Genomic DNA, 132785 nt, shown 5'->3' on the forward strand with positions numbered 1-132785 from the left:
AAGAAAAATGATGCTTTTGACCATCTTAATTTAAATGAAACAAACACAGAAACAGTTCTTCTTCGAGTGCTTGCTCATATCCATTCCATGTAGGTGTGCGCGCGCTGTGTGCACGTTCGTCGGAGACTTTTACCCTAGCAACTCAGTGGGTCGGCTGGGTGCCCCCTGGAGTGGCGCCACTATGGCCGCGGATATATACCCCAGCCGACCCACCCACTCCTCAGTTCCTTCTTACCGCCCGTGTCGGTCGTTGAAACTGTGGAGTGCAGCGTAGCTGACCTCCACCTCCCTAGCATTCTCGTATAGTTCTTATTCTCATTCTGTACAAAGTTCTCAAATTTGTTAAAATTAGATAAGGTAGTTAGCTTTTCGTTGTTTAATTACAGTTTAGTGAGTTAGTCGGGTTCTGGGCTTAGGCCCTCCCCGCACCAGGGCCGGCGCTCATTCCCGGCTCCCCAGGATTCAAGCCGTGCTCGGCTTGCCATCGCCCAATGCCGACAGGGGATCCACATTCCTCCTGCTTGAAGTGCCTCGGGGAGTTGCACTTATCGACTAAGTGCTCCATTTGTAAGTCGTTCAAGCCTCGTACAAAGAAAGAGAGGGACTTTAGACTTAAACAACTCCTCATGGAGGCGGCTTTAACCCCTCCGTCTTCGGCACTGAGCGCTCCCACTTCGGAATCGAAGAGCGCCTCTTCGGCACCGGGCCACACCGGTGCGTCAACTACTCCTCGGCACCGGACGCCTGCTTCCAAGTCAGGCCAGAGCCGCTCGCTCTCACCTCAAGCGAGGAAGTCTAAGACCCCTGCCGACCCGGCACCGCCCGTGGTGCGGCATGAGGGCACGGCTCCACCGCACCGGCCGGTGCCTGCAGCCACGGCGCCGCCTGCTGAGCCGTTGCCGTCGACTCCGGTCCAAGGGCCGTCGAGTCCGGCACCTATCTCCCCGGCACCTGCCGCGGTGGAGTTGATCATCCCATCCACGCCGGAGGTCTGTGAAGTGGCGAGGGACTTGATCGTGATCTCGGATGCGGCACCGCCGCCACCCCTGGCACCGCCGATGCGGGTCATCCGATCAATTGGAAAACCGGCCCTGATCCATCCACCTTCAGTCAGTGCCCCCGATCGGCACCGCTCCCGATCACGGTCCCATCGGTGTTCCAGATCCCAGCACCGTTCGCGTTTGTCACGCCGCTCGCAGTCCCGGCACCGCTCTTTGACAAGACGCCAGTCGGACTCGCGGCACCGTTCCCGTTCCCGGTCGCCGTCATATTACTCTCGGCACCGTTCGAGGTCCCGGCACCGATACCGGCACCGCTCCACTCGGAGCCGCTCTCGACGCCGAAGCTCAGGGTCGCGGTCGACCTCCCGGCACCGTCCCGGTCGCAGGTCCCGGACCCGTTCGCAGCACCGGAGTCCCTCACGGCACCGCTCCCCGGTGCGGAAGAGCACCAGGTCAGTTGGAACGTCAGCCCAAGGCCTATCTGCTCCACCATGGCCTTCTCGACACCCCTCGGCTTCGTCTCAGGCGGGTAGCCTCTACTCCCAAGACCGAGACGCAGATGTGCCGGAGGGTTTATTCCAGGACTCCCACTCTGAATCACAAGGACTTCAGCAGTGGCCCTTTTGGACACCTTGGGCTTATCACCAGGCCCCTGAGGCAACCGTGAGTCGCCCTCCACCAGCTGGTACGGATGCACAGCCACCTCCTACCACCACCTCACCTGAGCACCTGGAGCAGGAGCCTCAACAGGAGGAGCTCATCCAGGATGTCCTCGGCCCTGGTGTTTCATCCTCTTCCTCACCGGATGAGGCAGTGGCGGGCGCATCATCAACGAGCCCACCCCCAGTGGACCTCGCTGCGCATCAAGACCTCCTCAGACGAGTTGCGCTCAACATTAACCTCCAGGTAGAGGAGGTCACAGAGGTCGAGGACCCGGTCTGCAGCATTCTGTCGGCAGATGCGCCCACCAGGGTAGCTCTGCCCTTTATCAAGACCATCCAGGCAAAGGCAGATACGCTGTGGCAAACGCCAGCTTCTATTCCGCCGACGGCAAAGGGAGTCGAGCGGAAATACATGGTGCCATCCCGCGGGTATGAGTACCTTTATATGCACCCGCCTCCCTCTTCTCTGGTCGTTCAGTTGGTCAACGACAAGGAGCGTCATGGTCAGCCGGCCCCCGCCCCAAAAGCTAAAGAGGTCAGACGTATGGACCTCCTGGGCCGTAAGGTCTATTCGGCGGGCGCTCTGCAGCTGCGCGTGGCAAATCAGCATGCCCTGCTGAGTCGCTACGACTTCAACACCTGGGCGGAAATGGACAAGTTTCAGGACTTGCTTCCCCCGGATTCCCGCCAAGAGTACAAAGCCTTCCTGACAGAAGGAAAAAAGGTGGCAAGGACCTCCTTGCAGGCCTCCCTTGACGCGGGGGATTCCGCTGCCAGATCCATAGCGACCGGCATCACCATGCAGTGCATCGCCTGGCTTCAGGCCTCTAACCTTCCGCCCGAGCTTCAATACACTTTGCAGGACTTGCCCTTCGAGGGGAATGCCTTGTTCTCGGAGAAAACTGACTCTAGACTCCAGAACTTAAAAGATAATAGGGTCACTATGCGCAACCTGGGTATGCACACTCCCATAACCCAGCGGCGCACCTACCGCCCTCAGCATTTCCGTCCATACTTTGTCCCTCGCCGGGGGCAGGATTTTAATAGACGCCAAGGGCACGGCGGCCGCAGGCGATATTTGGGCCCTCAGTCTGGCCAGAATCGCGGCTCCTCTAAGCCGCAGTCGGACCCGAAGTCGTCCTTTTGAAGGCGCGCCTGGGGGCAGCATACCTTTTCCTGTCTCGGACCTTTCCCCCCCGTTCTCCAACCGCCTCTCTTATTTTTTCCCGGCGTGGTCCCTTTTGACTTCAGATGTCTGGGTTCTACGCACCGTGAAGCACGGGATACCACCTCCAGTTTGCTTCAACCCCGCCTTTTCGCCCTCCCTCCCAGTCCCTCTTCAGGGACCCCTCTCACGAGCACCTCCTCTTACAGGAGGTCTGGACGCTCCTCGATATCGGAGCGATAGAGGAGGTACCAGGGAATGACTGGGGCAAAGGGTTTTACTCCCGTTACTTTTTGATTCCAAAGTCAAAAGGGGGTCTCAGGCCGATCCTGGACCTACGAGGCCTCAACAAATTCCTAGTAAAGTTAAAGTTCCGCATGGTCTCCCTAGGGACCATTATCCCTTCCTTGGATCCCGGGGACTGGTATGCTGCCCTCGACATGAAAGACACTTACTTTCATATAGCCATCTTTCCTCCACACAGGCAGTACCTCCGCTTCGTGGCGGGCCATCGCCATTTCCAGTTTGCGGTCCTTCCCTTTGGCCTCTCCACAGCACCTCGAGTATTCACGAAGTGCATGGCGGTGGTGGCTGCCCACCTCCGTCGCCAAGGGCTCCACGTGTTCCCCTACCTGGACGATTGGCTCCTCAAGGGGGCCTCCCAGGAACAAATCGCGGAGCATGTGCGAGTAGCATCGGACCTGTTCTCGAGCCTCGGCCTGCTGCTCAATGTGGACAAATCCACCCTGGTTCCCACACAGAGGCTGGACTTCATAGGAGCGACCTTGGACTCCACTCTGGCCAAGGCCTGTCTCCCTCAGCCAAGGTTCCTGGCATTGACATCCGTTGTCCGCAGCCTTCAGGCCTTCCCCACGACCTCGGTCCGCACTTGCCTCACTCTGCTAGGACACATGGCGGCGTGTACGTATGTCACCAAATACGCCAGGCTTCAGTTCCGCCCTCTTCAAACGTGGTTACATTCGGTGTACCGTCCGGCCAGAGACTCGATGGACACCCTGGTCACCGTTCCATCGACTACACTTCGTTCCCTCGACTGGTGGCTGAACCCCTTCACGGTCTGTGAGGGGTTGCCCTTTCACCCACCCCAACCCACGCTGTCCTTGACGACAGACGCGTCTTCTCTGGGCTGGGGGGCCCACCTAGGCCATCTGCGCACCCAGGGCCTGTGGTCACCAGAGGAGCTCTCCCTCCACATAAATGTGCGGGAGCTCAGAGCGGTTCGCCTAGCCTGCCAGGCGTTCCGCAGGCCTCTGTCCGGCCGTTGTGTCTCCGTCTTTACGGACAACACAACGGCCATGTACTACATAAACAAGCAGGGCGGGACTCGCTCCTCCCCTCTTTGCACAGAGGCCATTCAGTTGTGGGAATTTTGCATGACTCATACGATCGACCTGGTGGCATCCTTTCTCCCGGGAGTTCGGAACACTCTCGCGGATCGGTTGAGCAGGTCCTTCCTGTGCCACGAGTGGTCCATAAGATCGGACATTATTCACTCGATCTTCCGCAGGTGGGGCTTTCCCCAGCTGGACCTCTTTGCGACTCGTGTGAACAGGAAGTGCCAAGCCTTCTGCTCATTCCGAGGCCACTCACTGGGGTCGATCTCGGATGCGTTCCTCATCCAGTGGACGCACCACCTGCTTTACGCGTTCCCCCTTTTCCCTCTAATCCTCAAGGTTTTGTTGAAGCTCCGGCAGGACAGGGCTCATCTGATCCTGATTGCCCCAGCATGGCCCAGGCAACCGTGGTACTCCATGTTGCTCAGCCTCTCGGTATCTCCACCGATCACCCTCCCCCTCTGCCCGGACCTTATAACACAGGAGCACGGGACTCTTCGCCACCCGGACCTCCCGGCTCTCCACCTCACGGCGTGGCTCCTGTGTGGCTAGACGCCTCTGAGCTACGCTGCTCCGCCCCCGTGCAGCACGTCTTGCTCAGCAGCAGGAAGCCTTCCACTCGGTCGACGTACCTGGCCAAGTGGAAACGCTTCTCGTTGTGGTGTGAGTCACAGACTCTGGTACCCACTGAGGTTCCCGTTCCAGTCATTCTGGACTACCTATGGTATCTCAAGCAACAAGGCCTTGCTATATCTTCCCTGAAGGTGCACTTGGCGGCCATATCTGCCTTCCACCCTGGCGAACGTGGACACTCGGTATTCTCTCACCCAGTGGTCATTAGATTCCACAGGGGGCTGGAACGCCTCTACCCTCAGGTCCGTCGCCCCGCCCCTACCTGGGACCTCAATCTGGTACTTAACAGGCTCATGGGCCCGCCCTTTGAGCCGCTGGCAACCTGTTCTCTCCTCTACCTTTTGTGGAAGATGGTTTTTCTGGTTGCCATTACTTCGGCCCGCAGAGTCTCCGAGCTACAGGCCCTGACTGTAGACCCTCCTTACACGGTCTTTCATAAAGACAAAGTGCAGCTAAGGCCGCATCCCGCTTTTCTGCCTAAGGTGGTTTCGGCCTTTCATACCAATCAGGACATCTTTCTCCCGGTCTTCTTCCCAAAGCCTCACTCATCTCCCCGGGAGCAACGCTTACATTCCCTAGATGTCTGCAGGGCACTTGCCTTCTACATCGATTGCACAAGGCCCTTTCGTAAGTCCCCTCAGCTTTTTGTGGCACTAGCAGATCGTATGAAAGGTCTCCCTATCTCCACTCAGAGGATTTCCTCGTGGCTGACGGCATGCATCCGCACGTGCTATGACTTGGCCCATGTTCCGGCGGGCCACCTCACTGCCCATTCCACGAGAGCTCAGGCTTCTTCGGCCGCCTTCCTGACGCACGTGCCAATCCAGGAGATCTGCAGGGCAGTGACCTGGTCCTCGGTACATACGTTTACCTCGCACTACGCTTTGGTGAAGCAGTCTAGAGACGATGCCGCCTTCGGCTCGGCAGTTTTACACTCGGCCACGTCTCACTCCGACCCCTCCGCCTAGGTAAGGCTTGGGAATCACCTACATGGAATGGATATGAGCAAGCACTCGAAGAAGAAAAGACGGTTACTCACCGTTGTAACTGTTGTTCTTCGAGATGTGTTGCTCATATCCATTCCACACCCACCCTCCTTCCCCACTGTCGGAGTAGCCGGCAAGAAGGAACTGAGGAGTGGGTGGGTCAGCTGGGGTATATATCCGCGTCCATAGTGGCGCCACTCCAGGGGGCGCCCAGCCGACCCACTGAGTTGCTAGGGTAAAAGTCTCCGACGAACATGCACGCGGCACGCGCACACCTACATGGAATGGATATGAGCAACACATCTCGAAGAACAACAGTTACAATGGTGAGTAACCGTCTTTTTTCTTACCTTGTCAAATCTCTTTTTAAAAGCTTTCCCTTTATTTTGTTGGTAGATTACATTTAACATAATACCCCTCCCTTCCTCCCCCCGAAAAAAGAAAGGCAAATACAGTACAGTATCTTCTACTACCTGTGTGTATACTTTTGGTTCCAAATGAGGTATGTGGTTGACCAGTCAGTTTGTAATTCTGGTGTTCATAACTCTGAGGTTTTACTGTACACCAGGTACAGCATGTACAGAAAGATGGTGCTCACCAACCAGTCTGGAGGCCAGTCAGCAGCTCACCCTGACTCACATGGGTTATAAGGCTATATAAAAGATCACTTTTTTAAAAAAAAAGATCTCATTCTACACTTTGTGGTTAGTTACACATCAACATCATCCAATCACCGTCACCCTTGCAGTCCAGATAGCATTGGCTCCAAGTTTCCAACTTAACATACGTGCAAAGATACATTCTTTTTGGCCTGATTAACAAGACAATAATAGGTTATGTAGTTAGCTGCATAACACTTTTTAACCTGCAACAGAACCTCAGAGTTACGGACACCCCGGGAATGGAGATGTTCATAATTCTGAACAAAATGCAGTTTTGGCTCCAGCTCCAGGAGCTCAAGCTCCAGGCCAGGTTCCAGCAGCAGCTTCCCCCTCAGAACCAGTAGCTTCCTTCCAGGCAGCTTCTTTCTTGGGGTCAGTCGGACTGAGTTTGCAAGCTTATCCTCCACTGGGCCAGGGGAGAGGGGAGTGGAAACAGTGCGCCCCCCCCCACCCCCGGGCTAGGGGAGAGGGGGAGATGGAAATGGTGCCCACGGCTTATAGGAAAGCAGAGCAGACCCCAGCACTGCTCCTGCTCAACTGGCTCGGGCTGTCTTGGGCTGGCAGTGCAGTACCTCCTAGCTGTAAGTGGCTGCCCCATGGGCGGAGGGGGTACCCAGGCAGCCCAGATGTGCCTACTGTGGAAGTAGAGAAAGAACTGACAGGGATTTGAAGGGGATTTCAATGCATGACAGTCTCTGTTAGCAAGAGTCAGGCTAGCTGTAACCCTAATAACGCGAGATTTGTAGAAGCGAGGATTGTGTGAGGCGAGTGGGAAAGAACTGTGTGAGAAGTTGTTGCGACCTTGTGTAGATAAACATGGAATGTAGACTAGAGTCTAAATAAGTGAGAAAAATAAGTTATCAGGATGACCTACATATAAACAAAATGTAGCTGTTACTTATTGTCTGTGTGGTGTTGCTTATTATTGTTTGTAATAAAGGTATAAATGTTTGCTGTAATTGTTTACCTGTAGATAGACCTGCCTAGGAGGGGGAAACCCTGTGTCCTAGTGCACTCTCTCCCTCTATGCAATTGCTTGAGAATAAAATATCTGACTTTGCTGCACCCAACCAGAGAGTGAGAACTATGTTTTTCTCCGACACTACCTTTAAGATGCAATACAGGCACAGTACAGTGTTTGCTTTTCTTTTTTTTTTTTTGGTCTCCGCTGGTGTGTGGTTGACCAGTCAGTTCATAGCTCTGGTGTTTGTATCTTTGAGGTTCTATTGTATCATTTCATGTTGTGCTGAAACATCCTATGCATCATTCATTCTGTAATACAAAGTTCATCTGTTGATAATGTTCCATTATTTCCCTTTGTTGTGGCTTCCATTATCACTTCATAATTTGATATTCAGATAGAACCAATCAGATTCTAACAACCACTTATGCTTTAAAAATACCTTTGCAATCATGAAAATAGGTTACAAAAATAGGTCTTACATTTTCATTCTATAAGCAGTATAAGCTTAATAAAGCCAAAGTCATGCTTGCTTTTAGTCTCTTGCCATAACCATGTGGGATGCTGGGATGGGTAGGCTTACATGACAATAGTCCCTTAGAATAATTTCATAACAATTTATGGACCTCTAGCCTATGTGCTAACAAGGCTGATCCTCTTTTCCTGGTGCAGAGGGTGGTGTGTGTGTTGTGGCTTTCAGAGGCTGAAACTCCTTTCCCAGTTCATGGAGAGGAGAGAAGGGTAGGGAGGTATAAGCTTAACCCTCTTTCCCATTTGTTTGCCTTGTGCTACTAGCAAAGACTTATGGCCCCCAGTGCTAGGTTTTATAACTCATAAAAAGTCAGAACTTTTGTTTTTACTCCAGTATTTGCAATATCAGGGAGTAAAGTATCAGAGGGGTAGCCGTGTTAGTCTGGTTCTGTAAAAGCAGCAAAGAATCCTGTGGCACCTTATAGACTAACAGACGTTTTGCAGCATGAGCTTTCGTGGGTGAATACCCACTTCTTCGGATGCAAGTGGTGGAAATTTCCTGGGGCAGGTATATATAAGCAAGCAAGAAGCAAGCTAGAGATAACGAGGTTAGATCAATCAGGGAGGATGAGGCCCTGTTCTAGCAGTTGAAGTGTAAAAACCAAGGGAGGAGAAACTGGTTCTGTAATTGGCAAGCCATTCACAGTCTTTGTTTAGTCCTGAGCTGATGGTGTCAATTTTGACACCATCAGCTCAAGACTAAACAAAGACTGTGAATGGCTTGCCAATTACAGAACCAGTTTCTGTAATTGGCTAGAACAGGGCCTCATCCTCCCTGATTGATCTAACCTCGTTATCTCTAGCTTGCTTCTTGCTTGCTTATATATACCTGCCCCAGGAAATTTCCACCACTTGCATCCGAAGAAGTGGGTATTCACCCACGAAAGCTCATGCTGCAAAACGTCTGTTAGTCTATAAGGTGCCACAGGATTCTTTGCTGCAATATCAGGGAGCACACTCATCTAAACAAACCTTCACTCGACATCATAGGTACATATACAAGCATCTGTGGAGTTTTCACTTGGAGGGTGGCTTCTGTGTCCTTCTGGCAGGTAGCTCATCATGAGCCTGTACCAGAAATCTTTTAGTGGCCCTGCTGCGAGTACTGCTCTGGGGGAGTTCCCAGTGTCCAGAAGGACCCAGAAGAAATAGGAAACTTTACTTGCTACTCCTTTAGTTTAATCTGTTCCCGTATTTGTTCAGTTTTGACACTCATTCTGTGTCTAAATGCTGAAGGGCAGAACAGTGCTATTTATGTGATATTTGTTTAAAACAAGCCAACACTTTTTGCATTTTATGATCTGTTTTATCCATGATCTCTGAGTGCAATAAAAATTGAACATACAATTCACCACCACACTTTCCTGCAAAAGTGCTTGAGGCAAAATAGAACATCATAAACACAATTCAGAATACACGTCTAATAATTAAATTAGAAGCCTACCTTATAAGCATTCTAACAAAACAGACCTTTTCACTTACTGTATTTTTTGCTCTAGGTTGTTTTAATTAATTAGCTCATAAGGTGAGGCGTGAAATTCTTACTGCTTAGGAAGTTTGTTGTAAGGGCTTCCTTATTTGGAAACTGATAGTACTGTGTAACAGCCCACTTGGTTGGTCATAAAGGTCTCACAGTATTTTGTGGTGGCACCTTAAAGACTAACTTTACCCATGAAAGTTTATGTCCAAATAAATCTGTTCAGCTCCCAAGGCCAGGGGGGCAGGGCCCAGGATGGGGCGGGCTCCGCTTGTGCCTCTGGGCGATTTTCCACAAGCACCCGAAACTGGCACCAGCCCTTCTGCCGGGTGCCGCCCTCCCGCCCTGCTCCCCCGGCCAGGACCCAGCGGCGCTGGAGACGAAGCGGAGCGCGGAGCTCAGAGCCGGAGCCCGGTGAGCTGCAGGAATCCTTGAGCGCGGGGGACTCTCGGTCCCGGGGGGCGGCTGGGGACTAAGGCGCGGGCTCCACGCGGCGGCTGCTCCGCTGACGCGAGAGCGACAGGGCACAAGGTGGGGAGCGAGCGCGGCCCGCGGAGCAGCCGCAGGGTCCCGGTTCCCCGGGCTGCGGCGCAGCCTCTGCCCTGCGCGGGCGCCTCCATCTGCCTTGCTGCGGCTCGGAGCAGCCCCTCCGCAGCCTGGGGCGCCCCGGGCCCTGAGAGCCCAGCTCAGGTCTCGGGGGCTCCGGACAGAGTGTCTCGCACTGTCTCAGGTACCGTCTTCACCTGGCGCAGGGCTAGCCATGGCCAGCGAGCGGGCAACTGAATTTGCTGAGCTGCTTTAGTGGCATTTTGTCTGAAAAATGTTTACTGGTGGAGCTCAGATTACTGCGGGTGACAGCAATTAAAGACGCGAATACAGGAGTTACTTTAGTTTGTGCATTTGACAGAAGGGAGGGGGCTCTGCCTGAGGCCAAAATCTGCTGAGAAACAGGGGAACGCTCGTGTTGGAAGAGAGGTTGGAAAGGTTGGGACGGTTTCGAGGTGGAGAAAAATAATAGTTTGCTAAACTTCTCTCAGTACGAACGCACACACACAGACGTTTATATGAATTCAGGGAACATCTGCAGTAAGGTTAGGTAATATTTAAGAAAACTGGAAGTGATCAACTCTTATTCTTCAGGGATTAACTAACTTCTAATTGATGGGCATTAGATTAGCAGAATGATGAGTGTTCTGTAGAGTATAAAGAACAAGACAGACTAGGAGCAGGTTATTCCATAAATGCCCACTTCAGTGTTCCTTGCATTTTGTAATGGTCACTGATAGAGACAGAACACTGGCCCAGATGAAACACTGGCCCATCTGGCAATTCCTACATTCACATGATTGCATTCTGTGTAGAGACAGTTTCACCAGTTCCCTTTTGCAGCTAATCAAGTTCTCTCAGTTGGCTTTTTCATGGAGTGAAGGGAAGAAAATATAATTAAAGAATAAAATGTGATTGAAAACTAACAAACACTGACATATGTGTTCAGGGGCACCTCTAGGAGCTGAAACTATTTCTAACCGACTATTTTAAAAATTGATTTTATTTAAAGTTGACAGTCTGTATAAGGATATTTGCCAAATATGATGGCAGGTTTCCAATGTAAGAGTTGTGGGAGTTGCACTTTTATATCAGTTTATTTAGCTTATTTATCTTTGTCATTAGCTTCAGCATTTGTTAGGTGCTTCTGACTGTTGAGTATAAGCTTTCCTGTAGTCTTAATTTTAGAAATATTTCCTATGATGAGATCATTAAAGATTACCAGTCCAAAATTGCAGGGGCAGTCCTGTTCAGTGCAGGTGTTTATATCAGAGGAATTTAGCTGCTGAAGTTGAAGTCTCTACTGAGCATGGATGAACTGGGATTTTTCAAAGGCTTATAACTTCACCAAATTTGAGTGGATTTTCATGGGGATAGCAAAAGGCACATTACTGACACAAAGGCCACACCCTACCTAACCGTAATCCCTATCTCCAAAGCATGGAGAGGGTTGGATCTCCAGAATATTTTTTACATGGGGAAAAAATCTTCCCCTGATCTCATTCTCAGATAAACTGTGTTGGCAAGATTTCCCCACAACAGTTTAGCCTGAGGCAAATGAATGGAAAATTTCATACCAAAATGTTTGTCTGGCAAAAGTGATTATTAAAAACTTAAACAACCTAAAACACAGTTTTATCATAGGAAGTGTCAGGCAACCTTCATAGATGATACTACCAGCCCCACCTTTTAAACCATAAACACCTGGTGGTCTAATCTGTCTCCACAATCATAAATATATTCTTGAAATGCAGCTGCAAGCCACCTTGTTATTTAGCCTATTCTTGTTCGTTGCCAGTGTATTGAATTTTGGATAGTACCACTGCTGACACAGGAGAAGGAGAGCAAAGTATTTCGGAAATTAGATACCTTTTGGTGTGATAATTACTACTATATAGGGCATGGCTCTGAATCCAGGCTGTTGGTTTTTTTTAGTACCACTTCATATCAAAGTCCATTGCAAAAATTTGCTAATCACAGTACCTAAACCAATTGTAGAACAACCAGATACCACTGAAAGTTGATGTGTTAAACAAAGACTCAAAGATAGTTGTGTTGACATGTATATATTATTTATTTCATTTCATTATAGAAACACCAAGCACTATAATTAAGGTTTCATAGTGGCTTCCATTGGGAGGGAGAGAAGAAGTGGGGAGAGGACCATTTAGGAAGGAGCAAGCTGCAAGTTCCTTATTTTGGTACCTTGACCACCTTCCTGTCTGATTGCTAGTTTTCCCTCTGCCTGTATACAGTCCTCCTTCATACTCTTTGAATACACCTTCTGTGTCCATGTCTCCTCTGACACATTAGTTGCTGCCTCATCAGCCTCATTTCCTCATCCTCCCCGCCTCATTTGATCTTCAGCCCTGGAACAGCTCATTTGCTCACCAAGATGATGACTCATTGAATCTTGTTCTGAATGAAAACTCTTGCATCTCAGGCTATTCTTTCAGTGCTCCCTCTCTCTAACCATCACCTAATGCCCATCAGTGCTGCTCCTTACCCCCTTGCACAGGCCTTCCATGACACTTGGTCCATCACTGTGATCAGTCCCCTCTTCTGCTGATTTTCCTCTGTCACTACTGCAATGTGTTTAAAAATAGTTATGTCAAAGTCCTACTTCACGTGAGAAAAACAGGATATTAAGAACATAATTTAAATACAGCGAAAGGATGTCTGTAACTTCTCTGGTAGTTGTAGGAATAAATGAATAGCGTGTTCTCTCTTTCTAGGGGCAAGGTTAAGAAGCAGATTTGATTACGAAGAGAGTTTGACTCAGTTTGCCTAATTCTTTCAACCGAAGATGTTAAGTAAAAATGAATCCCATACTTCATGGCAGGAATCAGTGATTAGCTTGACCTGGCTGACTTGCATATTAGAAGAACGGACTGGTGTGGAGTACCACTGTTTATACTATATCAGCTTCATCTTGTTGGTGTTAAACATAATAATCTTTGCACCTCTTTTAATTTTCATGAGCGGTAGTTGTTTTTTAAATCTTCTCCTGCACATTTACAAGAGAAAGACTGGACTAGATGAGGATTTCTCCAATAAGTCATGGGACAACGGAAGGTTCATGGTGGCATCCATACTTAGTATGAATGGAAAACTGTGGCACGGTAAGACATTTTTCTCTCTGAACACTATTGTATTGTGAGATGCTATCATGTGATTATTAAAAAGTGGTATCCTGAACTTTTTGTGGCTGAACTATAGCTACATTCAGATGGGGTTCACTGATTGATATGAGAATTTGTTGACATTTCCTGGGCATTTTGAGCCATTGGTTCTTATCCAGCCCAAGTTGGTAGTAACAAAAGCTTTTATCAGCTGATGCTATTTGTTACTCTCTCTGGCTGAGTCTACGTTTGACTTCTGTGTAAAAACGTTCTTATCAATGTTCTTATAATTTATGTGACACCCCCTCCTCTTCCCCCCACTCCTCCCCCGGTAGCAGCGGTGAGAAATTTTTAAGAAAAAGCCTACTGTAGGAAAGGAACATAAGTACTGGTGTGGGTTTATAAATATTAGAACTGTGAGACACATGATAGATTATGGGTTTTTTGCTTAAATTAAAATGATAGGCATAGTGGATGAAGTTAATGCAGTAGACACAGAGCCTGAAAAATTCCCCTAATACAGAGACCAGGATCAGCATCCTAGCAGAAACTTCTGCATCCTCCCCTTTCCCAACAGATTGGGACTAGGGGGCCTGGCCTTCTCAGTAACACCTTATCTCTGCATCTCACATGCAGGCATTTAGCTAGTTGTTTATATTTATCTCTGGCTAGCAGGAGTCTAATAAACAATTTCAAGGCCTGCAGCAGCTGCACTGGAACCAAATTCTGCAGTAACAACCCTTAAATTCAGTGCCAATATTAATAACATATTCACTACTAGAAAATACCTTTCATTTTCCATGTCTTCCCGTGCCACGATACACACAAACAGACCCTGAAAATATTCCTTGTTTGAATTGAATAGTGATTATTTGAGGTTGGGATTTTGATAGAGCTCTCCAAGTGACCCAGCTTGATTCCCAGGATTTTGTCTCCTACAATGTTGGCAAGGCAGTCTGAGTTCCTAACATTGCAAACATCTAAAGCAGAAAAGGGAACTGAAAAATTTAAAGGACTCTTCTCGTGTCACTGTCAGTTCTTGCAGGAGAAATGCAGGACTCTGAACCTACTCTTGGCATGTTAAAACAAGAACTTCCAGCTTGGATTGCATTCCTTTATTAGGCAACATCCCATCTCAAGAAACTGCCCCAGAATATCCCCACACTTGGCATATTTCTTGACCATCTTTTGTTAAACCAACCAGCTTTTGACAGGTCCGTGACTGATCTCTATATCTTTAAACATGTACTTTTTATAAATTTAAAGTGGTATGGATATTTTGCTAATAGTTTAAGTTCTTAATATTTTTTCTTAATTTTCTTTTTAAAAGCCTTGGTTCATATTTTTAAAAGCAAATATCATTTCTGAAAGCAGGTAACCCTGATGTGTTTTAGGCATAAAATCTGAAGAGATGGTCCTTGACAAACAGCATTTCTCATACATAAGGATCTGTTACTCTGGCTGTTTTAGTTGGGTTATTCTGCCTGCTCCTTATTACTGGGGGACAACTAACTGTTCCTCTAGAACAGTGTTTCTCAATGACTGGTCCCTGAGATCGCGCTGACTCAGTTTAGCAAGGCAGTTAGGAAGCCAGTCCCATTATCAAAAAGATTGAGAAGCGCTGCTTGAGAATATTTATTTTTATAAAGTGACTGCATCCTCTGCTGGCAGTTGGGGTGAACTGCCTACATGGTGTGGTATTGAAACTGTGTCTTTATGGGCTGAGCGTCCAAGGCAGTCTCGGCAAGGCACTGTACCTATTATTATTTATTAAGCACAGCCAATTGGAACAGGACACAGAACAGACCAGATCTCTTATAAGGACCATGTAAAGTATTCAAGCCAGGGGAAGCCAAAACAAATTAACAAAACAGGTATGTCCTCTTCAAGAAGGTCACAGGGAAGAAGCCGTCTTTTAAACAAAGTTCATAAGGCCCTTACCTCAGGGCCCTAACTGAGCTCCTAAAATTAGCATCAAGAAACAAAATCTTTGTGCCCAGCCAGGCTAGTTTCTTGGTGCCTGAGAAACCTGGTCTCCTGCTCAGTCTTTTACCTATTTAAATAGTCCAGCAGGCCAGGTCACAGGACTTCCTTGATTACACCTAGAGAATTTTGGTTGTAGGCTCCAGCCTGTTCCTTAAAGGGGTAGTACAGTCCTTCAAATGCTTTAAGGATTGAGTGATCACTGAATGCTATACTTCAGTGGTTCTCAAACTAAGGCTGCTGCTTGTTCAGGGAAAGCCCCTGACGGGCCAAGGGACATGCTGACCGCCACTTCCTGTAGCTCCCATTGACCAAGAATGGCGAACCATGGCCAGTGGGAGCTGCGATTGTTTACCTGCTGCGTTCACAGATTCGGCCAAACTGGCCCGGCCCACCAGGGGCTTTCCCTGAAGAAGCGGCGGCCCTAGTTTGAGAACCACTGATATACTTGACCACCCAAACTTCTTTTTTGATGGGAGCAACAACAGATCCTTTCCAGCAGTGCTGCGGGCTTTTGGTTCCTTTCCTGCTCCATCAACCCCGTTCTTTTCATCCTTTCCCTCCTTTCATCTAAAAGAAAAAAGAGATCCCCCTGCTCCCATGCAAGTTCAATGACTTAGCCATTAAAGAAGATTGTCTTATTTGGCTGAATGAGTGTATTCTATTCACTTCACCGTTAACATGTCAAAACTCTCTTCTCCACACCTACTTCCCAAATAGCTTCATTTTGAAGGGGGTCTAAGAATATTTTCTCCTATTATAGCATCATTAGAGAAGACGTGTTAAATCAAAGATCCATCAACTGAACTTTACTAAAGTGATACCAAATCCAATAGGACTTGAAGCTTACACATTTTCTGCAGTTTCAAAGACCAACTTTTTCCTTCTGTAATGGGTCGGACTCACCCCCTGCAGCACCTCCTGCTGCTGACTCTGGGAATTAGCTCTTTCCAGCCCTGGAGCGCCCTCTGCAGGCCAGTGATCCACCTGTTTGCTACTGGCCCCATGCCCCTCCCAGGACCCCGGTGCCCCTTTAACTCTTAACTGGGTTTCCCCATCCCAGGGGAACCCCCACCCTACTATCCCCACTTCGCCTCAGTAGTGGCTACTGCCCAGTCTCTATCTAGCCCCCGTTCGCTGGGGCAGACTGCAGTAGCCAGCACTCATCATCGGCAAAGGGGGTTTGGACCTGCTGCCTTGGCCTACCCCTAGGTTGCCCCCTGCAACCCCCAGTACCTTTTGCCCTATGCTAGGCCGCAGCCTGGGGTTTTCCAGGCAGGAGCTCCCCAGCTCCTCTACCTTTCCCCAGCCCTGCTCCACTCTAGGTACTTTGTCTCAGTTCCCAGCAGCCAGGCCCATCTCCCTCTAGAAACAGGGAGAGACTGTTTTTCCATTCTGGCCTCCCTGGCCTACTTATAAGGCCCTGTAGCTCTATTTGGGGCGTGGCCCCAGCTGCAGCCACTTCCCCAATCAGCCCAGCTTTGAGAGCAGCAGCTCTCAAGCCCTGCCAGGCCACTTTTTAAACCCCTTCAAACCAGGAGCAGAGGTGCACCCTGCTACACCTTCCTACACCTCAGCTGATGCAGTAGAAAGTCTATTGGAGTTTCTGAATCGTGGCTGAAATATTTGAAAGTGTGCTCGTCAATGAGAGTTTGGATCCTCCTCTCTTGATCTGAGAGCTACCATTGCACACGTAGCCATGGTCTGTACTGCCCTCAGTGTCATTCCTCAGCCCCAGCCCCAGAAGAAGTCATCAGCTAGGAACCCCCAGTGCAGAGAAACATCAGAAGCCAATCAAAGACAACTCCCAGCATTGTTATACAGCTTGGCCTGTGTTGTACCCAGATTCTTGGCTAACTCCTTTGCAAAATCCTGGAATCCAAGAACACAGGGGAGGCAGAACCAGATAAAGATCCTACTAGCAGAAACAACCTCATTCAAGCACCCTTTGATGACACTTTATTGTTTGGAGCATCTTTAGGCAGAGGTTTTAATGACTTGGACAGAGCTTTTAATGACTTCTTTGGATCTCAGCAAAACATTCTCTCCATTTCCATCATCTAGAGAGTTGAGGGAAGTTCAGACCTTTACCAAAACAAAGAAAATTACTGTACATAAAGACTTTGCTGATTTTTAATTTTGACATGTGAGTTTTTATTTTAGGATTATTTTTATTTTCGGACTCTTTTTTTTCCCCCTTTGCTCTGCATTTCTGAATTTATAGTGAATTTATTATTTGATTTCTTCCTTTAATCCGAGGGAACGTTTGTGCAGTTCTTGCTACTGATCTTGTATATGCCAAACAAAATATTTAATTTGAATCAGGGTGGATTTTATTTAAATTATGATTTAAATCACTAGTCAGGAAGACTCTATTTAATCATGGATTTCTACATAAAAGTGCATTCTTGTTGGTTGTTATAAGCTTAATTCATATTCTTCAAAATTCAGAGATAGATAGATGTGGGTTTTGTTTTTAGAAGGTACACACTATACATTTTTAAAGTGACTTATTTTGAAAACTTTTCAGATTACTTTTACAGCTATATCAGAAAATGAATGATTGTTTGCTTATTTCATTTATCAAAGGTAATTGAAGCAGATATTTATGAAGTCAATGGGAGGTGAACTTTGTCCAGTTCAACAGGTTAATCATTAATATTTGGAAGATTTTCTTGCCATGCTGTAAGAGGAGGAGAACATCACCAGAGATACATTTAAATTGTTTTGTTTAACTAAAACAACAATGTTATGTATTCTGGACTTTTTTCTTTAACAGCAAACACATAATATTTTAACAAAACAAGCATATGAATTTTTGAATTTAGTTAAACATTCAGTAAGGTTTGTCTTTGTTAATATTGTTTAACTAAAATAGTAAAATGAAATATTAAAAAAAAACCCCACAAATTAAATTGACCATGTCAGCCAGGTCAACATGAGAAACTTAAAATATTGGCTTCTGCAGCTAACTCAGTCGTCTTCACCTTCATTTTCCTGTTTGTTCATAATCTGGAAAAGAAAAACAAGCTTTTCTGCTTTTTCAGATTCCAAATTGAGAAATCATTTGGGAGGAATTAGTCCAAAGGAAGAAAATATTCTTTCTACAGTGGCAGAAGAAGCTACTGCTGTTAAAAGTGAGATTATCACTTCAACAGTCTCTGAATCCAAGTGCTTAAGTGACTTCCACCAGTTCACTGGTGTGACTTTCTCTAAAACATCATCAGCAAACATATATTTCTTGAATGGTTCACCCTTAACTCTGAAATTTATTATAGTTGGCATTGGGATGTCTATGTCATAGCCAACTCCTCTTCTTCAGCAGTTGAGGTTTGATGCTGGTACTGAGTATTGAGAATATTTGCAAGAAAATGAGCTGGAGATGGTGCCTGTCCCATTCGTTTTTTTAATGCTTGTAATTTAACTGTTGTATATTTCTCTTTTTAAGACCTCACTCAGTTCTTTCCAAATTTCAACAGTGTCAACAATAAAACAACTATTTCCCTGCGTTTTATTCAAGGCTACAGAAATAGGCTTCAGGGTACTCAGCATGTGTTCAACATTTCTCTTTAAGCCCAATGTTGAGAACTTTGGCTGTGACAGTGCCATCTATTTTTTCACAATTTTGTTCTCAAACTGTCATCAGATTAGGCCAGTTCTTGATATAGTGCTCAAAACAGTCCACTACTGAGTTCCATCGTATGTCTTGTGGGAGAATTAGCTTGGTTCCTCCTTTCAGAGCAGCTGCTGCAAAGTGGCTGTTACGGAAGTATTTTGCAATTTCAACAACATTAGCCTTTATTTCTGGAACACTGAAGTCTTGGGCTAGGAGGTACATCAAATGAGCACTGCAACCGTATGTTATTAGCTTGGGACTCTCCACACTCTCTTCTAAACAATTTCTTCTCATCTTAGATACATTTGCAGCATTGTCTGTGACCAGGCTGTATACTACATTTGAATTTCTTTTCACAGTTTGTTATAGCTTTTACTGCTACTTTTTGTAAGTATTCTGCTGTGTTTGCATTTCCTGATGTATCAATTGTTCTATTGTCACACAAGCACATACAACAGGATCATTGTGGGACATTGCTCCACCCATCAAGACTCAGGTTAACAATTTCACCCTCTAGACCTTTTGCACACTGCTCAGTTTCTCTTTCATACACTTTATCCAGCAATTTGCCTGGGACATCTGTTGGGTGGGCTTTATCCTGGTCTGAATGACTGAACCATGTTAATGAAGTGAGGTTCTCAATCGTACGGAAAGGAGAGTTTGTTGCATAAACAAACCAGGCAACTTTTTCATCAATTACCTCTTTTTGTAATCTGCTGGTTCTTATCACAAACTTATCTATGGTTGTTTCTGGATGATGGAGAATTTGCTACAGGTGATGTATTGTGGCTGTGTGCCATATATGATGTGACTGAAACACTATCATCGGCAGATAATTCTGAAACTATAGAAAATGATGGTGATCTTGAAGGTGGATAGTCTTCAGAATCCTATACGTTGAGAATGGATTCTTCTAAACAAAATAAGTCAATGCAGTTATTTAATTATTATTACAATACTGCTCACTTAGTATTACTAATTGCATTCACTGACACTCAGTACTACTTTAAAGGTGAAATTGTAAAAGGAAGATCTGCCTTTCAGATTTTTATCTAAATAAAATCTAAAGATCTGCCTTTCAGCTATTTATCTAAAACTGCATCTAAATAATAGTATTGTAGAGTAACAACTATATTTTTTGGTCAAACATGAGAATTCAAGAATAGTACAGAAGGAAGACAGGCAGTCCTTAAAGAAGTATGAAATAAAAAAGTTTAACACCCTGAAGATCCTGCGTGATCAGACAGGTTCCTTAAATCATCTTCAACGCAGCTTCCTCCTGAGAAGGAACACTTCTTATGATGTTGTTTCATTCGGGCAACCAGGTCTTGCATTTCTTTGTTGCATTGTTTGCATTTTGCATGCATGCCTGTTTTACCCACAAGTAGAGGAACTTCATTAAAATATTCCCAAACCGGGTCTCTTTTATGCCATGCTGCCATTGTGGGTTTTCCCTTATAGTGAGAGAATGGTATGGCAGGTCTCAAATCAATGAAGGCTACACTCAAAAAGACCTCAAGACTTCTGGAATATGCTGCTCAAACAATTTCACTTTTGTTTCTACTGCTTGTCCCTCCCTTCTCACATTATCTTCAGACTCCTTCTCCTTGTCCAGATCTATTCTGCCCCAACAATCTTCTATTTATTGAACTTTTTGAAACTTTGCACTTTTAGAGAGAGGTAAGGGATTGACTCTGTACACAAATTTGAAGAGGGACAATAGGGTTGAGGTCTATTATTTCTCATCTCTATATTTATTTATTTATTTATTTTAAAACTTTTTTTGCTGTTAACAAGCATGTTATCTCTGGAGACACAAACCCACAGTTTGAGAAATGCAAAACTAAGCATCTCTAATGGTATCTTCTAGACTTAGCACTGAGTCCCAGTGGGTAATAGAAAGATTAACCTAACTAATCTATACCAAAGCCCCTGGAACCTCATAAGATTGGATCCCTAATCCATGAACTATTGGAACTCATTTACAAAACTTTTCTTAAACATTACATGAATATATTGTCTCCTACTATAGAATTAGAATTTATAATCCCTATTCCATGATATCTTTGAGCTATGATGCATCTTAATTAAAACTGATTTTTATCCACCCTGATTTGAATATATTTCTATTTAATATACGTGTGTGATTGAATCCTTCCTGCTGCTCCTTGATGCCATTTATATAGGATGTTGAGCCCACCTCCAACCTTTCCTACCCTGCTCCCCACTCCATTACTGCTGTCACTTAAGCACTGACTCATGTCAGATCAGCAGAGAGCAGGGGTCTCAAACTCAAATGACCACGAGGGTCATATGAGGGCTAGTTCATTGGCCCGAGGGCTGCATCACTGACACTCTTCCCCTCCACCCCCCGCTGCCCCGGCCCTGCCCCTACTCCACCCCTTCCATGAGGCCCCACCCTTTCCCTTCCCCCATTCCAACCCCTTCCCTGAAGTCCCCACCCCAACTCTGCCCCCTCTCTGCCCCCAGAGGGTGCATGAAGGATGTGGTGGGGGCTCAGGGCAGGGAATTGAGGTGCAGCAGGGGGTTGGGGTGCAGGCAGAGGGCTCAGGGCAGGGAATTGGGGTGCAGCAGGGGGTTGAGGTTCAGGCAGGGGGCTCAGGGCAGGGAGTTGGGGTGCAGCAGGGGGTTGGGTTGTAGCAGGGGACTCATGGCAGGCGATTGAGGTGCAGGCAGGAGGCTCAGGGCAGGGAGTTGTGGGGTGGGATGCAGGAGGGCTTCGGCTCCCTGCTCCTGCAAGTAGCTGGAACCATGACCCTGTGGCCCCTGTGGGAGGGGGATGCAGGGCTCTGCACGCTACTTGCCGCACTTCCAGGCTGCGGTTCCCAGCCAATGGGAGCTTGGGGGGGGGCGGTGACTGGAAGCGAGCCGCGTGTTTGAGACCTCTGACATAATTCTACATAAAGAAATGAATGAAGGGGCAGTCTGAACTATGTTGCTCATGCATACGAATGATCATAGGCACCGACTTCCCCTCTTTCGTATGGGTACTCGACACCCCCCTGCCTCCCAGCTCTCTCCCCACTTTGCCCCTTCCCCAAAGTCCCTGCCCCGCCTCCTCCCTGTCCCTATTCCAACTCCTTGCACAAATCCCTGCACCGGCCCCACCTCCTCCCCATAGCCCGCCACATTCCCACTCCTTCCCCTATCCCCTACCTCCTGGAGTGTGCTAATGCTGCCAAACAGCTGTTCGGTGGCGGCCTGAGTGGAAGGAGGAGGTGGGGCGGAGGGTGAGGGGAGCTTGACTAATTTTTCCCTATGGGTGCTCCAACCTCAGAGCACCCATGGAGTCGGCACCTATGTGAATGGTTAAAACCAATTTAGAAGTCCTTCAGGAAAAAGAGTTAGGTGTCATTGTGTACAACTCAATGGAAATATCTGTGCAGTGTACACAGATTGGATGGCATGCTCTAATTTTGAATATTACATTATAGTCTTAACTATCTTGAGCAGTTTAGTATCATCTGCAAACTTTGCCACCTCACTGTTTACCCCTTTCTCCAGATCATTTATGTATACATTGAATAGGATTGGTCCTAGGACTGACCCTTGGGGAACACCACTAGTTACCCCTCTCCATTCTGAGAATTTACCATTAATTCCTACCCTTTGTTCCCTGTCTTTTAACCAGTTCTCAATCCATGAAAGGACCTTCCCTTTTATCCCATGACAGCTTAATTTACGTAAGAGCCTTTGGTGAGGGACCTTGTCAAAGGCTTTCTGGAAATCTAAGTACACTATGTCCACTGGATCCCCCTTGTCCATGTTTGTTGACACCTTCAAAGAACTCTAATAGATTAGTAAGACATGATTTCCCTTTACAGAAACCATGTTGACTATTGCTCAACAGTTTGTTTTTCTACGTGTCTGACAATTTTATTCTTAACTATTGTTTCGACTGATTTGCCCGGTACTGACGTTAGACTTACCGGTCTGTAATTGCCGGGATCACCTCTAGAGCCCTTTTTAAATATTGGTGTTACATTAGGTAACTTCCAGTCATTGGGTACCGAAGCCGATTTAAAGGACAGGTTACAATCCTTAATTAATAGTTCTGCAACTTCACATTTGAGTTCTTTCAGATCTCTTGGATAATGCCATCTGGTCCCGGTGACTTGTTAATGTTGAGTTTATCAATTAATTCCAAAACCTCCTCTAGTGACCCTTCAGTATGTGACAGTTCCTCAGATTTGTCACTACAAAAGCCAGCTCAGGTTTGGGAATCTCCCTAACATCCTCAGCCGGGAAGACTGAAGCAAAGAATCCATTTAGTTTCTCCGCAATGACTTTATCGTCTTTAAGCGCTCTTTTTGTATCTTGATCATCAAGGGGCCCCACTGGTTGTTTAGCAGGCTTCCTGCTTCTGATGTACTTAAAAAACATTTTATTATTACCTTTGGAGTTTTTGGCTAGCCGTTCTTCAAACTCCTCTTTGGCTTTTCTTATTACACTTTTGCACTTAATTTGGCAGTGTTTATGCTCATTTCTATTTGCCTCACTAGGATTTGACTTCCACTTTTTAAAGGAAGTCTTTTTATCTCTCACTGCTTCTTTTACATGGTTGTTAAGCCATGGTGGCTCTTTTTTAGTTCTTTTACTGTGTTTCTTAATTTGGGGTATACATTGAAGTTGGGCCTCTATTATGGTGTCTTTAAAAAGCGCCCATGCAGCTTGCAGGGATTCACTTTAGTCACTGTACCTTTTAACTTCTGTTTAACTAACCCCCTTATTTTTGCATAGTTCCCCCCTTTGAAATTAAATGTCACAGTGTTGGGCCATTGAGCTGTTCTTCCCACCACAGGGATGTTGAATGCTATTGTATTATGGTCACTATTACCAAGCAGTCCTGCTATAGTTACCTCTTGGACCAGCTCCTGCGCTCCACTCAGGATTAAATCTAGAGTTGCCTCTCCTCTTGTGGGTTCCCGTACCAGCTGCTCCATGAAGCAGTCATTTAAAGTATCGAGACATTTTATCTCTGCATTTCATCCTGAAGTGAAATGTTCCCAGTCAATATGGGGATAATTGAAATCCCCCACTATTATTGGGTTCTTAATTTTGATAGCCTCTCTAATTTCCCTTAGCATTTCATCATCACTATTACTCTCCTGGTCAGGTGGTCGATAATAGATCCCTAATGTTCTATTTTTATTAGAGCATGAAATTTCTATCCATAGAGATTCTATGGAACATGTGGATTCACTTAGGATTTCTACTTCATTTGAATCTATATTTTCTTTCCCATATAGTGCCACTCCCCCCACCCCGTACGACCTGTTCTGTCCTTCCAATATATTTTGCACCCTGGAATGATTGTGTCCCATTGATTGCTCTCAGTCCACCAGGTTTCTGTGATGCCTGTTATATCAATATCCTCCTTTATCACAAGGCACTCTAGTTCACCCATCTTATTATTTAGACTTCTAGCATTTGTGTATAAGCACTTTAAAAACTTGTCCTCTGTTTATTTGTCTGCCCTTTTCTGATGTGCCAGATTCTTTTTTATGTGACTGTTTATCATCTGATCTGGCCCTTACATTATCCTCTTCCATCCTCTGCTCCTGACTATAACCTGTAGATTCTCTATCATTAGACTCTCCCCTAAGAGAAGTCTGTGTCCGATCCACATGCTCCTCTGCAGCAGTCTTATGTTCTTACGTACATTACATTATGGTTGCCTCTTCTTCTCAAAACCGATATACCAGAAATAGAAAAGTTACAAAGAGGCTATTGCAGATGATTAGAGGCATAGAAAAATTCAACATGATGAAAGATTACTGACCATATAGTTCTTCGGGTGGCTCTGTATATTCTCACTTATGGGTATTGCTCTGCCTAGTGGTGTCTAAGTAGAACCCTCTCCTAACAGTGTACCTGAGAGCACACTCATGTTCCCCCTCCCCCGCCTGTATGCGTAAACATCTCCAACTGCTTTGAGAGTGAGGATATAAGGGGTGGGGTGACCTGAGCTCTTCACCACCTCAGTTCCTTCGAACCGCATGCCTGGATGGTAGTGAACCGCTCCAGTCTCTTTGGATCGGGAGTCCTTTCTGCTTGAAGTGTTCTTTCTTGTAGCTAGTTAGTGTTAGTATAGGTATAGTCAGTTAGTGCGTAGCTCAGTTCCAGGTTATGGCAGAGCTGAGGAAGAAGGTGGGATTCAAGAGGTGCGCTTTATGCCCCACTGTCTTCCCCATGTCTGACGACCACATGTGGTACCTCAAGTGCATGGGAAAGGGCTGCTCTCCTTCTAGGTGTTCTATTTGCCAGACTCTTAGACTCAGAGTCTGCAAGGACAGAGAGACTCAATTACAGCTGCTCCTTCTCATCCCTCTGGATCTGGACAGTTGTTGGATCCAAGGTCCAAGAGGCCAGTCTTGACTCCTGTGACTTCCAGTAAGTCAAAACAGTTGAAGTGCTCCAGGAACTGGAGCGCCATGAGGTCCAGATTTGGTTCCCACTACTACCTCTGAAGCTACCTATGTCAGAACCGAGGGCCTCATGGTTGGCTTCAGCTGTCTTGCATCCAGGGAAAAAGTCGAGAGATGAGATGGCTACTCTCAGCTGTGCTGTATCCTATGCATCAAACTTCTTGGATCCATCCAATTCCAACAGAGCCTCCACGGCTTCGAAATCCTGGTTGGTTCCAGTCTCTTCTTCAGGATGAATTTGAGTCTTGCATTGGATGTGATTCTGTCCATGTCTTTGGCTCTGGCTGTTACAGTTACAAGCAAAAGAGGCCTAAGGACAAATCAGCCACTGTTAGCAGTGCCAGATCCCATGCCTCGAATTTATCAGCTCCAGCCAATATTACAGAACTGCTGCGATTCTAAAATCTAGATCTTCACCTTCAGCTCTGGCCGTTAGGGAGATAGATGGCATCAGATCCAACGCAGGATACAATCTAAGTCTTTGGCTTTGGCCACATTCCAGTTTCGGTTCCAGCTCCATCTTTGGTTCTGAAGGATGCAGTGATGGTGATAGCTGAAGTTCACTGTTTAGCTTCTGATTGTTCCTTGGGCAAGCGTCACTGGTTTGGAGATCTCAGTTCTTTTCTTTCAGATGAAGTAGCAGGACAATGTTACTCTTTCCCCAGAATGTGGCTAAGGACTCAGAGCTTCCTTTGATGCCACAGACTCCGCTGCTAGAACATTGACTCCTGCTATGAGGAGACGTGCTTGGGTTTGCTGCTCTTCTCTAGCCCTGGATACCAGACTTAAACTAGAGAATCTGTCCTTCAAAGGGGACGATCTTCTCAGAGAAAAGACAGATGAATTGCTGGACTAGCTAAAGGAGGCAAGATCGACAGCCCATTTTCTGGGCTTGATTTCTTCTGATAAGAGGAGACCTTCTACTACTACTTTTCGTTATCAGAGGCAATTCTGTCCCAAGTCATCTTCATCTTATTTTTTGCCTAATCTAAGGCGTCAGCAGTACCACTAATTGAGATCCTTCCAGAGCCAACATAAGAAGAGGTTATTTAAATCAAGGCCTATATCTAAGCAACCTGCTGCCTCCATGGCATCTTTGTCTCAAAACACTGGACCTCAGATTTGATCGCACGATTGTTGGAATTATTTTTTAGGCAGTGTATTACAACACTAATTTAACCATAAATTCCTTTATTAAATTCAGAGCCAAATGGTATTGATACAATTGCTCTAAACATGCCTAAAAAGCCTAAATAATAAGCAATTTACTACATCTAAACAGTAACATAATATTTATAAGCACTTAATCAATATACTTATAAATGGGCTAAACTCAGGGGTGCGTAGATCCATATTGGTTGGCTTCAACGTGGTCAGGCAGGTATTGGCAATGAACCCTTTAAGAGTTTACTTTTTTATATCCTTTCACAAACAAGGGATGTCATTGCCAATTACTGACTTCAGCTAAAATCCAGTTTGAGACCGTTCACCCTTATTTCCAGTTTTAATTCAGATAAGATTTAAAATTTCCTTTCTCCCTTTCTGTTTCTTCCCTATCTCACCCCCTCCTTCTTGCTGACCACCAGTTTTTCCACTGTACCTGAGTTCACATAGACCCTAATTTTTGAGATAACACTGGTGTGTTGGGTGGGAAGGTCCGTGCTGGCTCCTTCTAAGACGGATTCTCTCTTATTTAAAATGATCTGCAATCACCCCTATTGGTCAGAAGCCTTTTTTTTTTTATTTAGAAACTTCCCTTTATTTCATTAGTTATTCTTTGAACCCTGCTTCATTCTGTCTGGCCTTATAACTAATTCTTTTCAAGGCCTTTCTTTTACATGCAAATTAGGGGCCTTCTTTACAATACATTCCTTTAACCAAACTTAAGCTGACTTGAATTTTATATTTATTCTACAGTGATTGAGTGATTGTGGCCCAATCAGGAGCCTTGGAGCTCTCCTCATCGGAGTGTAGAGATGTGGTTTATGCCCCAGTTGGGGTTCATGGACCCCAGTCCCAGATGCTGTCTGTGAGCTGCTAGGTGGAGGACTGGAGTGAGATAACTCCCAGGACCCCTGGTTTCAATACCCGTGGGGCCTGACACTGGTGCAGAAAAAGGATGGGGGGTTCCATCCAATTTTTGATTTAAGGAACCTTAACAAATACATTCAGAAGTTTTGGTTCTGCATGTTAACTTTGGCTTCCATAATCCCTTCACTTTTGGTTATCAATTTGTTCACAATTCTCGATTTAAAGAACACGTAATTTCATATGTTGATTCATCATATTTGTTGCAAATCCCTTCTTTTCATATCCATCAGAGAATTGATTTCCCGATATCTTTCCAAAAGCCACATTCTGATAAGGAGGAATTTATTTTATATACTTTGGATGTGAGATGGACCCTTGCTAGATGAATTAAACAATGTATTGTTGAAAGTTACATATTAGCAGAAATTCCTGTACCTACTTCAGTACAATCACAATCTACTAGAGCTGTAGCAACTTCCTTTGCTTGCCATAAGCAGGTCCCTGTTGCTGAACTTTGAAGAGCTGCAACCTGGAATTCTGTACACACTTTCTCCAGGCATTATGCTCTGGATTTGGTCCCTAGGGCTGACGCTACATTCAGGACAGTGCTGCCTCACTCACTGTTCGGTGGGGACTCTGTTCATGCCTACGGATTATTATCAGCACTGCTTGTAAATTGAAACCATAAGTGGGAATATAGTAGAAATAGAATGGGTTCCAAAAAGGACACTGCAGATGATGAACCATGGAAAAGCGTGATGAAAGATATGATGAAAGATTAAAATTATTAAGACTATATAGTTTAGAGGGAAATTATTGAACAGTAAAAAGAAGGTAAATCATGTGCTTCAAGTTACATTTTCACCATAATACAAGAAGAGAGGCACAAATTAAATGAAAAGCAACACATTTCAAATAGATGAAGAAAAAATATTTTTGCAATGCATCATGAAACTGGGGAACTAAGTGCCACGGTGTATTATGAAGGCAAAGAGGATTAGACAGTTTTATCTGAATAAGGATATCCATAATTCTATGATGCTGAAAATGTGTTAAGCATATAAACTCATGTGCTTCAGGACACAAGCCAACTTTTAACTGTGTGGTTAGACAAAACTCTTTCTCCAGATATGTTTTTCCGTAATGGTTCATTGTGGAGATTTGGAACATCTTCTCTTGATCACTGTTTGAAACAGGATACTGAACTAGATGGACCATTGGTGTAATCCCATGTGGCATTTTCTATGTTACCACTTTCCAGCAGCTCCACTCTTGGGATTAAGTTGTGCAAAAGGCTTGTGCAGGCCTTTCAAGGTGAATTTTCCACTATGGGCACTGAAATAAATGGGGCTTTTTATGTTGACTTCAAAGGCTATTGAATTAGGCCCCATGTGTGCAAAATTGTCCTAGGATTCATAATTGAGGAATAATGATCAGCCTAATGCAGAAATACTTCATGGTGCATCAAGAACAATAACTAGGATAGTAGTTAATAAACTAAAGGATGTAAAAGAAAATCATTAGGTTTAGTTGTAAAAGTAGATTATTGGGGGAAAAGTTAGCCACTTCAGAGTATAGACAAGTATGATTTTGGGCTTCTAATGTGGAAAATACAATATAAATGTTCATGACTGTACTTTGTACTAAATCAAAAAAGATATGGGTAGTGAAAGCTAACAGGGAAACAGTAGCATAGGTTCTTTCTGATGTGGTAGATTTGATAAGCAATTTCCATGACAGCTCATCTTATTGCAACGGATTAGGATTAGAATCTGAGCCATCAACTGTGTCTCACTCTGAAATGTATCATGTTAAACCCTGATCTACCAAAAACATTTTTCCATCTATCCTCTCTGTCTCTGAGTGAAGAAGGCCAATTTCTAACTTGATGGGTTTTCTGTTTACATCACACTTGAATAGGCACAAGTGACCAATGAGACCACTGAATTTTTGAAAGCCAATTGAGACTTTGATCTCAAGCCTCTTCTTAGCTCTTCATTCTCACATTGCTTTCCAGTGAGTAGCCTATGCAAGTGCTGAGCTCTACCCCAGTGTTCCAGACCTCTTCTAGTGTATTTTTGCTAAGGCCTTTCTGCAGTTGTGAAAATGGCTGAGAAACAACTGAGAAGGTTTAGAGGAAAACTATGGCCCTTCACATATCTCTGAGCTGTCATCCACCAGTCTGAAGCTGGAGGAAGTAACCCAGCATCTCCAAAGCCGATACTTGAGCTGGTGCATTGTTAGGTCAAGTCGAACAGTTAATAGGACATGATATTTTTCAGTTCACTTAGGCCTTTCTTTGTACTTCCAGCCTAATAGTCATTCTAATTATGTGGTCCTTTTTCTATTGTTTTATTACTGTTCTAGTCTTTGACATATCCTTTCAGTGAACATTGGCTTCCTGGTTCTGTTTTGGTTTTGGGGGTTGTTTTTCTAATGATTTCACGTTCAAGTTCTAAATATATTTTCCCCCACTTTAGATTTTCCTTGAGTGCAATTTTTTTTTAAATCCCATCTATATGTGTCTCATCTAGGTTTGACTTGTTTTTAGTTTAGAGCTTTAGCATACACAAGTCTGGAAAACTAGCAGAAGGCTTATTCATTTGAATTGATGCTCAACATTCTGTAGTTTCATTGGTTGCTAATAACTACCTTTGATGTTCCCCTCTGGTATTATCGGGACCGGTTGTCTGATAGGTCACTCCAATCCTTGACTCTGGGAACCAGCCTTACCTTGCTCTGCTGTGAGAACCCCCACTCCTGGGCTCTTCACACACTGCCTCTAGCACAGGGATGGGCAAACTATGGCCCGCGGGCCAGATCCGGCCCTTCAGGGCTTTGGATCCGGCCCGCGGGATTACCCCTGGTGGTGCTGCGGGCCCGGCGCTGCTCTCAGAAGCAGCCCCCAGGCCGGGAGGCAAAGGGCTCCATGTGCGCACGCAGAGCCCTCTGCCCCCCCCACCCAGGGGCCGCAGCACTTCCTGGAGTGGCGTGGGGACAGGGCAGGCATGCAGGGAGCCTGCCCTGGCCCTGGTGTGCGCCACTGCCACCCCGGAGCCACTTTAGGTAAGCGGCACCGGGCTGGAGCTCAAACCCCTCCTGCCCCCCGCCCCCCAACTTCCTGCCCTAAGCCCTCTGCCTGTACCTCGCACCCCTCCTGCACCCAACTCCCTGTCCTGAGCCCCTTTCTGCACTCCTGTGCATTCCAACCACCTGCCCTGAGCTCCCTGCTGCACCCTGCACCCCGTGCACCCCAACTCCCTGCCCTGAGCCCCATCCTGCACTCCGTACCCCTCCTGTACCCCAACCCCCTTCCCTGAGCCCCCTCTTACACTCTGCACCCCTTCTCTGCCCCAATCCCTTGTCCTGAGCCCCTTCCTCCACATCCTGCACTCCACCCGCCCTGCCCCAGCCCTGCATACAATTTCCTCACCCAGATGTGGCCCTCGCCCCAAAAAGTTTGCCCACCCCTGCTCTAGCATGTAAGCTGCTCCTCGGATTGTGCAGCCAAATGACACTAGCCAATATCTCCAGTCCCAGACACAACCCTAGAAACCTCCGTCTTGCAGTATCTAGTTATGCCCCCTGGACATGGCCAGCTTATATGAGTTTGTCAATTTAACAAAGAAATTGATATGTACCAGGGTTGTTATCCCAAGGGGATTTTCTGACATGCTTCAAACCAAACGCACTGCTTCAGGTAGAATAAACAAACATTTATTAACTATGAAGATAGATTTTAAGTGATTATAAGTCAAAGCGTAACAAGTCAGTTTTGGTCAGATAAAATAAAAGCAACACTTTCAATGCCTTTACAAACTTAGATGCATCTCACCACAGGCTGGCTGGTTGCTTTTCAGCCAGGCTCTCCCCTTCAATCAGCGCTTCAGTCGCTTGGTGTGGTGTCTGTAGATTTAGGGTGGGGGGGGAGAGAGAGCATGGCAAACGTCTCTCCCTTTTATCCTGTTCTTTCTTCTCTCTTGGCTTTGCCCCCTCCCCCTTCAGAGTCAGTTGAGCATTACCTCATCGCAGTCCAATACTGACTGAAGAAAGGGGGAGTAACTCACTCAGACAGATCCTTCTGTTGCTGCCTAGGCCAGCGTCCTTTGTTCCTGTGAGGCTGGGTTGGGTTTGTCTCGTACCTGCCCTGATGAGGTGTGAACTGCCTCTCTGCTCTTGGAGAGTTTTTGCCTTGGCTTATTTTAAGCCATGAGGATACATTTTCAGCCTCATAATTATATAGATAAATTATAACCTATAACATTACTGTAACAATTACTATAACATCACTGTAACAACAATGCTCAGTGCATCATGAGCCTTCTGAAGACACCCAACATGACAAACTTTGCATTGGATACCACGCAATCATTTTACAAGAATGAACATGAGAGTGCTCGGTGTCCCCCCAAGGTACAGAGTGTCACACTATACAAGTGTGACATGATGGGTTTTTGTTCCAGTTAGAGAATAGCCTGGATCTTTAGTTGAATACTGTGGTGGACTGTATGCCTGTATTTACACTATTATAATAATCTTGGCACAAAGTATGCCTTCTGAGGTATCATTTGAAAACTCATAATTTGATGGTCATTCTTGTCCTAGCAAAATACATGTGGTAACATTGTATGTTAAGTTATAAGATTCCATTGTATGATGGTCAGGGCCGGCTCCAGGGGTTTTGCCGCCCCAAGCAGCCCCCCCCAAAAAAAGCAGTGATCGCGATCTGCGGAAATTCAGTGGGAGGTCCTTCGCGCCGAGTGGGAGTGAGGGACCCTCAGCCGAATTGCCGCCGAATACCTGAAAGTGCCGCCTGGCTCCGGAGTTGCTGCCCCAAGCACCTGCTTGATAAGCTGGTGCCTGGAGCCGGCCCTGATGATGGTACTAAAACATGTTCCAAGTTTGGAGAGTGGTCAGACCAGTTCCTCAGAGACAAAGGGCAAGCTAACGTATCAGCCAGGTATAAACAAGGTCAATGAGCCATTACCTGCTAAGTGGCTATTCATTGGCAGGAAAAAGGTCATGGGCAGAAAATGTACATTTTAGTAAAGGTTCCTATCTACACAATTTTCCTGACACCATGCTCCCAGTTAGAACTACTTCTCAAGTGGAGGACAGGGCTATACAAAAGAAGGGGGCAGACACCCCACAGGACCCCTCCCAATCTTGTGTCTCATTCTCTGTCCATCAATTCAGTTCATTAGAAGGAAAAAAAGAAACAGCCATTACAGAGAAGAAGGGGTCCTGACCTAAGGAGTTTGGTCAGTAAGACTGTTGAGAATATGTGGTAAGAATAACTTTGCTTTGAATTTAACATAGTTTGTTAAATAAGGCACTAGTTGCATTTTATTTTTCTTCTAACCATTTCTGACTTTTATGACTTATTCCTTGTATTCACTTAAAATCTGTCTCCTTTGTAGTTAATAAACTTGTTTTATTGTTTTATCTAAACTAGTGTGTTTGAATTGAAGTGTTTGGGAAACTCCACTTGAGATAACAAGATTTGTGCATATCATTTCTGTTAATAGAATGATGGACTTTGTATAAACCTGTCTTGTCCAGAGAGAGGCTGGACAGCAGAAGACGTACATTTGTGGGGAAAATCTGGGATGGGAGTATGCTGGTGTCACCCTACAGTTTAATTCAGGGTGGTAAAAGCCTAGCTGTGGCTGGCAGGCTGCAAGTGCACACAGACATAGCTGGGAGCGACTTACATGCTGGAGGCTGTTTGTGAGCAGTCCTGATGGGAAGCTACAGCTGCAAAGCAGTGTAAAGGGCACACCAGGCAGGCGTGAAACAGCTACTCGCCAGTCTAGATTGTACTGTGGGAAGGTGAGAAATGCCATTTACAGGTAAGAATTTTCCCCCTGATTTCTGACTCCTCTTAAATCATGGTCACAATTATAAAAATAAGAACAATGACTCAAGACTGCACCAATACTTTCAGCCTCTGTGGGCTGACATATGGTTCAGCGATGCAGGAAATCAAGAATAAGGCTGCCATTTTCTCACTGCATTTTGATTATCAAGTGAAATGTTTGACTATCAGAACCAAGAGTTAATTGTTACGCTAAAACTTACTCCTGGTGCAGCTTCCCCACATATTGTCAAGAGTTTCCACAACTCTAGTAAGGAGTTTATGTCATATCACAGGCTGACTGGTATAAAGCTAGTATTGAAACTATTGTACTTTGTACTCTTGACAGGTTATGAGCTTCATGGTATGGAAAAAATTCCGGAAGGACCAGGGCTTATAGTTTATTACCATGGAGCCCTTCCTATGGACTACTGCTACTTTATCTGTAATCTTTATATACAGACGGGAAGACTCTGTTACTCAGTAGTTGATCACTTCTTTTCTAAGTTACCAGGTAAAGTATTTTTATTGTAAATAAGAGAGTTAGTAAAATTTTGAATTCCCAGATATTAATTCATACCATTTTAGAGATACATACATTATTATAAATATTAAGACTTAAACCAATTGCTTTCCAGGTATGCACTACAGAAAATAGTATAATTTGAAGCATTTGAGAACCTCTGTGGTCTTTTGAATTTCCTTATAGCTAAAGGTTTCTAGATTTCAAAAAACTTTGCATGTAGCTTTAACATAAAAATTAACTGTTCTTTCTGTTCACTTTTTATTGGTATGATTGACTGTTATAAATTGGAAGAATTCAACATTTAACGAGTTTTATCATTAGCTCTTTTAGAGGCAATCCTAAAATATAAACTATTCTAACAAACTTATTTTCTGAGTGTGGTTAATTGCTGTATTGTTCTTAAATAGAAATCCTATGAAGCATCCAACTCTCGTTAAGGTTGTCGTTAGGAAGCAGTAACTTGCACTGCACAAGCACATTTGGACTCCGAAGATAAAATCTATCCTTGATGTAATTCCATTGAAGTTAATGAAGTTGTACCAAGGGTGAATTTTGCCTAAAGTCTTTGTATGTAGTCTTCCAGCAGGTTTTCTTTAATGTTCTGAAAATGAAAATTGGTTACTTGTAACTGCGATTCTTCAAGATGGACTCTGCATATTCACAGTCATGGGATGTGTGATAAATAGGGTAATCTCCTGAAATATCCTGGATCAACTTTACTGCATCAAGTTTTAAAATCTTTGGAACCTATTGTATTAAATGAATTGTTTATGTATCCTCGCGGGGCAGAGATTGCGTGTATTTCCATGGGAAGGGTAAACATTGCTCCCCCAGAACTAAGAACAATATGGAGGGATTAGTCAAAATTACACAGGTTGCAAAATCTCTAGAGAAGCACCAGCCACTAGCAACGTTTGCCTAAAGTAGTTCAAACTGGATTCTTCAGGGACCAAGAGACAAAGGAAGGGTTTTTGGTTAAATGGTCTGGTGGTAAACTGACTCAGGGCCTTCTACTGACCCAGCAGTCGGACAGGCTCTGTGCTCCACAGAAGGTCCCAATCCTTAGGGAAGGGTTGGAAGGACTTTGGCCTATTTAGGCCCCAAAAGACTGGGTTCCCGTTCTGAGCAAAGGGTGTTATGAACTTGAAACCATAGGAAAACCCCTGTGTGGGGTTTGAAGGACTGCTCCTGCCAGAGCCCTTATTGGATTTGGAGTGATCTCTAGTAAGCGTATTAGCACGCATGCAGGTCTTTTTCTGTTTTTAATACGTTTTCTCTGTATTGCTTTTGTGTTCAGACTAAAACAAGTTTGCTTAAAAAGAGATGTTTGGTAGATTAATAGTGGTAATTACACTGTTAACCATCTCTGAAGAGAAGGCAAAACAAGCCTGCTTAGGCAGCCTGTGTTTTGTCAGGGGTGGTTACAGTAAAGACAAGGAACAGTTCAGCCTGGAAATAACCCGATCAGAGATCCATGTCTCCACCCAATGGCTCAATCGAAAGGCAATGGCTGGGGAGCCAGAAGCTCAAGAGTGGGTGCCCTAGCTGGACCATTGAGGGGATATACAGGTGCCCTGAACTGTGACACATATGTTGGCTGTGTGTGGTCTGTATCAGTGTGAATTGCATAAGTTTCCACAGCAGTGGAACTAAGTACCCTAGAAAGGAGAAATGCAGAGAAAAGTCTCAATCTTTTTGGGAAAGTCTATGAAAAGAGACAGGGGAAGATGAATTATGAACAGCTGAGGAGATATTGGCTGGTTGAGCTGTGCACAGAAAGGCAGCTCAGCACTGAGGATCTGATGAAAACACAGCTAGGAGGTTTGCTGTATTCTAATGAACAGAAGAGGAATAATGGTCCCGGTCTGCAGGGAACTTCCAACCCACTGGCAGAGGGTACAGCCGGCAGGGTAAATCTTGGAGCCAGCTCTTGGAGGGAAGCAGGTAAGAGGCTGGCAGAGGCACTACCTCTTTTCTATCCAGTGCATCACTGCAACTGGGATCAGAGATGGATCTACAAGTAGATCAGGAGACTCTGCAGCTGGAAAGGGACAAACTGCATCAGGAAATGCAGCAGCTAGCAGACCGGGAGCAAGAGAGATAAGACCAGGAGAAACAGCATAAATACAAGAGAGAAGAAAAGGAGAAGTACTACCAGCATGAGGAGAGAGAGAAAGACAAACAGCTTCCAAGTCCTCATCCAGTAGGTCAGGGGCGGGCAAACTTTTTGGCCTGGGGGCCACATCGGGTTTTTGAAATTGCATGGAAGGCCGGTTAGGGGAGGCTGTGCCTCCTCAAACAGCCAGGCATGGCCTGGCCCCCTCCTCCTATCCGACCCCCCCCTTGCTTCTTGCCCCCTGATGGTCCCCCTGGGACTCCTGCTCCATCCACCACCACCCTACTCCCTGTCCCCGACTGCCCCCCACTGCCCCATCCAATCCCTCCTCTTATTCCTGACTGCCTCCCTGGGACCTCTGCTCCCATCCAACCACCCCTTCTCCCTATTTCCTGACTGCCCCCAGAACCCCTGCCCCAGACTGCCCCCTGTAGTCCCATCCAACCCCCCCTCACCTTCAAGACTGCCCCCCCAGACCCCTACCCTCTATCCAACTCCCCCATCCCCTTACCGCATTGCCTGGAGCACCGGTGGCTGGCAGCGCTAAAGCCATGCCTCCCAGAGCACCAGGACAGGCAGCCATGCCGCCCAGCTGGAGCCAGCCACACCACTGCGCAGCACAGAGCACCAGGTCAGGCCGTGACTCTGCAACTGTGCTGCTGCCCAGAACATTGCACGGACGGCGCAGTGAGCTGAGGCTATTGGGGAAGGGGAACAGCGGGGCAGGGGCTAGCCTCCTGGGCCAGGAGCTCAGGGGGCGGGCAGGAGGGGCCCGCGGGCCAGATGTGGCCTGTGAGCTGTAGTTTTCCCACCTCTGAAGTAGGTAGAACTAGTCTTCAGGTACTTGTCCTGGTGGGTAGTATAGACTCAAATTACTTCCTCATTTTAGGGAGGAGGATGACATATGTGTTTCTAAATGCTTTGGAAAGGAGTTATGAATCAATAGATCTCAAAATATAATTGTTAATGGGGATTATCATTGAGTGGGTGTATTTCCAGTGGGGTCCCACAGGGATTGGTTCTTGGTCCTATTCTATTTAACATGTTTATCAGTGACCTGGGAGAAAACATAAAATCATCCATGATAAAGTTTGCAGATGACACAAATTGGGGGAGTAGTAAATAATGAAGGGGACAGTCACTGATTGAGAGCAATGAGGACCACTTCATAAACTGGGCAGAAGCAAACAATATGTGCTTTAATACAGCTAAATGTAAATGTATACCTCTAGGAACAAATAACATAGGCTGTACTAACAGGATGGGATACTCCATCCTGGAAAGCAGTGACTCTGAAAAAGATTTTGGGTCGTGGTGGATAATCTGCTGAACATGACCTCCCAGGGTGATGCTCTGGCAAAAGGACTAATGCGATCCTTGGATGAATAAACGGGAATGTTGAGTAGGAGTAGAGAGGCTATTTTATCTCTATATTTGGCACTGCTGTTACTGCTGCTGGAGTACTCTACAGAGAGGCGGCTGTGGATCACCGTGCCCCTTTTATAGCCTGGCCCCTAGATTGTTCTGGAACCAGGGAAAAGAAGGGTAGGAAGGGATACGTGAGCTCTCCAATGGGCACTGCTTGTTATTATGGCTGGAACTCTGCCACACTTGGAAAGTGCAAGTACATTTCTATGCTACTGTGGGTTGAAGCTGTAACTGCTAATTATATCTGAGTATTTATACCGGATTTATTACTGATGACTGTGACATCTCCAGTTTTATCAGATATGTAATATGTAGACACACTTAAAAAATGCTGAAGGGGTTTGTGTGTGTGCGTGTGCGTTGGAGAGTTTTTGATTGGGTTTTATTTTCAATATGTGTAAGTAATATGTAAAGAGGTACCATATTGATCTCCACTGGTTATGTTTATTGCAGGAATAGAACTGCTTTTTAACCTGTTACCTGCAGTGCATAGTGGAAGAGACGAAAGTGTTAAAATTCTGAAGAAAGGCAACTTATTGGCTGTCTCACCAGGTGGAGCTCGAGAAGCATTTTTTAGTGATGAAAACTACAACCTCCTGTGGGGTAATCGCAAAGGCTTTGCTCAAGTGGCCATAGATGCAAAAGTGGTGAGTGATTCCTTGTGTGTCTATAAATATGTTTAACCCACTGATCATTGTGTGTTACATGCCTGTCTCTGCACCCAAGCCACAAAAAATGAGTCTGTTACAGCTGCTAGCTACAGAGACTAGCTCTTTAACTGAAGCTTTCAATACTGGTGCTTTTCGCTCTAGAAGGAGGCGAGCAGCAGGCCAGGGGGCGAGGAGGTGAGTGGCGAACCAGGGAGTGAGGAGGGATGCAGCGGCAGGTGAAGAGGTTTCGCAGTGGTCGGTCGCGGAGGTTGAGGAGGGATGTGGTGAGCAGCAGGTGGGAGGGTGAGGAGGGATGCTCCAAGTGGCAGCAGGTTTGCCGAGCAAGGAGGAGGCCGGGCCTGGGGTCGAGTAGGAGTGGGGCCGAGGTTGGAGTGTGTGTGGCCGAGGGCAGGATAGGCAGCTAGCGTTCCCCAGGGGAAGCTTCAGCCACCACCCATGACTGCTGTGGTGCTGGGAATACCTTTACAAGGCCTGAATAAGAGCTCTATGTGGCTCAAAAGCTTCTCTCTCTCACCAACAGAAGCTGGTCCAATGAAAGATATTACCTCACCCCCTTGTCTCCCCAATGGAATAAAACAGTTTTTGGTAATTTTCCCTTAGGTCTGGTCTACACTACAGACTTACATTAGTATAACTGTGTTGCTCAGGGATGTGAATAATCCATCCTAATTCCCAATGTAGACAGTGCTTTATCAGCAGGAGAGCCTCTCCTGTAGACATAGCTACTGCCTCTTGGGCAGGTGGATTAACTACAATGTCTCCCATCAGCATAGAGTGTCTTTATTAAAGTGCTTCCGTGGTACAGCTGACTTCACCAATGCAGCATTTCAGTTGTTGACTTGCCCTTAGATCCTTACCCACATGTTAAAGGTATTTTGTGATAGGGGTCTTTAATTGGGTCCTTGAACTAAAGATAGCTTAACTATTTTAAAAAAGAAGTAGGGAAATATATAAAAAAAAAAATACCCAAAAGCTAGCGCTGAACTGAAATTAATGATGGTATGGTGCAAGCTACATTCTAGAGAGAGATTATAATTTTACTCAAATAGTCTGTATTCATGCTCCAGAACAGAGTTTATGTATACATAGCATAAGAGCGAGTGGGTGCGTCTGTGTATAAAAATATGATGAATACAGTTGCTATTAACAGTATTATTGTATCAAAGCATGCCCTTGTGTGGGCTGTTGGAGAGCTCTACTGCTTCTACAATTTTGAGAATTCCTGTTTTTCCATCTCAAAAATGTAAAGGGTTAGTACTAACACTTTTTTTTTTTAGTGGAGGGGACTAAAAAAAAATTTCTTAAAGGGCCCATTTTTAATTAATTTCTCATTTTATAAATTATCAGATTGACCTGAAGACTCAGAAAACCCAATCTTTCGTCACAGTTACATGCTGTAAATTTGGGAGTTCTTCATACAAAGCATACAGGTTGAATCCTTGCTTTAAGTGGAAAACTTGAGTATAAGCCCTAATGTCTGTGTCTCCATAATATACCCCTGTAAGACTGTTGTCCCTGAAATTACTGCCACATAAGTAGTGCAGTGTGGAAGGAGACTTAGAAAATATAATTTGGCATTACCTGAAAATACAGAATTATTGACAGAAAATGATAAATGATACCAAAAACATTAATGGACTGAGAAATGGTAAGTTCTCCCTGCAGGAGGCACGTTTAGGAATAAACAATAGCAAATTAAATGCAAAATCTGAAAACCTTTCTTAAAAATTTTGGCCCAGATCTTTGGCTGTTTCTGATCTGTGCTCAGTGCACCTCAACATGAGAGGTGCCAAGGTAGATTTATTACCTTGGTACTCTCCTGACCCTGGGGGGCTACTGGGCCTCAGCGTTAGTGACACTTTGAGGGTGCTCTATTTTAAGTAGGCAGCCCTTGGCCTCAAGGGACCATAATGGCAACCATGGATCTCCAGGATGTAGACACCTGCTGGTCATGCTTCCTTTTCCCCAGCTACCCAGCCTCCCTCATGCAGGGGGTTGGAGAAGAAGGTGTAATGAGAGCTGCTCTGATGTCTCTGGGTCACCCAAGGACTCCTCATAGGCAGAGGAACTCCACATGTGGCTGGTTAAGCCAGTTTTAGGAAGAACTGGTGCAAAAGAGGATTGGGCTGTTTTTTCTAGCAGGCAAATATACTATAGTAAGAACATGGAAATTATGAGTCTCCTCCCACCTTGTACTGACATTTAACTTTAAATTTTAAAAAAGATTGTAGATTCCCTTCCCAAAAGAGGAAAGGGGACAGCATGACTTGTTACAATAAATTCAATATTATATCAGTGGAGTAGAATGAAGAATTCCTCAGGTGTACGGTTGTTTTTTGATGTACAATACTAGGTTGTCACAAGGTGCCTCTTCAGCTACCCAGTGGGCAGTGCTGCCCAGCCTGTTTTCATGGTCTCTGTCAGAAACTCACTCATGCGGTTTCCCTTTCACCATCTGTACATTTATTCTTCGGTTCCCAAGCAAAACAGAACATGACACAGGTATCCAGCAAGAGGAGACTAACACACAACCTTCTTCTCCTCATGGTCACTCTCTGAGCTCCCATGGTTCCTGTTCCTCCCAGTTACTGAGCCTCATTAGCCCAACAGTTAGCACCCAGGTGTCAGTAATCCTCCCACCAGAAATGGGTTATTGTCTTTCAGTTAAGTCAGCAGCCTTCTCTGTGCTGCAGCAACCTCCGTGATCAGGGTGCTACGCGTAGCATTTTGTCACGGAGGTGTTACAATATCCAGCATATGGTATTCTGGCTTATATTTTTTACTGCAGCTTCATTTGACTAATGAAGAATAGAGCTGTTGTAACAGAAGAAAGGTGAAGAGCAAGATGAATGCACAAGTTCAATGTGTCTTGGAATATGAAACGTGGTCCAGGGAACATCATCCTTCCTCTCTGTTGTTAGTCAAATTTCTATAAACTGTATAGATATGAGTTGAAAGAGAGACATTTTAAAGAAATAAAAGCAGAAGGAAAGAAGGAGTCGTCATCTTAGCTGTCTCCACTATGGGCTGCTGCTTCCGAAGAAGTGGAGAGGAAATGGGAGCTGCTTTACAGGACCAGAACTATCAGCAGGAGTGGAACTGCAGGCAGGCGAGGACCTGGAAGCAGAAAAATAGGACTCCAGTGGTGGAATGGAGCCAGGCAATACTTGCAGGAGAGAGAGGGACAAGATGTTACACAGAGTGAGAAAAGAAGGTGACCTAATGCCAGAGAAGCCTAGTCAGGAGGAGCGAGAGATTTGGAACAGATGGCATGATGACAAGATTAAATGAAAAGCAAGTTCAGATAGTGTGACTTTTTTTAGTTATTTTTAAACTATTATTACTTTTCTCTCTGAGCAGTTGTTGTAGGGATGTTTCACAGGAATTACACTCTCTGTTAAGATGTGGTTTATACTGTAAAAAAGTTTAAGAACCTCTGCTCTGATTCATATCTCTGATAAACCTCTTGGGATAGGAACTGAAGGGGAAGCAGAGTTCTGTACCATGTCTGTACATGGTTGGCACTCGATCTATAACAACAATAATGAAGACACTGTCACCACATAAGATTTAGGAATAGGGTGATCAGCCAGCAAATGTGAAAAATCGGGACAGGGAGTGGGGGGTGGGTGGGTAATGGGAGCCTATATAAGAAAAAGACCCAAAAATCGGGATATCTGGTCACCCTATTTAGGAAGAACCTCTGCTGTGACGTTATGTGACCTATACTAGCTCAGTATGTGAGTCAGAGAGACAATAATCTGTATCATATTTGAGGGGAAATAATTTTCTGAGATATTACAGTTTCTTAAAACCATTTGGTATTAAAGGCATTAGAAAGGAAACATTCAGTTACGTATGATCATCCTTTCTTGTCCCCTTTCCCAAGATTTGCAGGTGTTTCATAGTAAAAGTGGGACTCTTACATTTCATAATCTATAGAACTTTTGCAAGATTTTGTTACCAAAATAATACGTGTGGATGATTTTTTTTTATTTTTTGTCTAACTCACTAGTACTCTGACTTCTTAGGCAATGAAAAAAAATGCTGAGAAAACTCATGAAACCAATAATTCTGATATCTGTGAAATTATTTTTTCTGTTTCTAAATGTTATCCTGTCAGTGTTGTTTTGGTGTTCATCCTGATAACAGCAACATGTGACATAAGTTCTAAGAAATCTCAGAAAATGGAGCCTCACCTGGTACATAACTGGCTGTAGTTTTTCCTGACAAACATGCGACTCCTTTTGAGTTTCTAGTCATGATAACTTATCAGTTTCATTTCGATTTAATAGGATGGTAAAGTAGACTACAACCACATGATACAGATGCAGAATGCCTCTCTACAGAGATGATGAAATATTTAAAACAAAAACGGAGGCTGAACTTACCAAAGTCTTACCACTTCTTTTTTCTCATTTCTTAGCCCATCATCCCTTTGTTTACACAGAATATTCGGGAAGGCTATAGGACATTTGGAAAAATAGGTATGATTTACTTTTTATGCATCTTTTCAAATTCTTGGAGTTTTCTTTTATTTTTATTTTCAAAAACAACTGTTTCTGGGAAATACTAGTCTTATGAATTTATTTTGAATCTTTTTTTCTCTTTTAACTGTAGTAACTGTCATGTAAACTGAAGTGCACTTGGGTTATCTAATCTGAATATGTATTTATTGGACTAAGCATTAATTGTTCTCCACATGGTGACCCATTTAACCTGATAATGAATATGCAGGAGGTAATGTAAGAGTAGATAATAATTTTCAAGATTATGTGGCCTGCATATTGTTTTACGTACTTTATGTAGCCTTTCATCAAACGCCCATAATATTTAAAATGTGTTAGTTGCAGTCCAGACCTCATTGTGATTCAGGGACTCTACTGACTTCTAAGGTTCTCTCTCAAAATGTAAATCTCTCCTCCCCTTTTTCTAATACACAGGGTTTTTTAGGTGGTTCTATGAAAATTCTCGATTGCTACTCATTCCTATGTATGGAGGGTTCCCAGTCAAACTTCGCACATATGTTGGAGATCCCATTCCATATGATCCAAATATAACAGCTACGGAACTAGTTGAAAAGGTAAGTTGGCTCTTGGTATCTTGATTATAATACTTCTCATTTCATTTTGATCTGAGTGAAAATACTTCTTAGGTTCCAATATCAGACCTCAGTCCAAACTCATCTGTAGTCTCAGGAGTGGCACATCTCGGATAAGACTGTGGGTCTGAACAACCCAGGAGAGACTCATCAAGTTAGCATGAAGTTCTTCCTCTGGGAGATCCACAGGGGAGAGGAGAAAAGGATTTACTGCTGCAAACTGTGGAACACAGTGGGAAGTGGAGAGCTAACACAAACTTCCTAACCCTAATCACCTGCCCTTATTCCTATTAGACTCCTCACCTATGCTCTACCACATACAGTTCTTCATCTCCAAATAGGAACAGCACTACTGTGTGGTCAGGGATAGGTAGACAACCTCAGTAGACTGGTTTTATTTTTGTGGTGATGTTAATATAAAAAATACCTTGCAGTGCTTTGGGGCATGAGAAGGGGCATAGTTAATATATGATTTATTTTTTTGGTTGCAAGTGATTAAATTTGGAAGTCAAATACAGTTCCCTCACTGCACTTTCTTGACTAGTAGCTCATTCAGGAAGTCGTTCAGGGCAAACAGTGAGCACGACCTCCCCAGCAATACTATAGGAGTTTTTAATGGTCCATGGCTGCCAAGTCTCCTCTTTAACATCTTAGAGAATGAGTGTAGAAACCTGAAAAGAACAGTGCTCCTGTATTCTTCCTTCCCAGACTTTGCCTCTCCCAGCCCCTCCTCCGCCCTCCCCCCACCGTCTCTCCCCGGCCCCACCCAAATTATAATCAATATAATAGGGAAGAAAAGACTTACCCTGTTGGGTTGTCTGGAATCTGGAAACTATGTGGCAAGTGTATTAATGCAAGGAGGAAGTGCAGAATAGCTATATAGGCATTCCACAGCCATCAAGAAGGGATAAGCTTCCCTGTAGCCTACACCCCAAACCACAGATTCCCTTGCAAAGCCTTTGTCTGCTTCGCTTCATCAGAGGCAAGTCGTTAGCCACAAGGCTTGGGGGCAGCAGAGGTGATGTCTTGCATCATAGCTCCTTGCCCTCAGGCAGCTCCTGTAATCTTTTTCGGCGGGGGCTAGAAGGACTGTACAATTATTGCCTCTTTCCTCTTGGTTTTTTAATCCTTTTCTATTTTGTGGTATCTTTTGATTCTATAGTGATAAGAGCAGCATAAATGCTTATATGGATAGAAGACAGTTGAGGAACTGCACAAAGCAGTTTCTAAAACTGACTTCCTGAAGGAGCAAAATACCTTTTCTGCTCCCGAGTTCCAGACTGAGCCACTTATTTGGACCTGGGAATACAGGAGCAGTTAGATTCCCCCACCTGCATAAACATGATTTCAGCCACTTACAAGTTCATAGAAGCATTTGTTTTCCCTTAGATTCACATCATCAACGTCCTGTCTCTCCTTCCCCGACCACCACCACAGAGGGGAAGGGCATCCTTAGTGTACAATGAGAAAAGCCAGGGACAAGGGGAAAACACATATTTTGCCCTTTTAAAAATTTCCAGAGAACAAATCATCTAATCATCACCTTTTTCTGTCCTGTAAGTTAGATGCAGAGGCCAAAGAGAAGTCTAAAAAGGAAGGAGTGACTTCTTTTCAAAGGGGAAAGGGTAGAAGATTTACTTAGGCAAAATGACAAATCAGCTCCTTGACTTAAGGAGGTTTCCATGTTCTCCTCCTGTATTTGCTTGGTAAAGGGGCACTCTTGCAAAAAGCAGAAGCAGCAGGATTTCAGTGGTCTCCTCTTTGATGACTGTGGGATTGCAAAGGTGTATCTGAAGGCATAATTTGACCTGCAAAATCTTTCAATAATGAGGATGCCTGAGAAAGGGACAGAGCTTGACTCTAAATCCAGGAGTTTGCAGGAGTGGCTGTTAGTGAAACTTCATGCCATTTGTGAGGTGAGATTACTGTTTATCCCAGATTAAGTTGTCCTGTGAATTTAAGTTGCTGATGAATAGCTGACAGTACTATTTGATAAACATCACATTGAACACACACATTCTGGCAGGTTCCTAAAATTTAACTTTGGGCAGAGGCAGGGGAATATCTTCAAGGTTCTCTGCAGAGCAAGGGCAACTATTTGTTTTACTCTCTACTGATCCCTCCTGACTTGGAGGGATTACCTCCCCATTTTTTTCCAAAGACATTTTTCTGTGGCTGTTAAGTTTATTTTGCAATAGAAATGACACTTGTCTATAGTCTTCACTTCCCTTTCTTTGGTATAGGGCAGGGGTTGGCAACCTTTCAGAAGTGGTGTGCCGAGTCTTCATTTATTCACTCTGATTTAAGGTTTCATGTGCCAGTAATACATTTTAATGTTTTTAGAAGGTCTCTTTCTATAAGTCTATAATATATAACTAAACTATTGTTGTATGTAAAGTAAATAAGGTTATTAAAATGTTTGAGAAGCTTCATTTAAAATTAAATTAAAATGCAGAGCCCCCTGGACCAGTGGCCAGGACCCGGGCAGTGTAAGTACCACTGAAAATCAGCTCGTGTGCTGCCTTTGGCACGCGTACCATAGGTTTTCTACCCCTGGTATAGGAACTGACTAGTGATATCTCACAAGGTTGTATCCTAAACTGAAACTCTTCAAACACAATCAGTAATTATCTAAGAAAAAATCTAGCCTTTATTTGATTTATGGGGGAGAGGAACAGAGGGAATAACAATGTGTGGGTAGTTTGGGGGACTATTTGGAGAGAAACAGATTTAGCTCAGGCTATCACTTAAGGCTGCAATACTAATTTCATCTTCCAGTGATTTTATCAAAGTTCTCCTGTAAAGAATGGAAAAGTCTATTTCTAATGAAAAATATATGGAAATAAAATCCCTGAGGCTGGTTCATGTATTTATCCTACAGGAGCAATGTGTCAGGGTGGTGCTCTGTTCCCATCCTCTGCTGCCCCAGAAACTGCTTACACCCACTTTCTTTTAGAGTTCAGTCTGTATTTTATTACAAACCCTTCTCCCAACACCAGTACAGTGCAACATCACAGTTTTTAATTCCTACAGTTTTTAGTTCCTCTTTACCTAGGAAATGAGCCCTCCCTCTTTTGGGAGCTGTTTCAGTCTGACTCAGCCAGTCCAGTTTTCCCCTCTTGTAACACTTCCTTTCTGGTTTATCAGGTTAGCCAATTGAGGCCTAATTAGTTCCTTGCCTGCCTAGCCATCCCCCCTGCCTTCACTAGCAGGACCAAGTACTGATTTTGCCCCAGATTCCTAAGTGGCCCTCCTCAAGGATTGAACTCACAAGCCTGAGTTTAGCAGGCCAGTGCTCAAACCACTGAGCTGTCCCCCTCGTCATGAGACATAAAACCAGCATCGCTATTGAGTCCATGATTTTTAGTGTCTAGCAAGGTTGTGTTCGCCATGAAGGACAGCAAAGTGAGTGGTTCCATGTGAGAATGGGAGTTAGACAAGGGTGCGTTATTTCGCCCATTCTATTTCTTGTGGTCATAGATTGGGTGATGCGGAAAGCCACTGAAGATAGGCCAAGAGGGATCGCATGGGGACCCTCTGGTCATATTGAAGACTGTGACTTTGCGGATGACATCACCCTGATTTCAAGCTCTCAGACGGACCTCCAAGAGAAGACTGATAGAGTAGGTAGAGTAGCAAGGTGCGTAGGACTTAATATCCATGCCGGTAAGAGCAAAATAATGAAAGTAAAAACAGCCAGCTCGACGAAGACAGTGTTATGTGACGTAGAATTGGAGAAGGTGAACGACTTCAAATATCTTGGTAGTTACATATCGACTGATGGCAATATTCAGAAGGAGATATCTACCAGAATCGGTCTTGCAGCAAATGCATTTTATAGACTTCAGAATATTTGGAGGTCAACCATCTTGCAAATGAAAACCAAGGTAGAGATCTACAGGTCGAACATCTGCTCTGTGTTGCTCTATGCGGCGGAAACATGGAGGACCAACAAGAAGATAGAAAGTTGGCTTCGGGGCTTTGAAGGAAGGTGTCTTAGGCGAATTCTTAACATACATTGGCCACAGCGTATCACCAATGTTGAAGTGAGCCGATTAATGGGTATCAACAATATAGTGGATGAAGCCAAACAACAAAGATGGAGGTGGCTGGGGCATGTGTTGAGAATGGATGCTGAGAGACACCCTCGTATTGCCCTACGATGGACACCACAAGGAAGGAGGAGGAGAGGTAGACCAGTGGGGATGTGGCGAAGGACCATTGAAGAGGAAATGAAAGGTATGGGAATGAAGTGGGATGAAATCTGCTGTCTTGCTCAAGAACAAAATGAATGGAGGAGAGTGGTTGGCGCCTTATGCTCCACAGGGAGTGAATAAGAAGAAGAAGCAGCAAGGTTATGAATTTAAGCTCCCAGTCTCATCTTTTGAAGATGTTATGCAGGTTTTCCTTTGATTACAAAGACAGAGAGGTCAGATATGAAGTTGATCATTTCAGGAAAAGTGTTTGCCTATGAGTGATAGTGTGTTTTTATCTTCTATTATTGGGACCAATGCAGTTACAACAACACTGCATACAAGATATATAGTTACATATCTGCAAATGATAAATGTTATGAGACAGATCCTCAGCTGTTATGAATTGGCTGAGGTTCTGGCCTTACTGGAACCCTGTGGGGGTTAGTGATACTATCAGAAATGTTTTTCATTTCCTGACTCCCATCCATTTCTATAATTTAGAAAATCTTGGTCAATATATATGCCCAATCTTAGACTCACTAATCCATAGTTAGGTGCCTAAATAAATAGTCTGATTCTTTCCACAAGCGTTGAACACCCAACAGCTCCCACTGATCTCTTTAACAAATACATTTTTTGGATGCTGAGGGGAAGCTGTTGTGTCACTTTGGGTGGAATAAGTGGGCCCAGAGAACTGGAGGTGTTTACATGACTGTTATACAACATGAACCATTTTAAACAAGGTTTGGGTACAGAGACCACAGGCTGCTTAGTTATTATGGCAAACACATGAGAAAACTCATGGCAAAAGCTGAAATGTATTGACTGAGATACATGAAAGGAAAAGAATCAAAACAAGGCAAAAAGCACTGAAATTAAGTGATTATGCAAAACAAACAATCCCTTTTTCAGAGATAAAGAATATGGGTTAGAGTCTCTTGCTCTGTCAAGCAGCCCATCTTGGTGGGGAAGAGTTAGTTTTGTTGTTCAATTTTGAATCAGGAATGATAGTCATTTTCCTGCTTTTGACAAAATAGACACAGGAGATGAGACAGAGTAGTAAAAGTTGAGGGAAATATGGCTTTTGTTGATGTTCTCAGGACACAAAGAGGCTAGTCAGGGATATCATCTGGTTGGTCTGGTCAGGTCCCTTACCTCTGCCAGTCCTTCTCTGACTGGCAGAGCTGGATGGACCGTCTCACCTTGTTATGCTAGGGCCGTATGGTGCTTTCAGTCTCCGGATTAGGCAGAAAGCTGAGAGAGACAGGACAATAGTTAGATGGTGAGGGACAGGAAGGGACACAAAAGAGAGAGGAGGACAGAGTTGGACCTCATATGTATCAAGTTGGGGTCTTTACTGGGGCAGTGGTGTTGGTTAGGCCTCCCCACTGGTGTGCCCAAGTTCACATGTCACAATGAAAATCCCCCAGCGGCAGTGGCAGTAGCACAAATGTTTTTTCCTTTCCCTCACAAAGTCGCTCTTTAAAAGGATCCCCAAAGGCGGTGATGGGCAGAATAGCCCATCCTTTTTTTATTTTGTCCACCAGTTAGGACTAATTTCTGAAGTACCAATTTTGGTCCATTGAGTTCCAGTCCGATACTCCTCTTGTTTACCAGACATGATTTTAAGCACAATCCTTGGGTGGTAGCAGTAGATCCTCTCAGTTTAATTCAGATGTCTCCTTTTTCCTTCTTAAATAATATTCTATAGAAGGTGACTGTGACAATTATGAACTTTTACCCACTTTCCATAAATTAAGCCTATAATCAGACAAGACCCTCTGGGCCCTAATCATTACAAAAGAATAAGGGAAAGGGTCTAGGGTGAATATTTATCAGTTTTTAGTCTGAACAAAAATTACAGCTGATGTGATTTAACATGCCTGAAAAAACAGGGTTTCACCTCCTAAACCTCTCATTTTATTTAATGATTTGTTGCATATTTTAATGAATGGTAAACATTTAAAATAGGGTTTGAAAAAGGTAATAGCTGTTTTTGAAGGGGGAAACTACCTTCTACACCTTGCAGCAGAGGTTTTACTGTGGAAAGCCTATTCCGATGTGATAGCTTAGTTAAAAGATCTTTACCACAACTCCAGTTGAAAAAAAACCTGTCAAACTTAAATATTAAATTATATCAAGTCACACTTACAGTTTAAGGGCTCAAACCTGCAAATACAAGTGAATAATTTCAATCAAATATGTAGTCCTATTGAAGCTAATGAAACACATGCATCTGACAAAGTGGGTATTCACTGTGGCAAAAGCTTATGCTCCAAAACATCTGTCAGTCTATAAAGGTGCTACAGGCCTCTTTGTCGCTTTTCACAGATCCAGACTGTAGCAGGGTGGACCCGGCTCCTGCCCGGAGGGGCTTGAAATGCTGCCTGCCAGGGCTTGAGAGGCGTGGCTCTGCAAAGTGGCCACAGCTGGGGCCACGCCCCAAACTGAAGCCCTGGGGCTTATAAAAAGGTCAGGGAAGCCAGAAGCCCAGACAGTCTCTCTCTGCCTTCAGAGAGGGATGGGCCTGGCTGCTTAGCTTGAGGCTGAATACCTGAGTGAAGCAGGGCTGGGGAAAAGGCTGAGGAGCTGGGGAGCTCCAGCCTAGAAAGCCCCAGGCTGCGGCCTAGCAGTGGGCCAAAGGTACTGGGGGTTGCAGAGGGCAGCCCAGGGGTAGGACAAAGCAGCAGGTCCAAACCCCTTTTGCCTGTGATGAGTGGGCTGATACTGCAGTCTGCCCCAGGGTGTGGGGCTAGACCATGACTGTCAGTGGCCACTACTGAGGCAAAGTGGGGATAGTAGGGTGGGGGTTCCCCTGGGAGGGGGAGACCCAATTATAGTTAAAGGGGCACCGGGTCCTGGGAGGGACACGGGGCCGATAGGAAAAAGGGGGATCACCAGCCTGCAGAGGGCGCTCCGGGCTGAAAAAGAGCTAATTCCCCGGAAAAACCAGCAGGAGGCGCCGCGGCGGTGAGTAGCCCGTTTACACAGACTAACACGGTTACCCCTCTGATTCTAATCTCCTGAGTTATTCATGTGCCTCCGGGTTTGCAAGATGGGGTGGTAGTGAGCTAACATTTCCATGGCACTATTGCATATGTAGATCTAGCTGCTTTGTATGCTTGGTTACCACAAGGAAAAATACACTGGTGGGTGGGAATGAGACTATCCTTCAGCATGAGCTTCATGGGATCCTGTGAAGGATTTACCCTTTCTGCCCTCTCCTTCCCCAACATTTTCCATGGAGTTTTATGTATACCTTTAGCATCCTTGGGAAAACTAGAAGAGAATGATGATTGAAGTGGTGATTCTTGAAATATAAAAGGTTTCCCCCTCTTTCTTCTCTTAACAGACAAAGATTGCCATTGAAAAACTAAGAGACAGACACCAAAAACTACCAGGAAGTATACTAAGAGCTCTGTTGGAACGATTTGATAATCATCAGAAAGAAGACTAGTGTATTTAAATATTGTTAAATATTAAAAACTGTTATTGTAACTTGTGGGAAGAAAAACTGTAGTTTTCTTAAAAGTACAAGAGACTGCAAACTACATGTATCAATCATTCAGTCATATCACTGCCTTAAAATCTCTCTCTCATCTAGTCTGGCAACTTCAATCCAAATAATAAAAGAAAAGGAAATTAAGAGGTTCATTATCCTGAGAGAAATTGATTAGAGATTGTTAAACCAGATGACAGCAGACATTATTCTGACATAAAACTTAGAGCTTGTGTAGCATTAGGAACACACTGTGGGGAGCTGATTATAGAGGGAGTCACTATTAGAAAATTTTGGTGTTTGGTCTGTTTCCAGTTGTTGATAGGAGAAAGACAACCCATGTCCACACCAGATGAGAGAGAGATGAGGAGACATTTTGGCTATAACACACTTAACTGTATTATAATATTTAATAAAGGTGCAAATAAATTTAGAAATAGCAAAAAAGTTATGATTTTATTAATATTGCCTTTGCATTAATGTTGAGATTTTTCCCTTAGTTTTTTTCTTTGAACAAAAAGCATTTTATTAAATTTTAAAAAACTGCAATTGAATTATTGAGAGAAATTATCTGTACATATTTAGTAACTCCTCACTTAATGTTGTAGTTATGTTCCTGAAAAATGACTTTAAGCAAAACGATGTTAAGTAACTCCAATTTCCCCATAAGAATTAATGTAAATGAGGTGGAGGGGAATGTTAGATTCCAGGGAAAATATTTTCACCAGGCAGAAGATTTTATTTATTTTTTACACACACACACACACACACACACACACTTTTAAATAATTTAATACCGTATACAACACTGATGATTGTGAAGCTTGGTTGAGGTGGTGGCGTCAGAGGGTGGGATATTTCCCAGGGAATGCCTTACTGCTAAATGATGAACTAGTACTCGACTGAACCCTCAAGGGTTAACACATTGTGTTAACGTAGCCTCACACTCTACAAGGCAGCACAAATGGAGGGAGAGAAGACAGCATGGCAGACAGACACACACTCTGTGACAGAGAGATGCGTATTGTCCCTTTAAGTACGCTGACCCCACTTTAAGTACGTTGCCATTTTAAGTAGATCAGCAAGTGGAGACAGCAGCTGTTGCCAGCAAGCGCCCTCTGTCCTGAGCCCTGTTGTGTCCCCCTCCCCCCCATGGAGATGGGGTAAGTGGGGGGCAGGAGCAGGGGGACACTCTGACATTAGCCCTCCTCTTCCCCCCCGCACAGCAAGCAGGAGCCTCCTCCAAGGCAGAGGGCAGGAGCAGCACATGGCAGTGGGGGGGAGGGACAGTTGAACTGCCAGCAATTGATATCCTGCTGGGCAGCTGCTGCCTAGGGAACTTAGGGGAGTGGAGAGCTGATGGGGGGCTGTCGATCCACCCTGGTTCCAAGCCCCCACCAGCTTGCTCCAATGGGCTGTTCTTCCTGCAAGCAGTGGACAAAGCAGGCAGCTGCCAAACAATGTTATAAGGGAACATTGCACAACTTTAAACGAGCATGTTCTCTAATTGTTTCGTTGTTACATTGCTGATCAATGTTAACTGGGATGACTAAGGCCTGGTCTACACTACGAGTTTATCTCAAATTTAGCAGCGTTAAACCGAATTAACCACGCACCTTTCCACATAACAAAGCCCTTTTTTTCAATATAAAGGGCTCTTCATATCGATATCTGTACTCCTCCCGCTGAAATCGGTATTGCCATTTCTAATAAGGGTTAGTGTGGCCGCAATTTGACGGTATTGGCCTCCGGGAGCTATCCCACAGTGCACCATTGTGACCGCTCTGGAAAGCGATCTGAACTCGGATGCACTGGCCAGGTAGACAGGAAAAGCCCCGCAAACTTTTGAATTTCATATCCTGTTTGCCCAGCATGGAGAGCTGATCAGCACAGGTGACCATGCAGTCCCAGAATCAAAAAAGAGCTCCAGCATGGACCGTATGGGAAATACTGAATCTGATCTCTGTATGGGGAGATGAATCTGTTCTATCAGAACTCCGTTCCAATAGACGAAATGCCAAAACATTTGAAAAAAATCTCCAAGGATATGATGCACAGAGGCCACAACAGGGATTCCACACAGTGCTGCGTGAAACTTAAGGAGCTGAGACAAGAGTACCAGAAATCCAAAGAATCAAATGGACGCTCAAAGAGGGAGAGGCAACTGACGACTGTAGCTATCCCAGTTTCCGCACTCTCCGAAAACCATTTGAATTCTTGGCTGAGCTCCCAAAGCCTGAAGGGTCAAAAATATTGTCACAGGTGGTTCAGGGTATATGTCGTCAGCCCCCCCTGTGAAAGCAAAGGGAAAAAAAATCATTTCTCGCCTTTTTTCGATGTCACCGTGTGTTCTGGATGCTGCCGGCAGACACGTTGCTGTAGCACTACACAGCAGCATCCCCTTCCCTTCCCTTGCGAACGGAAGATGGTACAGTAGGACTGGTATCCGTCATCGTCATCCCGTGAGTGCTCCTGACTGGCCTTGGTGAGATCGGCCGGGGGTGCCTGGGCAAAAATAGGAATGACTCCAGGTCATTTTCTTTAAGTTTTGTCTAATGGAGATTCAGTCTTGCCTTGACTATCATGCCAGCTGGAGGCTTCTGCCTCAGGCTGCTCTCCCCAGTCAGCAGCACCACGCGGTTGCGCCTATTCCTTGTTACCAGGGCTCACAATCACAATCAGATAACATTGCTCTACAGCCAAAATGCTTCTGAAATAAATGTAGTCAAACTTTACTAATTCTGGGTCACTGAGAACGAAAATCATGCTTAAAATTGTTGATTGGCTCTAGTTTTCAAGTTATGCTATTGGGTCAGTATATACGACCCTTGACTTGGGAATAGCGGAGGATAAGTGAGTTATAAAGGGAAGGGATCTCAATTTAAACCAGAAATGACTAAAATACATCTTTGACTGGATCTATGAATAAATCTATGACTGGGTTTGGACAGTACTTGCTTTTTAGGCAAAACAATGAATGATGCAATCTGAAGCTGGTATTGCATCATACATGATATGAATTGCATCATGTTATTCCTAGAAGTCATGGATGATGCAATCATAACAAAGCTTACATCACTCTGCTGAACAAATCAGCTCTAGAAATCATAAAGTGTCGAGCTCTCTTATTTGTCAGTGTTTGATTTTGCAAAGGGACACATTTCTGTTTAGCCAAAGTGAGCAGAGATGCCTCGTACTTGTGTGAACAGTGCAGATAACTTCTGCTATGTTTGTGGTGAAGTGACTTTTGCATCACAAAAGCGCAGTATAACCACTATGGTTAAGAAAGCCTATCACCTTTATTTTGGCTGCAAAATTGGAGATCAGGACAAGAGGTGGGCCCCACACATATGCTGCAACATTTGTGCAACAAATCTTCGCCAGTGGTTGAACAGGAAAAGGAAATCTATGCCTTTTGCAGTGCCAATGATTTGGAGAGAGCCAACAGATCATACCAGCAATTGTTACTTCTGCATGGTGCCTCCAGTTGGGAAAGGTGTGTCAAAGAAGAAAAAGTGGACTGTGCATTATCCAAACATTCCATCAGCTATACGCCTAGTACCCCACGGAGAAGGACTGCCGGTTCCTGATGCATCAGAATCATTCTCACTTGAGTCGGAAGAGGAAGAGGATGAAACTTCTGGTCCTGAACCATCAATGTCACAGGACCCACATTTTCTCCCATCCTCCTCCTCTGAACCACACCTCATAACACAAGGTGAACTGAATGACCTTGTCAGGGATTTGGAACTACCCAAGAGTAAGGCAGAGCTGTTGGGCTCCAGACTACAGCAGTGGAATCTCCTGGCAGGTGATGTTAGGGTTTCCATGTTCCGTGACCGTCAAAAGGATCTTGTCCCATTCTTCTTCATGGAAGGTGATCTTGTAGCCTGCAACAACATCGATGGTGTGATGGCAGCCCTCAACATCGTTCACGATCCAGATGACAACATGAAACAACTTTTGAGGTGCATAAACTATGACCAACATCAGTGGCAGCTTTGTGGCGATTTAAAGGTTGTTGCTCTCTTGCTTGGTCTGCAGACTGGATACACAAAGTACTGCTGTTTTCTCTGCGAATGGGATAGTCGTGCAAGAGATTCCCACTACATCAAGAAAGATTGGCCACTCCGACAGTCATTGGAGCCTGGGAGGAAAAGTGTTCAGCATCCACCACTTGTTGAATCAAGGAAGATTTTGTTACCACCCTTACACATCAAGCTGGGTCTGATGAAGAACTTTGTCAAGGCCATTGACAAAACACAAGCAGCTTTCAAGTACCTCCGTGGAAAATTTCCAAGGTTAAGTGAAGCTAAGATAAAGGAAGGTGTCTTTGTTGGTCCTCAGATTTGTGAACTTCTTCGAGATGATGCATTTGACCATGCACTGCGTGGCAAGGAAAAGACGGCATGGAAAGCCTTCCAGTTAGTGGCAATAAATTTTCTTGGAAACAACAAGGCAGACAACTACAGGTTGTTGGTGGAAAACCTCCTCAAGGCATACAAAAGCCTTGGTGGCAACATGCCACTAAAGATACATTTTTTGCACTCTCATCTAGATTTTTTTCCACCGAACTGCGGAGCAGTGAGCGACGAGCACGGCAAGCGATTTCACCAGGACATTGCAACAATGGAGAAACGCTATCAGGGCAAATGGAGCCCATCAATGCTTGCAGATTATTGCTGGACAGTGACAAGAGATGCTCCATTTAATGAATACAAGAGACAAGCCAAGAAGCACCGAGCAGACACTGAATAGGACTAACCTATGTACATAATAGTTTTTGGCCGTTTGTTTCATAATAAATTTTATTTATATAACCCTTTTGCTGATTTTTAAAGTGTTACATAAACAGGACAGGTGAAATATTATCATGTAAAGCAACCATAAACACATGAAAAGACCTAGGTTTACAATTTATGATTAAAACTCTACTATCTACACAATATACATAGACATTAAATGTAAAAACTTAAATATCTTAGAAACAGTAGCCAATCGGTTGTTTTAATTGTCATATTTGAATTCAGCACATCAAAATACATAATAATAGCACATTTTATCTCTGAAGCAGACGACTTCTCAAAAATTGTAGACCAGTGTAATTAGACCTCTACATTTTGCTGCAAATAAAAAAAATGAAGCTGTCGTTTAGAACTGTCCCCCAACATACGTATCCTGGGACATTTTGTATTTTACCAGTGTCAACCAAAGGCCCACACACAAATAGAGATTCAGTCCTGCCTGTGCTTCTATCCTAGTGCTTGTCAGAGATTCCCATTTTCAGCTATAGGCTGAGCAGGGGTGAAAGTAAGTCACGGGACTTACCGGTACGGCCGGAGGGGGCAGGGGCTCATCCGGTAGAGGCGTGGCCTCAAGATTTAAAGGCACTGGGGCACCAGCTGTGGCTGGGAGTCCCAGGGCCTTTAAATCACCCAGGGGGCTCCCAGCTGCAGAGGTGGCTGGTAGCCCCCGGGGCCAACTAAAAGGCCTGAGGCTCCAGCCGCCATGGAGCTCCAGGTCCTTTAAATGCCGGCCCCAGCCCAGCTGCCAAAGCAGCGGGTGGGACTTAAAGGGCTCCTTCAAGCTCCCCACTACGGCAGGGAGCCTGGAGGAGCCCTTTAAATGCTGGCCCCAGCCTGGCCACCGGAGTTGCAGGCCAGGGCCGGGGTCAGGGGCCAGGATTGAAAGGGCTCCTCCAAGTTCCCCGCTGTCCGGCCCGGCCGCCGTGGCAGGCCGAGATTTAAAGGGTTCCTCTGGGCTTCCTGCCGCAGCGGGGAGCTTGGAGGAGCCCTTTAAATGTCGGTCCCAGCCCAGCCGCCGGAGGTGGCCAGGGCCGGGATTTAAAGGGCACCTCCGAGGTTCCCGCCATGGCAGGAAGCTCAGAGGAGCGCTTAAATGCCGGCCCCAGCCCAGCCTCTGGAGCAGCAGGCCGGGATTTAAAGGGCTCAGGGCTCCCCGCAGAGCCCTTTAAATCCCCGCTGCAGAAGCTGATGCGGTCCGGCACGGTGTACTGGCTCTTTCCGGCACGCCGTACTGGACCGTAACGACTCACTTTTACCTCTGAGGCTGAGTAAGTGCAGAATGGTGGTTCGCTCTACTTTGCTGTAAGCCAACTGCCCTCCCTCCCACCCTTTGCATTCTTTATTACTTCATCACACAGATGGGGGGATAACTGCCACGGTAGCCCAGGAGGGGTGGGGGAGGAGAGAAGCAACAGGTGTGGTTGTTGCAGGGGAACTCCCTAGAATGGCATGCAGCTCATCATTTCTGTGGGATGTCTGGGGCTCTGACCCGGAGCGGCCGTTTGCCTCTCTGGTTCTTTAGTAGGCTTGCCTGATACTCTAGGCAGGATTGACTCGCCATTAGACAAAACTTAAAGAAGAGAATGACCAGAGGAGTCATAACCATTTTTGTCCAGGCGCCCTCGACCGACCTCACAGAGGCCGGCCAGGAGCACCCATGACAGCAGCAGATGGTACAGTATGACTGGTAACAGTCATTGTCAACTTGCAAAGCAGCAGATGGTACAGTGGAGCTGGTAACTGTCTTTGCTAACTTGCAAAGGCAAGGGGATGCTGCTGTGTAGCACTGCAGTACCGCATCTATGAGCAACATCCAACAGACATACGGTGACAGTGAAAAAAGGCTGATTGGGCTCCATGGTTGCCGTGCTATGGTGTCTGCCTGGGCAATCCAGGGAAAAGGGCGCGAAATGATTGTCCGCCGTTGCTTTCACGGAGGGAGGATTGACTGACGACATTTACCCATAACCACCCGTGACAAATTTTTGGCCCCATCAGGCATTGGGATCTCAACTCAGTATTCCAATGGGCGGGAGAGACTGTGGGAATTATGGGATAGCTACCCACAGTTCAATGCTCTGGATGTCGACGCTAGCCTCAGTACATGGATGCACATCGCCGCATTAATGTGCTTAGTATGGCCGCATGCCCTCGACTTTATACAGTCTGTTTCCAAAAATTAGCTTCTGTAATATCAGAATAATCCCATAGTGTAGACATACCCTAAGTGAGGAGTTACTGTATTTATATCTGAGGCCTTTTTGAGCTCTGCAAAAAAAAAAAGTTTGGTATTATGGTTATAACCCAACCATAATATTTGAAAAGTGTGATACCACTCATTATACTCAATTATAATTTATTTGTAAAGTTGATTTTTGTTGCAAATAAAAACAAATTAGTCACGTGACACAGAACACAAGACAACGTACATGACATAGGACAAACTTACAATTAAAGAAGAATGGTGTCAAAATAGTATTTAAGCTCTTAATGCCTTATCTTGTATAGTTAAAATTATTATAAGAAAGTATTTTGGAAAACTAAAAAGTTAACAAAATAATTAAACATTTAATGAGTTGAGTTGCCACCTTTTTATTTAAAACTTGATAAAATCCTTATTATTTGCCTACCTTGTTATATTAAGATTGTTTCTATTACTTTATATTATTTTTATCTCAAGAATACTGCTATATAAGAAATAAGAAAGCCATATTTCACGTATTAGGGAAATGTAAAACATTTTTATCTCATGTTAACCAACTTAAGCTGTTTAAGGGGGCATCCCACAGAATGGAGACACCAGAATATATCAATACACAGTGAAGAAACCTCTGAGCCTCTGAAGAAGAAAAGAAACTGTGTTATACATAACAGACCAGTCAACAATACTTCAACCTACCATATATGGATAATTGAGTATGCGATTGACTAGAGAGACATTATAAAGACCATTAGCCTGGCCAGGTCTAACAACCTGTATGTTAAGTATATACATGTGGTTTTAAATATCTCATTGGGATATGGATGAATTTTATTGTTATTAATGAAATGTATCATTACTGTATACATCTTTGTTAATTGACACAATAGCATCTGTTATTTTGACAACACAAATATGCAGAATTTTGTATAATTTTCAAATTTTAAAAATTTTGGCACCAAATTTTTAATTTGTAGTGCAGAATTCTCACAAGTACCAGGGTTCTGTGTGGCACAGTCTGGGTGCAGGCACCTCAGTGGGAGGGCCTGGATGCACAAGTGTTCATTGGGGATTCTGGCTGCAACAGGAAGGGACTCTGCAGCAGAGTCTGTGAAGGTGGTTAGGGGTCAGCAGGGGGAGGATTTGGGTGCAGGGGGACTCAGCAGGGGGGCAGCTGGTTGGGGGTCTGGGTGTGGGGGACTCCCAATGCAGGGGGTGAGGCTTGGGGTGTGTGTTTTAGGTGGCTCAGTGCGGGGTTCTGGGTGCGGAGAGGTGAGGCTCAGCAGGGGGGGATGAGTGCAAGGAGGGGGATCCAGATGCACAGGGGTTGGCTGGACAGGGGGAACAGTTCCCCATACAGTGTCCCCTCCCCCTGAGGCTGAGGAGCAATGGGACCAGGAAGTGGGGAGGAGGGGTCACAATGCAGGGAGTGGCTCCCCTTGTCTGCCCAACAACCATACCTCTGGACCCCATACTGCCTCACTCCACCTCCACAACCCCCACCCCAACAAGCCTCACAGCCTGCACCCAGACCCCCTTGTAAATCTCCCTCCCACCATGGTTCAGAGTTTCCTGCAGCCGGGGGAGGTTTCTGGGGATTGATCTAACCCAGACCCAGCTGCTCTGTGCAGGGGAGAGGGCAGAGGAAATCTGTCATCCTCCTCCTCGCCAAGTTGGGACTAATGTCCCTGGGAAGTTAGGGTACCCCAGCTTCCCCCCCTCCCCCTGCAGTGACTTCCCTCTTCCCTCGCCTTTGCTCCACCCCTGCCCCGATTCCACCCCGTTCCCCAAGGCCCTGCTCCGCCTCGTCTCCACCTTGCCCTCGAGCACGCTGCGGCCCCGCTCCTCTCCCTCCCTCCAGGAGCGCCGTCAAAGAGCTGTTCGGCGGCAGGGGAAGTGCTGGGAGTAAGAGGGCTGGGAATGTGGCACGCTCGGGGGAGGAGGCGTGGAAGAGACAGGGGATTGGAGAATTGCTGGTGGGGCCTTGGACTGCAGCCGAAGCAGAGTGGGCCAGGTCCCCTTTGGAGCCTGGGCCCGGCACCATGGCACTAGCGGTGCCATTGTAAACCCAGTACTAGTCACTGCTTCTCAGGATAGAGTTCCCCATCGGGTAAGTCTGACCTACATTCTTTGTTCACATGTTTTTTTAAATGTGTTGCCCCAAACTGGACACATTACTTAGCACGGGTGAGGCCTCAGCTAAAGTAGAGCAGAACAATTACCTCCTGTGCCTTACATATGATACTTCTGTTAACACACCTCAGAATATTAGTTTTCTTCACAATTGCATTACATTCTTGACTCATATTCAATTTGTGATCTGCTGTAACTCCTAGATACTTGTACGCAATACTTCTCACCTAGCCAGTTAGTCCTGGTTTTGTATTGGTGCATTTGATTTTTCCTTCCTAAGTGTAGTACTTTGCACATGGCTTTATTGAATTTCATCTTGTGGATTTCAGACTAATGCTCTAATTTATCAAGATCCTTTTGAATTATAATCTTGTCCTCCAAAGTACTTGTTTTCTTTCCCCTCTTAATACCCTCGGCAAATTTTATAAGCATATGCATCACTCCATTATCCAAGTCATTAATGAAAAAATTGGATAGTACTGGGCCCAGGACAGACCCTTGTGGGACCCCACTTAGATACGTCCTCCCAGTTTGACAGTGAACCATTGATAACTGCTCTTTGAGTATAGTTTTTCAACCAGTCATGCACCTACTTTATAGTATTTTAACCTAGACTGCATTTCCCTCATTTGCTTATGAGAATGTCAAGTAGGACTGTGCCAAAAGGTTCACAAAAATCAAAATGTCTCATGTCTACTGTGTTTCCCCTGTCCATTAAGCCAGTAAAAAGGGTAAATGAGATGACAATTATAGGCCTGTCAGCCTGACATCGATCCTGGGCAAGATAATGGAGCAGCTGGTATGGGACTTGGTTAATAATGAATTAAAGAAGGTAATATAGTTCATGCCAATCAACACGGGTTTATGGACAATAGACCCTGCCCCACTACACTGATAGCTATTTTTTTTATGAGTTTACAAGTTTTGTTGATAAAGGTAATGCTGGTGTAATATAGTTAGCTCCTCTAAGGTGTCTGACTTGGTACTGCACAACATTTTGATTAAAATTCTAGAATAAAATTAACCTGACACATAAATTTATTAAAAGTTGGCTAATTGATGGGTCTCAAAATGTAACTTTAAATGGGGAATTGAGTGTGTGTGTTTCTAGCGAGGCCTGGCAGGGATCGGTTCTTGGCCCTGTGCTTATTAAGAAGAAAACAAAATCATCACGGACAAAGTTTTCAAGTAACACTGAATTTGGGGGAATGGTAAATAATGAAGAGGAAATGTTACTAATACAGAGAAATCTGATCACTTGGTAAGCTGGGCTCAAGCAAATAATATGCTTTAATACAGCTAAATGTATATGTATACATCCAGGAATAAAAAATCTAGGCCATACTTACAGGATGGGTGACTCTATCCTGAGAAATTGTAACTCTGAGAAAGATGTGGGAGTTGTGGGGGTTAATCAGCTGCTTATGTTCTCCCAATGTGATGCTGTGGCCAAAAGGGCTAATGCAAGCCTTGGATGCATAAAGAGGGGAATCTTGAATAGAAATAGAGGTTATTTTCTCTCTACATTTGGCATTAGTTTGACTGCTGCTAGAATACTGTCTCCAGTTCTGGTGTCCACAATTCAAGAAGGATGTCAATAAATTGGACAGGGTTTGGAAAAGAGCCACAAGAATGATTAAAGGATTAGAAAACATGCCTTATAGTTCTGTGACGAGTATAATGCAAGACATCAGACTAGATCTTCAGAATGGTTTCTTAGGTCACATTTTCATAGATTCCAAGGACAGGAGTGCAACCTAAGAGCTCTGAAAGCAGAACTCAAAAAGAAAGGAAGTAAAAATGTATTATGTTTTTAAAATCTCATGGATTTTTAAGACAATTGTGATTTTGGGATACCTGATTCACTATTTTTGAATGCTTGAGGTTAGCAATACAGGGGGCCAAGTTTTTATTTAAATAGTTTTTTGCAACCTTTCAAAAAAATCTAAACAAAGGTATTTGGGTGTTAGAGGTCTCCTTTTATCCAATTGTATGCAATTAAAAATCACACCTAATGAACAAAATAAACACAATCATCCAGACCTTGGAGAATCATCCATCCAAGGAAGCCTTTCTCCAGTCAGGAGGGCCCTTTTGATAAATGTTCACCTACTCTCTGAGTCCAAACACAAGTATCTTATTTCCTCTTGTGATCTGAGCAAGGGGAGAAAAGCAGCTGTGGCTGTTAATCCCTTTATTTTTGGTTTTTATCAGCTAAGTCAACAATGTTTCTTTCTAAGAATTTTACAGCATGGGAAGTTAATTTCTCCTATGTCACTTCCAGCAGAGGAATCCAGTTGTTCAAAGAACCCTGTCAATGCCGAGTAACTTGTTTCCCTCTCTCTCTCTTTTTTTTTTAAACCCTCTTCTCTGTGTTAATGGCACTGGCAAGGTTTTAGTAGTTTTAAGATTCTCTCTAAAAAGAAGTAATATTTGTGACTATTTTCTTTCCTCTCCTTGCTTCATCTAGAGCTGTGCCCTAGAAGCAAGATATCTCATGCTGCTATCAGAAACTAATGACTCTCAATGTAGGTTCTCTCATTCTGGGTGGGAGTGGTGTAGCGGATGTAAGGAGCTGAGGCACCTTTCCAAATGTGTGGAGAGGAGAGGAAAGCAAAGGGGGACAGACTGAGACCCTTTTTTTAGTTCATGCTGGGGATGGAGGGGTTGTAAGTTTAAGGGAGCTGAGGTTACTCTCCCAGTTCATGTTGTGGGCCAGGGATAGTGGATGTGAGGGGCTGTAAATAAATGCATGATGGATTCTGTTCAGTTTCTTAATCTGTGACATGTCAAATTAGGATGACCAGATAGCATCTGTGAAAAAATGAGACAGAGAGTGAGGGGTAATAGGCACCAATTTTTAAAAAAAGTCCCCAAAAAAGTGACTGTCCCTTTAAAAATGGGACATCTGGTCACTCTATGTCAAATAGTAAGTTCAACTTGGTTTATTAAGTCAGATTTTTCTTACTACAGTAGAACCTCAGAGTTATGAACACCTTGGGAATGTAGGTTGTTTATAACTCTGAAATGTTCCTAAGTCTGAACAAATCATTATGGTTGCTCTTTCAAAAGTTTACAGCTGAACATTGACTTAATACAGCTTTTAAATTTTACTATGCAGAAGAAAAATGATGCTTTTGACCACCTTAATTTAAATGAAACAAGCACAGAAACAGTTTTCTTACCTTGTCAAATCTCTTTTTAAAAGCTTTCCCTTTATTTTTTGGTAGATTACATTTAACATAATACCCCTTCCCCCCACCCCACCCCCAAAAAAACCAGAAAGGCAAATACAGTACAGTATCTGCTACTACCTGTGTGTATACTTCTGGTTCCAAATGAGGTGTGTGGTTGACCAGTCAGTTTGTAATTCTGGTGTTCATAACTCTGAGGTTTTACTGTACACCAGGTACAGCATGTACAGAAAGATGGTGCTCACCAACCAGTCTGAAGGCCAGTCTGCAGCTCACCCTGACTCACATGGGTTATAAGGCTATATAAAAGATCACTTTTTTTTTAAATCTCATTTTACACTTTGTGGTTAGTTACACACCTATCATCATCCAATCACCGTCACCCTTGCAGTCCAGATAGCATTGGCTCCAAGTTTCCAACTTAACGTACATACAAAGGTACATTCATTTTGGCCTGATTAACAAGACAATAATAGGTTATGTAGTTAGCTGCATAACACTTTTTAACCTGCAACAGAACCTCAGAGTTACAGACACCCCGGGAATGGAGATGTTCATAATTCTGAACAAAATGCAGTTTTGGCTCCAGCTCCAGGAGCTCAAGCTCCAGCAGCAGCTTCCCCCTCAGAACCAGCAGCTTCCTTCCAGACAGCTTCTTTCCTGGGGTCAGTCAGACTGAGTTTGCAAGCGTATCCCCTACTGGGCCAGGGGAGAGGGGGTAGAAACAGTGTGCCCCCCCCCACCCCTGGGCTAGGGGAGATGGGGAGATGGAAATGGTGCCCACGACTTACAGGAAAGCAGCACAGACCCCAGCACTGCTCCTGCTCTACTGGCTTGGGCTGTCTTGGGCTGGCAGTGCAGTACCTCCTAGCTGTAAGAACTGACAGGGATTTGAAGGGGATTTCAATGCATGACAGTCTCTGTTAGCAAGAGTCAGGCTAGCTGTAACCCTAATAACGCGAGATTTGTAGAAGTGAGGATTGTGTGAGGCGAGTGGGAAAGAACTGTGTGAGAAGTTGTTGCGACCTTGTGTAGATAAACATGGAATGTAGACTAGAGTCTAAATAAGTGAGAAAAATAAGTTATCAGGATGACCTATGTATAAACAAAATGCAGCTGTTGCTTATTATTGTCTGTGTGGTGTTGCTTATTAGTGTTTGTAATAAAGGTATAAATGCTTGCTGTAATTGTTTACCTGTAGAGAGACCTGCCTAGGAGGGGGAAACCCTGTGTCCTAGTGCACTCTCTCCCTCTATGCAATTGCTTGAGAATAAAATATCTGACTCTGCTGCACCCAACCAGAGAGTGAGAACTATGTTTTTCTCCGACACTACCTTTAAGATGCAATACAGGCACAGTACGGTGTTTGCTTTTTATTTTATTTTTTTTTGGTCTCCGCTGGTGTGTGGTTGACCAGTCAGTTCATAGCTCTGGTGTTTGTATCTTTGAGGTTCTATTGTATCATTTCATGTTGTGCTGAAACATCCTATGCATCATCTATTCTGTAATACAAAGTTCATCTGTTGATAATGTTCCATTATTTCCCTTTGTTGTTGCTTCCATTATCACTTCATAGTTTGATATTCAGATAGAACCAATCAGATTCTGACAACCACTTATGCTTTAAAAATACCTTTGCAATCATGAAAATAGGTTACAAAAACAGGTCTTACATTTTCATTCTATAAGCAGTATAAGCTTAATAAAGCCAAAATCATGCTTGCTTTTAGTTTCTTGCCATAACCATGTGGGATGCTGGGATGGGTAGGCTTACATGACAATAGTCCCTTAGAATAATTTCATAACAATTTATGGACCTCTAGCCTATGTGCTAACAAGGCTGATCCTCTTTTCCTGGTGCAGAGGGTGGTGTGTGTGTTGTGGCTTTCAGAGGCTGAAACTCCTTTCCCAGTTCATGGAGAGGAGAGAAGGGGAGAGAGGTATAAGCTTAACCCTCTTTCCCATTTGTTTGCCTTGTGCTACTAGCAAAGACTTAAGGCCCCCAGTGCTAGGTTTTATAACTCATAAAAAGTCAGAACTTTTGTTTTTACTCCGGTATTTGCAATATCAGGGAGCACACTCATCTAAACAAACCTTCACTCGACATCATAGGTACATATACAAGCATCTGTGGAGTTTTCACTTGGAAGGTGGCTTCTGTATCCTTCTGGCAGGTGGCTCATGATGAGCCTGTACCAGAAATCTTTTCATGGCCCTGCTGCAAGTACTGCTCTGGGGGAGTTCCCAGTGTCCAGAAGGACCCAGAAGAAATAGGAAACTTTACTTGCTACTCCTTTAGTTTAATCTGTTCCCGTATTAGTTCAGTTTTGACACTCATTCTGTGTCTAAATGCTGAAGGGCAGAACAGTGCTATTTATGTGATATTTGTTTAAAACAAGCCAACACTTTTTGCATTTTATGATCTGTTTTATCCATGATCTCTGAGTGCAATAAAAATTGAACTTACAATTCACCACCACACCTTCCTGCCAGGGGCGGCTCTAGCAATTTCGCCTCCCCAAGCACGGCGGCACGCCGCGGGGGGCGCTCTGGCGGTCTCCGGTCCTGCGGCTCCGGTGGACCTCCTGCAGACGTGCCTGCGGAGGGTCCGCTGGTCCCACGGCTCCGGTGGAGCATCTGCAGGCATGGTTCAAAGTAGGGTGACCAGCCATCAAATGTGAAAAATCAGGACAGGGGGTGGAGGGTAATTGGCACGTATATAAGAAAAATACCCAAAAATCAGGAATGTGCCTATAAAATTGGGATATCTGGTCACCCTAGTTCAAGGGAGTTCAGGCCCGTTTCCCAGTTCATGGAGGGGAGCAAAGACTGTAAGTGGGCTGAGGCCCCTTTTCTGGTTCCTGGGGGAGGTCCCAGTTCGTGGGAGGGGTTTAGATCCGGGGATTCCGGGCTCACACACCTTTCTCGGTTCATGCGGGGGCGGAGGGACGCATTTGCTCCCTCCCAAGGCCTAGGAGGGCAGGGCCCAGGATGGGGCGGGCTCCGCTTGTGCCTCTGGGCGATTTTCACAAGCGCCCGAAACTGGTCCCGGCCCTTCTGCCGGGTGCCGCCCTCCTCCCCCGGCCGGGACCCAGCGGCGCTGGAGACGAAGCGGAGCGCGGAGCTCAGAGCCGGAGCCCGGTGAGCTGCAGGAATCCTTGAGCGCGGGGGACTCTCGGTCCCGGGGGGCGGCTGGGGACTAAGGCGCGGGCTCCACGCGGCGGCTGCTCCGCTGACGCGAGAGCGACAGGGCACAAGGTGGGGAGCGAGCGCGGCCAGCGGAGCAGCCGCAGGGTCCCGGTTCCCCGGGTTGCGGCGCAGCCTCTGCCCTGCGCGGGCGCCTCCCTCCGCCTTGTGCGGCTCGGAGCAGCCCCTCCATAGGCTGAGAGATTACTGCGGGTGACAGCAATTAAAGACGCGAATACAGGAGTTACTTTAGTTTGTGCATTTGACAGAAGGGAGGGGGCTCTGCCTGAGGCCAAAATCTGCTGAGAAACAGGGGAACGCTCGTGTTGGAAGAGAGGTTGGAAAGGTTGGGACGGTTTCGAGGTGGGGAGAAATAATAGTTTGCTAAACTTCTCTCAGCACGAACGCACACATACAGACGTTTATATGAATTCAGGGAACATTTGTAGTAAGGCTAGGTAATATTTAAGAAAACTGGAAGTGATCAACTCTTATTCTTCAGGGATTAACTAATTTCTAATTGATGGGCATTGGATTAGCAGAAAGATGAGTGTTCTGCAGAGTATAAAGAACAAGACAGACTAGGAGCAGGTTATTCCATAAATGCCCACTTCAGGGTTTCTTGCATCTTGTAATGGTCAGTGATAGAGACAGAACACTGGCCCATCTGGCAATTCCTACATTCACATGATTGCATTCTGTGTAGAGACAGTTTCACCAGTTCCCTTTTGCAGCCAATCAAGTTCTCTCAGTTGGCTTTTTCATGCAGCGAAGGGAAGAAAATATAATTAAAGAATAAAATGTGATTTGAAAACCCACAAACACTGACAAGTGTTCAGGGGCACCTCTAGGAGCTGAAACTATTTCTAACTGACTATTTTAAAATTGATTTTATTTAAAGTTGACAGTCTGTATAAGGATATTTGCCAAATACGATGGCAGGTTTCCAATGTAAGAGTTGTGGGAGTTGCACTTTTATATCAGTTTATTTAGCTTATTTATCTTTGTCATTAGCTTCAGCATTTGTTAGGTGCTTCTGACTGTTGAGTATAAGCTTTCCTGTAGTCTAATTTTAGAAATATTTCCTATGATGAGACCCTTAAAGATTACCAGTCCAAAATTGCAGGGGCAGTCCTGCTCAGCGCAGGTGTTTATATCAGAGGAATTTAGCTGCTAAAGTTGAAGTCTCTACTGAGCATAGATGACCTGGGATTTTTCAAAGGCTTATAACTTCACCAAATTTGAGTGGATTTTCATGGGGATAGCAAAAGGCACATTACTGACACAAAGGCCACACCCTGCCTAATTGTAATCCCTATCTCCAAAGCATGGAGAGGGTTGGATCACCAGAATATTTTTTACATGGGGAAAAAATCTTCCCCTGATCTCATTCTCAGATAAACTGTGTTGGCAAGATTTCCCCACAACAATTTAGGCTGAGGCAAACAAATGGAAAATTTCATACCAAAATGTTTGTCTGGCAAACTTTAACAACCTAAAACACAGTTTTATCATAGGAAGTGTCAGGCAACCTTCCTAGATGATACTACCAGCCCCACCTTTTTAAACCATAAACACCTGGTGGTCTAATCTGTCTCCACAATCATAACTATATTCTTGAAATGCAGCTGCAAGCCACCTTGTTATTTAGCCTATTCTTGTTCGTTGCCAGTGTATTGAATTTTGGATAGTACCACTGCTGACACAGGAGAAGGAGAGCAAAGTATTTGGGAAATTAGATACCTTTTGGTGTGATAATTACTACTATATAGGGCATGGCTCTGAATCCAGGCTGTTGGGTTTTTTTAGTACCACTTCATATCAAAGTCCATTGCAAAAATTTGCTAATCACAGTACCTAAACCAATTGTAGAACAACCAGATACCACTGAAAGTTGATGTGTTAAACAAAGACTCAAAGATAGTTGTATTGACACGTATATATTATTTATTTCATTTCATTATATAAACACCAAGCACTATAATTAAGGTTTCATAGTGGCTTCCATTGGGAGGGAGAGAAGAAGTGGGGAGAGGACCATTTAGGAAGGAGCAAACTGCAAGTTCCTTATTTTGGTACCTTGACCACCTTCCTGTCTGATTGCTAGTTTTCCCTCTGCCTGTATACAGTCCTCCTTCATACTCTTTGAATGCACCTTCTGTGTCCATGTCTCCTCTGACCCATTAGTTGCTGCCTCGTCAGCCTTATTTCCTCATCCTCTCCGCCTCATTTGATCTTCAGCCCTGGAACAGCTCGTTTGCTCACCAAGATGATGACTCATTGAATCTTGTTCTGAATAAAAACTCTTGCATCTCAGGCTATTCTTTCAGTGCTCCCTCTCTCTAACCATCACCTAATGCCCATCACCGCTGCTCCTTACCCCCTTGCACAGGCCTTCCATGACACTTGGTCCATCACTGTGGTCAGTCCCCTCTTCTGTTGATTTTCCTCTGTCACTACTGCAATGTGTTTAAAAATAGTTATGTCAAAGTCCTACTTCACTTGAGAAAAACAGGATATTAAGAACATAATTTAAATACAACGGAAGCATGTCTGTAACTTCTCTGGCAGTTGTAGGAATAAATGAATAGTGTGTTCTCTTTCTAGGGGCCAGGTTAAGAAGCTGATTTGATTACGAAGAGAGTTTGACTCGGTTTGCCTAATTCTTTCAATAGAAGATGTTAAGTAAAAGTGAATCCCATACTTCATGGCAGGAATCGGTGATTAGCTCGACCTGGCTGACTAACATATTGGAAGAATGGACTGGTGTGGAGTACCACTGTTTATACTATATCAGCTTCATCTTGTTGGTGTTAAACATAATAATCTTTGCACCTCTTTTAATTTTCATGAGCAGTTGTTGGTTTTTAAATCTTCTTCTGCACATTTACAAGAGAAAGAATGGACTAGATGAGGATTACTCCAATAAGTCATGGGACAACGTAAAGTTCATGGTGGCATCCATACTTAGTATGCATGGAAAACTGTGGCACGGTAAGACATTATTTTCTCTGAACACTATTGTATTGTGAGATGCTATCATTTGATTATTAAAAAGTGGTATCCTGAACTTTTTGTGTCTGAACTATAGCTACATTCAGATGGGGTTCACTGATTGATATGAGAATTTGTTGACATTTCCTGGGCATTTTGAGCCATTGGTTCTTATCCAGCCCAAGTTGGTAGTAACAAAAGCTTTTATCAGCTGATGCTATTTGTTACTCTTTCTGGCTGAGTCTACGTTTGACTTCTGTGTAAAAACGTTCTTATCAATGTTCTTATAATTTATGTGACACCCCCTCCTCTTCCCCCCACTCCTCCCCCGGTAGCAGCGGTGGGAAATTTTTAAGAAAAAGCCTACTGTAGGAAAGGAACATAAGTACTGGTGTGGGTTTATAAATATTAGAACTGTGAGACACATGATAGATTGTGGGTTTTTTGCTTAAATTAAAATGATAGGCATAGTGGATGAAGTTAATGCAGTAGACACAGAGCCTGAAAAATTCCCCTAATACAGAGACCAGGGTCAGCATCCTAGCAGATACTTCTGCATCCTCCCCTTTCCCAACAGATTGGGATTAGGGTTCCTGGCCTTCTCAGTAACACCTTATCTCTGCATCTCACATGCAGGCATTTAGCTAGTTGTTTATATTTATCTCTGGCTAGCAGGAGTCTAATAAACAATTTCAAGGCCTGCAGCAGCTGCACTGGAACCAAATTCTGCAGTAACAACCCTTAAATTCAGTGCCAATATTAATAACATATTCACTACTAGAAAATACCTTTCATTTTCCATGTCTTCCCGTGCCACGATACACACAAACAGACCCTGAAAATATTCCTTGTTTGAATTGAATAGTGATTATTTGAGGTTGGGATTTTGATAGAGCTCTCCAAGCTGGGTCACTTGATTCCCAGGATTTTGTCTCCTACAATGTTGGCAAGGCAGTCTGAGTTCCTAACATTGCAAACATCTAAAGCAGAAAAGGGAACTGAAAAATTTAAAGGACTCTTCTCGTGTCACTGTCAGTTCTTGGAGGAGAAATGCAGGACTCTGAACCTACTCTTGGCATGTTAAAACAAGAACTTCCAGCTTGGATTGCATTCCTTTATTAGGCAACATCCCGTCTCAAGAAAACTGCCCCAGAATATCCCCACACTTGGCATATTTCTTGACCATCTTTTGTTAAACCAACCAGCTTTTGACAGGTCCGTGACTGATCTCTATATCTCTAAACATGTACTTTTTGTAAATTTAAAGTGGCATGGGTATTTTGCTAATAGTTCTTAATATTTTTTTCTTAATTTTCTTTTTAAAAGCCTTGGTTCATATTTTAAAAGCAAATATCACTTCTGAAAGCAGGTAACCCTGATGTGTATTAGCAGGGCCGGCTCCAGACCCCAGCGCGGGAAGCACGTGCATGGGGCGGCCCTTTCCCGGGGGGGGCGGCAGGCTGGGCCGGCGGACCTGCCGCACTCATGCCTGCGGGAGGTCCCCCAGAGCCCCGGGACGACCGGACCTGCCGCAGGCATGACTGCGGAGGGGGCGCTGGTCCCGCGGCTCCAGTGGACCTCCCACAGGCATGACTGCGGACGGTTCGCTGGTCCCGCGGCTCGGCTGGACCTCCCGCAGGCGTGACTGCGGCAGCTCAAGCGGAGCCGCCGGACCTGCGAACCGTCCGCAGCTGCGGGAGGTCCAGTCGAGCCGCGCGACCAGCGGACCCTCTGCAGTCATGCCCGTGGGAGGTCCGCTGCTCCCGCGGCTCTGGGGCGCCTCCTGCGCATGACTGCTTGGGGCGGCCAAAAAGGTAGAGCCGCCCCTGTGTATTAGGCATAAAATCTGAAGAGATGGTCCTTGACAAACAGCATTTCTCATCTGGCTGTTTTAGTTGGGTTATTCTGCCTGCTCCTTATTACTGGGGGACAACTAACTGTTCCTCTAGAACAATGTTTTTCTCAACGACTGGTCCCTGAGATCGTGCTGACTCAGTTTAGCAAGGCAATTAGGAAGCCAGTCCCATTATCAAAAAGATTGAGAAGCGCTGCTTGAGAATATTTATTTTAATAAAGTGACTGCATCCTCTGCTGGCAGTTGGGGTGAACTGCCTACATGATGTGGTATTGGAACTGTGTCTTTATGGGCTGAGCGTCCAAGGCAGTCTGGGCAAGGCACTGAACCTATTATTATTTATTAAGCACAGCCAATTGGAACAGGACACAGAACAGACCAGATCTCTTATAAGGACCATATAAAGTATTCAAGCCAGGGGAAGCCAAAACAAATTAACAAAACAGGTATGTCCTCTTTAAGAAGGTCACAGGGAAGAAGCCGTCTTTTAAACAAAGTTCATAAGGCCCTTACCTCAGGGCCCTAATTGAGCTCCTAAAATTAGCATCAAGAAACAAAATCTTTGTGCCCAGTCAGGCTAGTTTCTTGGTGCCTGAGAAACCTGCATGGCTTCTGGTCTCCTGGTTCTCAAACTAGGGCTACCGCTTCTTCAGGGAAAGCCCCTGGCGGGCCAAGGGACGTGCTGGCTGCCACTTCCTGCAGCTCCTATTGGCCAAGAATGGCGAACCACAGCCAGTGGGAGCTGCAATTGGCCGAATCTGTGAACGCAGCAGGTAAACAAACTGGCCTGGCCTGGCCCGCCAGGGGCTTTCCCTGAAGAAGCAGCAGCCCTAGTTTGAGAACCACTGATATACTTGATCACCCAGACTTCTTTTTTGATGGGAGCAGCAACAGATCCTTTCCAGCAGTGCTGCAGGCTTTTGGTTCCTTTCCTCCTCCATCAACCCCGTTCTTTTCATCCTTTCCCTCCTTTCATCTAAAAGAAAAGAGATCCCCCTGCTCCCATGCAAGTTCAGTGACTTAGCCATTAAAGAAGATTGTCTTATTTGGCTGAATGAGTGTATTCTATTCACTTCACCTAGAACATGTCAAAACTCTCTTCTCCACACCTACTTCCCAAATAGCTTCATTTTGAAGGGGGTCTAAGAATATTTTCTCCTATTACAGCATCATTGGAGAAGACATGTGTTAAATCGAAGGTCCATCAACTGAACTTTGCTAAAGTGATACCAAGTCCAATAGGACTTGAAGCTTACACATTTTCTGCAGTTTCAAAGACCAGCTTTTCCTTCCTACACCTCAGCTGATGCAGTAGGAAGTCTATTGGAGTTTCTGATTTGTGGCTGAAAATTTGAAAGTGTGCTCACAAATAAGAGTTTGGATCCTCCTCTCTTGATCTGAGAGCCACCATTGCACACGTAGCCATGGTCTGCACTGCCCTGAGTGTCATTCCTCAGCCCCAGCCCCAGAAGTCATCATCTAGGAACCCCCAGTGCAGAGAAACATCAGAAGCCAAGCAAAGACAACTCCCAGCATTGTTATACAGCTTGGCCTGTGTTGTTCCCAGATTCTTGCCTAACTCTTATGCAAAATTCTGGAATCTAAGAACACAGGGGAGGCAGCACCAGATAAAGATCCTACTAGCAGAAACAACCTCATACAAGCACCCTTTGATTACACTTTACTGTTTGGAGCATCTTTAGGCAGAGCTTTTAATGACTTTTTTTGGATCTCTGCAAAACATTCTCTCCATTTCCATCATCAGAGAGTTGAGGAAAGTTCAGACCCTTACCAAAACAAAGAAAATTACTGTACATAAAGACTTAGCTGATTTTTAATTTTGACATGTGAGTTTTTATTTTCTGACTTTTTTTCCCCCTTTCCTCTGCATCTCTGAATTTATAGTGAATTTATTATTTGATTTCTTCCTTTCCTCCTAGGGAACGTCTGTGCGGTTCTTGCTACTGATCCTTGTATATGCCAAACAAAACATTTAATTTGAATCTGGGTGGATTTTATTTAAATTATGATTTAAATCACTAGTCAGGAAGACTCGATTTCCAGGCTGAATTGTTTATTCTTTCTAACTCTCGCAAATAGCTAGTTAGAACGTCTTTGTTAACCAAGCAGCCCTGAGCTGAAGCATCCCAGATTCAGTGAGCTGCAGAGGGGTGTGGCCAGCACAAGAAAGCAGAAACATGAGTACCAAGGGATCATCTAAACTAGAACTGGCTGGGCTGGAAGCAACAGAGAAGGACAACGAACATAGGAGACAGATAGAACTAATTAATGCAGAAACAGCCAGGGAAGAAGCTGCCCACAGGAGAGAGATGGAGAGGCAACAAAAAGAACTAGAAATAAAAGAAAGAAGAAAGAGAGCCAAAGAGGCTGACCACCGGAGGGCTTTGGAGCTCCAGAAAGAGGCCCTGGAATTAGAAAAGGTTAAGCAGAATGGAACAGCCAACCCTAACAACCCTTCTCCAGGTACTTTTTCCCATCCCAGAAAATTCCCCACCTACAAGGCAGGTGATGACACTGAGGCCTTCTTAGAAAACTTTGAAAGGACCTGCCATGGGTACAATATCCCTGCAGACCCATACATGATAGAGCTGAGGCCACAGCTCAGTGGACCCTTAGGCATTTCAGCCACCACCTCTGCTAAGGAACACATGAACGATTATACACTTTTTCAAACCAAGGCCAGAATCAGAATGGGGCTGACACCTGAGCATGCCTGTCGGCGGTTCAGAGCCCTAAGGTGGAAACCAGATGTGTCATTCACCCGACACTCCTACCTCATTGGAAAGAATGGGGCTGCCTGGATATCAGGAACAAGTACTAAATCTCTGGAAGCTCTGTCCTTCCTAATGCAAATGGAGCAGTTCTTAGAGGGTGTTCCTGAGGAAATAGAGAGGTACTCCTAGATGAGAAACCCAAAACTGTAACCGAGGCGGGGGAGATTGGAGCCAGATGGGTGGAAGTAGCAGAAAAGAAAAAAGCTACTAACAAGGGGAGCAAATATCAAAGGGGGCAAACCGAAAATAAACCCTACCACCGGGGGCAATCTAAGACCCCACCTACAACCCAAGGAAAGCCCCAGACTACCTATTGTCCTACCTCACCAGTCTCCAGCAACCCAAATCAGCCCAGTGACCAGTCAGCTGGGCGATGTTTTAAATGTAATGAACTGGGACATATAAAGGCCAACTGCCCCAAGAACCCCAATCGAGTACAGTTCATTACACCACCATCACACCAAAGATCCCCAGGCCCAGATGCCTCTCAAATACCCTCGGAGTGAAGGGAAACCTTGAGAGTGGTCGGAAAGAAGGTTATCGCGTGGAGAGACACCGGGGCACAAGTGTCAGTTATCCACCAATCCTTAGTGGACCCCAAATTCATCAACCCACCGAACCAAGTGACAATTCACCCATTCATGTCAAAATCTTTAAACTTGCCTACAGCTGAATTGCCTGTCCAGTACAAGGGCTGGTCAGGAAGGTGGACTTTTGCCGTCTATGACAATTATTCCATCCCCATGCTATTGGGGGGAAGACTTGGCCAACCATGTGAAGCTGGCCAAGAGGGTGGGAATGGTCACACGCAGCCAGGCCAAGCAAGCTTCCACACCCATCCCTGTTCCTGAGCCATCCACCAGGGCCCCGTCTGTGTTACCAGAGACCCAGACAGAGGTGGTGGAACCGGATCCCCTGCCAACAACTGAAACAGCCATAGTGCATTCAGTCCCAGAACCGGAACTGGAAAAGCAACCAGCACCAGAACCATTGCCAACACTGACGCCAGCGCTTGCAAACCCATCTACCACTCTAACGGCAGAGGGCACCAGCGGGCCTGAACTGGCAGAAGCAGCAGACAACCCTACCCAAGAGGCTCAGCCAGAGCCTGAACTATCACCTAGTGCACCAGCAGAGAGCGGTTCACAGTCAACGGAAACAACCTCGTCACCTACATCGCTTCCACCGGGACCAAGCCCAAGTCCACAGTCTAAGGAGGAACTGGTGTCTCCAGCCTCAAAAGAACAGTTCCAGACTGAACAGGAAGCAGATGACAGCCTTCAGAAAGCTTGGGCAGTGGCGCAGAGCACCTTCCCGCCTCTCAGCTCTTCTGACCGATCCCGATTTGTTGTAGAACAAGGACTTCTATACAAGGAGACTTTCTGGTGGACACCAGGAAGACTGGCATCCTCAAAAGCAGTTGGTAGTTCCAACTAAGTACCGGGTAAAGCTCTTAAGCTTAGCCCATGATCATCCCAGTGGCCATTCTGGGGTGAACAGAACCAAAGACAGGTTGGGGATGTCCTTCCACTGGGAGGGAATGGGCAAGGACGTTGCTAATTATGTCTGGTCTTGTGAGGTGTGCCAAAGAGTGGGAAAGCCCCAAGACCAGGTCAAAGCCCCTCTCCAGCCACTCCCCATAACTGAGGTCCCATTTCAGCGAGTAGCTGTGGATATTCTGGCTCCTTTCCCAAAAAAGACCCCCAGAGGAAAGCAGTACATATTGACGTTCATGGATTTTGCTACCCAATGGCCAGAAGCAGTAGCTCCAAGCAACACCAGGGCTAGAACTGTGTGCCAGGCCTTGGCAGACATTTTTGCCAGGGTAGGTTGGCCCTCTGACATCTTTACAGTTTCGGGAACTAATTTCCTGGCAGGGACAATGAAAAACCTGTGGGAAGCTCATGGGGTGAATCACTTGGTTGCCACCCCTTACCACCACCAAACCAATGGCATGGTGGAGAGGTTTAATGGAACTTTGGGGGCCATGATACGTAAATTCGTAAATGAACACTCCAATGATTGGGATCTAGTGTTGCAGCAGTTGCTTTTTGCCTACAGGGCTGTACCACATCCCAGTTTAGGGTTTTCACCATTCGAACTTGAGTATGGCCACGAGGTTAAGGGGCCATTACAGTTGGTGAAACAGCAATGGGAGGGGTTTACACCTTCTCCAGGAACTAACCTTCTGGACTTTGTAAGCAACCTACAAAACACCCTCCGACACTGTTTAGCCCTTGCTAAAGAAAACCTAAAGGATGCTCAGGAAGAGCAAAAGGCCTGGTATAATAAACATACCAGAGAGCGTTCCTTCAAAGTACGGGACCAGGTTATGGTCTTGAAGGCACAACAGGCCCATAAGACAGAAGCATCATGGGAAGGGCCACTCACGGTCCAAGAGCACCTGGGAGCTGTTAACTATCTCATAGCATTCCCCACCTCAACCCTAAAGCCTAAAGTATACCATGTTAATTCTCTCAAGCCCTTTAATTCCAGAGAATTAAAGGCTTCCCAGTTTACAGCCCAGGGAGGAGATGATGCTGAGTGGCCTGAAGGTGTCTACTATGAAGGAAAAAGTGACGGTGGCGTGGAAGAGGTGAACCTCTCCACAACTCTGGAACATCTGCAGCGGCAACAGATCAAGGAGCTGTTCACAGGCTTCGCCCCCTTGTTCTCAGCCACCCCAGGATGGACTGAATGGGCATACCACTCCATTGACACAGGTAATGCTCACCCAATTAGAACCCCACCCTACCGGGTGTCTCCTCATGCCCAAGTTGCTATAGAACGGGAGATCCAAAACATGCTACAGCTGGGTATAATCCGCCCCTCTACCAGTGCATGGGCATCTCCAGTGGTTCTAGTTCCCAAACCAGATGGGGGAAATATGCTTTTGCGTGGACTACCGTAAGCTAAATGCTGTAACTCGTAGCAACAACTATCCAATGCCACGCACCGATGAGCTATTGGAGAAATTGGGATGTGCCCAGTTCATCTCTACATTAGATTTAACCAAGGGGTACCGGTAAGTACCGCTAGATGAACCCGCCAAAGAAAAGACAGCCTTCATCACCCATGCAGGGGTGTATGAATTTAATGTGCTTCCCTTTGGGCTACGTAATGCACCCGCCACCTTCCAAAGACTTGTAGATGGTCTCCTAGCAGGATTGGGAGCGTCTGCAGTTGCCTACTTCGATGATGTGGCCATTTTTTCTGATTCATGGGCAGAACACCTGGAAAAAGTCTTTGAGCGCATCAAGCAGGCAGGACTAACTGTTAAGGCTAAAAAGTGTCAAACAGGCCAAAACAGAATGATTTACCTTGGACACCAGCTGGGTCAAGGAACTATAAACCCCCTACAGGCCAAGGTGGATGCTATCCAAAAGTGGCCTGTCCCAAAGTCTAAGAAACAGGTCCGATCCTTCTTAGGCTTGGCCGGATATTACAGGCGATTTGTACCACACTACAGCCAAATCGCTGACCCACTAACAGACTGACCGGAAAGACACAGCCAAATGCAGTTAAGTGGACTGATGAGTGTCAGAAGGCCTTTACCCAGCTTAAGGCGACACTCATGTCTGACCCTGTGCTAAGGGCCCCAGACTTTGACAAACCATTCCTAGTAACTGTCCCTGCCTGCAGGTATATGGGATCTTGGGGGACAGTTACTGCACTGGTGGGGTGCAAAATCAACTTTATTAATAATGCAAAAACAGGGAAAATTCAATAGTGAGGGGTATGGGGTTTGTTAAGGTAGACAATTGGGGAGAGGTTTCTTTTAGTGAACAGTAGGGGAGTTTCAATAGTGGGGTACAATACAGTGGGATACAATACAGTGGGTAACCAATTAACACAGAAATATAAATGTAACAGGTAGCTAACAATTTCAATGTAAAGGGTGTGTTACAGCAGCATATAATCAACTAACAGTTATGGAAAAATATGTTAAATAACGAACAATTTTAGGTAAAAATGTGTCACAGTGGTGTAAATGTAGAATGTGAGTTGTATCAGAGAGGAAAAAGTAACCAATGGGGTTTTGTGCTAGACTTCAGCAATACAATTGAGGTTTGGCAGTAGGAGCACAGAGATACAGACACACAGAGAACAAGCAGGCTAGGAAGACACAGAAACAAACAGGCTGTAAGTTTAAGCAGCAAGGGGTCTGGGAAGTTCAGAGGGTGATGCAGACGTGGGGGGAAAAAGCAGCAAGGGGTCTGCAACCGGGAGAAGTACACAGAGGGGGAGATTGGAGCAGCAAAAACCTTATCTATCTTCTAACTTAATCAAACTTATATAAAATGACAAGCAGCTTATACAAAGTAACAAAACAGGTACAGAATACAACCAGGCAATGGCTTTTTAAATCTATCTTAACCAACGACTAGGCAAAACAACAAATATCACAATTCTAAGCAAACTATAACAAGCAGCTATATGGAGCAACAAAACAACAAACTATAGCAAGGCAGGTGAGACTTACAAGCTTTACAATCTTAACAAACTATGACTTATCAACCTAAGAAAGAAAAACCAAAACCTATAGTGCACCTTATGCTATGGGGAAGTTACAGAGGGCAGAGTGGTATGTGCCCAGAATACAGCTCCCAAGGCAGCCCCCAAGGAAGCTAAGGGATGGTGGCTGCAGCAGTGGATACAGCTGAAAGCAGTGAGCCCGAGGCAAAGCCCACAGGAGCAGAGCTTAGCAGCGGCACAAACTTATTTTTTAGAGTTTGAGAGGTTTTAAGACACAGACCAAGGTTTAGCTTGAGTCTGTGTGCTGGGGAGACAGAGCCAGCAGCTAAAATAATAGAATAAACGTATAGAAAGTTTCACAGAGGGATTCTTACTAGCCCCCAAGGCAGCAGCAGACGCAGAAGCAGGCACAGCATCATCATCAGAGGACGCAGAGAGGACTCAATTCGTTCACAATCAGGAGATCTCCAGGCAAAATTCGTTGTTCGTGGGAGGGGAGTTTAAAAACGGGGGTATGCTCAAAAATAAAACGAGAGCGGAGAAAGGAACCACCAGAACCCCTGGCTGATCAGACCAGGCAGCAATGCAGGAATCTTTCTAAGGTTTGATCAGAAAATGTCTGGTTATAAAGACAGACTCAGGCAGCTTCCCGCCAGTAACTCTGATTGGTTCCCCTTCTGACAGGCAGGGAAAAAAACTGCAGGTAACCACAGAGGCAAGTCTGGACAGAGTCCTGTGCAATAGGTGACTCAAAAGCACATGAGGTCTATGACTCATGCCCAGGATCTTAAAAAAACACAATAGGTCTTGCAGCTCTGGACATTGCCTACCCTACACCAAGCCCAGGTTTAACAAGGTGATAACAGGACTAACCCTTTGAACAGGGCAGTGGTCCCACTTAGCATGCAGCACAAGTGGCCATCCCTTTGAGAAGGGCAATGGCTCTTGTTAAACAACTTAAGGGGCCCTCCCTTTGAGAAGGGCAGAGGCCCTGGTAAACAACTTAACAGCCAGGGAGGGGCAGCCACAGGAGGAGAACAAAAACAAAATGGAGTAAGGGGACAGCTGTAAGAAACAAAATGGAGCTGTAACAGACATCTGAGCGTGGTGTAGGAGCAGTTTTAATGCAGGAAGGACCGGATCAAAACTTCCATCCTGTCGTGTTTCTCAGCAAGAAACTGTCTGAGCGGGAAAGCCACTGGTCCATCAGTGAAAAAGAATGCTACGCCATTGTGTATGCCCTGGAAAAGCTACGCCCATACGTTTGCGCTAAAGTGGCTTCATACTGCCAAGGGGAACAAAAAACTTCTTCGATAGAGTTTAGCTCTCCAAGATTTTGATTTCGAAATTCAACACATTTCAGGCGCTTCTAACAAAGTAGCTGATGCACTGTCCCGTGAATGTTTCCCAGAATCAAATGGTTAAAAATTGTTCTTCAAATGTGGAAAATCTTGTAGTTTTACATAATTAGTAGTATATATAATGGTGCATGTGTTTTATTAATCTGTTTATTCTAAAGTTCTAGGGAAAAAATCACCGCCAGTGTGGTTCCACACTGTCTGAGATTTGGGGGGCGTGCCTTAAAGAGATAGTTAAGGGTTAATGTCTCTTACCTGTAAAGGGTTAAGAAGCTCAGTAAACCTGGCTGACACCTGACCAGAGGACCAATGAAGGGACAAGATACTTTCAAATCTTGTTGGAGGGAAGTCTTTTGTTTGTGTCTTTGTTTGGGGTTTGTTTGTTCTCCGGACGGAGAGGGACCAGACGTCAATCCAGGCTCTCCAAATCTTTCTGAATCAGTCTCATGTTTTAAATTTGTAAGTACCCAGCCAGGAAGGTGTGTTAGTCTTAGGTTTGTTTTCTCAACCTGTAAATGTTTCTTTTGCTGGAAGGATTTTTACCTCTGTTTGCTGTGACTTTGAACCTGAGGCTTGGGGGGATTTCTCTGGCTATATAAATTTAAGTGCCCTGTAATATATTTTCCATCCTGATTTTACAGAGATAATTTTTACCTTTTTCTTTAATTAAAAGCTTTCTTTTTAAGAACCTGATTGATTTTTCTTTGTTTTAAGATCCAGGAAATTAGGTCTGGACTCACCAGAAGTTGGGTGGCGGGGGGAAAGGAGAGGGGATGGTTAATTCCTCTTTGTTTTAAGATCCAAGGAGTTTGGATCTGTGTAAAGCCTCTCAAGGCAACCCAGGGAGGGGAAAGTCTGGGGGGAAAAGGAGGGGGGAATGGTTAATTTCTCCTTGTGCTAAGATCTAAGGGATTTGGGTCTCAGGTTCCCCAGGGAAGGTTTGGGGGGGAATGGAAAGTGTATCAAAACACTATATTTTTGGTTGGTGGAAGCGCTATCAGATCTAAGCTAGAAATTAAGCTTAGAAGGGTACATGCAGGTCCCCACATTTGTACTCTAAAGTTCAGAGTGGGGATGAAACCTTGACACTGGTTCTTATCACAAACTTATCTATGGTTGTTTCTGGGTGATGGAGATTTTGGTACAGGTGATATACTGTGGCTATGTGCCATATATGATGTGACTGAAACACTATCATCGGCAGATAATTCTGAAACTATAGAAAATGACGGTGATCTTGAAGGTGGATAGTCTTCAGAATCCTATACGTTGAGGATGGATTCTTCTAAACAAAATAAGTCAATGCAGTTATTTAATTATTATTTCAATACTGCTCACTTAGTATTACTAATTGCATTCACTGACACTTTGTTCTACTTTAATGGTGAAATTGTAAAAGGAAGATCTGCCTTTCAGCTATTTATCTAAAACTGCATCTAAATAATAGTATTGTAGAGTAACAACTATATTTTTTTGGTCAAACATGAGAATTCAAGAATAGTACAGAAGGAAGACAGGCAGTCCTTAAAGAAGTATGAAATAAAAAAGTTTAACACCCTGAAGATCCTGCGTGATCAGACAGGTTCCTTAAATCATCTTTAATGCAGCTTCCTCCTGAGAAGGAACACTTCTTATGATGTTGTTTCATTCGGGAAACCAGGCCTTGCATTTCTTTGTTGCATTGTTTGCATTTTGCACGCATGCCTGTTTTACCCACAGGTAGAGGAACTTCATTAAAATATTCCCACAGTGGGTCTCTTTTATGCCATGCTGCCATTGTAGGTTTTCCCTTATAGTGAGAGAATGGTATGGCAGGTCTCAAATCAATGAAGGCTACACTCAAAAAGACCTCAAGACTTCTGGAATATGCTGCTCAAACAATTCACTTTTGTTTCTACTGCTTGTCCCTCTCTTCTCACATTATCTTCAGACTTCTTCTCCTTGTCCAGATCTATTCTGCCCCCAACAATCTTCTATTTAATGAACTTTTTGAAACTTTGCACTTTTAGAGAGAGGTAAGGGATTGACTCTGTACACAAATTTGAAGAGGGACAATAGGGTTGAGGTCTATTATTTCTCATCTCTATATTATTTATTTTATTTATTTAAAAACTTTTTTGCTGTTAACAAGCATGTTATCTCTGGAGGCACAAATCCACAGTTTGAGAAATGCAAAACTAAGCATCTCTAATGGTATCTTCTAGACTTAGCACTGAGTCCCATTGGGTAGATAGAAAGAGTAACCTAACTAATCTATACTGAAGCCCCTGGAACCTCATAAGATTAGATCCCTAATCCATGAACTATTGGAACTCATTTACAAAACTATTCTTGAACATTACATGAATATATTGTCACCTACTATAGAATTGGAATAGGGATTATAAAATTCTATGATGATATCTTTGAGCTATAATGCATCTTAATTAAAACTGATTCTTATCCACCCTGATTTGAATATATTTCTATTTAATATACGTGTGTGATTGAATCCTTCCTGCTGCTCCTTGATGCCATTTATATAGGATGTTGAGCCCACCTCCAACCTTTCCTACCCTGCTCCCCACTCCATTACTGCTGTCACTTAAGCACTGACTCATGTCAGATCAGCAGAGAGCAGGGGTCTCAAATGCAAATGACCACAAGGGTCATATGAGGCCTAGTTTATTGGCCCGAGGGCTGCATCACTGACACTCTTCTCCCCCCCTCCCCGCTGCCCCGGCCCTGCCCCTACTCCACCCCTTCCATGAGGCCCCACCCTTTCCCTTCCCCCATTCCAACCCCTTCCCTGAAGTCCCCACCCCAACTCTGCCCCCTCTCTGCCCCCAGAGGGTGCATGAAGGATGTGGTGGGGGCTCAGGGCAGGGAGTTGAGGTGCCGCAGGGGATTGGGGTGCAGGCAGAGGGCTCAGGGCAGGGAATTGGGGTGCAGCAGGGGGTTGAGGTTCAGGCAGCTCCAAGCTCAGAGCACCCATGGAGTCGGCACCTATGTGAATGGTTAAAACCAATTTAGAAGTCCTTCAGGAAAAAGAGTTAGGTGTCATTGTGGACAACTCAATGGAAATATCTGTGCAGTGTACGCAGATTGGATGGCATGCGCTAATTTTCAATATTACATTACATTATAGTCTTAACTATCTTGAGCAGTTTAGTATCATCTGCAAACTTTGCCACTTCACTGTTTACCCCTTTCTCCAGATCATTTATGAATAGGACTGGTCCTAGGACTGACCCTTGGGGAACACCTCTAATTACCCCTCTCCATTCTGAGAATTTACCATTAATTCCTACCCTTTGTTAAAAGACAGGGAACCAGTTCTCAATCCAGTTCTCAAACTCTTGGGTGAATGCCATCTGGTCCTGGTGACTTGTTACTGTTAAGTTTATCAATTAATTCCAAAACCTCCTCTAGTGACGCTTCAGTCTGTGACAGTTCCTCAGATTTGTCACTACAAAAGTCAGCTCAGGTTTGGGAATCTCCCTAACATCCTCAGCCATGGAGACTGAAGAAAAGAATCCATTTAGTTTCTCTGCAATTACTTTATCGTCTTTACGTGCTCTTTTTGTATCTCGATCATCAAGGGGCCCTACTGGTTGTTTAGCAGGCTTCCTGCTTCTGATGTACTTAAAAAACATTTTATTACCTTTGGAGTTTTTGGCTAGCCGTTCTTCAAACTCCTCTTTGGCTTTTCTTATTACACTTTTGCACTTAATTTGGCAGTGTTTATGCTCCTTTCTATTTGCCTCACTAGGATTTGACTTCCACTTTTTAAAGGAAGTCTTTTTATCTCTCACTGCTTCTTTTACATGGTTGTTAAGCCACGGTGGCTCTTTTTTAGTTCTTTTACTGTGTTTCTTAATTTGGGGTATACATTGAAGTTGGGCCTCTATTATGGTGTCTTTAAAAAGGGCCCATGCAGCTTGCAGGAATTTCACTTTAGTCACTGTACCTTTTAACTTATTTTTGCATAGTTCCCCCTTTTGAAATTAAATGTCACAGTGTTGGGCCATTGAGCTGTTCTTCCCACCACAGGGATGTTGAATGCTATTCTATTATGGTCACTATTACCAAGCGGTCCTGCTATAGTTACCTCTTGGACCAGCTCCTGCGCTCCACTCGGGATTAAATCTAGAGTTGCCTCTCCGCTTGTGGGTTCCCGTACCAGCTGCTCCATGAAGTAGTCATTTAAAGTATCGAGAAATTTTATCTCTGCATTTCATCCTGAAGTGAAATGTTCCCAGTCAATATGGGGATAATTGAAATCCCCCACTATTATTGGGTTCTTAATTTTGATAGCCTCTCTAATTTCCCTTAGCATTTCATCATCACTATTACTCTCCTGGTCAGGTGGTCGATAATAGATCCCTAATGCTCTATTTTTATTAGAGCATGAAATTTCGATCCATAGAGAGTCTATGGATCATGTGGATTCGCTTAGGATTTCTACTTCATTTGAATCTATATTTTCTTTCACATATAGTGCCACTCCTCCCACCACCCCGTACGACCTGTTCTGTCCTTCCGATATATTTTGTACCCCGGAATGATTGTGTCCCTATGATGGGTCTGGTACCCCAGCACCCCCTGGTGGCGGGGGCGAGCTGGAGCTGAGCGCCCGCCACTCCCTTGTTCTTCGGCCTGCCCCTGGTAACCGGCGTATTACAGCCTACTGGCCAGAGGTCACATAAACACCCCCTCTCGGGGCGTGGTAACACAGCCTAGCGGCCGGAGTCCAACAACCCCCTCTTCAGGGCGGGGTAGCACGGCCTAGCGGCTGGCGTCCATAGACACCCCTTCGGAGCGGGGTAGCACGGCCTAGCGGCCGGAGTCCAACAACCCCCTCTTCGGAGCGGGGTAGCACGGCCTAGCGGCTGGCGTCCATAGACACCCCTTCGGAGCGGGGTAGCACGGCCTAGCGGCCGGAGTCCAACAACCCCCTCTTCGGAGCGGGGTAGCACGGCCTAGCGGCCGGAGTCCAACAACCCCCTCTTCGGAGCGGGGTAGCACGGCCTAGCGGCTGGAGTCCTGCGGCCCCCCTCTTCGGAGCGGAGTAGCACGGCCTAGCGGCCGGAGTCCTACGGCCCCCCTCTTCGGAGCGGGGTAGCACGGCCTAGCGGCCAGAGTCCATAGACACCCCTTCCCCCGCTCGGCGGGGATCCGCCCACAACACGCCAAGCGGTACTGCAGCTTTAAGGCTGTCAGTCTCGACAGTCCCCTGGGTCACTTCCTACCCTGTCTACCTGGACGTCGGCGTTGTGGGAGCGGTTCCACCGTAGGTCCCTCCCAGCAGGCGCCCACCCCTCCCCCGGGGTCTCCGGTATGGCCTCTGCTTGGCTGACGCCCCGGTCCAGGCGCACTGGCTCTCCTTCTGCAGGAGCTGACAGTCTGCGTCCTTCTCCCCCGGTGGTCAGCCCCAACTGAGCAGACCTGCAGGCTTTTATACCGGTCTGCCAGTTGGAGCACGCCCAGCAGAGCTTCCTGGGCGTGGCTTCCTCTGCTATCAAAGCAGGGTTAACCCCCGCTGTACCAGTGCGGGGCTGTCCCGCCCCGTCACACACCCTCCCCCTTAAGACAGCCGTCGGGGCCGGCTGACCCTTGACTCCCTCCTCCCCCTCCTCCTCCCCGATTCGGGAGAAGAAGTCCGCGTTCCCATGAGCCTTGCCTGGTCGATGTGACACGCGGAAGGCGTAGGGTTGGAGGGATAGGTACCACCGCATGATCCGGTTATTCGTCTCCTTCATACTATTGATCCATCGGAGGGGCGCGTGGTCAGTCACTAAGGAGAAGGGGTTCCCTAATAGATAGTACCTTAGTGCTTCGACCGCCCACTTCACTGCCAAGGCCTCGCGTTCTATGGTGGAGTACCGGGTTTCGCGGGGGAACAGCTTGCGGCTAAGGTACAAGACCGGGTGTTCTTCTTCCCCTACCTCTTGTGACAGTACGGCCCCCAGTCCCACCTCTGAGGCATCCGTCTGCAGGATAAAGGTTTTTGAAAAATCCGGTTGTACGAGTACCGGTTCTTGGGTTAATTGTTCGCTCAGGGCGCGAAAGGCCTTTTCACAGCCTTCCGTCCAGCGTACCTTCTGGGGTTGCGAACTGCGTGTCAACTCCGTCAGGGGGGCGAGTGTGGCGAAGTTAGGCACAAACCGCCGATAGTATCCGGCCAGCCCCAAGAACTGCCGGACTTGCCTCTTGGTCGTGGGCGTAGGGTACGTCCTTAGAGCTTCTACCTTGTCTACGAGGGGGCGGATCTTCCCCCGGCCAACCGTGTAGCCCAGGTAAGTCACCTCCTTCTGGCCCAGGTGACATTTCGCCGGGTTCGCAGTGAGGCCGGCTTCGCCCAATGCCCGTAGAACTTCGGTCAGGTGTTGCAGATGCTCCTCCCAAGTGATACTGTAGATGACAATGTCATCGATGTACGCCGCGGCGTATTCGTTGTGGGCGCTCAGCACCTGGTTTATGAGTCGCTGGAAAGTAGCCGCGGCCCCGTGCAATCCGAACGGCATCATAGTAAATTGGTAGAGTCCGAACAGCGTTGGAAATGCTGTCTTTTCTCGTGAGGCCGGTGTCAACGGGATCTGCCAATATCCCTTCGTCAAGTCCAGGGTGGAGATGAACTCGGCTTTTCCCATCCGTTCCAGCAGCTTGTCCACTCGGGGCATGGGATAGGCGTCAAAACGTGAAATTGCGTTTACCTTGCGGAAGTCGATGCAAAACCTGACTGTCCCGTCTGGCTTGGAGACCAACACTATGGGGCTCCGCCATTCACTCCGCGACTCTTCCACCACCCCTAAGGCTAGCATCAGCCCGAGCTCCTCCCTCACTGTCTCCCACATCTTCCTGGAGAGCGGGCGGTGTGTGTCCCGCACTTTGTGCCTTGGAAGGGTAGCGATGTGGTGGTTTGCCAGCGTGGTTCGTCCGGGTCGCGCCGACAAAACCACGGGGAACGCCGCCACCAGTCGTTCTATCTGGTCCCGCTGGGCGGGGGTAAGCTCGTGGCCTATGTCCGCTGTCCTGGCTGCCTCAGGCTCTCCCGCCAGCGGCCCCAACTCCGGTTCTGGCGAGTATGGGGCTATCATCAGGCCCTCTCGGTCCCTCCAGGCCTTAAGGAGGTTCACGTGGTAGACCTGGGTATCCCTCCTTCGTCCGGATAACCGTACCTCATAGTCGACCGGCCCAATCCACCTGACCACTTCAAAGGGGCCCTGCCACTTGGCCAGCAGCTTGGACTCTGAGGAAGGGAGCAGCAAGAGGACCCGATCCCCCGGCTCGAAAGTTCGCACCTTGGCCCCCTTGTTATAATGAGCCTCCTGAGTCCGCTGGGCTCTAATCAGATTTTCTCGGGCCAAGGTCCCCAGCTCCCGGAGGCGTTCCCGCAGGTGGATGATATACTGCACTGACCCTCGAACGCGGGTCTCCTGCTCTTCCCAGGTTTCCCTTAGGAGATCGAGGATACCCCTAGGCTTCCTCCCGTAAAGGAGCTCAAACGGGGAGAACCCTGTGGACGCCTGGGGTACCTCTCGCACCGCGAAGAGGAGTGCAGGGAGTAGTTTATCCCAGTGTCGTGGGTCGTCCTCCACAAACTTCCTCAGCATGGCCTTCAAAGTGCCGTTAAACCGCTCGACCAAGCCATCCGTCTGGGGGTGGTAGACCGAGGTCTTTAGCGCCCGGATATTCAGCAGCCTGCACAGCTCCGCCATCAATCTAGAGGTCACATTCGTTCCTTGGTCAGTTAGTATCTCCCTCGGGATACCCACCCGAGCGAAGATCTGCAATAGTTCGCTAGCAATGACCGGTGCTGTGGTGGACCTCAGTGGCACCGCTTCGGGATAGCGCGTGGCATAATCGACCACCACCATAATATACTTATGGCCTGTGCCGCTCTTCTCTAGGGGTCCCACGAGGTCCAGGCCTATCTGGTCAAAAGGCGTCCCCACCACCGGCAAGGGTACGAGGGGAGCCCTTGGTACACCTTTTGGACCGGTTCTCTGACATTCGGGGCAGGAGGCGCAATAATCTCGTACCTCCGCATGGATGCCCGGCCAAAAAAACCTCTGGGCCACCCTTTGTAACGTCTTCTCCCTCCCTAGGTGTCCGGCCCATGGCACCGAATGTGCCAGGCGAAGCAAGTCCCGTCGGAACCGCCGCGGGACCAACAGCTGGCGTAGTTCTTCCTTCGTCTGTGGTTCTGGTACCACCCGATAGAGTAAGTCCCGATGGATCTCAAATCGGGGCCCTTGTGGCTGGCGGTGGGGCGGGTCTTCCCCCCCTGGTGGGCTAGTCGCCTGTTCCCATGCCCGGCTGAGGGTGGTATCCCCTCGTTGCTCCTCGAGGAAGTCGATGTCCACCTCTAGCCAGCCCTGGCCCTCGCTTGCTGGCGCTTCGGTCGGGACTTGGCTCCTTACCCCTCTCCCGGGGCTCCCCGAGGGCCCCTCTAGGGGGTCCTCGGACGTTGGCTGGCCTAATAGTCCCGGTCGTCTAGCCCGTTTCCCAGTTCTCCTCCCAGGCGGCGTAGCCCCTTCCCTTAAGAGGTTCGTGAAGCCCGGCCAGTCACGCCCTAAGACCACGGGGTAAGCCAACTTAGGGGCCACCCCCACTAGACACCGCGCCCGGTGCTGGGCCGCCTCTAGCTATACCCAGACAGTGGGGTATGGCTTCACATCCCCATGGATGCACTGTAGCCGGATGGGGGCCCTGGCGGGGCCGGTGGGCTTAATCAGCCCCTCCCGAATAACCGTCTGGCTACACCCGGAGTCAACTAAGGCCCAGGCAGACGTTCCATCCACCTTCACCGGCAGAACTATTTTCCCCGGCTCCCAAGCCCGGGCCCGGTGACCCGCCGTCCACACCTGCCCATAATTGCAATCCATGTACGGGCACTCCCTTCTGAAGTGCCCTATCTGACCGCACTCGTAACAGCGGTCACGTCTCCCTTCTTCGATAGGGTTGTGGCGGGGGCTGCCCTGCCTCGCTGGTGCCTCTTCCTGTCGTCTCGGATATCTCCTCGGGGTGTCGCCCTAGGGCCCCGGGTTACTGGTATTCCGGGGGGCTGGGCATGCCAGCGAGGATCGCCCCTGTCCCCCTTACGTGCCCCCCGGGCCTGCCCTGGGCTCCGTTCACCGGGCTCTCCCCCCTTGGGGTTGGTCTTCAATCCCCCCTCTGCGGCCTGGTAGTCCTCCATTAGGGAAGTCGCGTCCGCGAGGGTCCTGGGGCGGTGTCGCTGCACCCATTCCTTCCCTCCCGGCGGCAGGGCTTGCAGGAACTGCTCTAAGGCTACCATCCCCGCTACTTGAACGCCCTTCCGGCTCCAACCACCTCCAACAGAGGTCCCGGATTCGCTGGGCCACGGCCCGTGGCCTGGCCCCTAGCGTATATCGTTCCAGGCGGAGTCGCTGGCGGTAAGTCTCAGGGCTGACGCCGACTTCGTCCAAGATGGCGGCCTTGACCTTCGTGTAGTCCAGTGCGTCTTGGGGGTCCAGGTTACGGTACGCCGATTGAGCTGGGCCCGTCAGGTAGGGTGCCAGTATCGTGGCCCAATGGGTGAGGGGCCACTGTACGGCGGTCGCGACTCGTTCAAAGGTCACGAGGAAGGCCTCGGGGTCGTCCCCCGGCCCCATCTTAGGTAGGCGTACGGGCAATCCTCCGAGACCCTCGCCGGGGTTGCCCCTGACGGCCCCTAGAGGCGTACTCGGTGCCTGTCCGATTAGTTTCGCCATCTGTTGAACCAGACGCTCCTGGTTCACCTGCTGCTGGGTTGTCAGCTCCCGGATCAGCTGCTGCTGCTGTTCCTGTCGCTGTGCGTCTTGTGTCTGCTGCTGGGCCGCCAGCTGCTGGAGCAGCTGAGTTTGCTGCTGCTGCTGTTGCGCCAGCTGCTGCTGTTGATTCTCCAGCAGCCACTTCAACAGTTTCTCGGGGTCCATTTTGGGCGTCTGGGACCTTATCTCAGGCCCGGATCACGCCCCTGTCTGGGTGCCAGTTGTGACGGGTCTGGTACCCCAGCACCCCCTGGTGGCGGGGGCGAGCTGGAGCTGAGCGCCCGCCACTCCCTTGTTCTTCGGCCTGCCCCTGGTAACCGGCGTATTACAGCCTACTGGCCAGAGGTCACATAAACACCCCCTCTCGGGGCGTGGTAACACGGCCTAGCGGCCGGAGTCCAACAACCCCCTCTTCAGGGCAGGGTAGCACGGCCTAGCGGCCAGAGTCCAATAACCCCCCCTCTTCGGAGCGGAGTAGCACGGCCTAGCGGCCGGAGTCCAACAACCCCCTCTTCGGAGCGGGGTAGCACGGCCTAGCGGCCGGCATCCATAGACACCCCTTCGGAGCGGGGTAGCATGGCCTAGCGGCCGGAGTCCAACGGCCCCCCTCTTCGGAGCGGGGTAGCACGGCCTAGCGGCCGGAGTCCAACAACCCCCCCTCTTCGGAGCGGGGTAGCACGGCCTAGCGGCCGGAGTCCAACAACCCCCCCTCTTCGAAGCGGGGTAGCACGGCCTAGCGGCCGGAGTCCAACGGCCCCCCTCTTCGGAGCGGGGTAGCACGGCCTAGCGGCCGGAGTCCAACGGCCCCCCTCTTTGGAGCGGGGTAGCACGGCCTAGCGGCCGGAGTCCAACAACCCCCTCTTCGGAACGGGGTAGCACAGCCTAGCGGCCAGGGTCCATAGACACCCCTTCGGAGCGGGGTAGCACAGCCTAGCGGCCGGAGTCCAACAACCCCCTCTTCGGAGCGGGGTAGCACGGCCTAGCGGCCAGAGTCCATAGACACCCCTTCCCCCGCTCGGCGGGGATCCGCCCGCAACACGCCGAGCGGTACTGCAGTTTTAAGGCTGTCAGTCTCGACAGTCCCCTGGGTCACTTCCTACCCTGTCTAGCCGGACGTCGGCGTTGTGGGAGCAGTTCCCCCGTAGGTCCCTCCCGGCAGGCGCCCACGGGGTCTCCGGTACGGCCTCTGCTCAGCTAATGCCCCGGTCCAGGCGCACTGGCTCTCCTTCTGCAGGAGCTGACAGTCTGCGTCCTTCTCCCCCGGTGGTCAGCCCCAACTGAGCAGACCTGCAGGCTTTTATACCGGTCTGCCAGTTGGAGCACGCCCAGCAGAGCTTCCTGGGCGTGGCTTCCTCTGCTATCAAAGCAGGGTTAACTCCCGCTGTACCAGTGCGGGGCTGTCCCGCCCCGTCACAGTCCCATTGATTGCTCTCAGTCCACCAGGTTTCTGTGATGCCTGTTATATCAATATCCTCCTTTATCACAAGGCACTCTAGTTCACCCATCTTATTATTTAGACTTCTAGCATTTGTGTATAAGCACTGTAGCTGGGTGAACCCCTGCTTCTTCCCTGAAGGGGTTAAAAACAGCCCTGGGACGGGGCTATGGCGGGAGAAAACAGCCTTTAGGCTGGGCTGATTGGGGAAGTGGCTGGGGCCCAAACTGAGCCACAGGGCCTTATAAGAAGGCCAGGGAAGCCAGAAGCCAAAGTAGTCTCCCTTTGGCTGTAGAGGGAGAAGGGCCTGGCTGCAGGGAGCTACGGACAAAGTACCTGAGGGGAGCAGGACCGGGGACAGGCTGAGGAGCTAGGCTGCGGCCTAGCAGAGGGCTAACAGGTACTGGGGGTTGCAGAGGGCAGCCCAGGGGTAGGCCAAGGCAGCAGGTCCAAACCCTCCTGTAGCAGGGTGGACCCTGCTCCTGCCCGAAGGGGTTTAAAAGCAGCCTGGCAGGGCTTGAGAGCGGCTGCTCTAGGCTGGGCTGATTGGGGAAGTGGCTGCAGCTGAGGCCACGCCCCAAACTGAACAGGGCCTTATACGAAGGCCAGGGAAGCCAGAAGCCCAGACAGTCTCTCTCTGCCTTCAGAGAGGGATGGGCCCGGCTGCTTAGCTTGAGATTGGATACCTGAGTGAAGCAGGGCTGGGGAAGGCTGAGGAGCCGGGGAGCTCCAGCCTAGAAAGCCCCAGGCTGTGGCCTAGCAGTGGGCCAACAGGTACTGGGGGTTGCAGAGGGCAGCCCAGGGGTAGGCCAAGGCAGCAGGTCCAAACCCCTTTGCCTGTGATGAGTAGGCTGATACTGCAGTCTGCCCCAGGGTGTGGGGCTAGACAATGACTGACAGTAGCCACATACTGAGGCAAGGTGGGGCTAGAGAGTGGGGGTTCCCCAAGGAGGGGAGACCCAGTGAGAAAGGGGTTACTGCTAGGGGGCAGCACCCCATGTGAAAGGGCACCGGGTCCAGGGAGGGACACGGGGGCCAGAAGACAGGTGGATCACCAGCCTGCAGAGGGCGCTCCAGCGCTGGAAACAGAGCTAATTCCCAGAGTCACCAGCAGGAGGCGCCGCGGGGGTGAGTCCGACCCGTTACACCTCCTTGCCAATGATGAATAGGCTGATACTGCAGTCTGCCCCAGGATGTGGGGCTAGACAATGACTGGCAGTAGCCATACACTGAGGCAAGGTGGGGATAGAGGGTGGGGGTTCCCTGAGGAGGGGAAACCCTGAGAGAAAGGGGTTACTGCCAGGGGGCAGCATCCCCATGTAAAAGGGCACCGGGTCCAGGGAGGGACACGGGGGGCCTGAGGACAGGCGGATCACCAGCCTGCAGAGGGCGCTCCAGAGATAGAACAGAGCTAATTCCCGGAGTCACCAGCAGGAGGCGCCGCAGGGGTGAGTCCGGCCCGTCTACAGCCCTTTAAAAACTTGTCCTCTGTTTATTTGTCTGCCCTTTTCTGATGTGCCAGATTCTTTTTTATGTGACTGTTTATCATCTGGTCTGGCCCTTACATTATCCTCTTCCATCCTCTGCTCCTGACTATAACCTGTAGATTCTCTATCATTAGACTCTCCCCTAAGAGAAGTCTGTGTCCGATCCACATGCTCCTCTGCAGCAGTCTTATGTTCTTACGTACATTACATTATGGTTGCCTCTTCTTCTCAAAACCGATATACCAGAAATAGAAAAGTTACAAAGAAGGCTATTACAGATGATTAGAGGAATAGAAAAATTCAGCATGATGAAAGATTACTGACCATATAGTTCTTCGGGTGGCTCGGTACAGGGCTGGCTCCAGACCCCAGTGCACCAAGCGCACTTAATCAATATACTTATAAATGGGCTAAACTCAGGGGTGCGTAGATCCATATTGGTTGGCTTCAACGTGGTCAGGCAGGTATTGGCAATGAACCCTTTAAGAGTTTACTTTTTTATATCCTTTCACAAACAAGAGATGTCATTGCCAATTACTGACTTCAGCTAAAATCCAGTTTGAGACCGTTCACTCTTATTTCCAGTTTTAATCCAGATAAGATTTAAAATTTCCTTTCTCCCTTTGTATCTTCCCTATCTCACCCCCTCCTTCTTGCTGACCACCAGTTTTTCCACTGTACCTGAGTTCACATAGACCCTAATTTTTGAGATAACACTGGTGTATTGGGTGGGAAGGTCCGTGCTGGCTCCTTCTAAGATGGATTCTCTCTTATTTAAAATGATCTGCAATCACCCCTATTGGTCAGAAGCCTTTTTTTTTATTTAGAAACTTCCCTTTATTTCATTAGTTATTCTTTGAACCCTATTTCATTCTGTCTGGCCTTATAACTAATTATTTTCAAGGCCTTTCTTTTACATGCAAATTAGGGGCCTTCTTTACAATACATTCCTCTAAACAAACTTAAGCTGACTTGAATTTTATATTTATTCTACAGTGATTGTGGCCCAGTCAGGAGCCTTGGAGCTCTCCTCATCGGAGTGTAGAGATGTGGTTTATGCCCCAGTTGGGGTTCATGGACCCCAGTCCCAGATGCTGTCTGTGAGCTGCTAGGTGGAGGACTGGAGTGAGATAACTCCCAGTACCCCTGGTTTCAATACCTGTGGGGCCTGACACTGGTGCAGAAAAAGGATGGGGGGTTCCATCCAATTTTTGATTTAAGGAACCTTTACAAATACATTCAGAAGTTTTGATTCTGCATGTTAACTTTGGCTTCCATAATTCCTTCACTTTTGGTTATCAATTTGTTCACAATTCTCGATTTAAAGAACACGTAATTTCATATGTTGATTCATCACATTTGTTGCAAATCCCTTCTTTTCATATCCATCAGAGAATTGATTTGCCAATATCTTTCCAAAAGCCACATTCTAATAAGGAGGAATTTGTTTTACATACTTTTGATGTGAGACGGGCCCTTGCTAGACGAATTAAACAATGTATTGTTGAAAGTTACATATTAGCAGAAATTCCTGTACCTACTTTAGTACAATCACAATCTAGTAGAGGTGTAGCAACTTCCTTTGCTTGCCATAAGCAGGTCCCTGTTGCTGAACTTTGAAGAGCTGCAACCTGGAATTCTGTACACACTTTCTCCAGGCATTATGCTCTGGATTTGGTCCCTAGGGCTGATGCTACATTCAGGAGAGTGCTGCCTCAGTCACTGTTCAGTGTGGACTCTGTTCATGCCTACGGATTATTATCAGCACTGCTTGTAAATTGAAATCATAAGTGGGAATATAGTAGAAATAGAATGGGTTCCAACAAGGACACTGCAGATGATGAGCCATGGAAAAGCTTGACGAAAGATATGATGAAAGATTAAAATTATTAAGACTATATAGAGGGGCGGCTCTAGGATTTGCGCCGCCCGAAGGAGGACGGCATGCCGCGGGGGGCGCTCTGGCAGTCGCGGGTCCCGCGGCTCCGATGGACCTCCTGCAGAGTGTCCGCTAGTCCCGCGGCTCCGGTGGGAGGTCCACCGGAGCTGCGGGACCAGCGGACCTTCCGCAGGCATGCCGCCCCAAGCGCACGCTGGAGCCGGCCCTGACTATATAGTTTAGAGAGAAATTATTGAACAGTAAAAAGAAGGTAAATCATGTGCTTCAAGTTACATTTTCACCAAAATACAAGAAGGGAGGCACAAATGAAATGAAAAGCAACACATTTGAAATAGATGAAGAAAAAATATTTTTGCAATGCATCATGAAACTGGGGAACTAAGTGCCACGGTGTATTATGAAGGCTAAGAGGATTAGACATTTTTACCTGAATAAGTACCGGTATATCCGTAATTCTATGATGCTGAAAATGTGTTAAGCATATAAACTCATGTGCTTCAGGACACAAGCCAACTTTTAACTGTGTGGTTAGACAAAACTCTTTCTCCAGATATGTTTTTCCATAATGGTTCATTGTGGAGGTTTGGAACATCTTCTCTTGATCACTGTTAGAAACAGGATACTGAACTAGATGGACCATTGGTGTAATCCCATGTGACATTTTCTATGTTACCACTTTCCAGCAGCTCCACTCTTGGGATTAAGTTGTGCAAAAGGCTTGTGCAGGCCTTTCAAGGTGAATTTTCCACTATGGGCACTGAAATAAATGTGGCTTTTTATGTTGACTTCAAAGGCTATTGAATTAGGCCCCATGTGTGCAAAATTGTCCTAGGATTCATAATTGAGGAATAATGATCAGCCTAATGCAGATATACTTCATGGTGCATCAAGAACAATAACGAGGATAGTAGTTAATAAACTAAAGGATGTAAAAGAAAATCATTAGGTTTAGTTGTAAAAGTAGATTATTGGGGGAAAAGTTAGCCACTTCAGAATATAGACAAGTATGATTTTGGGCTTCTAATGTGGAAAATACAATATAAATGTTCATGACTGTACTTTGTACTAAATCAGAAAAGATATGGTAGTGAAAGCTAACAGGGAAACAGTAGCATAGGTTCTTTCTGATGTGTTAGATTTGATGAGCAATTTCCATGACAGCTCATTTTATTGCAACTGATTAGGATTAGAATCTGAGCCATCAACTGTGTCTCACTCAGTGACTGAAATGTATCATGTTAAACCCTGATCTACCAAAAACATTTTTCCATCTATCCTCTCTGTCTCTGAGTGAAGAAGGCCAATTTCTAACTTGATGGGTTTTCTGTTTACATCACACTTGAATAGGCACAAGTGACCAATGAGACTACTGAATTTTTGAAAGCCAATTGAGACTTTGATCTCAAGCCTCTTCTTAGCTCTTCATTCTCACATTGCTTTCCAGTGAGTAGCCTATGCAAGTGCTGAGCTCTACCCCAGTGTTCCAGACCTCTTCTAGTGTATTTTTGCTAAGGCCTTTCTGCAGTCATGAAAATGGCTGAGAAACAACTGAGAAGGTTTAGAGGAAAACTATGGCCCTTCACATATCTCTGAGCTGTCATCCACCAGTCTGAAGCTGGAGGAAGTAACCCAGCATCTCCAAAGCCGATACTTGAGCTGGTGCATTATTAGGTCAAGTCGAACAGTTAATAGGACATGATATTTTTCAGTTCACTAGGCCTTTCTTTGTACTTCCAGCCTAATTAATAATAATAATAGTCATTCTAATTATGTGGTCATTTTTCTATTGTTTTATTACTGTTCTAGTCTTTGACATATCCCTTCAGTGAACATTGGCTTCCTGGTTCTATTTTGGTTTTGGGGGTTGTTTTTACTAATAATTTCACGTTCAAGTTCTAGATTTATTTTCCCACACTTTAGATTTTCCTTGAGTGCAATTTTTTTTTAAATTCCATCCATATGTGTCTCATCTAGGTTTGACTTGTTTTTAGTTTTTAGAGCTTTAGCATACACAAGTCAAAACTAGATGAGACACATATGGATGGAATTTAAAAAACTAGCAAAAGGCTTATTCATTTGAATTGATGCTCAACATTCTGTAGTTTCATTGGTTGCTAATAACTATCTGTGATGTTCCCCTCTGGTATTTTCAGGACCGGTTGTCTAATAGGTCACTCCAATCCTTGACTCTGGGAACCAGCCTTACCTTGCTCTGCTGTGAGAACCCCCACTCCTGGGCTCTTCACACACTGCCTCTAGCATGTAAGCTGCTCCTTGGATTGTGCAGCCGAATGACACTAGCCAATATCTCCGGTCCCAGACACAACCCTAGAAACCTCTGTCTTGCAGTATCTAGTTATGCCCACTGGACACGGCAAGCTTTCATGAGTTTGTCAATTTAACAAAGAAATTGATATGTACCAGGCTTGTTTTCCCAAGGGGATTTTCTGACATGCTTCAAACCAAACGCACTGCTTCAGGTAGAATAAACAAAAATGTATTAACTATGAAGATAGATTTTAAGTGATTATAAGTCAAAGCGTAACAAGTCAGATTTGGTCAGATAAAATAAAAGCAACACTTTCAATGCCTTTACAAACTTAGATGCATCTCACCACAGGCTGGCTGGTTGCTCTTCAGCCAGGCTCTCCCCTTCAATCAGCGCTTCAGTCGCTTGGTGTGGTGTTTGTATATTTAGGGTGGTGTGGGGGGAGAGAGCATGGCAAACGTCTCTCCCTTTTATTTTGTTCTTTCTTCTCTCTTGGCTTTGCCCCCTCCCCCTTCAGAGTCAGTTGAGCATTACCTCATCGCAGTCCAATACTGACTGAAGGAAGGGGGAGTAACTCACTCGAACAGATCCTTCTGTTGCTGCCTAGGCCAGCGTCCTTTGTTCCTGTGAGGCTGGGCTGGGTTTGTCTCGTACCTGCCTTGATGAGGTGTGAACTGCCTCTCTGCTCTTGGAGAGTTTTTGCCTTGGCTTATTTTAAGCCATGAGGATACATTTTCAGCCTCATAATTATATAGATAAATTATAACCTATAACATTACTGTAACAATTACTATAACATCACTGTAACAACAATGCTCAGTGCATCATGAGCCTTCCGAAGACACCCAACATGACAAACTTTGCATTGGATACCACGCAATCATTTTACAAGAATGAACATGGGAGTGCTGGGTGTCTCCCCGAGGTACAGAGCATCACACTATACAAGTGTGACATGATGGGTTTTTTGTTCAAGTTAGAGAATAGCCTGGGTCTTTAGTTGAATACTGTGGTGGACTGTATGACTGTATTTACACTATTATAATAATCTTGGCACAAAGTATGCCTTCTGAGGTATCATTTGAAAACTCATAATTTGATGGTCATTCTTGTCCTGGCAAAATACATGTGGTAACATTGTATGTTAAGTTATAAGATTCCATTGTATGATGGTCAGGGCCGGATCCAGGGGTTTTGCCGCCCCAAGCAGCCCCCCCCAAAAAAAGCAGCGATCGCGATCTGCGGCAATTCAGCGGAAGGTCCTTCGCTCCGAGTGGGAGTGAGGGACCCTCAGTCGAATTGCCTTCAAATACCTGAAAGTGCCGCCCCACTCCGGAGTTGCCGCCCCAAGCACCTGCTTGATAAGCTGGTGCCTGGAGCCGGCCCTGATGATGGTACTAAAACCTGTTCCAAGTCTGGAGAGTGGTCAGACCAGTTCCTCAGAGACAAAGGGCAAGCTAACGCATCAGCCAGGTATAAACAGGGTCAATAGGCCATTACCTGCTAAGTGGCTATTCATTGTCAGGAAAAAGGTCATGGGCAGAAAATGTACATTTTAGTAAAGGTTCCTGTGTACACAGTTTTCCCGGCACCATGCTCCCAGGTAGAAATACTTCTCAAGTGGAGGACAGGGCTATACAAAAGAAGGGGGCAGACACCCCACAGGACCCCACCCAACCTCCTCTCTCACTCTCTGTCCATCAATTCAGTTCATTAGAAGGAAAAAAAGAAACAGCCATTACACAGAAGAAGGGGTCCTGACCTAAGGAGTTTGGTCACTAAGACTGTTGAGAATATGTGGTAAGAATAACTTTGCTTTGAATTTAACATAGTTTGTTAAATTAAGCACTAGTTGCATTTTATTTTTCTTCTAACCATTTCTGACTTTTATGCCTTATTCCTTGTATTCACTTAAAATCTGTCTCCTTTGTAGTTAATAAACTTGTTTTATTGTTTTATCTAAACTAGTGTGTTTGAATTGAAGTGTTTGGGAAACTCCACTTGAGATAACAAGATTTGTGCATATCATTTCTGTTAATAGAATGATGGACTTTGTATAAACCTGTATTGTCCAGAGAGAGGCTGGACAGCAGAAGACGTACATTTGTGGGGAAAATCTGGGATGGGAGTATGCTGGTGTCACTCTACAGTTTAATTCAGGTTGGTAAAAGCCTAGCTGTGGCTGGCAGGCTGCAAGTGCACACAGACATAGCTGGGAGCGACTTACATGCTGGAGGCTGTTTGTGAGCAGTCCTGATGGGAAGCTACAGCCGCAAAGCAGTGTAAAGGGCACACCAGGCAGGCGTGAAACAGCTACTCGCCAGTCTAGATTGTACTGTGGGAAGGTGACAAATGCCATTTACAGGTAAGAATTTTCCCCCTGATTTCTGACTCCTCTTAAATCATGGTCACAATTACAAAAATAAGAACAATGACTCAAGACTGCACCAATACTTTCAGCCTCTGTGGGCTGACATATGGTTCAGCGATGCAGGAAATCAAGAATAAGGCTGCCATTTTCTCACTGCATTTTGATTATCAAGTGAAATGTTTGACTATCAGAACCAAGAGTTAATTGTTACGCTAAAACTTACTCCTGGTGCAGCTTCCCCACATATCATCAAGAGTTTCCACAACTCTAGTAAGGAGTTTAGGTTATATCACAGGCTGACTGGTATAAAGCTAGTATTGAAACTATTGTACTTTGTACTCTTGACAGGTTATGAGCTTCATGGTATGGAAAAAATTCCGGAAGGACCAGGGCTTATAGTTTATTACCATGGAGCCATTAATATAGACTACTGCTACTTCGTCTCTAATCTTTATATACAGACGGGAAGACTCTGTTACTCAGTAGTTGATCACTTCTTTTCTAAGTTACCAGGTAAAGTATTTTTATTGTAAATAAGAGAGTTAGTAATATTTTGAATTCCGATATATTAATTCATACCATTTTAGAGATACATACATTATTACAAATATTAAGACTTAAACAAAATGCTTTCCAGGTATGCACTATAGAAAATAGTATAATTTGAAGCATTTGAGAACCTCTGTGGTCTTTTGAATTTCCTTATAGCTAAAGATTTCTAGGTTTCAAAAAACTTTGCATGTAGCTTTAACACAAAAATGAACTGTTCTTTCTGTTCTCTTTTTATTGGTATGATTGACGGTTATAAATTGGAAGAATTCAACATTTAACGAGTTTTATTATTAGCTCTTTTAGAGGCAATCCTAAAATATAAACTATTCTAACAAACTTATTTTCTCAGTGTAGTTAATTGCTGTATTGTTCTTAAATAGAAATCCTGTGAAGCATCCAACTCTCGTTAAGGTTGTCGTTAGGAAGCAGTAACTTGCATTGCACAAGCACATTTGGACTCCGAAGACAAAATCTATCCTTGATGTAATTCCATTGAAGTTAATGAAGTTGTACCAAGGGTGAATTTTGCCTATAGTCTTTGTATGTAGTCTTCCAGCACGTTTTCTTTAATGTTCTGAAAATGAAGATTGGTTACTTGTAACTGTGATTCTTCAAGATGGACTCTGCATATTCACAGTCATGGGATGTGTGATAAATAGGGTAATCTCCTGAAATAAACATTGCTCCCCTAGAACTAAGAACAATATGGGGTGATTAGTCAAAATCTCACAGGTTGCAAAACCTCTAGAGAAGCACCAGCCACTAGCAAGGTTTGCCTAAAGTAGTTCAAACTGGATTCTTCAGGGACCAAGAGACAAAGGAAGGGTTTTTGGTTAAATGGTCTGGTGGTAAACTGACTCAGGGCCTTCTACTGACCCAGCAGTCGGACAGGCTCTGTGCTCCACAGAAGGTCCCAATCCTTAGGGAAGGGTTGGAAGGACTTTGGCCTACTTAGGCCCCAAAAGACTGGGTTCCTGCTCTGAGCAAAGGGTGTTATGAACTTGAAACCATAGGAAAACCCCTGTGTGGGGTTTGAAGGACTGCTCCTGCCAGAGCCCTTATTGGATTTGGAGTGATCTCTAGTAAGTGTATTAGCACGCATGCAGGTCTTTTTCTGTTTTTAATACGTTTTCTCTGTATTGCTTTTGTGTTCAGACTAAAACAAGTTTGCTTAAAAAGAGATGTTTGGTAGATTAATAGTGGTAATTACACTGTTAACCATCTCTGAAGAGAAGGCAAAACAAGCCTGCTTAGGCAGCCTGTGTTTTGTCAAGAGTGGTTACAGTAAAGACAAAGAACAGTTCAGCCTGGAAATAACCCGATCAGAGATGCATGTCTCCACCCAACGGCTCAATCGAAAGGCAATGGCTGGGGAGCCAGAAGCTCAAGAGTGGGTGCCCTAGCTGGACCATTGAGGGGATATACAGGTGCCCTGAACAGTGACACATATGTTGGCTGTGTGTGTGTGTGGTCTGTATCAGTGTGAATTGCATACGTTTCCACAGCAGTGGAACCAAGTACCCTAGAAAGGAGAAATGCAGAGAAAGGTCTGAATCTTTTGGGGAAAGTCTGTGAAAAGAGACAGGGGAAGATGAATTATGAACAGCTGAGGAGATATTGGCTGGTTGAGCTGTGCACAGAAAGGCAGCTCAGCCCTGAGGATCTGATGAAAACACAGCTAGTAGGTTTGCTGTATTCTAATGAACAGAAGAGGAATAATGGTCCCGGTCTGCAGGGAACTTCCAGCCCACTGGCAGAGGGTACAGCCGGCAGGGTAAATCTTGGAGCCAGCTCTTGGAGAGAAGCAGGTAAGAGGCTGGCAGAGGCACTACCTCTTTTCTATCCAGTGCATCACTGCAACTGGGATCAGAGATGGAGCTACAAGTAGATCAGGAGAATCTGCAGCTGGAAAGGGACAAACTGCATCAGGAAATGCAGCAGCTAGCAGACCGGGAGCAAGAGAGAGAAGACCAGGAGAAACAGCATAAATACAAGAGAGAAGAAAAGGAGAAGTACTACCAGCATGAGGAGAGAGAGAAAGATAAACAGCTTCCAAGTCCTTATCCAGTAGGTCAGGGGCGGGCAAACTTTTTGGCCTGAGGGCCACATCGGGTTTTTGAAATTGCATGGAAGGCCGGTTAGGGGAGGCTGTGCCTCCTCAAACAGCCAGGCATGGCCTGGCCCCCTCCTCCTATCCGACCCCCCCCCTTGCTTCTTGCCCCCTGATGGTCCCCCTGGGACTCCTGCTCCATCCACCACCACCCTACTCCCTGTCCCCGTCTGCCCCCCACTGCCCCATCCAATCCCTCCTCTCATTCCTGACTGCCTCCCTGGGACCTCTGCCCCCATCCAACCACCCCTTCTCCCTATTTCCTGACTGCCCCCAGAACCCCTGCCCCTGACTGCCCCCTGTAGTCCCATCCAATCCCCCCTCACCTTCAAGACTGCCCCCCCAGACCCCTACCCTCTATGCAACTCCCCCATCCCCTTACCGCATTGCCTGGAGCACCGGTGGCTGGAAGCGCTACAGCCATGCCTCCCAGAGCACCAGGACAGGCAGCCGTGCTACCCAGCTGGAGCCAGCCACACCACTGCGCAGCACAGAGCACCAGGTCAGGCCGTGACTCTGCAACTGTGCTGCTGCCCAGAACATTGCACGGACGGCGCAGTGAGCTGAGGCTATGAGGGAAGGGGACAGCCAGGCAGGGGCTAGCCTCCTGGGCCAGGAGCTCAGGGGGCGGGCAGGAGGGGCCCGTGGGCCGGATGTGGCCTGTGAGCTGTAGTTTTCCCACCTCTGAAGTAGGTAGGACTACTCTTCAGGTACTTGTCCTGGTGGGTGGTATAGACTCAAATTACTTCCTCATTTTAGAGAGGAGGATGACATATATGTGTTTCTAAATGCTTTGGAAAGGAGTTGTGAATCGATAGGTCTCAAAATATAATTGTTAATGGGGATTGTCATTGAGTGGGTGTATTTCCAGTGGGGTCCCACAGGGATTGGTTCTTGGTCCTATTCTATTTAACATGTTTATCAGTGACCTGGGAGAAAACATAAAATCATCCATGATAAAGTTTGCAGATGACACAAATTGGGGGAGTAATAAATAATGAAGAGGACGGTCACTGATTGAGAGCAATGAGGACCACTTCATAAACTGGGCAGAAGCAAACAATATGTGGTTTAATACAGCTAAATGTAAATGTGTACTTCTAGGAACAAAGAACATAGGGCTGTACTAACAGGATGGAATACTCCATCCTGGAAAGCAGTGACTCTGAAAAAGATTTTGGGTCATGGTGGATAATCTGCTGAACATAACCTCCCAGGGAGATGCTCTGGCCAAAAGGACTAATGTGATCCTTGGATGAATAAACAGGAATGTTGAGTAGGAGTAGAGAGGCTATTTTATCTCTATTGGCACTGCTGTTACTGCTGCTGGAGTACTGTGTCCCGTTCTGGTGCTTACAATTCAAGAAGGATGTTGATAAATTGGAGAGGGTTCAGAGAAGAGCCACAAGAATGATTAAAGAATTAGACAATATACCTTATAGTGAGAGACTCAGCTCAATTTATTTAACTTAACAGAGAGAAGGTTAAGAGGTAACCTAGATTGGGCTCTTCAGTCTAGCAGAGAGGGGTATAATACGATCCATTAGCTGGAAGATGAAATTAGACAAATTCACACTGGAGATAAAGTGTACATTTTTAACAATGAAGATAATTAACCATTAGAAAAATTTACCAAGTGTTGCGATGGAGTTTCCATCACTGACAATTTTCATATCAAGATTGGGTGTTTTTCTATAATATATCCTCTAGGAATTATTTTGGAGAAATTTAGTGGTCTGTGACAGCTTGCAACCCCCACAAGGGGTCCCAACCCCCAGTTTGACAACCTCTGCTCTAGCAATTATTTTGGGGAAGTTTGGTGATCTGTGTTCAATGGCCTGGATCTGAATGTCTTGTATCTGAATATGTTCCTCCTCTTCAGACAAAATGTTTGCTGTCACAGAAGGCAATTGAGGGTGATAATTACCTTCCATAGTCAGATCTGAGAACCTCTGATTCAGAACAGGTAGTTGTAGTGAGAGGGGCGTGGCCTTCCTCTGAGACTGATGGGGATGAACCACTCTCCATCCCATGGTGGGCAGAGCTAGGTAAGCCACACCCACCCCACAGGAAGCCGAGGGGCAGCACAGGAAGTTTTAAAGGTGGGTTCTGCAGTTCAGTTGCACGAGAGCCAGAAAAGAAAGTAGACGTTGCTTGGCTGCTGCCGAGCCCTGTGCCTGATATGGAGCTCTGCTGTGCCGAGGACCCAGAGAATGTACCAGGACTACTGACAGATCAGGACCCGGTGGAGCTACTGGGACTTCCGTTGGCTGTGTACCCAGGGGAGATGCAGGAATCCCAGGAGATAGAGATACATGCCAAAGGGGTAGTAGGAAGTAACAGAGGGATACCAGATGGTAGTCCAGTTTTGTTGGCAGAATTCAGGTCAGTGTGTTTTGGATGGATCGCTGCTGACCCAGTGGCAGAACCATCCGCCACTGTTAGGACCCTGGGCTAGGACCTGGTGGAGTAGGGTGGGCCCGGGTCCTCTTACCCCATGCGGCTGCCTCACCCTGGGGTGACTGCCTATCCACTTTAGGCCAAGAGGCCAGTGTTTTCTCCCTATCCTCATGAGCCTGAGAGTAGGTAGTAGACTACTTAGTACTGTGCCCTCCTATAGACTGCTGCTTGCTCTGCCCCGTCCCGACGGCTAGAGCCCTGATACTGCTAATTCCCCATTGAGCCTTGCCTTTATAGATAAATGGTAGTGTGGGGCACGTGGCATCCCTCCAAGACTGATGGGGAGGCCACAGACCCCTACAGTAGTTATAGACATTCTTTATGTGGTCTCTTGAGTTGCAGGTAATATGTGTAATACGGAGCCAACCAATAGGGCCAAAACAGTCAATGCCATTCTGGCCAGGATTCAGTCATTGGATCTGATTTATACCCTTGACCATAATGCTGGAAGGATTTAGGATTCTGATATTTCTTGTTACGATCAGGCAGTTGAGGAGGGGATGGTGGTATCTGCTGATTTGCCTCTGATAGCTAGTCCGATCATGTATCCGATTGTGAGCAGAGGTGACTGTGGTGGACCTGGTAGAACTGATCATAGAAATAATACATTCAGAGACCTGAAGGATGATGTCTTGAGGGGCAGAAACAGTGGTGAAAATAGCCGTTCCTCTCTTCTCTTCTTATCCTCTGGAGGTAAAGAAGGGAGCGTTGGAGAAGAGCTCCTCTTATTTGCTGTTGATCTTTTGCTGGATCCAAGACTGATGAGGACTCAAGCAGGATGGATCTGAGCCATTACTGTGGGATAATGAGTAGGAAGGTGGATTCAGAATGTTGCACAAGAGCAGTTCTCACTGGCTGTGGTTGCACTCCCTAAATCGCAGGTTTAAGAGTCAGTTCCAAAGTGTTGGGAACCTGGTTATGCACTGTTTCTGAGTGGTTTCATACCTGTATCTTAGCTCTGCTTACAGAACTTCTATGTGCCATAGATAAAGTTCTCATTCTCAGAATGGTTCTGCTAACAGAGGCCATTTCCAAACCACATTTATCTCATCTTGATTCAGATCCACAGACTTGGAGACCTTCTTAGCCACATCCTTCCCTTTCTTTGAAGGAAGCACAATCAGGAGTGGCTCTATGCTTTTTGCCGCCCCAAGCATGGCAGGCAGGCGGCTTTCGGTGGCAAGTGGATTCGGCGGCATGCCTGCGGGAGGTCCGCTGGTGCCGCGCCATCGGCGTCCCCGCTGCCGAATTGCCATCAAAGCTGCGGGACCGGCCGACCTCCTGCAGGCATGCCTCTGAAAGCTGCTTGCCTGCCACCTTCACAGCAACCAGCGGGCCGCCCCCCGCGGCTTGCCGCCCCAGGCACGTGTTTGCTGCGCTGGTGCCTGGAGCCACCCCTGAGCACAGTAGAGGCTGCTGGAGTTGAAGGTACCATCAGAATGGATGGAGATCCATAAGGTTTCTATTTATCCTGACCCAGAGGATGGTCTCTGCCTATCCCCTGTATCTGATGTCTTTTCAGCTTCTGTTAGCTGACTCTCCTTCTTAGCTCTTGGCAGGGGTGGCTCTAGGAATTGCACCGCCCAAAGCAGGGCGGCACGCCGTGGGGGGCGCTCTGGTGGTTGCCGGTCCCGCGGCTCCGGTGGACCTCCTGCAGACGTGCCTGCGGAGGGTCCGCTGGTCCCGCGGCTCTGGTGGACCTCCCGCAGGAGTTTCCCTGGAGCCGCGGGACCAGCAGACCCTACGCAGGCATGCCTGCGGGAGGTCTACCGGAGCCGCGGGACCAGCAGACCCTCCACAGGCATACCTGCGGGAGGTCCACCGGAGCCGCTTGCCGCCCTCCCGCGGCACGCCGCCCCAAGCACGCGCTTGGCGCGCTGGGGTCTTGAGCCGGCCCCGGCTCTTGGAGTACACATGACAGAGATTGAGCACTTCGATGAAGGGCATCCCTTTCCAAAGGAAGTAGGGCATCCAGAATATGCATCTGATGTGGAAAACACCTCCAGACAGGAGACATGTTTGAATCCAGGTTTCCTTTTCAGAGCCACTATTTGAATTATTTATTAAAATTCTTACTTTAAAATTAAACTACCCTAACTGGCTACACTATAAATTAAGTCCTATCCTTAGCTCTACCTGAAGAACTATGTGAGGGGTTTTAGCATCTGTATCAAACGTCCAGAGAGGCAGCTGTGGATCACCGTGCCCTTTTATAGCCTGGCCCCTAGACTGTTCTGGAACCAGGGAAAAGAAGGGTAGGAAGGGATACGTGAGCTCTCCAATGGGCACTGCTAGTTATTATGGCTGGAACTCTGCCACACTTGGAAAGTGCAAGTACATTTCCATGCTACTGTGGGTTGAAGCTGTAACTGCTAATTATATCTGAGTGTTTATACCGGATTTATTACTGACAACTATGACATCTCCAGTTTTATCAGCTATGTAATATGTAGACACACTTAAAAAATGCTGATTGGGTTTTATTTTCAATATGTGTAAGTAATATGTAAATAGGTCTAATGTACCATATTGATCTCTATTGGTTATGTTTATTGCAGGAATAGAACTGTTTTATAACCTGTTTCCCGCAGTGCATAGTGGAAGAGACGAAAGTGTTGAAATTCTGAAGAAAGGCAACTTATTGGGTGTCTCACCAGGTGGAACTCGAGAAGCATTCTTTAGTGATGAAAACTACAACCTCCTGTGGGGTAATCGCAAAGGCTTTGCTCAAGTGGCCATAGATGCAAAAGTGGTGAGTGATTCCTTGTGTTTCTATAAATATGTTTAACCCACTGATCATTGTGTGTTACATGCCTGTCTCTGCACCCAAGCCACAAAAAATGAGTCTGTTACAGCTGCTAGCTACAGAGACTAGCTCTTTAACTGAAGCTTTCAATACTGGTGCTTTTCGCTCTGGAAGGAGGCGAGCAGCAGGCCAGGGGGCGAGGAGGTGAGTGGCGAACCAGGGAGTGAGGAGGGATGCAGCAGCAGGTGAAGAGGTTTCGCAGTGGTCGGGCGTGGGGGTTGAGGAGGGATGTGGTCAGTGGCAGGTGGGAGGGTGATGAGGGACGTGGCAAGCGGCAGCAGGAGTGCTTCCTTTTCCCTAGCTATCCGTCCTCCCCCATGCTGGGGGTTGGAGAAGAAGGTGTAATGAGAGCTGCTTTGATGTCTCTGAGTCACCCAAGGACTCCTCATAGGCAGAGGAACTCCACATGTGGTTGGTTAAGCCAGCTTTAGGAAGAACTGGTGCAAAAGAGGATTGGGCTGTTTTTTCTAGCAGGCAAATATACTATAGTAAGAACATGGAAATTATATTATGAGTCTCTCCCCACCTTGTAGTGACTGGTTATGCAGCATAGGGCATTTGATGGAAATAGAGCATTGGACATTTAACTTTAAATTTTAAAAAAGATTGTAGATTCCCTTCCCAAAAGAGGAAAGGGGACAGCGTGACTTGTTACAATAAATTCAATACTATATCAGTAGAGTAGAATGAAGAATTCCTCAGGTGTACGGTTGTTTTTTGATGTACAATACTAGGTTGTCACAAGGTGCCTCTTCAGCTACCCAGTGGGCAGTACTGCCCAGCCTGTTTTCATGGTCTCTGTCAGAAACTCACTCGTGCTGTTTCCCTTTCACCATCTGTACATTTATTCTTCGGTTCCCAAGCAAAACAGAACATGACACAGGTATCCAGCAGGAGGAGACTAACACACAACCTTCTTCTCCTCATGGTCACTCTCTGAGCTCCCATGCTTCCTGTTCCTCCCAGTTACTGAGCCAATTATCTCATTAGCCCAAGTTAGCACCCAGGTGTCAGTAATCCTCCCACCAGAAATGGGTTATTGTCTTTCAGTTAAGTCAGCAGTGCTTTTCTGTGCTGCAGCAACCTCCGTGATCAGGGTGCTACACGTAGCATTTTATCACGTAGGTGTTACAATATCCAGCATATGGTATTCTGGCTTATATTTTTTACTGCAGCTTTGTTTGTCTAATGAAGAATAGAGCTGTTAACAGAAGAAAGGTGAAGAGCAAGATTAATGCAGAAGTTCAATGTGTCTTGGAATATGAAACGTGGTCCAGGGAACATCATCCTTCCTCTCTGTTGTTAGTCAAATTTCTATAAACTGTATAGATATGAGTTGAAAGAGAGACATTTTAAAGAAATAAAAGCAGAAGGAAAGAAGGAGTCATCATCTTAGCTGTCTCCACTATGGGCTGCTGCTTCCAAAGAAGAGGAGAGGAAATGGGAGCTGCTTTCTGTGACCAGAACTACCAGCAGGAGTGGAACTGCAGGCAGGCGAGGACCTGGAAGCAGAAAAATAGGACTCCAGCCATCAGTGGTGGAATGGAGCCAGGCAATACTTGCAGGAGAGAGGGGGACAAGATGTTACACAGAGTGAGAAAAGAAGGTGACCTAATGCCAGAGAAGCCTAGTCAGGAGGAGCGAGAGATTTGGAACAGATGGCATGATGACAAGATTAAATGAAAAGCAAGTTCAGATAGTGTCACTTTTTTTAGTTTTAAACTATTATTACTTTTTCTCTCTGAGCAGTTGTAGGGATGTTTCACAGGAATTACACTCTCTGTTAAGATGTGGTTTATACTGTAAAAAAGTTTAAGAACCTCTGCTCTGATTCATATCTCGGATAAACCTCTTGGGATAGGGATAGGAACTGAAGGGGAAGCAGAGTTCTGTACCATGCCTGTACATGGTTGGCACTCGATCTATAACAACAATAATGAAGACACTGTCACCACATAAGATTTAGGAATAGGGTGATCAGCCAGCAAATGTGAAAAATCGGGACAGGGAGTGGGGGGTAATAGGAGCCTATATACAAAAAAGACCCAAAAATCGGGATATCTGGTCACCCTATTTAGGAAGAACCTCTGCTGTGACGTGATGTGACCTATACTAGCTCAGTATTTGTGTCAGAGAGACAATAATCTGTATCATATTTGAGGGGAAATAATTTTCTGAGAAATTACAGTTTCTTAAAACCATTTGGTATTAAAGGCATTAGAAAGGAAACATTCAGTTACGTATGATCATCCTTTCTTGTCCCCTTGCCCAAGATTTGCAGGTGTTTCATAGTAAAAGTGGGACTCTTACATTGCATAGTCTATAGAACTTTTGCAAGATTTTGTTACCAAAATAATGTGTGGATTATTTTTTTTTATTTTTTGTCTAACTCACTAGTACTCTGACTTCTTAGGCAATGGAAAAAAAATGCTGAGAAAACTCATGAAACCAATAATTCTGATATCTGTGAAATTATTTGTTCTGCTTCTGAATGTTTTCCTGTCAGTGTTGTTTTGGTGTTCATCCTGATAACAGCAACATGTGACATAGGTTCTAAGAAATCTCAGAAAATGGAGCCTCACCTGGTACATAACTAGCTGTAGTTTTTCCTGACAAACATGCGACTCCTTTTGAGTTTCTAGTCATGATAACTTATCAGTTTCATTTCGATTTAATAGGATGGTAAAGTAGACTACAACCACATGATACAGATGCAGAATGCCTCTCTACAGAGATGATGAAATATTTAAAACAAAAATGGAGGCTGAACTTACCAAAGTCTTACCACTTCTTCCTTTTTCTCATTTGTTAGCCCATCATCCCTTTGTTTACACAGAATATTCGGGAAGGATATAGGACATTTGGAAAAATAGGTATGATTTACTTTATATGCATCTTTTCAAATTCTTGGAGTTTTCTTTTATTTTTATTTTCAAAAACAACTGTTTCTGGGAAATACTAGTCTTATGAATTTATTTTGAATCTTTTTTTCTCTTTTAACTGTAGTAACGGTCATGTAAACTGAAGTGCACATGGGTTATCTAATCTGAATATGTATTTATTGGACTAAGCCTTAATTGTTCTCTACATGGTGACCAATTTAACCTGATAATGAATATGCAGGAGGTAATGTAAGAGTAGATAATAATTTTCAAGATTATGTGGCCTGCATATTGTTTTACGTACTTTATGTAGCCTTTCATCAAACACTCATAATATTTAAAATGTGTTAGTTGCAGTCCAGACATCATTGTGATTCAGGGACTCTACTGACTTCTAAGGTTCTCTCTCAAAATGTAAATCTCCCCTCCCCTTTTTCTAATACACAGGGTTTTTTAGGTGGTTCTATGAAAATTCTCGATTGCTACTCATTCCTATGTATGGAGGGTTCCCAGTCAAACTTCGCACATATGTTGGAGATCCCATTCCATATGATCCAAATATAACCGCTACGGAACTAGTTGAAAAGGTAAGTTGGCTCTTGGTATCTTGATTATAATACTTCTCATTTCATTTTGATCTGAGTGAAAATACTTCTTAGGTTCCAATATCAGACCTCAGTCCAAACACATCTGTAGTCTCAGGAGTGGCACATCTCGGATAAGACTGTGGGTCTGAACAACCCAGGAGAGACTCATCAAGTTAGCATGAAGTTCTTCCTCTGGGAGATCCACAGGGGAGAGGAGAAAAGGATTTACTGCTGCAAACTGTGGAACACAGTGGGAAGTGGAGAGCTAACACACACTTCCTATCCCTAATCACCTGCTCTTATTCCTATTAGGGTATGGCTACACTTACAAATCTGCAGCACTGGTAGTTGCAGCGCTGGTCGTCCAGCTGTGCAGGGCCAGCGCTGGTGTGTGGCCACACTCACAGCTACCAGCGCTGGTGTGTGGCCGCATTTGCAGCGCTGTTGGGAGTGATGCATTATGGGCAGCTATCCCAGTTTTCAAGTGGCAGCAACATGCTTTTCAAAAGAGGGGGGTGGGGTGGGGCGTAGTGTGACAGGGAGCGGGCGAGAGAGAGAGAGGGGATTTTTGGAGCCAACACTGTGTGTTACCTTCCTGCCTTGAAAAATCAGAACATGTTCCCGATCCCTTACCCTTAACTCTTAACTGCAAACAGCCTGCAGCCAATGGACTCCCTTTCTCCCCTCTGCCCCGTTTCTGTCAAGCAAACACTCACTCCCTGCCTGCCTCATTATCTCATTTGATTGTTCACAGATTGATCACAGAAAACAGGAGCTGTGTTTGTAGATAAGCAGCTCCGGGATCAACGGAGCTACGGAGCTCCGAGTTAACAACAAAACAAAGAGAGGCTGCATAACAAAACAAAGAGAGTAATTTATAAAAGCATTCTGGGATATCTGCTAATACCCTGGAGGCCAATAACAGCGCTGGTGTGTGGCCACACTTGATGACCAACGCTGCAATCTTTATTCCCCATGCTGAGCCAGGTGTACGGCCAGCGCTGCAGCCAGGGAGTTGCAGCGCTGGATGTGCCCTGCAGGTGTGGACACTTACTAATTGCAGCACTGGAAAGCCTCCACCAGCGCTGCAACTCGCAAGTGTAGCCATACCCTTAGACTCCTCACCTATGCTCTGCCACATACAGTTCTTCATCTCCAAATAGGAGCAGCACTACTGTGTGGTCAGGGATAGGTAGACAACCTCAGTAGACTGGTTTTATTTTTGTGGTGATGTTAATATAAAAAATACCTTGCAGTGCTTTGGGGCATGAGAAGGGGCATAGTTAATATTTGATTTATTTTTTTTGGTTGCAAGTGATTAAATTTGGAGGTCAGATACAGTTCCCTCACTGCACTTTCTTGACTAGTAGCTCATTCAGGAAGTCGTTCAGGGCAAACAGTGAGCACGACCTGCCCAGCAATACTATAGGAGTTTTTAATGGTCCATGGCTGCCAAGTCTCCTCTTTAACATCTTAGAGAATGAGTGTAGAAACCTGAAAAGAACAGTGCTCCTGTATTCTTCCCTCCCAGACTTTGCCTCTCCCAGCCCCGCCCCACCCCCGTCTCTCCCCGGCCCCACCCAAATTATAATCAATACAATAGGGAAGAAAAGACTTACCCTGTTGGGTTGTCTGGAATCTGGAAACTATGTGGCAAGTGTATTAATGCAAGGAGGAAGTGTAGAATAGCTTTATAGGCATTGCACAGCCATTAAGAAGGGATAAGCTTCCCTGTAGCCTACACCCCAAACCACAAATTACCTTGCAAAGCCTTTGTCTGCTTCGCTTCATCAGAGGCAAGTCGTTAGCCACAAGGCTTGGGGGCAGCAGAGGTGATGTCTTGCATCATAGCTCCTTGCCCTCAGGCAGCTCCTGTAATCTTTTTCGGTGGGGGCTAGAAGGACTGTACAATTATTGCCTCTTTCCTCTTGTTTTTTTTAATCCTTTTCTATTTTGTGGTATCTTTTTGATTCTATAGTGATAAGTGCAGCATAAATGCTTATATGGATAGAAGACAGTTGAGGAACTGCACAAAGCAGTTTCTAAAACTGACTTCCTGAAGGAGCAAATTACCTTTTCTACTCCCAAGTTCCAGACTGAGCCACTTATTTGGACCTGGGAATACAGGAGCAGTTAGATTCCCCCACCAGCATAAACATGATTTCAGCCACTTACAAGTTCATAGAAGCATTTGTTTTCCCTTAGATTCACATCATCAACGTCCTGTCTCTCCTTCCCCGACCACCACCACAGAGGGGAAGGGCATCCTTAGTGTACAATGAGAAAAGCCAGGGACAAGGGGAAAACACATATTTTGCCCTTTTAAAAATGTCCAGAGAACAAATCATCTAATCATCACCTTGTTCTGTCCTGTAAGATAGATGAAGAGGCCAAAGAGAAGTCTAAAAAGGAAAGAGTGACTTCTTTTCAAAGGGGAAAGGGTAGAAGATTTACTCAGGCAAAATGACAAATCAGCTCCTGGACTTAAGGAGATTTCCATGTTCTCCTCCTATATTTGCTTGGTAAAGGGGCTGTCATAAACAGATAGTTAAGGGTTAAAGTCTCTTTTACCTGTAAAGGGTTAACAAGCTCAGTAACCTGATGAACACCTGACCAGAGGACCAATCAAGGGACAGGATAATTTCAAATCTCTGTGGAGGGAAGTCTTTGTCTGTGTTCTTTGTTTGAGCTGTGTGCTCTCTTTGGATCTAAGAGAGGCCAGACATGTCTCCAAGTTCTCCTGGAGTATTTCTTACTATCCAGTATAGTGAGTATTAGTTAAAACGGTGGATTAGTCTTTTGAGTTGCTTTCTATATTTGCAATTGTGTGGTTGCTGGATAAATTCTTTATTTCTGTTTGCTGTTACTTTGGTTATTCTGAGGAGGAGGGAGGGGGAAGTCTCTCCAAGTTTATATGTCAGGCCCTGTAATATTTTTTCATCCTGGTATTACAGAGATAGTGTTCTTTCTTTCGTTCTTTCTATAAAATCTTTTCTTTTTAGAACTTGATTGATTTCTTCCCTTGTTTGGATTTTCAGGGGAAGGGGAGGGGGGAAAGTGAATCCCTCTTTGTTTGATTCAAGGAGTTTGAATCAAGGTAATTTTCCCAAGGACTAAGGGAAGGGAAGGGGGAAAAGTGAATCCCTCTTTGTTTGATTCAAGGCATTTGAATCAGGTATCTCTCCTAAGCACTAGGAGAGGGGAGTGGGGAAATGGGTTGTTTCCCTTTGTGTTGAGATTCAAGGAATTTGAATCCAGGTATCTCTCCTAAGCACTAGGAGAGGGGAGGAGGGAAATGGATTATTTCCCTTTGTGTTGAGATTCAAGGTGTTTGGATCTGTGTTCCCCAGGGGAAGTTTTTGGGGGAACAGGGACTGTGTCCGACACTTAAAACTGACTGGTGGCAGCGAGAACCAGATCTAAACTAGGATTTTAGTTTAGAGGAGTCCATGCAGGTCCCCATCTTGTGAACGCTAAAATTCAAAGTGGGGAAAAAACCTATGACAGGGGCACTCTTGCATAAAGCTGAAGCAGCAGGATTTCAGTGGTCTTCTTTTTGACGACTGTGGGATTGCAAAGGTGTATCTGAAGGCATAATTTGACCTGCAAAATCTTTCAATAATGAGGATGCCTGAGAAAGGGACAGCTAAATCCAGGAGTTTGCAGGAGTGGCTGTTAGTGAAACTTCATGCCATTTGTGAGGTGAGATTACTGTTTATCCCAGATTAAGTTGTCCTGTGAATTTAAGTTGCTGATGAATAGCTGACAGTACTATTTAATAAACATCACATTGAACACACACATTCTGGCAGGTTCCTAAAATTTAACTTTGGGCAGAGGCAGGGGAATATCTTCAAGGTTCTCTGCAGAGCAAGGGCAACTATTTGTTTTACTCTCTACTGATCCCTCCTGACTTGGAGGGATTACCTCCCCATTTTTTTCCAAAGACATTTTTCTGTGGCTGTTAAGTTTATTTTGCAATAGAAATGACACTTGTCTATAGTCTTCACTTCCCTTTCTTTGGTATAGGACGGGTTGGCAACCTTTCAGAAGTGATGTGCCGAGTCTTCATTTATTCACTCTGATTTAAGGTTTCATGTGCCAGTAATACATTTTAATGTTTTTAGAAGGTCTCTTCCTATAAGTCTATAATATATAACTAAACTATTGTTCTATGTAAAGTAAATAAGGTTGTTAAAATGTTTGAGAATCTTCATTTAAAATTAAATTAAAATGCAGAGCCCCCCCCGGACCAGTGGCCAGGACCTCGGCAGTGTAAGTGAAACAGAAAATGAGCTCGTGTGCTGCCTTTGGCACGCGTACCATAGGTTTTCTACCCCTGGTATAGGAACTGACTAGTGATATCTCACAAGGTTGTATCCTAAACTGAAACTCTTCAAACACAATCAGTAATTATCTAAGAAAAAATCTAGCCTTTATTTGATTTATGGGGGAGAGGAACAGAGGGAATAACAATGTGTGGGTAGTTTGGGGGACTATTTGGAGAGAAACAGATTTAGCTCAGGCTATCACTTAAGGCTGCAATACTAATTTCATCTTCCAGTGATTTTATCAAAGTTCTCCTGTAAAGAATGGAAAAATCTATTTCTAATGAAAAATATATGGAAATAAAATCCCTGAGGCTGGTTCATGTATTTATCCTACAGGAGCAATGTGTCAGGGTGGTGCTCTGTTCCCATCCTCTGCTGCCCCAGAAACTGCTTACACCCACTTTCTTTTAGAGTTCAGTCTGTATTTTATTACAAACCCTTCTCCCAACACCAGTACAGTGCAACATCACAGTTTTTAGTTCCTCTTTACCAGGACCCTAGGAAATGAGCTCTCCCTCTTTTGGGAGCTATTTCAGTCTGACTCAGCCAGTCCAGTTTTCCCCTCTTGTAACACTTCCTTTCTGGTTTATCAGGTTAGCCAATTGAGGCCTAATTAGTTCCTTGCCTGCCTAGCCATCCCCCCTGCCTTCACTAGCAGAACCAAGTACTGATTTTGCCCCAGATCCCTAAGTGGCCCTCCTCAAGGATTGAACTCACAAGCCTGGGTTTAGTAGGCCAGTGCTCAAACCACTGAGCTGTCCCCCTCGTCATGAGACATAAAACCAGCATCGCTATTGAGTCCATGATTTTTAGTGTCTAGCAAGGTTATGAATTTAAGCTCCCAGTTTCATCTTTTGAAGATGTTATGCAGGTTTTCCTTTGATTACAAAGACAGAGAGGTCAGATATGAAGTTGATCATTTCAGGAAAAGTGTTTGCCTATGAGTGATAGTGTGTTTTTATCTTCTATTATTGGGACCAATGCAGTTACAACAACACTGCATACAAGATATATAGTTACATATCTGCAAATGATAAATGTTATGAGACAGATCCTCAGCTGGTATGAATTGGCTGAGGTTCTGGCCTTACTGGAACCCTGTGGGGGTTAGTGATACTATCAGAAATGTTTTTCATTTCCTGACTCCCATCCATTTCTATAATTTAGAAAATCTTGGTCAATATATATGCCCAATCTTAGACTCACTAATCCATAGTTAGGTGCCTAAATAAATAGTCTGATTCTTTCCACAAGTGTTGAACACCCAACAGCTCCCACTGATCTCTTTAACAAATACATTTTTTGGATGCTGAGGGGAAGCTGTTGTGTCACTTTGGGTGGAATAAGTGGGCCCAGAGAACTGGAGGTGTTTACATGACTGTTGTTATACAACATGAACCATTTTAAACAAGGTTTGGGTACAGAGACCTCAGGCTGCTTAGTTATTATGGCAAACACATGAGAAAACTCATGGCAAAAGCTGAAATGTATTGACTGAGATACATGAAAGGAAAAGAATCAAAACAAGGCAAAAAGCACTGAAATTAAGTGATTATGCAAAACAAACAATCCCTTTTTCAGAGATAAAGAATATGGGTTAGAGTCTCTTGCTCTGTCAAGCAGCCCATCTTGGTGGGGAAGAGTTAGTTTTGTTGTTCAATTTTGAATCAGGAATGATAGTCATTTTCCTGCTTTTGACAAAATAGACACAGGAGATGAGACAGAGTAGTAAAAGTTGAGGGAAATATGGCTTTTGTTGATGTTCTCAGGACACAAAGAGGCTAGTCAGGGATATCATCTGGTTGGTCTGGTCAGGTCCCTTACCTCTGCCAGTCCTTCTCTGACTGGCAGAGCTGGATGGACCGTCTCACCTTGTTATGCTAGGGCCGTATGGTGCTTTCGGTCTCCGGATTAGGCAGAAAGCTGAGAGAGACAGGACAATAGTTAGATGGTGAGGGACAGGAAGGGACACACAAGAGAGAGGAGGACAGAGTTGGACCTCATATGTATCAAGTTGGGGTCTTTACTGGGGCAGTGGTGTTGGTTAGGCCTCCCCACTGGTGTGCCCAGGTTCACATGTCACAATGAAAATCCCCCAGCGGCAGTGGCAGTAGCACAAATGTTTTTTCCTTTCCCTCACAAAGTCGCTCTTTAAAAGGATCCCCAAAGGGGGTGATGGGCAGAATAGCCCATCCTTTTTTTATTTTGTCCACCAGTTAGGACTAATTTCTGAAGTACCAATTTTGGTCCATTGAGTTCCAGTCCGATACTCCTCTTGTTTACCAGACATGATTTTAAGCACAATCCTTGGGTGGTAGCAGTAGATCCTCTCAGTTTAATTCAGATGTCTCCTTTTTCCTTCTTAAATAATGTTCTATAGAAGGTGACTGTGACAATTATGAACTTTTACCCACTTTCCATAAATTAAGCCTATAATCAGACAAGGCCCTCTGGGCCCTAATCATTACAAAAGAATAAGGGAAAGGGTCTAGGGTGAATATTTATCAGTTTTTAGTCTGAACAAAAATTACAGCGGATGTGATTTAACATGCCTGAAAAAACAGGGTTTCACCTCCTAAACCTCTCATTTTATTTAATGATTTGTTGCATATTTTAATGAATGGTAAACATTTAAAATAGGGTTTGAAAAAGGTAATAGCTGTTTTTGAAGGGGGAAACTACCTTCTACACCTTGCAGCAGAGGTTTTACTGTGGAAAGCCTATTCCGATGTGATAGCTTAGTTAAAAGATCTTTACCACAACTCCAGTTGAAAAAAAACCTGTCAAACTTAAATATTAAATTATATCAAGTCACACTTACAGTTTAAGGGCTCAAACCTGCAAATACAAGTGAATAATTTCAATCAAATATGTAGTCCTATTGAAGCTAATGAAACACATGCATCTGACAAAGTGGGTATTCACCCACAAAAGCTTATGCTCCAAAACATCTGTCAGTCTATAAAGGTGCTACAGGCCTCTTTGTCGCTTTTCACAGATCCAGACTAACACGGTTACCCCTCTGATTCTAATCTCCTGAGTTATTCATGTGCCTCCGGGTTTGCAAGATGGGGTGGTAGTGAGCTAACATTTCCATGGCACTATTGCATATGTAGATCTAGCTGCTTTGTATGCTTGGTTACCACAAGGAAAAATACACTGGTGGGTGGGAATGAGACTATCCTTCAGCATGAGCTTCATGGGATCCTGTGAAGGATTTACCCTTTCTGCCCTCTCCTCCCCCAACATTTTCCACGGAGTTTTATGTATACCTTTAGCATCCTTGGGAAAACTAGAAGAGAATGATGATTGAAGTGGTGATTCTTGAAATATAAAAGGTTTCCCCCTCTTTCTTCTCTTAACAGACAAAGATTGCCATTGAAAAACTAAGAGACAGACACCAAAAACTACCAGGAAGTATACTAAGAGCTCTGTTGGAACGATTTGATAATCATCAGAAAGAAGACTAGTGTATTTAAATATTGTTAAATATTAAAAACTGTTATTGTAACTTGTGGGAAGAAAAACTGTAGTTTTCTTAAAAGTACAAGAGACTGCAAACTACATGTATCAATCATTCAATCATATCACTGCCTTAAAATCTCTCTCTCATCTAGTCTGGCAACTTCAATCCAAATAATAAAAGAAAAGGAAATTAAGAGGTTCATTATCCTGAGAGAAATTGATTAGAGATTGTTAAACCAGATGACAGCAGACATTATTCTGACATAAAACTTAGAGCTTGTGTAGCATTAGGAACACACTGCGGGGAGCTGATTATAGAGGGAGTCACCATTAGAAAATTTTGGTGTTTGGTCTGTTTCCAGTTGTTGATAGGAGAAAGACAGCCCATGTCCACACCAGATGAGAGAGAGATGAGGAGACATTTTGGCTATAACACACTTAACTGTATTATAATATTTAATAAAGGTGCAAATAAATTTAGAAATAGCAAAAAAGTTATGATTGTATCAATATTGCCTTTGCATTAATGTTGAGATTTTTCCCTTACAGTTTTTTTCTTTGAACAAAAAGCATTTTATTAATTTTAAAAAACTGCAATTGAATTATTGAGAGAAATTATCTGTACATATTCAGTAACTCCTCACTTAATGTTGTAGTTATGTTCCTGAAAAATGACTTTAAGCAAAACGATGTTAAGTGACTCCAATTTCCCCATAAGAATTAATGTAAATGAGGGGGATGTTAAATTCCAGGGAAAAAATTTTCACCAGGCAGAAGATTTTATTTATTTTTTACACACACACACACACACACACTTTTAAATAATTTAATACCGTACACAGCACTAATGATTGTGAAGCTTGGTTGAGCTGGTGGCGTCAGAGGGTGGGATATTTCCCAGGGAATGCCTTACTGCTAAATGATGAACTAGTACTCGACTGAACCCTCAAGGGTTAACACATTGTGTTAACGTAGCCTCACACTCTACAAGGCAGCACAAATGGAGGGAGAGAAGACAGCATGGCAGACAGACACACAATCTATGACAGAGAGATGCGTATTGTCCCTTTAAGTACGCTGACCCCACTTTAAGTACGTTGCCATTTTAAGTAGATCAGCAAGTGGAGACAGCAGCTGTTGCCAGCAAGCGCCCTCTGTCCTGAGCTCTGTTGTGTCCCCCTCTCCTCCAGGGAGATAGGGTAAGTGGGGGGCAGGAGCAGGGGGACACCCTGACATTAGCCCTCCTCTTCCCCCCCGCACAGCAAGCAGGAGGCTCCTGGGAGCAGCTCCAAGGCAGAGGGCAGGAGCAGCACATGGCAGTATGGGGGAGGGACAGTTGAACTGCCAGCAATCGATATCCTGCTGGGCAGCTGCTGCACAGGGAACTTAGGGGAGTGGAGAGCTGATGGGGGGCTGTCGATCCACCCTGGTTCCAAGCCCCCACCAGCTTGCTCCAATGGGCTGTTCTTCCTGCAAGCAGTGGACAAAGCAGGCAGCTGCCAAACAATGTTATAAGGGAACATTGCACAACTTTAAACGAGCATGTTCTCTAATTGTTTCGTTGTTACATTGCTGATCAATGTTAACTGGGATGACTAAGGCCTGGTCTACACTACGAGTTTATCTCAAATTTAGCAGCGTTAAACCGAATTAACCATGCATCTGTCCACATAACAAAGCCCTTTATTTCAATATAAAGGGCTCTTCATATCGATATCTGTACTCCTCCCGCTGAAATCGGTATTGCCATTTCGAATTAGGGTTAATGTGGCCGCAATTTGACGGTATTGGCCTCCGGGAGCTATCCCACAGTGCACCATTTTGACTGCTCTGGAAAGCGATCTGAACTTGGATGCACTGGCCAGGTAGACAGGAAAAGCCCCGCAAACTTTTGAATTTCATATCCTGTTTGCCCAGCATGGAGAGCTGATCAGCACAGGTGACCATGCAGTCCCAGAATCAAAAAAAGAGTTCCAGCATGGACCGTATGGGAAATACTGAATCTGATCTCTGTATGGGGAGATGAATCTATTCTATCAGAACTCCGTTCCAATAGACGAAATACCAAAACATTTGAAAAAAATCTCCAAGGCTATGATGGACAGAGGCCACAACAGGGATTCGACACAGTGCTGCGTGAAACTTAAGGAGCTGAGACAAGAGTACCAGAAATCCAAAGAATCAAATGGACGCTCACAGAGGGAGAGGCAACTGACGACTGTAGCTATCCCAGTTTCCACACTCTCCGAAAACCATTTGAATTCTTGGCTGAGCTCCCAAAGCCTGAAGGGTAAAAAATATTGTCACAGGTGGTTCAGGGTATATGTCGTCAGCACCCCCCCCCCCCCCGCCGTGAATGCAAAGGGAAAAAAATCATTTCTCGCCTTTTTTCGATGTCACCGTCTGTGTTCTGGATGCTGCCAGCAGACATGGTGCTGCAGCACTACACAGCAGCATCCCCTTCCCTTCCCTTGCGGACGGAAGATGGTACAGTAGGACTGGTATCCGTCTTCGTCATCCCGTGAGTGCTCCTGACTGGCCTTAGTGAGATCGGCCGGGGGTACCTGGGCAAAAAGGGGAATGACTCCAGGTCATTTTCTTTAAGTTTTGTCTAATGGAGATTCAGTCCTGCCTGGACTATCAGGCCAGCTGGAGGCTTCTGCCTCAGGCTGCTCTCCCCAGTCAGCAGCACCAAGGCTCACAATCACAATCAGATAATTAGACCTCTACATTTTGCTGCAAATAAAAAAAATGAAGCTGCCGTTTAGAACTGTCCCCCAACATACATATCCTGGGACATTTTGTATTTTACCAGTGTCAACCAAAGGCCCACGCACAAATGGAGATTCAGTCCTGCCTGTGCTTCTATCCTAGTGCTTGTCAGAGATTCCCATTTTCAGCTATAGGCTGAGCAGGGGTGAAAGTAACTCACGGGACTTACCGGTATGGCCGGAGGGGGCGGGGGCTCATCCGGTAGAGGCATGGCCTCAAGATTTAAAGGTCCTGGGGCACCAGCTGTGGCTGGGAGTCCCAGGGCCTTTAAATCACCCAGGGGGCTCCCAGCTGCAGAGGTGGCTGGTAGCCCCCGGGGCCAACTAAAGGGCCTGAGGCTCCAGCTGCCATGGAGCTCCAGGTCCTTTAAATGCCGGCCCCAGCCCAGCTGCCAAAGCAGCAGGCGGGACTTAAAGGGCTCCTCCAAGCTCCCCACTACGGCAGGGAGCCTGGAGGAGCCCTTTAAATGCTGGCCCCAGCCTGGCCGCCAGAGTTGCAGGCCGGGGTCAGGGGCCAGGATTGAAAGGGCTCCTCCAAGTTCCCCGCTGTCCGGCCCGGCCGCTGTGGCAGGCCGGGATTTACAGGGCTCCTCTGGGCTTCCCGCCACAGTGGGGAGCTTGGAGGAGCCCTTTAAATGCCAGTCCCAGCCCTGGCCGCCGGAGGTGGACAGAGCTGGGATTTAAAGGGCGCCTCCGAGGTCCCCGTGGCAGGAAGCTCAGAGGAGCGCTTAAAGGCCGGCGCCAGCCCAGCCGCTGGAGCTGCAGGCCAAGATTTAAAGGGCTCGGGGCTCCCCACAGAGCCCTTTAAATCCCCACTGAAGAAGCTGATGCGGTCCGGCACAGCGTACTGGCTCTTTCCGGCACACCGTACTGGACCGTAACGACTTACTTTCACCTCTGAGGCTGAGTAAGTGCAGAATGGTGGTTCGCTCTACTTTGCTATAAGCCAACTGCCCTCCCTCCCACCCTTTGCATTCTTTATTACTTCATCACACAAATGAGGGGATAACTGCCACGGTAGCCCAGGAGGGGTGGGGGAGGAGAGAAGCAACAGATGGGGTTGTTGCAGGGGCACTCCCTAGAATGGCATGCAGCTCATCATTTCTGTAGGACGTCTGGGGCTCTGACCCGGAGCAGCCGTTTGCATCTCTGCCTTCTTTAGTAGGCTTGCCTGATATTCTAGGCAGGACTGACTCGCCATTAGACGAAACCTAAAGAAGAGAATGACCAGAGGAGTCATTCCCATTTTTGTCCAGGCGCCCCCGACCGACCTCACAGAGGCCGGCCAGGAGCACCCATGACAGCAGCAGATGGTACAGTATGACTGGTAACCATCATTGTCAACTTGCAAAGCAGCAGATGGTACAGTGGAGCTGGTAACTGTCTTTGCTAACTTGCAAAGGCAAGGGGATGCTGCTGTGTAGCACTGCAGTACTGCGTCTGTCAGCAGCATCCAGTAGACATACAGTGACTGTGAAAAAAAGGCTGAACGGGCTCCATGGTTGCTGTGCTATGGTGTCTGCCTGGGCAATCCAGGGAAAAGGGCGCGAAATGATTGTCCGCCGTTGCTTTCACGGAGGGAGGATTGACTGACGACATTTACTCATAACCACCCGTGACAAATTTTTGGCCCCATCAGGCATTGGGATCTCAACTCAGAATTCCAATGGGCGGGGGAGACTGTGGGAACTATGGGATAGCTACCCACAGTTCAATGCTCTGGATGTCGACGCTAGCCTCAGTACATGGATGCACATCGCCGCATTAATGTGCTTAGTATGGCCGCATGCCCTCGACTTTATACAGTCTGTTTCCAAAAATCAGCTTCTGTAATATCAGAATAATCCCATAGTGCAGACATACCCTAAGTGAGGAGTTACTGTTTTTATATCTGAGGCCTTTTTGAGCTCTGAAAAAAAACAAAACAAGTGTGGTATTATGGTTATAATCCAACCATAATATTTGAAAAGTGTGATACCACTCATTATACTCAATTATAATTTATTTGTAAAGTTGACTTTTGTTGCAAATAAAAACAAATTAGTCACGTGACACAGAACACAAGACATCGTACATGACATAGGACAAACTTACAATTAAAGAAGAATGGTGTCAAAATAGTATTTAAGCTCTTAATGCCTTATCTTGTATAGTTAAAATTATTATAGGAAAGTATTTTGGAAAACAAAAAAGTAAATAAAATAATTAAACATTTAATGAGTCAAGTTGCCACCTTTTTATTTAAAACTTGATAAAATCCTTATTATTTGCCTACCTTGTTATATTAAGATTGTTTCTATTACTTTATATTATTTTTATCTCAAGAATACTGCTATATAAGAAATAAGAAAGCCATATTTCATGTATTAGGGAAATGTAAAACATTTTTGTCTCATGTTAACCAACTTAAGCTGTTTAAGGGGGCATCCCACAGAATGGAGACACCAGAATATATCAAAACACAGTGAAGAAACCTCTGAGCATCTGAAGAAGAAAAGAAACTGTGTTATACATAACAGACCAGTCAACAATACTTCAACCTACCATATATGGATAATTGAGTATGCGATTGACTAGAGAGACATTATAAAGACCATTAGCCTGGCCAGGTCTAACAACCTGTATGTTAAGTATATACATGTGGTTTTAAATATCTCATTGGGATATGGATGAATTTTATTGTTATTAATGAAATGTATCATTACTGTATACATCTTTGTTAATTGACACAATAGCATCTGTTATTTTGACAACACAAATATGCAGAATTTTGTATAATTTTCAAATTTTAAAAATTTTGGCACCAAATTTTTAATTTTTAGTGCAGAATTCTCACAAGTACCAGGGTTCTGTGTGGCACAGTCTGGGTGCAGGCACCTCAGTGGGAGGGCCTGGATGCACAAGTGTTCGTTGGGGATTCTGGCTGCAACCGGAAGGGACTCTGCGGCAGAGTCTGTGAAGGTGGTTAGGGGTCAGCAGGGGGAGGATTTGGGTGCAGGGGGACTCAGCGGGGGGCAGCTGGTTGGGGATCTGGGTGTGGGGGGCTCCCAATGCAGGGGGTGAGGCTTCGGGTATGTGTTTTAGGTGGCTCAGTGGGGCGTTCTGGGTGCGGAGAGGTGAGGCTCAGCATGGGGGGGATGGGTGCAAGGAGGGGGATCCAGATGCACAGGGGTTGGGTGGACAGGGTCAACAGCTCCCCATACAGTGTCCCCTCCCCCTGAGGATGAGAAGCAATGGGACCAGGAAGTGGGGGGAGGGGTCACAATGCAGGCAGTGGCTCCCCTTGTCTGCCCAACAACCATACCTCTGGACCCCACACTGCCTCACCCCCATCCCCACAAGCCTCACACCCTGCACCCAGACCCCCTTGTAAATCCCCCTCCCACCATGGTTCAGAGTTTCCTGCAGCCGGGGGAGGTTTCTGGCAGTTGATATGACCCAGACCCAGCTGCTCTGTGCAGGGGAGAGGGAGGAGGAAATCTGTCTGTCATCCTCCTCCTCGCCAAGTTGGGACTTATGTCCCTGGGAAGTTAGGGTACCCCAGCTTCCCCCCCCTCTCTGCCCACAGTGACTTCCCTCTCCCCTGGCTGCTCTGGGTGTTAGGGTTGCCAACTTTGTTTGGATGAATTCCTGGAGATTTCATCACATGACAATCTTTAATTAAAGATTAATCTTTAATTCCTGGAGACTGCAGGACAATCCTGGTGGGTTGGCAACCCTTCCAGGTGCCCAAACGTGAGTGAGCACTGGTGCAGCTTCTCTTTGTTTCCCCACAGAAACCATTTTTCTGCAGGAAAGCAAAGAGAATCTGCGATGCGGGGGGGCGGGGGGGAGGGCATGTTTCTGCACAGATGCAGTGGTGCAAAATTCTTCTAGGAGTAAAATCCATCTGAAAATCCAGCCTAAAGTAAAAAGCAATCTGGAGACAGACAAAGAACCAAAGGGCTTAGAGAAAAATGTGATGACCCCAGGGAATGAACTGGAAGTATCCCAGGAAGAGGAGGCTGGCTGCATCTGTTGGTGATTTTATATAATAGGTAACTTTAAATTTTTAGAATAACGTTTTTATATCGTTTCCCCCCTCATCAATATGGACTTTGGTACTTTTCAAAATGGAGTCAAATCTCCATTTTGTCCCTAGAGGTGGGGAAATTAAGGTGCCAAAGCTGTGGTACAAACAGCTGGTTCAGAGCAGTTGGAACGGGCTTGTAACTGCCAACCCCTCAGAATGTTCCCGCCATTCTTTATCAGGAACTGTGCCACGTCATCACGGCGCTGTCCATTCAGGAGGCAGCTGTGTGCAGTCAGGCTTTTCCGTGGGTCTCCAGATCAAGAGCTGTGAAGGATCCTGTGACACCAACAACTTACCTGCCATCCAGGATCCTTTGGTCCATCAGCAGCTTCGGTCCTAGTAGCTTGTCAACATCCAGCAGCCGAGATCCAGTGTTCCTCCCCAAAGGCCAGCGTTTGGCCCGAGGGTAGAAGGTCCTGGACCCACCACTCACTACCATCTGACCTGCCCACAGATGACATCGGATTAGCAGTGGGCTATATAAGGGATTTGATTGGTTTTCTTCTTGTTGCCAAGGCAGGGGTATATTGGGCCTCTGCTTCAAGCTCCTTTGTTGCAGTCCACTTTTTGTGGCGTGTTTATGTGGTTGCTTATGGTTTTCCCCTTACCCTTTTTATGTAATCAATCCATAATACAATACTTACCTGTTTCAACATAATTTGTGTCTCTCCTCTTCTTTCTTACACCATACTTGTGGGGTGGGGGGACACAGGAGCTGCTTCCTCAGGTGATGGACTTGCTATCAGAGTCTAAGAACCTGTACAAGGGAAACAGAGGCATATTGGGGTGCATTTAAATTTGATTTTTCCCTGGTTACACATCAGCAAAAGAATCAGTGGGACACCAAGCTGTGCCAGTCAGCTGAGGACAAGGACAGCATAACAGTGGCTGCAGAAACACCAAGTCATCAAGAATCAGAATGTGTAAAAGTGAAGGTAACAGAAAAGGTCTTGCTGATTGGAGACTTCAAAGAGACTGTGCAAAGCCCCAGTCAGGACACAATGGAGTGGAAGACATCTACTCCAAGGAGGGGAGGGGCGGGGGGAGAAAAGTATCCCTGCTGAGCTGAACATCATTCACAAAGTAGTGGAGGTACAAAAGGAACGAAAATGAGTATTGCTGGGTGAGCTACTACAAGCTGTGGGCAACACCGTAGAGTCATTAGTCTTTGGGGATCCTGTAAGGAAACGGAACAGAGATGACGACATCCTTAATTCAGAGGGATGCATATGCGTGTGCCTACCGGGGGATCTTCTCCATAAGATCAGAAAGTAGCCTTAAAGTTTAAGCAGGGTGAAGTCCTAGTTTTGCTAACTACTCTAGACATGGCTATAGTACTAGATGGTCTGGAGGCTTTCCACATATTGTAAATTATGGTTATGACATTGCACCCAATATTCTTCTTGGTGATATTATGGTGATATGGTTATAGCATAATTATGATGAATTTTATACAAGACAAGTTATATGAGATGTCATTCAAAAGGTTATGATTTGCTGAATATGATTATCCTATTTGTATGCATGTATCATTTTTGTATCTGAAGTTATAAATATTATGCATCTATACTTCAAATGTAGTTACACCTGGATAACACCCACTAAACAAGATGCTTTCTATCTAAATAGCTGGTTGAAAAGGGCCTATTCAGGGTAATGGGCCATCAGAAAGGACAATAGTCCTTAGGAGAAGCTCATCTCCCACCTAGTGAACCTTCCTGAAAACACTACGGACAGCCCGTGAGTGATGGCTACTATGACTCTACAAGGACACGATGCTTTACTCAATCTTGAGATGTCAGTATTTTTCCCCACAGACAGGTCTGGGAACCAAGATTTGGAACAAAGGGTTCCCCACTATATGCAACAGCTATATAAGGCAGAAAGTGACATTATCTGGGGTTCTTCACTCCCCAGAGAAGACTCCTGGAAACACCTGAGGAACAAAGACTGAACTGGGGGAAGTGCTAGACCCAGGCTAAAGGGATTTCTAGCCTGCATATGAAACACTTGAGGATTCCAAGCTGTAAAGCAAGTGCAACTTGCTCCTTAAGAATTTGCAGCCTGCTTGTATCATCTCTTAAGGTGAGAATCTGCTAATTCATATCCAATGTAGTATAATGAGCTTATTTTGTGCTTTGTTTATTTGCTTTGAACTGTTTGCTATTCCTTATAATCACTATAAATCAGTCGTACCCCAGTTCCAGGTAGTACCCTGGAGGGAACCCATAATAATGGTGTGCCAAGAACTACATGAAACTATATTCACAGGACTCTGTACTTGCAGTAGAGGCAAAAATCACTGGGGGTCTTGGTGGACCACTTAATGATCTTTCCAAATATTGTTTGTACCGTTAGCTAACTATTGTAAAGCGCTTTGGATAAGAGTGCTTTATAAAAAATTTTTTAAAAAACTTTGAGTGCGGGGTCCGGCCAGGACTTAGGGTGCAGGAGGGGACTCAGGGCTGGGGGTGCAGGGTCTGGGAGGGAGTTAGAGTGCAGGAGCAGGCTGGCAGGGGGGGGTACAGGGTCTGGCCAGGAGTTAGGGGGAGGAAGGGGGCTCGGGGTTGGGGTAGGAGGTTGGGGTGTAGAGTGCTTACCTGGGGCAGCTCCCATTTGGTGTGAGGGGTGCAGGTGGGGATGTGGGGGGGTGCAGGAGTCAGGGAGGGCAGGGGGCTGGCGGTGAGTGCGGGGATGCAGGAGTCAGGGCTGGGAGTGTGTGAGGGGATGCAGGAGTCAGGGAGGTCAGGTGGCTGATGCGGTGTGAGAGGGGTAAAGGAGTCAGGGCTGTCTGTGTGTGAGGGGGTGGTTCAGGAGTCAGGGCTGAGAGTGTGTGCGGGGGGTACAGGAGGCAGGGAGGGCAGGGGGCTGGGTGTGTGAGAGGGGGTGCAGGAGTCAGGGCTGGATGTGTGTGAGTGGGGTGCAGGAGTCGGGGCTGGGAGTGTGTGAGGAGGGTGCAGGAGTCGGGGCTGGGAGTGTGTGAGGAGGGTGCAGGAGTAAGGGCTGGGGATGCAGGGTCTGGCCAGGAGTTAGGATGCAGGAGAGGGCTCACGGTTGGGGCAGGAGGTTGGGGTGTGGAGCTCTTACCTGGGGCAGCTGCTGTTTGCTGTGATGGGTGCAGGTGGGAATGTAGGGGGGTGCAGGAGCTCCTGTTTGGTGCTCAGGGTGGGGATGTGGAGGAATGCAGGAGTCAGGTCAAGGGGTTGGGGTCATGGGGTTACTCCCTGCCCCACCCCAGCCCTGAGCGGCTCACAGCAGGGAGCTGGAGGGGGTATGTTTAGGGGGAGTGCAGGGGCCTCGCCTTTGCTCCATCCCTGCCCCGATTCCACCCCGTTCCCCAAGGCCCTGCTCCGCCTCGTCTCCACCTTGCCCTCGAGCACGCTGCGGCCCCGCTCCTCTCCCTCCCTCCAGGAGCGCCGTCAAACAGCTGTTCGGCGGCAGGGGAAGCGCTGGGAGCGAGAGGGCCGGGAATGTGGCACGCTCGGGGGAGGAGGCGGGGAAGAGACAGGGGAGTGGAGAAGAGCTGGTGGGGCCTTGGACTGCAGCCGAAGCAGAGTGGGCCAGGGCCCCTTTGGAGCCTGGGCCCGGCACCATGGCGCCAGCGGTGCCATTGTAAACCCCAGTACTAGTCACTGCTTCTCAGGATAGAGCTCCCCATCGGGTAAGTCTGACCTACATTCTTTGTTCTCATGTTTTTTTAAATGTGTTGCCTCAAACTGGACACATTACTCTAGCTGAGGCCTCACCAGTGCTAAGTAGAGCAGAACAATTCCCTCCTGTGCCTTACATATGATACTTCTGTTAACACACCTCAGAATATTAGTTTTCTTCACAATTGCATTACATTCTTGACTCATATTCAATTTGTGATCTGCTGTAACTCCTAGATACTTGTACGCAATACTTCTTGCCTAGCCAGTTAGTCCTGGTTTTGTATTGGTGCATTTGATTTTTCCTTCCTAAGTGTAGTACTTTGCACATGGCTTTATTGAATTTAATCTTGTGTATTTCAGACTAATCCTCTAATTTATCAAGATCCTTTTGAATTATAATCTTGTCCTCCAAAGTACTTGTTTTCTTTCCCCTCTTAGTATCCTCTGCAAATTGTATAAGCATATGCACCACTCCATTATCCAAGTCATTAATGAAAAAATTGGATAGTACTGGGCCCAGGACAGACCCTTGTGGGACCCCACTTAGATACGTCCTCCCAGTTTGACAGTGAACCATTGATAACTGCTCTTTGAGTATAGTTTTTCAACCAGTCATGCACCTACTTTACAGTAATTTAACCTAGACCACAGTTCCCTCATTTGCTTATGAGAATGTCAGTTAGGACTGTGCCAAAAGGTTCACAAAAATCAAAATGTCTCATGTCTACTGTGTACCCCCTGTCCATTAAGCCAGTAAAAAGGGTAAATGAGATGACAATTATAGGCCTGTCAGCCTGACATCGATCCTGGGCAAGATAATGGAACAGCTGGTATGGGACTTGGTTAATAATGAATTAAAGAAGGTAATATAGTTCATGCCAATCAAAATGGGTTTATGGACAATAGACCCTGCCCCACTACACTGATAGCTATTTTTTTTATGAGTTTACAAGTTTTGTTGATAAAGGTAATGCTGATGTAATATAGTTAGCTCCTCTAAGGTGTCTGACTTGGTACTGCATGACATTTTGATTAAAATTCTAGAATAAAATTAACCTGACACATAAATTTATTAAAAGTTGGCTAACTGATGGGTCTCAAAATGTAACTTTAAATGGGGAATTGAGTGTGTGTGTTTCTAGCGAGGCCTGGCAGAGATCGGTTCTTGGCCCTGTGCTTATTAAAAAGAAAACATAAAATCATCACGGACAAAGTTTTCAAGTAACACTGAATTTGGGGGAATGGTAAATAATGAAGAGGAAATGTTGCTAATACAGAGAAATCTGGATCACTCGGTAAGCTGGGCTCAAGCAAATAATATGCTTTAATACAGCTAGATGTATATGTATACATCCAGGAATAAAATATCTAGGCCATACTTACAGGATGGGTGATTCTATCCTGAGAAACTGTAACTCTGAGAAAGATGTGGGAGTTGTGGGGGTTAATCAGCTGCTTATGTTCTCCCAATGTGATGCTGTGGCCAAAAGGGCTAATGCAAGCCTTGGATGCATAAAGAGGGGAATAACATAAGAACATAAGAATGGCCGTACCGGGTCAGACCAAAGGTCCATCTAGCCCAGTATCTGTCTACTGACAGTGGCCAATGCCAGGTGCCCCAGAGGGAGTGAACCTAACAGGCAATGATCAAGTGATCTCTCTCCTGCCATCCATCTCCATCCTCTGACGAACAGAGGCTAGGGACACCATTCTTACCCATCCTGGCTAATAGCCATTTATGGACTTAGCCACCATGAATTTATCCAGTCCCCTTTTAAACATTGTTATAGTTCTAGCCTTCACAACCTCCTCAGGTAAGGAGTTCCACAAGTTGACTGTGCGCTGCGTGAAGAAGAACTTCATTTTATTTGTTTTAAAACTACTGCCTATTAATTTCATTTGGTGACCCCTAGTTCTTGTATTATGGGAATAAGTAAATAACTTTTCCTTATCCACTTAAATCTTGAATAGGAGTAGAGGTTATTTTCTCTCTACATTTGGCATTAGTTTGACTGCTGCTAGAATACTGTCTCCAGTTCTGGTGTCCACAATTCAAGAAGGATGTCAATAAATTGGACAGGGTTCGGAAAAGAGCCACAAGAATGATTAAAGGATTAGAAAACATGCCTTATAGTTCTGTGACGAGTAGGAATCCAGTTGGTCAAAGAACCCTGTCAATGCCGAGTAACTTGTTTCCCTCTCTCTCTTTTTTTTTTAACCCTCTTCTCTGTGTTAATTGCATTGGCAAGGTTTTAGTAGTTTTAAGACACTCTCTAAAAAGAAGTAATATTTGTGACTATTTTCTTTCCTCTCCTTGCTTCATCTAGAGCTGTGCCCTAGAAGCAAGATATCTCATGCTGCTATCAGAAACTAATGACTCTCAATGCAGGTTCTCTCATTCTGGGTGGGAGTGGTGTAGCACTCTCTCCCTCTATGCAATTGCTTGAGAATAAAATATCTGACTCTGCTGCACCCAACCAGAGAGTGAGAACTATGTTTTTCTCCGACACTACCTTTAAGATGCAATACAGGCACAGTACGGTGTTTGCTTTTTTTTTTTTTTTTTTGGTCTCCGCTGGTGTGTGGTTGACCAGTCAGTCCATAGCTTTGGTGTTTGTATCTTTGAGGTTCTATTGTATCATTTCATGTTGTGCTGAAACATCCTATGCATCATTCATTCTGTAATACAAAGTTGATAATGTTCCATTATTTCCCTTTGTTGTTGCTTCCATTATCACTTCATAATTTGATATTCAGATAGAACCAATCAGATTCTAACAACCACTTATGCTTTAAAAATACCTTTGAAATCATGAAAATAGGTTATAAAAATAGGTCTTACATTTTCATTCTATAAGCAGTATAAGCTTAATAAAGCCAAAATCATGCTTGCTTTTAGTTTCTTGCCATAACCGTGTGGGATGCTGGGATGGGTAGGCTTACATGACAATAGTCCCTTAGAATAATTTCATAACAATTTATGGACCTCTAGCCTATGTGCTAACAAGGCTGATCCTCTTTTCCTGGTGCAGAGGGTGGTGTGTGTGTTGTGACTTTCAGAGGCTGAAACTCCTTTCCCAGTTCATGGAGAGGAGAGAAGGGTAGGGAGGTATAAGCTTAACCCTCTTTCCCATTTGTTTGCCTTGTGCTACTAGCAAAGACTTATGGTCCCCAGTGCTAGGTTTTATAACTCATAAAAAGTCAGAACTTTTGTTTTTACTCCAGTATTTGCAATATCAGGGAGCACACTCATCTAAACAAACCTTCATTCGACATCATAGGTACATATACAAGTATCTGTGGAGTTTTCACTTGGAGGGTGGCTTCTGTGTCCTTCTGGCAGGTAGCTCATCATGAGCCTGTACCAGAAATCTTTTAGTGGCCCTGCTGCGAGTACTGCTCTGGGGGAGTTCCCAGTGTTCAGAAGGACCCAGAAGAAATAGGAAACTTTACTTGCTACTCCTTTAGTTTAATCTGTTCCTGTATTTGTTCAGTTTTGACACTCATTCTGTGTCTAAATGCTGAAGGGCAGAACAGTGCTATTTATGTGATATTTGTTTAAAACAAGCCAACTCTTTTTGCATTTTATGATCTGTTTTATCCATGATCTCTGAGTGCAATAAAAATTGAACTTACAATTCACCACCACACCTTCCTGCCAGGGGCGGCTCTAGCAATTTTGCCTCCCCAAGCACGGCGGCACGCCGCGGGGGGCGCTCTGGCAGTCTCCGGTCCCGCGGCTCCGGTGGACCTCCTGCAGACGTGCCTGCGGAGGGTCCGCTGGTCCCGCGGCTCCGCTGGAGCATCTGCAGGCATGCCTGCGGGAGGTCCACCGGAGCCGCGGGACCAGCGGACCCTCCACAGGCACGCCTGCGGGAGGTCCACCAGAGCCGCCTGCCGCCCTCCCGGCGACAGGCAGAGCGCCCCCCGCAGCATGCCTCCCCAAGCACACGCTTGGCATACTGGGGCCTGGAGCCGGCCCTGCTTCCTGCAAAAGTGCTTGAGGCAAAATAGAACATCATAAACACAATTCAGAATACACTTCTAATAATTAAATTAGAAGCCTACCTTATAAGCATTCTAACAAAACAGACCTTTTCACTTACTGTATTTTTTGCTCTAGGTTGTTTTAATTAGCTCATAAGGTGAGGCGTGAAATTCTTACTGCTTAGGAAGTTTGTTGTAAGGGCTTCCTTATTTGGAAACTGATAGTACTGTGTAACAGCCCACTTGGTTGGTCATAAAGGTCTCACAGTATTTTGTGGTGGCACCTTAAAGACTAACTTTACCCATGAAGGTTTATGCCCAA

General features: G+C 45.8%; 2 protein-coding genes and 1 long non-coding RNA gene across 11 annotated transcripts; all 3 read left to right on the top strand.

Annotated features, from left to right (window-relative positions):
- The first annotated feature begins 9726 nt into the window (after window positions 1–9726).
- Window positions 9727–118459, top strand: LOC123364663 (transmembrane protein 68-like). Of its 6 annotated transcripts, none has more exons than XM_045006956.1 (7): window positions 9727–9847; window positions 68700–69086; window positions 99136–99300; window positions 106468–106661; window positions 109528–109588; window positions 110045–110184; window positions 117881–118459. In XM_045006956.1, exons 2-7 carry the CDS (start codon window positions 68771–68773, stop codon window positions 117983–117985), a joined length of 981 nt encoding a protein of 326 aa, XP_044862891.1. In that variant the 5' UTR covers window positions 9727–9847; window positions 68700–68770; the 3' UTR covers window positions 117986–118459. The 6 variants fall into 6 exon arrangements, with proteins under 6 accessions (XP_044862891.1, XP_044862893.1, XP_044862897.1 ...); XM_045006958.1 differs by lacking the exon at window positions 9727–9847 and adding an exon at window positions 65955–66047; XM_045006962.1 differs by lacking the exons at window positions 9727–9847; window positions 68700–69086 and adding an exon at window positions 65996–66047.
- LOC123364664 (transmembrane protein 68-like) lies at window positions 9735–50994 on the top strand. Of its 4 annotated transcripts, none has more exons than XM_045006964.1 (7): window positions 9735–9847; window positions 12715–13101; window positions 33387–33551; window positions 37561–37754; window positions 42205–42265; window positions 42722–42861; window positions 50428–50994. In XM_045006964.1, exons 2-7 carry the CDS (start codon window positions 12786–12788, stop codon window positions 50530–50532), a joined length of 981 nt encoding a protein of 326 aa, XP_044862899.1. In that variant the 5' UTR covers window positions 9735–9847; window positions 12715–12785; the 3' UTR covers window positions 50533–50994. The 4 variants fall into 4 exon arrangements, with proteins under 4 accessions (XP_044862899.1, XP_044862900.1, XP_044862898.1 ...); XM_045006965.1 differs by lacking the exon at window positions 9735–9847 and adding an exon at window positions 10011–10163; XM_045006963.1 differs by lacking the exon at window positions 9735–9847 and adding an exon at window positions 12077–12180.
- A 5148-nt stretch (window positions 118460–123607) lies between the features above and the next one.
- On the top strand, window positions 123608–125427 carry LOC123364668. Its single transcript, XR_006577202.1, has 3 exons — window positions 123608–123712; window positions 124628–124788; window positions 125003–125427. It is a non-coding gene; the product is annotated as an uncharacterized LOC123364668 (long non-coding RNA).
- The last annotated feature ends 7358 nt before the right edge of the window (window positions 125428–132785 follow it).

Source organism: Mauremys mutica, chromosome 2 (assembly GCF_020497125.1).
Source record: "Mauremys mutica isolate MM-2020 ecotype Southern chromosome 2, ASM2049712v1, whole genome shotgun sequence".
NCBI classification, from domain to species: domain Eukaryota; kingdom Metazoa; phylum Chordata; order Testudines; family Geoemydidae; genus Mauremys; species Mauremys mutica.

What these genes read in the sequence shown, in the direction of transcription:
- LOC123364664 (XM_045006964.1), top strand. Translation starts at nt 12,786, where the DNA reads ATGTTAAGTAAAAATGAATCCCATACTTCATGGCAGGAATCAGTGATT. An exon ending in CTTCTTTTCTAAGTTACCAG is followed by an intron (nt 33,552 to 37,560) that starts GTAAAGTATTTT and finishes TGTTTATTGCAG; the next exon opens with GAATAGAACTGCTTTTTAAC. An exon ending in CTACGGAACTAGTTGAAAAG is followed by an intron (nt 42,862 to 50,427) that starts GTAAGTTGGCTC and finishes TTCTCTTAACAG; the next exon opens with ACAAAGATTGCCATTGAAAA.
- LOC123364663 (XM_045006956.1), top strand. Translation starts at nt 68,771, where the DNA reads ATGTTAAGTAAAAGTGAATCCCATACTTCATGGCAGGAATCGGTGATT. An exon ending in CTTCTTTTCTAAGTTACCAG is followed by an intron (nt 99,301 to 106,467) that starts GTAAAGTATTTT and finishes TGTTTATTGCAG; the next exon opens with GAATAGAACTGTTTTATAAC. An exon ending in TAGGACATTTGGAAAAATAG is followed by an intron (nt 109,589 to 110,044) that starts GTATGATTTACT and finishes TCTAATACACAG; the next exon opens with GGTTTTTTAGGTGGTTCTAT.